General features: G+C 33.5%; 1 protein-coding gene and 1 pseudogene across 1 annotated transcript; both read left to right on the top strand.

Annotated features, from left to right (window-relative positions):
• Positions 1 to 23,305: 23,305 nt before the first annotated feature.
• Positions 23,306 to 26,944, top strand: LOC149575364 (purple acid phosphatase 3-like). The gene is made up of 7 exons (XM_089815134.1): positions 23,306 to 23,585; positions 23,842 to 23,998; positions 24,178 to 24,297; positions 24,927 to 25,054; positions 25,188 to 25,316; positions 25,432 to 25,499; positions 26,454 to 26,944. Exons 1-7 carry the CDS (start codon positions 23,394 to 23,396, stop codon positions 26,677 to 26,679), a joined length of 1,020 nt encoding a protein of 339 aa, XP_089671260.1. The 5' UTR covers positions 23,306 to 23,393; the 3' UTR covers positions 26,680 to 26,944.
• Positions 26,945 to 42,757: 15,813 nt separating this feature from the next.
• Positions 42,758 to 93,830, top strand: LOC149575363 (methylthioribose-1-phosphate isomerase-like; annotated as a pseudogene).
• Positions 93,831 to 115,791: the final 21,961 nt, after the last annotated feature.

Here is a 115,791-nt window from a genome sequence, read left to right as displayed (position 1 = left end):
TAAGCTTAGAGTGATGGTTTGTATTCAAGTTAGGGTTTTTTTTTTTTTTTGTGAATATTGGTTCGTGCTTTTAGGGGTATGTTTTATTTGATTAACAATTTCATAATTTTTCATTAAGATTTTAATGGAGGTGCAATTGTTGTCATTTTTTTTTTCTATTATGTTATAAATTTGAAATTAAGATAAGATATTAATGGATTTGATTTTTAATTAGTATGAATTATATAATATTAAGAGGGGATTTGTTTTATAATTTTCATGTATCTAAATAATATAAGTCAAGATTTTGAGGAATAGAAAAAACATTTTACATAAGATGGAGTGTATCATGAATTAATTCATCAAATAAAATGCCTATAATGATGTCGAGCATATCGCCAGAACATTAAAATAACTTTGAATATTTATCAAGTTTTTTAATTCTGAAAAAAGGTAAATAAAACATCAATTGATATGGCCAATGAGATGTTGGAAAAATATTTTTGTCAATCCTAAACTTAAAAAGACAACATTTATACTATAGCAAATGTGTTATTTTTAACAAAATGAAAACTTCACTTAGTTTTGATTGGTGGAAAGAATTGATTTTATTCACTAGTTGTAACGCCCCGCTCGGGAACCCAAGAGAAATAAACCTAACATGTTACAATGTTTACTGAACTATTTTTTTTTTTTGAAGTTTAAACAACATCAAGATAAAATTAATGTGGAAGCAATATGAACATACACAACAAATACACATTTGCAATTACAGATATAGTTTCAATTCCTCAAAGGTTCCTTTACGTTGAGTCACATTTAATAATTTTAAATTAATTAGTTTAAGTTTCAAGTACAATGTCACATGATCATAAAGAAATAACAGATACATAAATCGCATAAGCAAATGCATAAGTATAAACAATACAATGAAAGTACATCCAATCAATAACATCCACTGCACATGTCGCAGGGTATGTGAAAATAGATACTATACAATAGAATACACGATAACATATATGCATCATCTGAAAAGAAGTCTGTAAGATAAGAAATAAGAATGATAAAGGTACATCTTCTGCAACGAACATCCAACAGCTGTCAATGTGAAGGGGGACCCAAATGGTAAGAAGGCACTACCTCCCGACCGCGTGGTTACCTATTCAGGCTTCCACTCCCACCGTGCAGGGAAGATAATGAACGATCCACATATGGCTATCAAACATAAAACATTCCTAGGCAAGGAATACCTACTAGCCAAAACTATCTCAAAGGTAACACATACTACTCAAGAAGATAAAATAATCCAAAAGTAAGAACACTCAATCCAATACTGACACCACATAACCAAACATCATACACGAACCAAGTATAAACCAAATACCAAGATCATAAGATAAAGTCAACGAAAGATAATCATCTCAAGTCAAAAGCCACATGTCAAAAGTACATCATCCATGAATCACCAAACATCATCAATGAAAGTAAATAGCCATAATAAACACATTCGACAATAGATACACCACATCTAACGATAAGTACACCACCAAAGATACACAAAATCTACTGAGGAGACTCAAACTACATACTAGGGAGTGTCATCACATGGCTACTTGAGTTACCCTGGACTGATCTCTTAAGAGACCCTGAACCCTCAAGCGTTGAGTTACCCTGGACTGGTTACTTTGAACCCCGGACCCTCAACATCACACATATGGAAACTAGAAAGCCCTCTCAAGAAGACGAGGCACTCTTCTCATTCCCATCCTTAGTCTATACAAGCACTCAAGGCATGGGTGGATCAAATCTCTAACTTATCTTTTTAGTGTGTTTCCCCCCCATAAATTTTAATTACTAGATTATCACTTATTACATAACTTGCATTAGGTTACCCTGGTACTGACCACTTTGGGTCCTGGACCCCTATGCAAGCCACTCCCAAGTCACGTACCTAGACAACCTCTCCTAAGCACATAAAAACACAGTTGTGTCCCATACCACAACATTCATAAAGATCAAACTCGGTTCCTTAACAGGCAACCTAATAACAAGATGGTTCTCCCATTCAAGTACACATAAAAGCTCCACAAATAAAACTCATAAATATAATCTCCAATATGAATGTCAAAACACATCATGACATCTAATCACATCAATAGTATAAAATAAATCTCACAAAACCTCTGGTGTACTCCCTAAATTGGTCGACATCTAAATAACGCCAAAATCTCAAGCATAGGAAGTACAAGTAAAACCATATAGATACTCAGAGTAAGTTTCATGTTTGGCTTAATCGAACTCACGTAGTTAAGTTGAACATAAGGTTTCATATTCAGTTAAACACATGTTCGAGGTAATAAGTTTTCGCAATCATTCCTTTTTAACTAACCCATTTCTATATTTAAATGATTAAAAATAATGCTTGTTATTTTATTAAAAATTAGTGTTATGATAACGCAATTAAACAACTTTGGTTATTAATTAATTCTAATTAAATTCTATTTAATTTAATTAATTAATATTTTAAAAAAATCAATTCATGATGATAAATTACTATGATAACAATTTAATTGACTTAAATTAATCATTATCATAATTTTAATCAATTAATTCAAATAATTTATTTAAACATAATTTATATTAATATAATTTGTAACTCATTAATATTTTATAAATTAAAACCTAATTAATATTTAATACACATTAAATATCATTTAATATTTATTTAAATAATATATATTAATACTAACTAATATAAATCATTAAAAACAAACTATTATTAAAATTTAATAATTTTAAAACTTTTTAAAATGCGATTTAAATCGCATTGCCATCCCTTTTAAGGGAGGCCGTTGCAGCGATTCTGCTGCTGCCGCAGCAAGGTATGCTGCATCAGCAGCCGTACCTGCTGCGTCAACAGCAGGGTTGCTGCAGCGATAATCTTATAGAGGGGAGGGTGTGGGTTTTTCCCCACCCGACCCCTATATACATATTTTTATTTTTTTATTTTTATTTAATTATAAATTTCAATATTATAATATTTGTAAAACATTTTTCTTTTTTTTTCTTTTTTTTCTTTTTCTTTTTTTTAATATTAATTTATTTTATATTAATTCTATAATTAATAAAAATACTCATCACAATTAATATTTAACAAATAAATCATTGTTATTTTACTTCAAATTTTTTTTTTTTATAAACAATTGCCATCTTATTCTGATAGGACAACTATGGGCAATGATCAAATTTTTTTCTTTCTAAATTAGAATTTACCTTTCTTTCAAACCCTACATGATTTAAATTAATTTTCTCTACGTTTTTCTTCATAAATATGGATAATGAAAGACTAATTTCAATCAATCAGATCTTGAAACAATCGAGATGATAAACATAATTTCAATCACCCAACAATCACGAAGCAAACAGATATTTCCAATTAAAATTGCATTCACAGGATTTCAAAACCCTACCTCGTACTGATGCTAAAACTCTAACAGCTGGACAAAGATTTCTACTGCAACAATATCCTTCAAGCTACGAAAAATTCCTTCTTTTCCCAAACCCTCTGATTTGCTCTCCAAACCTGTGTGTGCCCTTTAAACTTGTGTCTGAAAAACTCCCTCCTAAATAATGACCCCAAAACCCTCTAATATAGAATCTAATTACCCTTTAGGGTTTCTATATCCACAACTCTAAAATCAACCTTTATTTATCTTATCTTTCATATTTTCATGCACGTTAAATGGATTATTAAATCTCTTTATTTAATTTCCACTCCACTTCTATTTTAATCAATTTATAACTTATAAATCTCATGCGCACTTAATGCGATTAAATATCTTTATTAATTTCACATGTTTAATCTTTTCAATTAATTTCTTTTATTTTCAACTCATGCGAACTATAATCTTTATGATAATTAAATATCTTTTCACTTTTAATTTCATTTTTAGAAACTTAATTGATAAAAATATTTATTAACTTAAATAACAATAATATTTAGCATTTATTTAAAAATGCACTCTAAATATATTATTATTAAATTAAATAAATATAATCACGTTCTAAATTTAAACTTTAACTTTTATCTCCAATATTTAATTCTCTCTCATTTAATTAATTCATTCATGCACAATTAATTTCCTTTTTAAATTAAAATATTCTTTTATTATTCCTTCATGCAGTTTAAGTGAATTGTTAAATTACTTTATTTAACTTTCCACTTTGACTTTGCTTTTAAAGTTAATTTATAATTTTAATCTCATGCGTACTTTATTAAAATACCTTTATTCAAGTTCACATGTTTTTATCTTTTAAATTAATTTCTATATTTAAAACTCATTCATGCGAGCTTAAATCTTTTCCATAAATTAATATCTTTTTCCTTTTTAATATATTTTGAACGTTTTAATTTGATAAATATTTATTAACTTAAATAACAATAATATTTAGCATTTATTTAAAAATGAACTCTAAATATATTATTATTAAATTAAATAAATATTATCTTGTTCTAAATTTATTCTTAAAACTTTTATCTTCAATTCAATTTGTTATATTTAATTAATTTCTCAATTAATTAAATATAATTAAATATTCAAAAAGTCATAATAATTCTCCATTAAATTAAATTATTAATTTGATCTATTAATTAGACTTAATTAATAGAAATTCATCAAAGACTCACAAAACAACATACGCACAAAATACTCACGGGTTTAAAAAGGGTAGACAGTCTGTTACGAGTCCTCCTTGCAGGACAAGTATTTTAGGCTATAGCTAGGATTGGACATGATCATTATCTTCCCATTCTCACCATTTGAGTATTTGTAATAGGGCACGCTCATCCTGGCAATTCAAGGAAGTCGATGCCCGGTACCTGCATCCTGTATAAAAGACGAGCATGTACCTGTATATAATATATCTAAACTAAACAGACAATGGCGGGGAGTGGTTCATCGTGTAGATCCCGACTAGCAGGTGACTACGACTCCCTCCCTTAACCACATCAAACACGTCAGACAGAAAGATAAAATAAACACACACACCATACACATGCAAGTATGGGGTAAGTATCATAAAAATCACAAGTCTAACATCAAATGCGTACATATAATAATGCATCTTTATCAATACAACATAATCATCACTAAAGACATCATGTTAACATTGTTACAAAAGAAACCACATTTACTAACTAGGATCATCAAAATACCATTAACAACACATGAATGAAATCAACTAAGCAATAATAACCGATGCATTTGTAATTCAAGACATGAAATAATATCATAATATTGTAAATCCAATATCTCTAAACTAATCAATGCATAAAATCAACCTAAAAGAATTTGACAATGATAACAGAAATGCGAACTAGGGGCAGGCACTACACTAGTTAAGATAAGAAATCCATAAAATGACACAATAATATTGTTGTGGTTTCACAGTGCACACCCTATTTAGACTCAGAATGGGGACCCCCTCTTTTGAAGCATGAGATATTTTTAGAGCACCCAACTAGGCACTTCTATGGATCAGGATCTCCCTCTAAGTCCAAACCATTTTAGGGTCTCCAATCAGGCAAGTCTGAGTAGTACCAGAGGGACAAAAGGGTGAGATTTTTTCATCAAAGTCTGATAAATTGCAGGTGCACACCAGTGCACCATGCGCACATGAGCATGTGCATTTAGTGCACATGCACCTCCAACCTCAGAGCTGCACATGCGCAGGTGCACACCCTCATAGGTGTGCACCCTCCCAAGCCTTTGCATATAAATAAGACCCTTCTCCCCTCTTCTTAGTCACTTGTTAGCCTCACACCTCCAGGACCGCACCTTCGCACATAGAGAGTCTTTGCATCTCTGCAGTGTCACATCTTACATCAATACCAAAAACCATTTTCTAAGGTAAAAGAAAGGTGTGCACATGAAGGTAAAAGGAAGGTGTGCACATGAGCACTATGTGCAGAGACCCTAAGAAGACCCTAAGAAATTGTCTTGGGCATCAATCCTTGAAACATCAAGAAGGTATTTCATCTGTCTCGGGTGGATCAATATTTACAAAACACCAATGACATGGCAAATAGGTAGTACAAAAAAAATGAATCAGAGGCAAAAGAACTAGTACAAGGGAAGTACCTCATTGATAGGACACTATTGAACCAGAGAAGTGGAAAGGTCGATATGACTTGAGGTTACATGATAGATGACATTGGATACTCTATAGTATTTTTGAGTAGAGCCATGGATCTCCCTACAATTTGTCACTTAGAAACATGGATGGTGCACTTCATAGATACTATCAAAATGGGGAAGATGCCTATTTATCGTGCTACAACCCACAATATGGATGAGCAGCTAATTTTAGTGAAGAATGACCCCCCGCTTCTACATGACCTCTTAGAATGTATATCTTCTAGCGACAAGACCAACAGATTACCCAAGGTTTCTCTGGAAGGGGAGTATGTAGGATGCAAACACCTACTCATACATAGTATATCCTCAACTTGTGAAGAAGGAGCTTCCCTTCAAGAGCCCTAAATATAGGTTGGTCAATGATGGATTTAGCTTTTCCATCATTCAGTTTATAGAAGAAGACTATGCCAAGAGAATGTCAGTAGAAGTAGCAACACTAATGGCATAGATTGGAGCTTATTTTATCCAGTTCAACACATTTTCTTCTATACGAGTAGCTAGTACTCTCCTATGCCCAAAGAGTCTCCCACAATACCCATCAAATAAACTACTGCTGTTAGAGATAGCAAGTCAATTGGCCTCCACTTACGATAGGGTGAGAAAACATCATAAGAAGACATGGGTGTGGTGAATCACCATTGGGGCTTTTGAGGTCAAATAGAAGCAGGACATTGCGAATTTTGACTCGAAATGGGACTATATCTCTTTGGAGGATTATCAATCACCTTGCCCATACTTCGACAATATTAGAATCGTACAACATTTCATAGGGAAAAAAAAATTATTTGAGATGGAAATTGAGGATCATTGGATGAATTGTGTAGATGACTATGATGTCTAGATTAGGGACTATTGTAGAATGAGTCTACAGCTAGTGGAAAAGATGCTTAACCTATAATTACCCCTCAAAGCATGGAACAAGGACGCCCCTAAGGTGTTGGATCCCTTATACAACAGGGATAAGATATATGAGTGGTCCATCATGAATGCATAAATCAACCAAGAAGAGAATGATGATAATCATCATAGTGCTTGACATGTGATAGAGTTCACAAGGGAATGGGTTCAGAAACCTTTTTGTTTGTACCCAGTTCCTCAAGCACCAACCCTACAAGCCATTTCTCGACCCAAGAAGGGAAAAGGAACTAAGGTCACAATTCCTACATACCCTGCTAAGTCATTGGTAAGGCCAAAAATGGTGCATCAGCATGAACATGAGGTAGAATACTTCCAAACAGAAAGGGTGAAGAACAAGAAGAGAAAGAGGGTCACTTAAGTGAGAGACCAACAAGAGAAGGCCCAAGTAGAGCCGACCACATAAGAAGAAGTTTAGGCAAGACAAGAAGAGGCTAAATCCATAGAACAAGGGATACAAATACAAGAAAACCCTATAGCCCCATCAGTGCTTAAAAGAGCTCGAATTGAGACAATGATGGTAGGTGAGAAGAGAAGAATGTTAAAAAAGAAGAACTCTCTATCACCTTAGGTTCCAAAAACCATTCTCAAGGTTCAAGATGAGGAAGAAGGGGAGTAGATTAAATATGTCCCACTTAATAGGAGAACATGCTTAGAAAGGGCCATAGAAGAAGAAAGGAGGAGGAGTTTGACTCAAACATTACCTTCTATCCCACGAGATCATGTCCATATAGAAGCCTCAAAGGAAGAACAAGAAAGATGGGTTGCAGAGATGAAGGATGAAGGAACTAATGTCTTCAACATTTCAAATCTTGACTTCATGCCAATAGGTACATAGATGGTAGCTGAAATGATATGGGATACCCCCCGAAATGAGTCCTTAGGAGAAGATTGGGATTAATTGCCTCCTTTACTGAAAGGCCCTCTTGGTATACCTCCCCCACCATCAAAAGACTTTTCATTTGCACCTCCTTAATTAGAGAAAGAATCAATTACCCTACCTCTTCTGATAGTAGAGCCCAAAAATCAAACCTTAGAGGAAGGGGTAGTATGTCTAGGTACATACTGGAAAAGTATCAAAAGAAGGATAGATTATTGGGGAAGGGAAACAAGTTTTTCATAGAACATATACTAGGTCTTTAGCTCATGTAGATACAAAAGCTTAGTTTGTAATCCTCTCTCAACATGAGAAAACTCCAAAACAAGGTGATAAAGGGAAAGGACTAGCATCGGAACCAACATCTTCTACATAGTATATGTCACCTATGGGAATGACTCCATCATGGTTGAAAAAGGAGGTTTTAATTCGACAAAGAAGACATGTGATGTTTACTAAAGAAGAGGGTATGATGGACTTGATAAAAACAGTCAAAAAGCTTGAACTACCCAAGGGTGATGCCAAGACATTAGATTTTATCATGAAGAATCGAAATGAAGATCTTTTGGCACATGTTTTCATTCTGCCTCCTCATGTTGATACAAAATAATTGACTCTAAAAGACTCTCGAGTGAAAGACATAGTACTAGGAAAATCTACGATGGATATAGCTAAGGTTTTAATCACCACAAGCCTTAAGAAAGTATTTTCACACCTAGATAAAGGTGAGTTAGAAATCTTGGTTTTGAGAAAGCAATGTGGGCTCCTAAGGGAATACTTGAATGAGATAGTGGGTCCGATAGATCCTAATCATCTAGAGATTGCTCTAGGGGCACTTTAGAGAGAAAAAATATTGGACAAGTCACGGGAGAAACTGATTCATTTTTGGATGCTTGCAAAAGGTGTCATCAAAATTTTGAGGATAAAGGAGTAAAAATAATATAGGGAAATTTGAACCTTATGCGCAACATTCAAAATAACACTAACAAATTGGTTATAGTAATAAACCAAGATTTTGGGCTAATAGATGAAGTGCGTACCTAGGCCAGCAATCTAGAAGTGCTAAAAGCTATCAAAGGGCAAAGGTATTAGATGTTGATGGAAATATAAATAGTAGAAGAGTTGGTAACTATTTACACTTTTCGCATGATGGACACCAACATTATGGGCTTTATTGGGTATGTGGCATCCTTTGAATTATGTGAAATAGGAGAGGATGGTGATTGTTTGATGAAATGGTCATTCAAGATAAACCCCATTCTTGACTATACAAAAGAGAAAATTGAGGTTCAAATGAGCTCTCTTCTTATAGGAATGGTGAAGAATCTGGAACAAATCGCTTCTTCACAGTAATGCCTTCAATTTTTCTTTTCTGTAGATTTCATTTATGTGTTTGTTTGGATAATTAACTTGTATCCAACATATTGTCTTTGTGGTTTCTTAGCATATATTGCAATCATCATTCATTCATATGAATATTGTCACAAAATTAAAAGGTATGGCATGCCTACCATCTCATATTAGCATTGGTTACTCTTTTCTTATTATTCGTGTTGATTTTATCCTTATGGATGTTATGTGAAGGCTGTGAGAACACTAAAAATGATAGAAGTGAATAGGAAAAAGTATATATGGTAATTTGGTCTACTAAACTCCCAAAATCCACCAAATAAATTTTAGCACAATTTTACACTACTCAACATGCTTATTCATTTCTCCTTTCTATCTTACATCCAATTTTTTTTAGCAAAAACACCCAATTTGGGCACCCTTTTCTAACCATATTTAACCATTTAAAATTAAACTTTATGATTGAGATTTTTAGCATTCATTTTCATTAATATTTGTATAAACTAGGGTTTAATTTGCATCTAGAATGTGCAAATGATTATCAAAATGAATTGTTGCATGTATGTGTATTTTTTAAGTATTGGGAGTTGTAAGGGTTGCAAGAATATCACTAAATCAAGTTCCATTTAATTTTATATCAAATTAGATTTGAGATCAAATAATATCTGGATGTTAATTTAATTTAACTTGATATCAAATCAGATCATATGTAGATGTTTATTTGATATAACTAGAAATGGAATTAGATTTGAAATCAAATTGTAGCTAAATGTAAATTTTAACAATAACTCTTCGGCTTGTGGTCGTCTTCCTCTTCAAATGTACATGCAGAACTCTAGTTGGCCAGAGGATGACACCCTCTATAATTGCTCAAGAACTCACCACTATGCTACAAGTTGTTATAAAAATTGCAGTGACTCTTAAATTCATTTGCAAATGTTGCAAGTTGAACATGGAGACAACTCTAGCAATAATGTGTGTTAGATAGTAAAGCCAGACAATTTGGTTTTGGTATTTTAACATTACTTGTTTTATATTTACAAATATGACATTTCTTAAATGTTTTTATATTTTTCCATGTATCTCAATACTAAATTTTCTACCTGCAAAAAATACAATAGGACACTATTGTAACTTTAATTCATCCAAAATGAGTTCTACTATGTACAAGACTTTATTAAATGCAATACTACATGTTTGTAAACTACCACTTCTATACCCTTTCTTATATTATCTAAATCTTCATTTATACTTTTAGATCTAAAACCTATTGGTGTATCCCTTGCACCTCTTTTGGGTGCAAGTGCTAGTTATTATATCACACCTTATTAAAGTGTTGTGAAGATATGTTTTCCTTGAGTGGTACTAGTCCTTGCAAGTCAAATTAGTGAATCACATTAACTCGAGTGAGGAGTACCTGGGTTATCTAATGTTTTGGCATGAAAAATCTCTTGTGCGGCTGATTAGTACAACATATCATAGGGAAATCAGTTATTGGTGTGAGACTTTTATGCATTCCAACCATTAAACAATTTCAACCTTCCAATTTTGGTGCAGCATAATGGGGATTTTTCTAAATTTCTATAGTTCAAACATGCATCTAGGTCAACTAAGTCTAATACCTAGCTCCGAATGAGAAAACACAATTAGATATTATTATTAACTTTTGTATTAACAACTTTGAAATCTTTACAAATGATTTATTTTCTTCAAGTATATGGTTTCTATTTCTGGTTTGTGGTACTTGAATTTGTGGCTTAATGGATGTGTTTTAATAGTAGATGAACCCAATTAGGTTTTTGGTTTGGTGATTTGGTCTCATGATAGTCATTTTTATCTACTAATAAATTGGAAAAGATCAATCTTCATAAATTGTTAATCTTTTTATCTAGATTCTTATTCAAATTAAACTATACGAGTCAGTTGAGGTGGTTGTGTATGGATTCCTTTTTTATGTTAGTTTGTATTTTGTGGTCTTCTGGTCAATATATTTAGGACATCACAAGAGCTAAAGAACTCTCTTTGAAATAAGTATCCCAAGTCAATATTTTAGTTCTCATGTGGCAAGTGATTTGGGCAAGTGTAAAATTATTGAAAACCAAGTGCTTTCTAATAATACAATTATAGTGTCATGATCTCCATCATGAAGAACCAAGGTCTTTCTAATAATACAAATACAATGTCTCCGCTAATAAATAATACAAATTCACTATTCTTCTAGCTTTTGGCAGAACTTAGTTGCCCTATAGCCCTTGTTACTATAACTATTGATTTTCTTAATTTTGTATTTTTTCAACTCCCACAAATAAATTGTATTTTAAAAATTCTTTTCAATTTCACTAATTTTAATGTCTTTGTCTTAAAATAATTAGTAAATCTAATAATGATATATATGTATTAGACTTTTCTATTAAATATAAAAAGTATAATCTTATTATATAAAATAATTTAAAAATTTACTTTTTAAAGCTATAGATTAAGAGCTTGAAACAAATTTTTATTTTGTATTCTTTGTAATTTTTTTGAGAAATAGATTTTTTTTGGTAGATATTGTGTGAGATAGATGAATCAAATATTTGGCCCTAATGTCAGCTCTAAACTTATCCTACAAGAACTTTAATGTACATTTTATAATAAATGTTAATAATTAATGTCTCTAAGTCTAGAAAAGACTTCATAAACTTTCTCTATAATTGTGGTAAATTTACTGTACTAGCATTACATGCTATATTCAAATTTCCAATCAATTTGTCTTGGACTAAAATCAAAATTACTAAATATCAAAGCAAATAAAAATTGAGCTAAATATAGAGATGTTTGTTGTAATTGGCTTTTCAAGAATGAGCCTATGGGCTCAATTATTACTATTTAATTTTAATAAAATAAGATTAATCTTCTATAAAATTGAAAACAAAATAATTTTTAATTAAATTTTTAAAATTATTAAATTTTCTAGATTATTATTGTCTATTATTTATCAAATCTATGGATTTATTTTCAATCCTTTAAACTAACAGACAAAATATCCATTCATATCAATAATAAGCATTTTTTTATGGAGGTTCAACAATTTTTGCCTAGCCTCATTGGTTAAGAACCAAGGACTAAGGGGTATCCATTTTGCCAAATTCGCCCAAGGCACGACCTTGACCTCATCCCTTTTAGATGTCGAGCGTGGAAAAATATACTAATAATTATAATACTATTTATGAAGAAACCTCATAAAAATGAAGATGTGTTATAAGTTAATACCAAATTTAGAAGACTTAATACCACCTAAATGGTTTGAAAAATGGCATTCTCTATTGTAAGGCATCAAAGATTAAAAGAAAAAGAAAATTCATTATTTTATACATCTGTGTCATTCTTTTGATAAAAATGGTTCAAATTATAGGCAAGAGCCTACAACACAATGTTAACTTGTGAGCCTCTTATGTAGGAGGTCTTAGGTTCAAATCTACTTGAGTTTAACAAATTAATAATTAAGTTCAACAAAAAATGTAAATGTCTGATTTAACAAAAGAATATCCTCCCATTAAAATTCTCATAAATCTATTGGCAAGTTTATCATGCGAATAGTAAAAAGCATACAGACTAAACTTGAAAGTATAACACCCTTAGAATGGAGTCTCTAAGGAATAAGCCTATGGTACAAATTAATAGATGTGATCTTATCTACATTTAAATAATTATTATTAGATGTTGAAATCATAAAATTTAGTGTATATCTACAAGTAAGTTAAAAGAAAAGTAACTAAACTTTAGATTTCGTGTATCTATAATTGTCATTTTTGTTTTCATATTTGTCCTTGGACTTTACATGCTCTAGGGTTCCTCTACTTTTATATCCCACGTGACCAAGAGTATGTAAGAATGTTGCAATTTATTTGTTATAACATTTGTTGATATATATATAATATTCATTATGCTATTGCATTAATAGTTATCATTTCACAATTGTTAGTGTTGATGATTACATAAGGTCCTTCACTTATAAGTGATTCTCATTCAAATAATCTTTTTTTATATATATAGAAGTTTTTAAAAAACATGTATTCATTACTGATGTAATATTATGTAGAAGTTAATAAAAATTACATTATGATGCAAAAATACGTCTTAATAAGATAACTAGTTAATTTTGGAGTTTGCTATGATATTTTATTTTTTTAATCTTTATTTTTACTACTCAATACAAAACATAATATTTAGTTTCATTTCTTAAAAAATCAACTCAACCTAGAGGCTCCTATCGTTGTTTGTTCTTTATTGAATCGTTATCATCTTTCATTTTTTAATCTCCTATATCTTTTTTATGTGCACAACCTATCTTCCTCTCTTTTTTATATGCATAACCTACTCTTATTTTAATCTTCATTTGCTATATTTATTTCCCTCTTTTCTATATGCACAACCTCTTATTTTAATCTTCTTTCGCTATATTTTTTTCTCTTTTTTTTTTAATATGCATTTCTCTCTTACTATTTCTCTTTTATTGTCATTGAAAATATTGATTACGTCACCAATTTGCCAAGTAAGGTAGTGTTCAAGGGATCCTCTACGTCTCACAACGACAAGAAAAAGACACTGAATAAGAAATTATTTTTGGTTTGCAAAGCATGTGATGAGACTCTATCATTTTCATATCAATAGCATTTTCTTGGAAGTTTCTAAAGATTTTGAATCATCAAATCTTTACTGTAAATTTTTCAATCATTGCATCCCATGAGAGGACACCTCTTTGAGGCATTCTATCAAACAATTCAAGTGTACATAGTGTTTATAATTCCACTTATTTCTTACATGTCTCTCATATCCTTTCTAACTATAATATGTGACAAAAAAAAAACCTATTTTAAAATACCTTATTTTAATACAATAAGGAAGCATAAAAATTATATGGTCTTTAAGTATAAATCCTAATTCAAATCCCTAGGTAAGATTCTACAATCCAACATGTTAATCATGTGTGTACCAAGGGGAAAGAGCTAATGTTGTTTGAACTAGTAAAATCAATTGAGGGAAAGGTATAAGCAAATGACAACTAAAAATTTGTACAATTGGTCTAATACTTTTGGACAAATGACTCAATAACCATGCACTACTTGCATCAATAAACTAGCACAATTGATTTGAGTGACTTTTTTCCCAAAAAAATTAACTCATAAATAACTTTGTAATAAATTTTTAATTTACAAAATCTATCATATGATAATTAGAATAGATGCTAGAATTGATGATTTTCCCTTATATCTAAAAGATAACAAGAATTATAGACAATTTTCTAAATATCAATGAAATTAGAAAAAATAAGAGAAAAAAATTTCTACTCATTTTAAACACATCCTCTAACATCTAAAAAATAAGTAGATACTCCTAGTTTATTGCATAAGATTTTAATTTATCCAATAACATAACTTTTCCCATCATGGAATCAACTACTCCACAAGAACATAAACAAGAAGAGCCAAGGGTTTTGCTCTAAAAATATATAAATTGTTTCCTTAGAAATGAAAAAGATAAGAGATAATTACAAAAGATCAATCCTTATAAAAGGAGATCGAAAACCTAAAAGGGGTAACCTAAAAGGTAAATGACATTTAATAATTACTAATTAATTATTAAATGGAAATGCAAAGGCATAAAGTAAAATCTTAAGAAGGAAGTAAAGACAATTTAATAAATTAAATTAAATTAACACTTTACTCTAACACTCCCCCTTAAAATGAGCAACAATGCAACTATAAACAATGCAGAAAGAGCAAGGAAACTACAATGCAATGTAGAAAGAAAACTTGGATCCCGACAACAAGGCCTAATGAGGTACCCAACCACAACCAAATCTCTATGAAACAGAGAAATAGAGAAAACCCATTGGGAAAAACTCTACTCCAAAAAGAGATAGCAAGAAAAGAAGGAAGGACTCATCACTGAGACTTCCCAATGACAACTTCCTTCACCCCCAGCATAGAACATAGCTAAAGATATCACAAGGATGCCAAAGGTTTAGTGAAGATGTCTGCAAGCTACTCAGCGATATGAATGTACTCCAAGCTCAAAGCATCATCCTAAATCAGATGCCTAATGAAGTGCATGTGAAGCTCAATGTGCTTGGTCTATTGATGCTCAACCGAGTTGTGGGAAATGTGTATAGCACTTTGATTGTCACACCATAGAAAGTTGGGACTATTAGGAGTAAATCCAAACTCTATCATCAACTTTCGAAGCCACAAAACTTCCTGACTAGCTAATACAACTGCCCTGTACTCTACCTCTATAGATGATAATGCATGAGCATGTTATTTCTTGCAAGACCATGTGATAGGACCAGAACCAAGATAGAAGACAAATCTAGAAGTAGACTTGTGATCATCAATATCACCAACCCAATCTAAGTCTATGTAACCAACAATGTGAGGATCATCTAATGTATAGTGAATGTCATAAGATGTTGTACCCCAAATGTACCTCGAGAGACAAGTCCAATTGCAAAGGAAATATCGATACATGTGTGTATCAGGTATAACATACTACCCACAAGCTATCTGTATAAAGTGGAATCCACTATAGGCATAAAGCAAGTGGTAGAGAAAACAACACCTGACTGAAAAGGTGTGGGAGTAGGCTTGCAATCACTCGTGTTGAATCTCTTAAGCATATCAAGAGCATACTTTTGTTGGAGTATGGCTATCCCATTCGAACATTGAACAACCTGTAGGCCCAAAAAATAATTCAGATGTCCAAGGTCTGTCATCTCAAACTACTCTCTCAAGGCTCAATGAACACCCTGTATCATGGAGATTGAGCTACTTGTAATGATAAGATCATCTACATAAAGCAAAAGTATCAATAAGTCATCCCCATGACACTAAATGTAAACTATAGGATCAAAATGACACCGAGTGAATTGTGAAGCAAGCAAGAAGGAATTCATCTTCTCATGCCAAGGTTGAGGGGCTTTTTTGAGATTTCATAAAGACCTCCAAAGCTTGCATACTAATGAAGAGTCCTACACAAAACCATGAGGTTGCTACATATAGATCTCCTCGTGAAGGTCTCCATGCAAAAAAGAATTCTTCACGTCCATTTGATAAACTATCCATCCCTGTGAAGCTGCCAAAGAGAGTACAAGGCGAATAAAATTCATCTTTCTCAGAGTAATCAACACCCGCAACTTGTGAAAAACCCTTTGCAATAAGATGCCCCTTGCACCTTTGAATAGAACCATTTGCAACATACTTGGTATAGTACACCCATCGGCACCAAACCAACTTTCTTCCTTTCAGAAGAGGACAAAGATCCCATGTGTGGTTCTTCATCAAAGAAGAGTACTCCTCATCCATAGCCCTATCCCACTCTGAGTTTCCTATTGCCTGTGAAAAACTATGTGGATCATCTGAAATGACATGACTCAAGAGGCCAGTACTTGTAATCTGAGCACATATGCGATGAGCATCAGTAGCATCACCTGCCAAAGGTTCGACTACATCAATAGTGTCACGAGGTCACTTGGGCACTCATTGAACCACTGGTGTAGGTGGTGAAGGGGGATCAATGTCAAGATCTTCCTCAGAGGATGCATAATCTTATGGAGGAGTAGAGGAAGTACTAGGTAGTGAGGAAGACGTTGGTGATGGTGGATCCATCTGAGGATAACACTCATCAAAGTGAACATCTCACCGAAATAAGACATCTCTGGAATCAAGATCAAACAACTTATATGCCTTCACATCCTCATTGTAGCCAACAAAGATGAGTAGTCAACACTTCTTCTCCATGGCTTTCTAGTGAGCATCTAGAATAAATGCCCAAGCCTCACTACCAAAAATGTGAAAAGTAGAAACATAGAGATTTACTTGAGTCCAAGCCTCCTCAAGAATCAAGTGTCGCAATGCCTTGTTAGGCATCTGATTCTGAATATAATTGGCACAATTGATAGCCTCAGCCCAAAATGAAGAACTCATAACTCAAGACTACATCATACAATTGGCCATCTCTCGTAATGTCCTATTCTTCCTCTCTACAACCCCATTCTGCTGAGGGATGTGGGGAACTGTGAACTAGTGTTGTAAACCTTGCTCAATGCAAAAATCTCTAAAAGACTAATTCACATATTTCCTTCCATTGTTAGTGTATATACACCTGAGAGAAAGACCAAACTACTTCTCCACAAATGTCTTAAAGATTCAAAATGAATCAAAGACATCAGACTTATACTTCAAAAAGTACACCCATGTGTGTCTAGAGAAGTCATCTATGAAGGTGAGCATATATCGAGCACCTAAAAAAGATGGAGTGGGAAATGATATAAGATCACTATGTATCAACTTCAATGGTGCCTTACCACATGTGGATCTACTTGTCAGAAAAGGATCTCTATGATGTTTTACAATTGCACAACCTTGACACACACCATTAGTACAAGAGATCTAAGGTAACCCAATCACTAGCTCCTGTGTACTCATTTGTTGTAGATATTTATAGTTGACATGGCCAAACACTCATGCCAAATATTGTTCATTGTTTTTGCATGAGCAATGAGAGAAACACATGTAGAATCAGAGCTCTCAAAGCCATCAGACTAATATAAGTGAGACTGAAGATCAACACTCCCTATAGCAATAACCAAGTTAGGATCATGGAGGTCTCGAATAACCACATCATGTGGTGAGAACTCAACTGTCTCTTCAGAGCCAAAATGAAAAATCTAAAAGATAGACAAGAGGTTCGTAGAAATGGCTGGAACCAAGAGAACATCTTGTAGTGAACCACCTTCTAAAGAGATAGTTCTTGAACCTGTGACTAAAAGTTGTGTAGAATCACCAACTGCAATCTATGCCAAGTAGCTATGGAAGACAATGTTCACATAGAAATAGCATTTCCTTTCCTTGAAGGAGGAGGTGGTGGCTTCAAAGAAGCAATACTGTGCTACTACATGGCCTCCTCTAAAGCCTCAAGATGTTTTGAACACCTGAAAATTGGATGTCCTTCCTTGCCACAAAAATTACAAGGATCACCTATGAAATTCTTAGTCTTGGAGGAAGATTGACCAAACTTGGAAGATTTACCCTTTAGAGAGGTTTTTCGGGCATCTAATTTAGGAGTAGGCTTGGAGGAACTCTCACTGCCTGTTGAATCTATCTTGGGCTTTAGTTTTTGCTTCTACTTTTCTATAGATGTCTAAGCAACCAATGTCTATGTCTTTGAACCAGTGATAGTATCCAACTATTTGAGCTTAGACTACTCTCTAGTCAAACGATCACAAATCACCTCAAAAGTGGGCATGGTAAATCTGGGACCCAAGGCATCCATAGTGGAATGGAAGGTGGAAGAGAAAATCTTAAAGTTTCCTTGAAGCTTGGAGAGAATCAGGTAGATACACTCCTTATCTGTCTTCTCTTTCCCGCATCCCTGTAACAAAGTCCTCTATTGTTTGAACCTCATAAGAAAGTCCTTGATAGATGGAAAGGCACTGGGTACAAGAGAAGTAAGTTCTTCCTCAATCTGAAGTGCCTTGAACTTGTTGATGGTGCCAAACAAGTCGTTAAACTTTGTCCCACATTTTTTGACGAGTGGAACACTCATCAAGATGAAACTGTAAGCTGTCTAAAACACTCAAAGAAATTAGACTCATGGCTTCATCCATCTTATTCCCATGTTGTAAAGTCTAGTATTGACTCTGAAAAACTAGCTGCATTGTATCTAGACAAGACCACAAACCCTTTGAACAAAGAAGCAACTACATATAGAATTTCCATGTATGGTAGTTGTGTGGGTTTAGAAGTACTAGACAAGAAGAGGTCTCGGTCATTATTTTAGAAGGGGTTTTTGAAGTTTTATGATATGTTGATATAATAATAGAAATCAATATAAAAACACCCCCCACAATGCAAAATATTGAACCCTAGCTTACAAAAGGAATGTGTAATCGAGAAAAAAGAAAAAAAGCTTCAGATGTGAATCACAAATACCTAGTACAAAATACTAGTGAAAAGACAGATAATCTAGAAATTTCTTGAGAAGATATTTTTGGCACTTTTTTGAGATCAAAAAACAAAGCTATAACAAAGAAGTTATGCCCCCTAGAAGATAGAAAATAGTTAATCCCTTATAAACATTAAATATTGTGTTATATCAATTTATATATAAGTATATTTTATTGGTATTGTATCCTTATTTATTACTTGCCTTATTAGCTTATTTATCATCTCAATAATATATTATTATTTATTCTTCAATATTTATTAAATTAAATTAAATTTATTATTTATAATGAACTTATACAATTATATATCATTATTTACTTCAATCACTTAGTATGTAATGATTATTATCATATATAATCTTTTTATATATTTATTAAAATAACTATTATAAGTATTTTATTACATTTATTTCTTGACCTATATTTTCATAATTGGGTGGCATAACACAATAGGTACCAAATTGGAAAACAAATCCAAAAAATAACTACTCCATTGTCTCCATCTCTGACCCAGATTTTTGGTGCGGATAAAAAAAAAGACCTTCGTATGCTCAAGATATCACAAAAAAATGACAGGGCCCCTAGGAAGAAGAAGGAAAAAAAAAAAAAAACCAACACAGCCATTGTTGGTGGTGTGGTGGTGGTTGGGTGGTGGAGCCACCAATGGAGCTCTGGAGGAGCGGTGATGACGTCTTCAACGGCGGGTGGGTGGAGTCGCTGGCGATGATGGCCAGTGGTCAGGGTGACCACTTGCAGTCACAGCTGGCGGTTACTAGGACTGCTAGCTGTTTCAATGACCGCTAGCCATTATTTTAAACCACAGCAGCCCAAAAACATAATCTTTTTGCGATTTTTTTAATTTTTTGCATCTCAGATTGCCCATAGAGGTCATACGGCCCTGTTATGCAAAACAAAGATTGTCTCCCAAATCAACGTTGTCCAAAATCGATAAACTTTATATGAAAATTGGGGTTTTGATGCCTTTTGAATCAAATCGTGAGGTCTATTTGGCCTCAAACTACTCCATGAATCAGAGAACCCCCACCCCCCATATTTTCACAAAAAAAAATCAGAAAACACCAAAATTGTCTTGTCAAACCCTCGTTCTTCTTTTTTTCCAAATACCAAACAAACTATAGCAGATCTCACTCTGATACCATAAGCAATACAAATCCACAAAGCCCAAAGAACACCTGCATGCAAGAACCTATCACAGATAAGAGAAAGCCAAGAAGAGGCAAGGGTTTTGCTCTGAAAATATGCAAATTGTATTCTCAAAAATGAAAAAGATAAGAGATAATTACAAAAGATCAATCCTTATAGAAGGAGATCAAAAACCTAAAAGGGGTAACCTAAAAGGTAAATGACATTTAATAATTACTAATTAATTATTAAATAGAAATGCAAAGGCATAAAGTGAAATCTTAAGAAAGGAGTAAAAGTAATTTAATAAATTAAATTAAATTAACACTTTAACTACACCTCCACTTGATGATTCAACACAATCCTCCAACATAAAGGATCTTCTCCCATCCAATACAGTCTTTAACAAAATAATATCAAAATTTGGAGTTTTGGTAAATACTCTATTAAGAAAGGATATTTATCCCTTCAACAAAATTAGCAAAATCAGCATAAGTAGAACACATATCATGCTTTTAAACTATATTGGAATAGTTCAATTCTACCAAAAGCAAGATGTTTTGCATGGCTTGCATTAAAGCATTAGATCTTAGCATGTGATCGTCTTCACAGAGTGAACATCTCTAATCCCTTTAATTGTGTACTTTGTCACCAAGATGTGGAAACAACAAATTACCTCCTCTTAAATTTCCCTTTTGCCCAAAATTGTTGGCATTTTGTTCTTACTAAGCTTAATTTTTCTCTGCCACTACCTAATTCACCGTGGGATCTCTTTCAAGCATGGCCAATTCTACACACTGAATCAATGTTTTCATGTCTTTGGAAATGTATCCCTGCCTCTGTAGTCTGGGTCATTTGGTGGGAGAGAAATAAGATAATTTCTAGACAAATTTCATCTCCAATCTCCCAAGTTTTGAAATGATTAGAAAGATCAATTATCGATCTTATTAATGCTACAATAAGTAAGTACAAGGGTAATCATCTTTTTTCTTCCTGGGACAACTATGTTATTCAACATTGGAAAGGCTTAGTCTTTCCTTGTCTACCAACTCCATTATGCACATCTAAGGTACCTTTGGTCTGGGCACAAACTAAGTGGATCTCCCCAAGTAAGGGTTATTATAAACTCAATTTTGATGAGGCTTCTTGGGGGAATCCAGGTAAATCTGGCTATGGTATAGTCATTAGAGATTTTAAAGGTCGAGTGATTGCAGCTAAATCTTCTCCTCTCCCTCCGAGTAGCAATAACAAAGCTAAAGCCTTAGCATTGCTCTTTGGTTTGGAACTTGCAAGATCACTGTCTATATCTAATTTGCATGTGGAAGGGGACTTGACCATTATTATTGATGCATGTATTAAACATTATGTGTATAACTGATCCATTCAGTATATAATGCATCAAGTCTAGTGCCTTCTTGATTCAACTTTCGAGTGTTACATTATGCATACTTATAGAAAAGGCAATCTTTTAGTTGATTGTCTGGCCAATCTGGGTACTAATGGGATTATTAATAATTCTTTACTTTCTCCACTTAATCCTCTTGACTTCCCCGATCTCGTTAATATTATCATAAAATAGCATCTTTAGAAACTTTCTAGCTCAGGTCTTCATTTTGGCTCCTCATTATGCTTATTTTGGTAACTGCTAGCATCAAAGGATTACATATGTTTATTGTTTTGTTGATCTCACATGTTCTTTTGAGATATCATATACAATCTAAGGATGTGGCAGGTGTTTATTTGTATTGGATGGCCTTCTTTCTATCATCATGATCTCATTGTTGTATCGTAAATGACGAACACTTATGGTGATTTTTGGGCTCTATTTTGTGGCATTTACTCTTGCACCAGTTAATGACTAGCTTTACTTTTGTCTTCATATGAGCTTTGTGCTTTTGAACAATCATAATGTATTCAACATGTAATCTTTTTAATGCTATTATTGTTCTATGGGTTAGGTTTTAGGAATAGTTTTGGGGTCTTTTTTATCAGCTCTCTCCTCTTAGAACATCGATGTTAGAGTTTTTGAGATTTAGATTTGGGGCTCACAATGTTTAATACTCTTTCTGAATGTAGTGTTTTTTCTTCTACATTCTTTTTTTGTATTAGACAATGACCAAAAAATTTCTTCAATAGAAACCAATTTTATATTATTAATATATATATATAACTTTTTGCCTTATTTTTTTCCTAAAAAGAGTGGTGGTCCTTGCACCATCAATTTAATTTCTTCACGTTATCACTACACTATTGAGTAATTTCTACTTGTAACGTACCCAACATTTCCATGAACAACAACTTTTAGTTATTTTGCATAATTCGACAACCCCACAAATCAATTTCTAATTTGGGAACAATTAGTTGATGCAGACAAGTTTTGTTTCAACTGGCCCACCCAATGACTTTCAAAATCGCCACTTTCCTCGAAGTTCCTTCGTATGACTACCTGTACCAGGCAAAATTTCTAATAACAATTTTCTAATAGATGTTTTGTAACAGCCTGCCTGAGGTAAGATTTAACCAGAAAAGACTTCTTTTTTAACAAGACAAATCGAACGGCTGGTATTTTTAAAGTCAAGGAATGTGAATCACGAGTAACGTTAAACACACAATTGTTTGCAGGCATCACCATCACCAAGCAAGTAACCTTTGATACGAAAAGAAGATTTTGGTTATATTCTTGGCATATTATGAGCATTTTTCTCGTATATTCTTTTGAGAGGACTCCCCTGTGGTGTTTTAATGGTTGTTTTCAGAGACCAATGTTTAATTGGCTTCTTTTTACATTGGATAGAACAGAGTTCTTTATTTTTTCTTTCTCCTTGATTTCCTAGTGGATCACGTAAAACCCATTTCATTGGCTTGGAGTTGGGTTCCCCAAACTTGAGCAGAAAGAATGTGTATATTGCCTTTGATATAACATGCCCTGTTGCTGATTTATCTTGCTATGGCTAATATGGACTTCAAGGGAATGGGCCTTGTTTTCCTATTTTTCTTGTGTTTCTTATGTGAGAGATGCTTCTCATCGGTTCAGGATAAGATTAAATTGATCAATCAGGAAGATGGGTCTCTGAATTTCTTAGTAGTTGGTGATTGGGGAAGGAAGGGGAGTTATAACCAGTCTGAAGTGGCATATCAGGTATGCTCTCAAAAGTGTGATTTTTTTTCTTGATGTTTTTGGTTGCAGGGATATGTTTTTCAGAGTTATGAGTTATGATATTCTAAATTTGTATTTGGGTTATGGTTTAATCATGGAAGAAGAACAGAGAAGATAATACAAGCATGATAAACTTGAGTTTTAGTTATGGTTTAATCATGGAAGTTTATGAAAGTCCTGTTTTAATGACATTGTGATATTCCATTGGTGGTGGTTGTTATGCATGAATGATGAATAGCTGGGAAGAATAGGGGAGGAGCTTCAGGTGGAGTTCATAGTTTCAACTGGGGATAACTTCTATGAAGATGGGCTCACAAATGTGACAGACAAAAGCTTTGGAGAGTCATTTTCTGACATTTATACAGCCAAGAGCCTCCAAAAGCCTTGGTATGCTGGTATGTTTGAAGTCATTATTTACATGATGTTTCCACAGTTTGTTATGATGGAGTTCCTAAAAATTTTGGTAGAAAACTTTGTACATTAAAAAAGGAACCCAATAAGAATGAGATGGATTCATCTTAGTTTAAGTTTGAAGAGAAATGATGGGTTAATGTTTTTTGTTTGTTTTTTTCAGTTCTAGGGAACCATGATTACAGAGGAGATGTTTTGGCCCAACTTAGTCCGATTCTTAGAAGCCTTGACCATCGCTGGAACTGCAGGAGATCATTCACTTTGAGAAGAAGTTTTACAGCTGGTACACACTCATCTTTTCATAATAAATCTGATTATAACCTTCACATTTATATTGGGTGTTGTTTGTTTCTATCTTTAGATGCGTTTTATATAGATTTTTTAAAGATAAATATTGAAGAAATTTTTAAATAACAATGATAGTTCTGAAAGCAGATAATAATCCTTAAGTTTTTAAATAATTCAATACAATGATATTGGACATACAAACACGTTCTAGAATATGGTGAGAAGAATACTAAATTAGTATAAGACTGTGTTTCATAGTCCTTAGACTGATGGTGTCATGAATGTCATTAGACCCATCAAAATATGGTGAGAAGAATACTAAATTAGTATAAGACTGTGTTTCATAGTCCTTAGACTGATGGTGTCATGAATGTCATTAGACCCATCAAAATATGGTGAGAAGAATACTAAATTAGTATAAGACTGTGTTTCATAGTCCTTAGACTGATGGTGTCATGAATGTCATTAGACCCATCAAAATATTCCTTCATTCCTTCATTCAAATGACTTCCATGTAATTTAAGCTTAAAGAGAAGTGATAAATCGATGTTTTTTTAGTTTAATGAGCTGCGTGATAGAATGATTTAGAGGACTTCAGAATTCATTTTTATTTATTTCTATCAGGATCAGTGGATCTCTTTTTTGTGGATACAACTCCATTTGTAGCCAAATATTGGAAAATTCCTAATGAGCACACTTATGATTGGCGAGGCGTGGCCCCTAAAGAAGCTTATGTCAATCGTCAATTGAAGGTCACATTCTTTCTAATCAAACATTCATAGTTCCAATAAACTCTTTGAATTTCTTGGGTAAACTTTTAACAATTCACCTTGTCCCTTTTGCATTGTTTTCATTCTAACTCTGGTTATAATGAACAAAGAGCAGGAGCTTGCGAAGGGTTTGGAGGAATCAAATGCAATATGGAAGATAGTGATTGGTCATCACACCATACGTAGTGTTGGTCACCATGGTGACACAGAAGAGCTCCTTCAACAACTCCTCCCAATTTTAGAAGTATGAGAGCATTTTGTCATTATCTAAAAACCCATTTATTATTGAACTTTTAAATGCTTTCTATAGTTGGTCTTCCATATATTTGAAGCTTATATAACATTCTTCTTTGTTTCAGACACATAATGTAGATCTATACATCAATGGACATGATCACTGTCTAGAACACATTAAAAGTGTTACAAGGTAATCTAGTTGTATTAATCTTTGTAGAGTTAAATTTGACTAATGCAGTTTTATTGTTTCGAATGGGGATCTTGTATTTATGGGAGTTTCACTTAGTGAATATGAATTATAGTATGTGTGTTTGTGGCATACTAAAGAGTTCTCCTATTTTCCAAAAATATTGTCCTAAACTCTTTTTTTGTCACCCCTTCCAATAATTGCCCCATTATCCACCACACACCCTCCACTCCATGCAAACCCCCTCTCCCTTATTTAGGAAATATATCGCCCATTTTTTATTTAGTTTTCACTTTTCTCGTTTTGTATGTCTTTTCTTCTCATGTTGATGACGGATCATCGAGTGTGATCCAAAACATTGATGCTAAAAATACACACCCAATGAAATTCAAAAAAAAATGTAATATTTATAATAGACTGTGAAAATCTAACATCACTAACATTTAAAACCTCCCAATATGAACGCATGTAGTAGTGTATTCCCCCCTTCACTAAAATACTTGTATTACATCATTTTGTCTCATTTGATTCATATTTTCTTGAATTTAGATCATGGGTTGTATTGTTTCCTTCATTTGCATCATATCTTCTAGAACTTGAACTTAGACCTTGTCATTATTATCTATTTTATGTGAATCATAATTTTTTCGAATTAAGATTTTGTATTACATTATTTTCACATTAATTCATTCATATTTTGTACATTTCATGTTACAATTTTATCCATTGCTTTCATCTTAATTGCTTCATATTTTTTTGAATATCCATTGCTTTCATCTTAATTGCTTCATATTTTTTTGAATTTAGACCTTGTGTTATATTGTTTATCTTAACTCTGATCTTATATTGCATTGTTTCATCTTATTTGATTCACATTTTCAACATCCAAAACATGAATCAGTATGATCTAAGGTGTTTTTGTATTTGAAAGTCTAACAAAGTTCTTTTCAATCACAGTGACCTACAATTTTTGACCAGTGGGGGAGGTTCAAAATCATGGAGAGGAATAGATAATGATGCCAACATGGAAGGCCTAGAGATGTACTATGATGGACAAGGCTTTCTCTCACTACAAATTACTCCAACAAATATTCAGGCTGCATTCTATGACATTGAAGGGATTGTCATACATCAAGTGGAGTTGCATAAAAGTGACCTCAAACATTTGCTTCAGAAGTATTAGTCCCAGCCAATTTTACATATTTTGTTGGCCATGATGAAAATAGGATAAGTCGCTTAGATTTAACAGTTATAATCTTTATGAGGGGATACTACTTTGTTCGGTGATTATATATATTTGACATACAAAATGCCCTGAAAATAGAAACCAATGCATAGTTAAGTTTCTTGTAACTGAATCTTCCATTTTGAATATCTTGTACAGTTCGCGTGTGTACGGCTAGTTCAGATTGGCCAAAAAAATAAATTCCTCTTTTTTTTGAAAAAAATTACTCTCTTTGCAAGGATCCAATTTAGGATTTCCTTTTATATTATTTTGATATAGTTCAAACTTATGGTGATGATGTGCATTTTTCTTGATGAATTTTGGTTCATGTTTCCAGTGGCATGTTTTATTTGATTAACAACTTCATAATTTTATATTAAGATTGTTATAGATGTGTAGTTGTTGTTATTCTAATTTATATTTTAATGTATTATAAATTTGAAATTAAGATAAGATATTTAGAGATTTAATTTTTTAACTAGTATAAATTGCAATATATTAAGGAGGATATTTGGGCTAGCATTTAATATTACTTACTAAGGAGTATATCAAGTTTGAAAAAATGGTCAATTTTGACTATTTAGTACTTTTAGTATAAGAATCAATCGTTAGTATATGATTTTTAAGCTAATGGGAAGATTTATTTTATAACGCTCATGTACCTAGACAACATATGTCAAGGTTTTGAAGAAGTTACATTTTGCATGCTAAAAGGTGCATTGCATAAGTCTCTATGAAAATCATTTAAAACTAAAATAAAATCCCTAGAAATTGAAATGAGAAGTTACTATTAGCATGAATATTGATGGTATTCCTATTGGGGAGTATCCTGGCAGTGTTGAGACATTTTTCAATGGTTGTGTTGCATTCATGACAAAGTTTGTCATTGATGTCAATATACAGATTATTCTGTGAAGATTGGAAGAGTGGCTGACAAAGTTTGGCTTCGCGTGGTTCAAAGACTAAAGACCAACTTATGTGCACATGGGATTATATTCAAGAGTATGTGTAGATGCTACAATTAAGATTGCATATGGAAATATGAAGACTAGACGTAGTTATGATGAATTTGGTGAAGGCAGCTTTCAGACAACATTTATGAAAAGTGGGTATTGATGCTTTCATTGTATCTCCTAACAAAGATGGAATCTAGTTGAGCGAGCTTAGATAGAGGTTGAAGACATGTTGAAGATGTCATGGTCAATCACACACATTCATATGATCAACGAGCGTGAAGTTACGAAGACTATGAGCCAACAAATTGCTTGTAATTGTGAAAAAGATGTAATATTGTATTGTAACATGTAATGTAATATCTTAAGTTGGTCCTATATTATTATTGCAAATTAGCAAAGCCTCAAGGCTAACTCAATAAAAAAAATTAGAACTCGGTATAAAGGAAATATGTTTTCCTTGGTTGTAATCATCAATGAGATCATTATATGCGATATTGTATTGTGTGAGCTTACATGCAAATATCTTTTGGATTAGAGAAGGGATTGGCATAGTTGAGACATGGTGAGCTTATATGGAACTATATTTGGAGAGAATTTGTTGTTGGACAGTTGTTGATGTATACGTGTATTATTCAGTGAGGATCATAATGAAGTTGTTTGGACAGTGGGTCCTTCTGTCTTCCTTTCAACTCCTAACATGATTGGATTCTCCTAACAGGAGTTCAAAGTATCTTAATAGGGTTCAAAGTAGCCTAATAGGGACACATATGCATTGATTGTATTTCATTGACTCCTAATAGGGTCCATCCTTTCACAAGGAACTTTTATATTAGTACGTCATCTTGTGGGTACCATCCCCATCGGGGTTTTCCTTCCAATCAAGGGTTTCCCTAGTTAACATATTTGGTGAACATTGTTTATGGTTATCTTTCTATGGTTGTTGCATCTATTGTTACATGTTTCAAAATTAATAAGGATATCAAGGGTTAGTTTAATTGCATAATTTATTCATCCTCCCCACACTTATCTTGGTGGACTTTACTTTCTAACAATTGGTATTAGAGCATCATGTTCTTGAAGGAAAATCTTAACAACTTAAGGTGATCTGATCTATGGTGCAGTTTAGGAAAGAAAGTTTGAAGTTTGATGGAGTTAACTATGATAGTTGGAAAGAAAATATGAAGACGTGTCTGTTGTGCATTGGTTTAGGTTATTGGTTGATTACTAAAAATCTAAAGAATGTGATTGAAGAAGACAAGCTTGAAGGTTGTGATGAAACTCAAAAATACATATTCATGTTCAATATGCTTGCTAGAGAAGCACTATTATTAGCTCTTCTTGAAATTGAATTTTCTCAAGTAAGATCTTTAAGATTCACTCGTCAAATTTAGAAAGCTTTGAAAAGTACATTCGAAGGTGATAATCATGCAAAGAAGATTAGATTAAAAAATTGGATATGCTTATTTCAAGATACTAAAATGATGGAAGATGAATTTTTTAAGAAGTTACTTTGGTACAATAGCAAAGATTGTTACATGTATTAAGACTTGTGGAGGAGAGAAATCAAAAGATGAAGTTGTATGGAAGATATTGAAGACTTTGACACCTACATAAAGATAGACAACACAAATGATAGAACAATTTATTCCCTTAACATCTAATTTTACAAGAGAGACTCTTCTTGAGAGATTGCAGTCGGCAGAAATGTGGATGGGATGGAGTGCAAAATTTCCTAGAGTTGAAACTACTTTCAGCGCATTAAGTATTCAACCTATGTTGACAAGGAGTGCAAGTACAAATGGATATTATGCCAGTAGCATCTAAACAAAAGTGGATGAAGACAAGAAGATTGAGGAAGGATTTGCATGTCTTATAAAGAGAGAACCTAAAGGTAAAAAAATCTTTAAGTGTTGGACTTGTAATGGATATGGTCATTATTCTTCTAAATGTCCTAAAAGAGTAAAGAATTTTAAGAAGCCCTATAAATCATGAATGCCTAAGGATTGCCTTTTTGCTGATGAGAAGAGTTTATGTCTAAACTAGAAGAATTCTTGAGTGAAAGTGATGATGAGAATTATGAAATAGGATTTGTTCACTATTAAGAAAGAAAACCCTGAAAAAGAAGAAGTTAGAGAAGAAAAAGAATTAGTATCACAAGTTGAAAAGAAAAAATATGATTGGATTATAGATAGTAGTTGTCCCCATCACATAACTAGAGATATGAATAAGTTTGTTGAATTCAATAGCTATGATGGAGGAATAATTAGAGTTGGAAATAATGTAGCCTATCATATAAAAAGAAAATCATCTATTACACTTGATGGAAAGACTAATACTAATAATCTTTACTTTGTGGATGGTTTGAAACATAATCTTTTGAGTGTTGGACAACTAGTGAACAAGGGATATTAGTTGCAATTAGTAGAGACCTACATTATCAAAGATAAAAATGATATATTGATTGGTAATGGTACAAGAACAAGAGGTAATGTATTTCAGTTGAATCCTACTAAGATGACATGCTTAGTTGCTAAGGTGGATGATAATTGGTTATGGCATAAGAGATTTTGTCATATCAACTTTGATAATGTTGTGAAGGTCAGTACTACGTTTGCAGTTAGAGATTTTTATAAGATTGTGAAACCTATTAACATGATGTGTAAAGAATGTGTAATGGAAAAACAAAAGAAAAGCTCATTTCCAAGCAAGAAATTAACTACATCGAAGTTGGAGATTATGCACACATATTTGAGTGGTCCTAGATAAACAAGAGCATTCTATGGTGAAAGGTAGTTTATGATTCTTGTTGATGATTTCACTAGAATTATGTGGGTAGAATTTCTTAGAAAAAAATATGAAGCTTTTGAGAAATTCAAGATATTTAAGAGTAGAGTTGAGAATGAATTTAGTTGGGAGATTAGGTTTTTGAGATGTGATAGAGGAGCAGAATTTACTTCAAGTGAGTTTAACTATTTTTGTGAAGATAATGGTATAAAGAGACAACTTTCATTTCCTAAAACACCTGAACAAAATGGGATAGCAAGAAAGAGAAATAGAACAATAACAGAGGCAACAAGAGAAATGATACTTGAAAAAAATGTATCTAAAATATTTTAGAGAGAAGCAGTAAATACAATGATATACACTATGAATAGAGTACATATTAGATAAGGCACTAGTAAGACTCCTTGTGAACTTTGGATTGCACATACACCTTTTGTAAATGTGAGAGTTGATGAAAAGTTTAGAATTCAAGAAAAGATACTTGATTATAATTTTCATAAGAGACTAATCCAAGGCCTAATAGAAAGAATGTTGAGCAGGAATTATTTTATGAGACTGACATTGATTTGCAGATTGAAATTCAAAGATAAGTATAGAGAGAAGAACCTAGAGAAGAAATCAGAGTTGAGATAGTGACACCTAACAGAAATTTGATAAAGAAACACCCTGTTGAATATAAGTAAAGACCAATGAGTGATGAAAAGAAACAAGGTACAAGAAGAACTATGCTTAATTTCTCAAGTTGAACTTAAGAATGATGATGAATCTTGCAAGGATGATTCTTGGATTAAGGTTATGAAAGAAGAACTAGAGAAGATTGAGAAAAAAAAAACATAGGAATTAGTTCCTAGACCTAAAGATAAGAATATTATTGGAACTAAATGGGTGTTTAGAAACAAGATGAATGAACAAGGTGAGGTTGTAAGAAACAAAGCAAGATTGGTAAGTAAAGGCTATTTACAACAAGAATGAATTGGCTTTGAAGAAACTTTTACACCTATTGCTAGATTAGAAGCAGTAAGAATATTTTTGGCATATGCAACTAACAAGAACTTTAAAGTTTACTAGACGGATGTCAAATCATCTTTTCTAAATGGAGAGCTTGAAGAAGAGGTATACATTGAGAAACCTAATGGTTTTCCTTTGACATATAAAGATGATATGGTTTGTAGGTTGAATAAAGCATTGTATGGACTAAATGAAGCACCTAAAGCTTGGTATGCAAGATTGGACAAACACTTGACAAATTTGGAATTTGTGAAAGGTAATGTTGATAGGTAACTTGTATCTAAGAAAAAATGATAAAGAATTACTAATTGTTATAGTATTTATTGATGATGTCCATTATCTTTGGAGGTAATGATGATGCAAGTAAGGTGTTTTCAAAAGAAATGAAGAAAGAATTTGAAATGAGTATAATTGGTGAGATGAAGTACTTCTTGAGATTTTAAATTGTACAAAACAAAGATGACATTTTCATATCACAAACTAAGTATCTTAAAGAATTATTGAAAAGATTTGGTTTGGAAAATTATAAACCTATTGGAACACCTATGAAAATTGGATGTGAATTATCTAACGAAGATGAATCCCCTACTATTGAGTAGAAAAAAGTACAGATCTATGATTGGTGGATTGCAATATTTGACACACACTAGACCTAATATAACTAATGCAATTAAAATTGTGGCAAGATTTCAAGAAAATCCTATAGAAACACATTATGAGTAGTAAAAGAATTTTTAGATATTTTAAGGGTATACTTGATTATGGATAATGGTATGATAGATCAAATTATTTTACTCTATGTGCATATATTAATGTGGATTGGACATAAAGTGTAGATGATAGAAAGAGCACCAGTGGTTGAGCATTTTTCTTGGGAGGAAGATTGGTTTCTTAGCTAAGCAAAATAGGACTATATTTCATAGAGTACAATAGTAGAAGCTTAAGTAGCAGCAACAAACAATTGTAATTAGATTATATGGATGAAGAAAATGTTGAAAGACATTAGGATTGAGTTTATAGAACCTATTATCATGCATTGTGATAATATAAGTATGGTGATTATGTTAAAGAATACAATTTTACATTTGAAGACAAAGTATATACCTATTAAGTACCACTTTTTGAGATAGAATGTTGCAAAGAAAGAGATTAGATTAGACTATGTTAGCACAAAGGATCAGATAGTAGACATATTTATAATACCTTTGGCGAAGGACACATTTAATTACTTGAGATGTATGCTTGGGGTTATTCCCCAACCTACTTTTGAGTAGTTGATGCAAATATTGCATTAGTCCAGTGGTAAAAGAGCACTATTTTATCTAGACTAGATGCTTGATTCTTCCTTTATGGAGGATTATTTGTGTTTAAGATGAGTCATGAAGGACTCTTGGTAATTGTTATTTAACAGTGTCTTTGGACACTTTAGCTTATTGTAGATCTTACTTACAAAATTAATTTAATAATACCTTTGTCATTGATATCAATGAGGGAGAGTAATAAATGAAAATCATCCTTGTATATTGATTGATTTCAATAGGGAAGAAGATTCAGAGGAAGCTTATCCTTTGGGGGAGATATATTTCTGAAGGAGGATTTGATTGATGAAGAGGATTTGAAAAGATGTTGATGTATGGGGGAGATTGAAACCTTCCTTGTACATGATGGTTACAGCATAGATAACATGAATGGACAACATGAATGGGGGAAAAGATGCAACAGAGACACATTTGGTATTCATGGAGCTTAGATGTTTTTCATCTATGTTGTTATCAATGCCAAAGGGGGAGATTATTAGCATAAATGTTGATGTTATTCCTATGGGGGAGTATCGTATTAGTTTCGGAGACATGTTTCAGTGGTTTTTTTTTTTAGATTCATGGTAGAGCTTTTCATTAATGTCAACATGTTAGTTATTCTATGAAGACTGGCAGACAAGCAAATAGAGTTTGTCTTTCCACAATTCAAGGATTAAAGATCAACTTATGCACATATAGGATAATGTCTAGATGTTGCATTTAAGAGGGTGTGTGGAAATATAAAGACTAAACAACGTTATGATGGATTTGGTGAAAGCATCTTTCAAACAACATTTCTAGAAAGAGGATACTGATGTTTTGATTGTATATCCTAACAAAGATGGAATCTAGTTGAGAGAGCTTAGGCAAAGGTTGAATACATGTTGAATATGTTGTGGTTAATCACACACATTCATATGATCAGTGAGTGTGAATTTATGAAGACTATGAGCCAAAAGATTACTTATAATTGTAAAAAAGATGTAATATTATAATATAATGTGTAATGTAATATACTAACTTGGTCCTATATTATAATTATAAATTGTGAAAGCCTCAAGGTTGACTCAATATTTTATTCTAGGAATTGGTATAAAGGAAAGATGTTTTCATTGGTTGTAATCATCAGTGAGATCATTACATGCGAATATCTTTTGGACAAAGAAGGGATTGGTGCACTTGAGGCATGGTGAGCTTACAAGGAACTGTTTTTGGAAAGAGAAGTTGTTATTGGATTTTTTTATATATACTTGTATTATTCAATGAGGATGGTATTGAAGCTATTTGGACAATGGGTCCTTATGTCTTCCTTTCAACTCCTAACAGGGTTGGAATCTACTAACAAGGACTCAAAGACTCCTAACAACGACTCATATCTACTTATATTTCATTGACTCTTCACAAGGTACATCCTTTAAAAAAGAGCTTTTATATGATTACATCATCTTGTGGGTACCATCCCCACAAGGGTTTTCCCTCCGATCAAGGGTTTCCCTAGTTAACAGATCTAGTGCTATTGTGTATGATTATCTTTATGTGGTTTTTGCATCCACTTTTACATGTTTCACAATTAATTAGGATACTAAGAATTATTTTAATTGCATAATTAATTCACCCCCCCACCCCAGTTATCTTGGTGGACTTTACTTTCTAACAATTACTTTGCTCCATATTTAATCAATAGTTTCTAGTTTAGCAAAGTGAATAGAAATCTAGGCCCATTAATAGAGTTGAAAATGAATATGGTTTGAAGATTAAATGTTTGAGATTTGATAGAGGTGGAGATTTTACTTCAAATGAGTTGAACAAATTTTTTTTGAAGAAAATGGAATTAAAAGACTACTTTTATATCTTGAGTCACCTAAACAAAATGGGATAGTAGAAAGGGAGAATAGAACAGTTTAGAAGCAACAAGAGCTATGATGCTTGAGAATAATGTTGAAAAGATATTTTGGAGAGAACCATTAAAACAACATTGTGTACTATGAATAGAGTACAAATCAAATAAGGCATTGGTAAGACGTCTTATAAACTTTCGTTTGGCCAAGCACCCCCAGTTAAGTATTTCAAAATCTTTGGAAGTAAGTTTTGCATTAAGAGAGATGATGGCATTGGAAAGTTTGATTCAAGGAGTGACGAGGGTGTGTTTCTTTGATATTCTTTGAAACTCAAGGTATATAGATGTTAATATCAAAGAACTAAGACTATTGTTGAGAGTGCAAATGTAAGATTTGATGAGAAGTTTAGAATTCAGGAAAGAATACTTGATTACAACTGTGATGAAGAGACTAATCCATAGCCTAATAGAGAAAATGTTGATCAAGAACTATTTTATGTGACTGGCATTGGCTTTTAGAATGATATTCAAAGAGAAGAACCAAGATCTGAACCTAGAGTTGTAGTCAGAGTTGAAGTAGTGACACCTAGCAGAAACTTGATAAAGAATCATCCTGTTGATCATATTATTGGAAGAAAAGACAAAGGAGTTATAACAAGAAACAAGGTGCATGAAGAAATATGTTTGAATTTTCAAATTGAACCTAAGGGTGCAGATGAAGCTAGTAAAGATGACTTTTGGATTAAAGCTATGAAAGAAGAACTTAGAGAGCATGTTGTAAAGAATAATACATGAGTATTGGTTCTTAGACCTAAGGACAAAAATGTTATTGGATTTAAATGGGTATTCAAAAATAAGATGAATGAACAAGGTGAGATTGTGAGAAACAGAGCAAGACTATTATGTAAAGGTCATTCACAGCAAGAATGTATTGATTTTGAGGAAGCATTTGCACCTATTTCTAGAATAGAGCTAGTTACAATATTTTTGGCATATGCCACTAACAAGAACTTCAAAGTGTATTAGATGTATGTTGAATCAACTTTTTAAAATGGACAACTAGAAGAAGAGGTACACATTGAGCATCCTAAAGGTTTTTCTTTGATAGATCAAGGAGATATGGTTTGTAAGATGAAGACAGTATTGTATGGATTGAAATAAGCACCTAGAGCCCCGTATGTGAGATTGGATAAGTATTTGATAAGTTTGGAATTTGTAAAGGTAGTGTTGATAGTAATTTATATTTGAAGGATATTGGCAATGGCTTACTAATTGCTGAGGATTTTTTGGATGGCATAATCTTTGGAGGTGATGATGAAGCAAGTGAAGCATTTGTAGTAGAAATGAAGAAATAATTTGAGATAAATATGATTGGTGAGATGAAGTATTTCTTGGGATTGCAGATTGTTCAGAACAAAGATGGTATCTTCATATCACAAGCTAAGTATTTGGAATGCCTGTTGAAAATATTTGGTTCAAAAAGTTGTAAGCCTATTAGAAAACCTATGGTAACTGGTCACAAATTGTCTAGCAAAGATGAAATCCCTGCTATTGAGGAGAAAAATTACAAACCTATGATTGGTGAATTGCAATATCTAACACACACTAGACCTGATATAGCTAATTCAATTGGTATTGTGGCAAGATTTCAAGCTGATCATAAAGAATCACATTATGCAATAGTGAAAAGAATTTTTAGATATTTGAAGGGTACACCTGGTTTTGGATTATGGTATGATAAATCAAATGATTTTATGTTATGTGCATACATTGATGTGGATTGGGAAGTTAGTGTAGATGATAGAAAGAGTACAAGTGGTGGAGTATTCTTCTTGGGACGAAGACTAGTTTCTTGGCAAAGTAAGAAATAGGATTGTGTTTCATAGAGCATGACAAAAGCAAAGTATGTAGTAGAAAAAAACAATTGTAATTGGATTATATACATGAAAAAAATGTTGAAGGACTTTGGAATTGAATTTACAGAACCTGTTATCATACATTGTGATAACACAAGTACAATGAGTATGTCAAAGAACCTTGTTTTACATTCTAAGACAAAGTATATATCTTTTAAGTATCACTTTTTTAGAGAGAAAGTTGTAGAGAAAGAGATTAGATTGGAGTATGTCAGTACAAAGGAGCATATAGAAAACATATTTACAAAAACTTTTCCAAAAGATACATTTGCGTACTTGAGAGGTATGCTTGGGGTTATTCCCTAGCCTAATTTTGAGTAGTTGATGAAAAGATTGCATCAGTCCAATAGTAACATAGCACTATTTCTATTATCTGGATTGGATGCTTGATGCTTCCTCTATGGGGCAGTATTTTTGTTTGAGTTAAGTCATGAAGGACTCTTGGTAATTGGTATTTTATAGTATCTATGGACATTTGAGCTTATTGCATATCTTATGTAGTGAATTGACATAATGACATCTATGAAATTGGTGTCAATGAGAGAGAGATACACATGAAAAACATCCTTATTAATGGGGAGAGATATAGAAAAATATCCTTATGTATTGGGGGAGAGAAACACATGAAAAATTCATAGTAATTGATGTCAATGGGAGAGAGAAAGATATGATTAATGAAGAGGATTTGAAAATATGTTGATGTATGGGGGAGATTAACACCTTCCTTGTGTATGTTGGTTACTGTACAGTGGACATTCGTGGACATCATCAATGAGGGAGCATTTGCAGCAGAGATGTTTGGTATTCATGGAACTTGGATGGTTTCCATCTATGTTGTCATCAATACCAAAGGGGGAGATCATTAAGCATTAATGTTGATGGTATTCCTATGGGGGACTATCTAATAATTGTTGGAGACATGATATAGAGGTTGTGTGTTGCATTCATGATAGAATTTTTCATTGATGTCAACATATTGGTTATTATGTGAAGACAAGAAATGAAGTAGAAAGAGTTTGGTTTTCAAGGTTTGAGGAATGAATTTGAGCTCATACAAACTTGGAATAATGTTCTATAGAGTATTATGATGCTATAGTTAATATCACATATGGAAATATGAAGACAATAAAAATTTATGAATTATTTAGTAAAGGCAGTTTTCGGGAAGAGTTCCTATGTTGCAATTATTGTTGTTTGGATTGTATCTCCTAACAAAGTTATAATATATTCATGTGGACTTAAATAGAGGTAGAAGACATGATGAAGATGTGGTGGTCAAACACACACATCCTGATGAGAATCAATTAAAGCATTATGAAGATTACGAGCTAACATTTGTTTGTAATTGTAAAAAGTGTATGGAATAACTTGTTCAATCATTTTTTCCCTCTGATGAAAATAAGGTGTCAAAGTATTCTAGATTTTCCACACAATTTCATCTTTTGTCTTTTCACCTCTACAACTTTTTATTCCAATGACAATTTTTGATATTTTAGCAAAATAAGCTCTCATAGTTTCATCTTCCTGCATCTTAACATCTTGAAACATACATATCCAACTTTGTAATACAGCCTTCTTAGCACGTTCATCAACTTCAAATATTTTTGTAAATTAATCCAAATCTCATTAGCAAGTCATAAACATTTTACCTCTCCATATTCTATTTCAAAAAGAGTTTTCAATGGTGCTTCTCGCAAGCATATTCTACATGAATAGATCTTTCTCACTTTGTTCACAAGAGTCAAGCTTATATTCTCCAATTATAGTCTTATTATTCATTATATAGCTAACTAGAATTTGGGATCCATGCATAGCAGATGAGTCTTCATCTTCTCCTTCCATCTACCATAGTTAATTCTTGTAGATTCTCAAAAATGGTTTGCGCCTACTCTTTCATCACCTTTGCATCCCAACTTGTCCCATTTTCTCATTTCACTAAATTTGATCTTTTTGCCAACTTGATCATCATTCAATCAAAATGTAGATCATATAAGAATAAATTCAAAACCATTTCAATGTCATCTTAGCATCACCCTTTAGGCATTATTACATCCTTTAGTGCCTTATCAACTTTCATTAATACATTTCATGTGTCCTTGGCATATCATCAATTTGACCCCTGACATTATTGAGTCATTCAATGTCTAATCATGTTTGTATTCAATCAATTTAATAGCACTGGCTATTCTTTTTGATGTTATTTTGATCAATCCTTTCAATCAATCTTGTGTCATTTACAATGTACATTAAATGTCATATACCATCAACCCTTGTCATGTGTCCTTGACAAGTCATCATTTCATGTCATTCATCTAGCATTATTTATTTCATTCAATCATTGCTTTGGTCCAATCCAATATCATGTCACATTTGATTTTTATTCTCATCATGATCCTTCAATAGGATTATCTTGCATTTATCTCATCGTCGTGGCTAATCAATTTGTTAATTTCTCCCATAGGATTAGATAACCCATAGTTTATTCCTATGTCTCAATCATTAATTTCATCCCCTCTTATTAATTATTCCTCTTAACTAACCATTATCAATTAATTAGTCTTTATTAATTGATTGATTCCATTCTTCCTAATTTCCTAAATTCTAATTTCTAATTTCCTAATTTCAAGTTCTAATTTCCCATTTCCACTTTTTATTTTCCTAATTCTATAATCTCTAATTTCCATTTTAGAGGAAAATATGATTTTTTGAAATTCAAGCTCACTCTTATACATTCCTATTTTTTAGCTTACACATCTTACATATTTCTATGAATTTTTCTCACAACTTCTTCTTCCATTTTTCTTAAACATTTCTATGCACAATTCTTTCTTTCCATTTCTTGCATTTGGCTCCCAAACTCTTTAAATTGAGCCTCTTTACACTTGTTTTGTAACCACATTCTCCTATTATTCTCATTATCTTGTCATTTTTTATATCATATCATCATCTTGCTTTCAATTGTAAGTATGTCTTGTTAAGATCAAGAGCTACATCAACTACAAATCCTATGGATAAGAAAGCAGAGCATAGGAGCTACATTTGAAAGGGAGTTTATTGTTTTAATCTCTTTTTTATTTCAAATGACTTTTATGTTTAGACTAGATTTTTTGCATATCTTTATATGAGATTAGTGGTTCTCTCATTTATGCAAATTTAATCTTTTTCTAGTCCTACATTTGGTGAACCTGACGTGACCATGCATTTCTAATTCTTTTATTTTTGTTTTGAAAGTGAAAAGGAGGAAGCTTGGAGTACTCTTGGAGTCTAACTCTATTTGTTGTTCAATTTCTTTATTTTTGGAATTAAAATAAACAATAAAGTCACATAGATCTAATTAGGTGGTGAATGGACATTACATCATTTCATCTAGCTTAAGTAGGAAGGGAAAAGAACAACAATTTTCTTTATGCATAGTAATTTTCCTTTCTTAATGGGTCAATGAAAAAAAAATCTCATCTAGCCTAATTAGGAAGATCAAAGAACAACAATTCTTCTTTTTCAATGCTCTCAAATATTTCCTTTCTTAATGGATCAAATGAACAACAAAGTCACATACTCTAATTAGGAGGATAAACTAATTGTACAATTCTTTCTTAGATTTGATTAGGAAGGAAAAGAAAAACATTTTTTTATATTTTGTTAAACTTCCTTTCTTTATGAGTTAATGAAAAACAAACTACCATGAAATTTTAATAAGGAAAAGAATAGTAAATTTGCGTTTTTTATCACAATTCCTTTCTAATTGGATTAAGAACCATCTACTTATGTTCTTAAAATGAACTTTTTCTTTTAAGTGTTTGGCTTGTCTTATTATTTGAAATCTCAAAAGGATATATAGACGTATCCTCTCCCCTCGCCTTTGTGGAACTTGGGTGAAGAGAAATCTATGTAGTTTTTCTAAAGTAACATTTTTGGTGTTGCTAATGATCTCTTTTTAGCTTGTGGCAATCATGGGATGAAGATCATATCATGAAAACTACTAATGTATTTGATGCAAGATGTTGTTTGAAGACTTTGTGTGTTTTCCTTGAAACCAATGTGTCTATGATTTCTTAGATTAGCAAACGCTTCTATTTAGGGCCTAAAATGAACTTTTTCTATTCTGCTTGGCATGTCTATAGTGTTTAAATCTTGAAGGTTTATACAGACGTATCCTCTCCCCTCACCTTCGTGGATCTTGGGTGTAAGAGAAATATGTATAATTCTTTTAAAGAACCCTACCTTGGACCTGTTGGAGTTGATGAAATCCAACTCCGAAGACACCTAAGATCACCTGCATGTGAAAACCTGTCAAAGGGAAGCCAAGGAAGGAAGAGCATGGAGCAAGGAAAAACCCCTAAACGGACATGAGAGAGAAGATATTGCAAACACAAAAAAATATGTATTTACAATATGCTAAAATTTTATGTGATATACAATGAGGGAGCTCGAATATAAAGGACTCAAGGAATCTCCTAGAACAAGCTAGAAGACGCTAGGAGATAAGTGTGACAACTAAGCATACATCCACATAAGGTGGAAAGTCCTCGAACAATGTGAGAGGATAAGTATGACTTAGGAGAGAACAAACTCCTAGACTACAACTAATTAATGAATGCATTTACCTAAGTAAGCTTAAGTAAATAGAATAAATAATTAGTAATTAATTATTTACTCTAACATGCCCCCTTAAGTACAACTTAGGGAAATGCCTTAAGCTCACAAAACTAAGATGAATGCATAAGGGGTCCTGGCAACGAGGCCATGTTAGGTACCCATGTACAAATGTAAAAGATGCAAAAGATGTAACCTCTGAAAATGGAGAAAGAGAGAAAACCACATGGGAAAAACCCTCCCCCAAAAAGAGGTAAAAACCTAGTGAAGAACAAAATAAGTCTCCAACTAAGGAAATGTCCCCCAAAACAAGAACAAGAAGTGATCATGAAGAGCATCACTAAAGCATGAAGAAGCTGCAAATCTGCCATCAAAAAGAAAATTTTTGATCTAAACAACCTCCATGAAAGAAGAAGGCATGAACCGAGCATGTCTATATGGTAGATGATCCATCTCACTGAGATGCATAGGTAGCCATCCACTGCAATCGCCTTGTATATAAGATCAACCACTGAATACATAGCTCACACTAATGAACCATCAAACCAAGGATGCATTAGAACAATAGCATAACCCCTCTTAATGCAGATGGGGTGAGATGATAGGCAACTGAGAAGGTGGGCCAAAGTCTCCTACAAACAAACTAAGAACAATGAGAGAGGAAGAGGTACAAACACCTATAAAGACACTGTCACAAAAATGCTACATGGGGCTAATGTTATGGAAGGGACACTCACTTGACAAAGTGAAAATGCTAAAATAGCAAGCAACTATCCCCCCCATGGTGCTTTATAAAAATAGTGCATGTACAACTGACTCAAAACAACATTCATGACCCCTGGAATGCAAGAGTGGCACTTTATTTCAGTGCATATACAAAAAAGTGCTTCAAAATGATATCTACAATGATCAAAACCAAAAACAAGCTATAACAAAATAAAGTACAGCCCAAAACAAAAGAAACCATGCTAGGAAAATGATCCTCAGGCCTAAAGCACTCAAGATATCCACTATATAGCAAAAATGCCAAAAATATGATAGAAAGAGCATAGGCCAAAAACTAAGGAAAAGGACCACATTTCTAAAAAGATGACAGAACTAGCTTTCCAAAAATATAAAGTTTTCAAAAAATTGACATGGGATGCAAAAGATATGCATGTCGGAGTCAAAAACACAATTTTAGATTTTAATTAAAAAATAGGCAATAAAAATGCATCAAAACCTAAAAAATACCTATACCAATGTCTCTGTCTCAGAACCAACTTTTTGGTGCTTCTTTTGGATCGAAAAAATACATCTGTATGCTCAAGTTATGGCTACAAAATTGAAGGTAGGTCAAAAAGGACCTAGGAGGAGAGGTGCAAGAAGTGGATGATGTAATGCTGACATCATGCTGATGTCAACATTTCACTAGCTTAAAATTAACGTCTTGTTAGCCGTCAATGCAAAAAAGAAGGCCATGTGGCTACCACATGGATGCCACGTGGCAAGTAAAAATGATGTGGCAGGGGTGACGTGGAAGGTCCACGTGGTACCCAGGCCACGTGTCACCCCCGCACTGGTCAAGTGGCACTGACTGTGCTGCTGGGTAGAAAACACCATACATCAGTCATTGATTAGCTACAGGTTTGCCAACTATACACGATGGAGGATGAGTTGTTGGAGGAGCACAAAAGGTGGTGGCTCAGTGGCGAGGTTGCGCACCAGTTGAAAAATAGTGGTGGAGCGGCGATAGATGGTTGTGTCGTCTGAGGAGCTCTGTGTGCAAGCAGCAGATTAGAGGTGCAGGAACCTGGCTGAGTGGCAAAAAAGGAACGCGTCGTGTTAGAGACCGCAGAAAGATTGAGGCTAAGCTGTAGAAAAGCTCACCGGAGTGGACTTCGGGCTGCGTAAAGGTGAAGATAGTCGGCAAGGGCTGAGCGTGGGGTGGTGCACAGGAGGTCACTGGGTGGCTGTCAGGTGGCACTTCGACGCTACTATGGTTACACCTTTTTTTTAATTATTTTTGCATTTTGCATCCAATAAATCGTTTGTACGACCGTACGAAATGCCTTGGAATGAAAAAAAAAATTGCCTCATGGAGTCCTGTCTACAAAATCGATGAATTTTATATGAATCCTAGCTGAAAAGTGCCTTCTGAATCCAATGGCAGCGTCCGTTTGGGCCCAATGTGCTCCAAAAAAATTTTGTTCCCTTGATTTGAAGAAAAATGCACAAACAAACTAGGGTTTGTGACTCCAAATCACTACTTCAAAAATTCTTCAACGAAGCAACAGCAGGGAGGCTCTGATACCATGTTGGAGTTGATAAAATCCAACTCCGAAGATGCCCAAGATCACCGACATGTGAAAACCTTTCAAAGGGAAGCCAAGAAAGGAAGAGCGTGGAGCAAGGGAAAAACCCTAAATAGACATGAGAGAGAAGATATTGCAAACACAAGAAAATATGTATTTACAATATGCTAAAATGTTATGTGATATATAATGAGGGATCCCGAATATAAAAGACTCAAGGAATCTCCTAGAACAAGCTAGAAGACGCCAAGAGATAAGTTTGACAACTAAGCATACATCCACATAAGGTGGAAAGTCCTCGAACAATGTGAGAGGATAAGTATGACTTAGAAGAGAACAAACTCCTAGACTACAACTAATGAATGAATGCATTTACCTAAGTAAGCTTAAGTAAATAGAATAAATAATTAGTAATTAATTATTTACTCTAACATGACCAAGATATACGATATTGGGTATGCCAAGGGATGACTTCAGAGTGGTAATAGGCCAAAGCCAAGTCTCCACTCTAATTGCTATATAAAGGCTCGGTTGTGGGTAATAACTAATCAGCGATATGGATGGGTGATATCTCTCCTAAAGTACCCTTAGAGGTGTGTCAAACCTTGGTTCTCAAGGCTTGGAGACCTCCTACGAGATTTTATCATCCACCTACTAAACAGAGTGTCCCATACTAAAAATCATGTTTTAGTGGCCAAAATCCTTCTATCCACTAGCTCAAGGGGTCACCCATGCCTATGAAGACATATCAAACTTTCACGGTCCTTAGTAGAGACTACAGTCCCTTGGGAAGTGGATCTTGGTATGCCCAAGAAGTGAGTGCACTATAAGGGGTAGCTTGTGCTACCAAGATTCTAGGTTTTCCTCTCTAGATAAGTGCGACTGAACTTTGATTCAAGTAAAAATTTAGTAGATATTATCCTTTCAGCCTAGGTTGTGGTGTGTTTGTTCACTTTTAACAACAACCATTCTGTCTATTATGTCTCATGAGTATTTTCACTAATCAAGATGATTGCCAAATTTACAAACTTTCAAACACTTGTCAAAAACCTTGAAAACATTTGTAAAATAATATACTTGTCAAACTTGTCCAATACCTTCAAAACATTTTGCAAACATGCACTTGCCAAACTTGTGAAAAAACATTACAAAAATATGGAAACTTAAACTTGTTTCCTTAGGATCTCATGGCATGTATCTTAGCTTTCATTTTGTATATCCATATTGAATATTGCATATCATGTACTTATCACATTCCTTTCATAATTTTTATTTTGCACTTAAGATCCCTTTTACATAGCATAGTCCTCATCTTGATCCCTACATTGTCCTCATTTTGCACTCATCATACCTTACATTACCCTCATTTTGCATATCCTAATCCTTATTTTTATCCTCATTGTCCTTATTTTGATCACATCATGATCTTTAATTTTGATCTAGATCCTTGCATAATCCTAATTTTTATCCTATCATAACCCTCATTTTCAATCTAGAACCTTTAAGTTTTGTTGAAAACCCAAACAAAAATATGAGTCTTAGAGTATCTCCTTATTTGGATGAATAAAGAATCTTGACCTTGGTCTTTTTGTCTTATCTTTTTATCAATTTTATTTGGGTCAAATCTCATCTATGTCTTGATGGATTTGACTTATCAACTTTTTCATTCTGATTTTTTTCCTTTTTATTTCTTTGTCAACATCCAATAGTCATCCTTGTAAGATTAGACTCAACCTTGCATTTTCCAAAGATTTTCTTCAAAATTCAAATCCTCATCTTGCATAACACTAGGTTGCATTACCTTGTTTGCAAAATCCTCATTTTACATAAACTATAGTTGCATAAACCTTGGTTTCCATATCATTTACTTAGCCCAAAAATCTAAAAATAATTGCATTTTGCATTTTTATATCAATATCCAAAATATTTTCATATCATATCCAAAATCATTTTCAAACATCAAAAGCCTCCAACATCCAAGGAGCACTATCAAACATCAACTTTGTCCCATAAACATTTCAAACCCAACATCATTTTTTCATACTTAACCTTTGTGCACCCCTATATTGCACTTTAACTTTTCATGTCCTAAACACCCAACACTTAGCATGCATGAACCCTTAATCTCATTTTCATAATCCAAAGTTTGAAATCTCAAAAACATTTTGCATACATAAACCCTTAGTTTGCATACCTTAATCCAATCAAAACTTGAATTTTCATTTCAAAGTCCAAAAAATTCAAAAAAAAAGGTGCATTTTGCATACACCCTCATACTTAGGTGCATTTGCATACATTCTTATACATCATGAAAATTTTCACAAGATCGCAAACTTTCACAAGGTAACAAGGTCCATACCAAACCATGTACATTTCAAGTGACAAGAACCCACAAGAATTATTTGACCCAATACAAGACATACATGTGAAACAACAAGGTTTTCACCCAAACATCATGGACACTTCTGTTGGCATTATGATACATTTTTGTCATTAGTTACAACACTTATTGGATTCTGAATGCTTACCGAGCTCTCACCGGACATTCCTTTGTAAGCCAAGCTTTACCTAGTTATTAGAGTTTACCGAGTGATCAAGGTGAAAAAAGAAGTCAGTGTTTACCGAGTGATCAAGGTGAACAAAGAAGTCAGTGTTTACCGAGTGATCAAGGTGAACAAAGAAGTCAGTGTTTACCGAGTAATCGAGGTGAACAAAGCAGCCAGTGTTTACCGAGTGTTCGAGGTAAAGAAAGGAATCAGTTTTGACCGAGTGAAGATGTACTTAGTATTAATCGAAAACTTCGTGATAATCGAGTTCCTAAGGTTATCAAGGAAATTAATTTTTACCGAGCTCAGATGGATATCAAGGAAACTAACTATCACCAAGTCACAAGGTTCTATCGAGTGTTTTCTTTGATCACTGAGCTACAGTTCAGATAGAAGTATTCACCGAGTGTCATCTCTTCTACCAAGTCTCCAGTGGTTACCGAGTTCAGAACTACTCGAAGTGTATAGTATGGACCGTGCCTTCACTTCTACTGAGTGCATGACGATGCCGAGTAACGCAGTGGACACCGAGTATCAGAAGGACACCGAGTCAGTTTAGTGAACCCAATTTTTTACCTTGGGCCGACTTTGTATAGAGATTTGGACTTGTTGTTTTGGCCGACCTTGCATGTATTGTTTATTTGGATGGTATATATATGCAATGTATTGTATCATTCAAAGTAAGAAATGAGATAAAAAGCAATTGCAATGGCAATAGTAATGGTAATGAATGAAACTGTGAAAGTGTGAAAGAAATACATGCGTGCGAAAGTATGTGTGCTGAGTTGTGAAGGTATTCAGCAAGGTCGAGTTTTGGAGCAGAAAAGTTTTATCTATCACATCAAGGTGAATCAGAGCATAGCGGATCTTATCAGCAACCAGTTGCAATCAGATCCACTGTTTCATTCTAACAGGTGAATCAGTTTTTGTAAATCCTTTAACAAGGTAGACTTAACAGTCTTTTGTAAATCTCTTAACAGAGTGCATACTTTATTGTATGTTTGTAAATCCTCTAACAAGGTGGATCTAGCAATCCTTTGTGCTCCTAACAGGGCAGATCACCAGAAGTGGTCATTATAAGCCTTAACCGGCCAACTTCATACTGCAGTAACGAAGCTTTGTGGGTTTCATCCCCACCCCAGTTTTACTTTCTATTTGGAAGGTTTCTGGGTCACCAAATCTGTGTGTTCAAGTGTTGCAAATGATTTTTTTTCATGCTTACAGTAGGTTACTTGGATGAATGGTGAATATATCAGTATGCAGTTTTATTGTTTGAAATTTTAGAAGTTACTGATTCACCCCTCCCCTCTCAGTAACTTGTCATATCTTGAATATTTCCAACAATTGGTATCAGAGCTAAAAGGTTCTCAAGATAAAAGTTTCACAGCTTGAGCAAAGATCAAGGACAATGGAGATATTCAGACTTGACAAAACTATTGAGAATGAAAAGCTAGATCTGAAAATGGCCATGGCTCAACTCAATGAAGCAAAAGAGCATCTTTCACAATCCTTGAAAAGAAGAAAAGAACTTGCAAAGCAAATGAATGACCATCAGTATGTTGAAGAAAAGATTGAAGATCTCTCACCATCAAGTAGTTCAGATGAAGCTGACAAAGCAATCAAAGAACTTTTAGAAAAGAATGGATCTCTGCAGGAAGAAGTAAGAAAGCGCAAAAGGGAACAAGGAATCCAGTCCATCAAGCTATGCGAAATCTTGGAGCAAAGGAACAAGGAAGCTGAAGACTTAGAGGTAAGGAATAATCAATCCTCTCAGCTTGAAAATCTTGTAACTCAATTATCTAATGCAAATGAAGAAATTATGAATCTGAGATCTGAGAATGAGAATTTGAGAAATGACTTAATTACTGAAAGGCAAATCAATGCAAGCTTACAAAGTGATCTAATCTCTGAAAAACAAGTCAATGAGAGAATGGTAAAATCTCAAAAGGACATGGATCAATTGAATCTGCAAAATGAAGAAAACTTTCATAAACAAAATGGTAAAGCAGGCCTTGGATACAAGGAAGAAGGTGAATCCTCCAAACAGGGTACTCAAAAGAATCAAAAACCTACTTGCAGCCACTGTGGTAAGTTAGGTCATACATCTAACAGATGTTGGAGCAATGGAAAAGGCAAATTTAATGAAAAGTGCTACAATTGCAATCAGCATGGACACAAAGCCAATGAATGCAAAGAGAAACCAAAATTTGAAGGTAAATGTCACAAATGCCAAAAGCAAGGTCATAAGGCATCACAATGCAAATCCAAATCATTTAATCCAGCTGAACAACTTGTCAAAGCAATATTTGGTTGGGACTACAACACTTGGTGCAGATGTCATTATTGTGGAGAATATGGTCATACTGGCATAAACTGTGCAAGGCATCACCTAAGAAAAAGGGATACCACTATAAGATGTTATACATGTACAGAACTTGGTCATATATCTAAAAACTGCATGAACATAAAGAAAGTCGAGGATGAGAAGAAAATCAAAGTAGACAATATTCGGAAGCAAATGAAGCAGCAATGGATTCCAAAGTCTACCAAGCTAGATAATTCAAGTAATGGAATGGTCACTCAAGAAGTGAGTGACTCTACCATTTCCAATTAAGACTCATCAGGATAAGACCAGGACTGTATCTACAAAGCAATATCCTAAGCATTCCTAGAATGAAAATATGATCAAATCAGTATTTCAGATACATCAGGATCATGGTTAGTACATGACCTTACCGAGCTCAGTCGGGTGCAATAAGGCTTCTTTCACCAAGTTGCACTTACCGAGCATGGTTGGTTCTTCTCTTACCGAGTTAAGGGCGGTTTAACCTATTTTCTTTTGGTCACCGAGTTGCGAAGTTTAAGCCGAGCTAGTGGATGACAGTCTGTCGATCACAGCTACCTCCGTACTGAACATTAATGGCAAATTTTTCATCAAAAGGGCAGATTTCAACCTTATTTTTCACCACGAATTCGAGATTTACACAAAAAAAAAGGGGCTTTCAAGCGAGTTCAAACGATTTGAAGAGATTTTCCAGCGAAGTATTCTTACGAAATCTTTTCACTCACCGAGCAGCAATGGCATCCGTAAGCACCAGCAGTAGCAAGGCGAAGAGAGGTTATGAAATGCTTGTGAAGGGAGTTGAATGGAAGACACCCAATTTCAAAATTGTTCCTACCATCGCTGAATCACTCGACCCGCATGGAGCTCAATCGCAGATCCCTCCAAAGGTACTTCTAATCAATGATATTCGTACTCATTTCAAGTGTACTATGCAAGAAATAGGGACACTAGATATGGATAGTACCCTAGCCGAGTTATGCATGGATGGAACCCTAAAACTTGAGTTCAAACATTTGGAAACCAAAGGCTTAACCCATATCCCGCATCTGCCAAGGAGTTTCCAAGTGAAATGGGTGAGGTATATCTTAAGCCGTGTGCATAATGGTTAGTTGTGGTTGGAACAACCCATTTTGATAACCAAAAAGATGATTCACAAAATCACGGGTCTCCCGATGCTCAACAAAGCCAAAACCACCAAAACCCTAGGACGAGATGAGTTACAGAGGAAAACCCAAGCTAAATGGGATGGCAGAGGTTTAAAGCTCAACAATGTTTTAGATATAGAACTGAAATTTGGTATTTATGTTATTGCATACAAACTGTATAGTTCCAGCAGGCTAAATAGTGTACTCTGTGAGGCTGTAGATTTGGCATATAAAATTGTAAAGAAAAATATGGAGTTTGACCTAGCTGATGTGCTATTAAAACAATTCAATAAAAACATGGAAAGCATAAGGACTGCAAAGACAAACCCTTGTAAATTTGGTTCTTTGCTAGTTTGTTTATTTTTCTATGTACAGAAATTCTTTCCATCTAAGGGTGCAGTTGTATGGAGGAAAGATACTCCAATTTTGTATCAAATAAATGAATTCATAGTAGAAATGGGTATGAATTTTGACAAAGTAATGGATAATTATTTTGAAGATTTCAAGGAAAGGATGAACAACAGATTCAGAATACCTCCAAAACTTGTTGAAGAGTATAAGGATGATGTCTGTTTCATGGTTGACTGTGACAAGGTGTACATACAGGCAGTTAGACCCCGAGTTGCATGGGTGAAACCTCTTCCATATGAGGTAAATATTGATGAAACAAGGGATATCATTGAAGCACTGTTAAATGAGCCAGTAGACCCAAGGCAACGGATTTTTGGTACTTATGATGAAGCAAAGGCCAGAATTGAACTGGAAATCAAAATTCCACAGGCCATCAGCAAAGGTAAGAGGAAAGTGGCCAAACTGAAAACTGCAATAGGTCCTCTTATGCTCACCGAGGGACAAGGTGAAGATAAAGAAAGTGAAGGAGAAGAAGAAGGAGAAAAAGAATCAGAAGAAGAGCAACCGGCAAAGAAGAAAGGCAAGGTAATCATTACCAAGCCCAAGAAGCAGCCTACTGCAGTATTTACTCGGAGGACAAGGAAAGGTATTCAGGAACCTGTATTGGTCAAGCCTGCACCTACATTCGAGCAAAGGCTCAAATCATTGGAAGAAGGAACTGGCATCGCAAATTTCAAGGCATTGAAATTTGAGACAAGGACTGATGCAGAGAAAATGCAGATTGAGGAACTGGTACTTAATAAAATGGGAAAATGGAAATACTCCTCGGATCAGATTGCTCCTCATATCTCTAAATAATTACTGGAGAGAGTACAGTCAAGATGGGAGTTAGCCACCAAGACGGTAAAAGATATATATGAGCAATCCCTGAAGAATCTTCGGCCTAGTCTCACTGGAGCAGAGGTAAAATCTGAATTAAAAACCCATGAAGGTAAAATGATGATCAGATTTCACACTTGTTTGATTTTGATCAAAGATATAGAGCATGTTGTAAATGATGCTACAAACATGTGGAAAAACATCTATCATCTACATAAGCCCAGTGGAGACCTAGTAGAAATAAAGGATGATGACAGCAGCAGCAGCAGTGATGAATCAGATAGCGCTCCATCCATCACAGTTACACCAGGAGAGTTGCATGCAATGATGGAAGAGAAAGAGGAAGAAGCTGAAGAGGAAGATAAGGAGGATGATACGGTAAAAATTGCAGCAGCAGTTATTGCATCCCTTCCTCACTCCCCAACTAAACCTGTGACATCATCAAGGTTGGAGTCAGCTTCAACAGGTTCATCTACACCAGATTTACCATCTACACCTGCCATATCTCAGCTCCAGGTATCATCAGTGGAAGTGACTACCACTTCATCTACCGAGCTGCATCCCTCTTCATCTACCGAGTTGGCCTCCTCGACTCCATCATCATCAATTGGTATTGCTGTGAGTTCTCCAATTTTGACTACTCCAATTTGTTCTACAATTTTGTCGCCATCTACTTCAGGCACAGTGAGCTTAGATACTATATTACCGAGTGTATCACCATTTTTGGCCAGTACTAAAAATTTTGACCCTGTACATACTCCTATTGGCACTCAAATCTCAAGCATCCCAATTTTTACTGCTAGTCCTTCTGTCTCTACTGTTGTGTCTATCCCAAAGGTCAAACCAGTCATCTCAGAAGTCAAAAAAAAGCAACCATTAAGACTTATGATCACTGGAAAGGAAATTCCTGAAGACATTGACTTGGACACAGAGATAGTAATTCCAAAGATTGACTTTGATAATGCTACCATTGAAGAAATGAGGTATGCTAGTCAACTTATTGAGAAAAAGGCTACTCAAATGCAATTAAGATCGGAAAGGGATAAGGAATACAGGATAATTGAGGATGCTCGGAACATAATTACTAAGGCTATAGGTGTTGATGTTGATACTTCTCAACACATTTTGATTCAATTGGAAGAGGCAGTTAATAAATTCAATGAAGATGCCTCCGGACAAGAAAAGCTAATTGAGCGTGCAGAAAAGAAATTTGATAATAAGGTATTGGGGCACATTGCCCAGAACATTGCAATAAATCAAGTTGCATTAACCTCAGTTTTGGCAGATATGGAAAATTCTTTTAATAATGTAACATCTCTTTTTGCTAAGCTTTGTGATGTTACCGAGTACACTAAGGGAATAAGAGAGAAACTAAACAAAATTGATGAAGATCTGAAGGTGAGCGCACAGAACTTGAAGCTTGACCCCAGTTCAAGCTCATCTCATCACCTCAGAATCAAATTTTTGTCAGAGAAGCAGGCAGAGCTGTTGAGAGAAGAGGCAAGGATCCGATCTACATTGATAGATATCCAAAACATGATCCTTCCCATCATGGATTCAATGCAGAAGCACATTGCACATTCAAAGACATTAATCCATGATAATAACTTCTCCATTGCAGACCATGTGATTGAACTTTCGGCTGAAGTTCAAGTAGCTCTTTCCACCTGCAAAATTTTGCAAGAGAATTGGGATAAGACTCTCCAGCTTATTCTCCAGGTACATTCAGAGTTCATCTCTCATTTTGGTGTTTCTATATAAGTATATATATTCTTTTATTCTTTGGCATTATTGTCAAAAAGGGGGAGATTATTGTTGGATATATATACTATATGTGAATAAGTGTTTTCGGAAAAATTGTACAAAGGAAGAGATATACAGCTCATGTAAATAATGTATGTACATTCTATGAGGGAGTTGTATATAACAAAGCTATTCTATGGGGGAGTTGTATATAACAAAGCTATGTATATTCAGAATCAGTCATCAGCATGTCAGATAAATTTTGTCTCATAAGTGTTTTTGTCACTAATGCCAAAGGGGGAGATTGTTGGCATTATGATACATTTTTGTCATTAGTTACAACACTTATTGGATTCTGAATGCTTACCGAGCTCTCACCGGACATTCCTTTGTAAGCCAAGCTTTACCTAGTTATCAGAGTTTACCGAGTGATCAAGGTGAAAAAAGAAGTCAATGTTTACCGAGTGATCAAGGTGAACAAAGAAGTCAGTGTTTACCGAGTGATCAAGGTGAACAAAGAAGTTAGTGTTTACCGAGTAATCGAGGTGAACAAAGCAGCCAGTGTTTACCGAGTGTTCGAGGTAAAGAAAGGAATCAGTTTTGACCGAGTGAAGATGTACTTAGTATTAACCGAGAACTTCGTGATAACCGAGCTCCTGAGGTTATCAAGAAAATTAATTTTTACCGAGCTCAGACGGATATCAAGGAAACTAACTATCACCGAGTCACAAGGTTCTATCGAGTGTTTTCTTTGATCACCGAGCTATAGTTCAGATAGAAGTATTCACTGAGTGTCATCTCTTCTACCGAGTCTCCAGTGGTTACCGAGTTCAGAACTACTCGAAGTGTATAGTATGGACTGTGCCTTCACTTCTACCGAGTGCATGATGATGCCGAGTAATGCAGTGGACGCCGAGTATCAGAAGGACACCAAGTCAGTTCAGTGAACCCGAGTTTTTACCTTGGGCCAACTTTGTATAGAGATTTGCACTTGTTGTTTTGGTCGACCTTGCATGTATTGTTTATTTGGATGGTATATATATGCAATGTATTGTATCATTCAAAGTAAGAAATGAGATAAAAAGCAATTGCAATGGCAATAGTAATGGTAATGAATGAAACTGCGAAAGTGTGAAAGAAATACATGCGTGCGAAAGTATGTGTGCTGAGTTGTGAAGGTATTCAGCAAGGTCGAGTTTTGGAGCAGAAAAGTTTTATCTATCACATCAAGGTGAATCAGAGCATAGCGGATCTTATCAGCAACCAGTTGCAATCAGATCCACTATTTCATTCTAACAGGTGAATCAGTTTTTGTAAATCCTTTAACAAGGTAGACTTAACAGTCTTTTGTAAATCTCTTAACAGAGTGCATACTTTATTGTATGTTTGTAAATCCTCTAACAAGGTGGATCTAGCAATTCTTTGTGCTCCTAACAGGGCAGATCACCAGAAGTGGTCATTATAAGCCTTAACCGGCCAACTTCATACTGCAGTAACGAAGCTTTGTGGGTTTCATCCCCACCCCAGTTTTACTTTCTATTTGGAAGGTTTCTGGGTCACCAAATCTGTGTGTTCAAGTGTTGCAAATGATTTTGTTTCATGCTTATAGTAGGTTACTTGGATGAATGGTGAATATATCAGTATGCAGTTTTATTGTTTGAAATTTTAGAAGTTACTGATTCACCCCTCCCCTCTCAGTAACTTGTCATATCTTGAATATTTCCAACAACTTCACAAAGACCTTTTGTTCAAATACAAGGTTTTGAGCTCAACATGACATACACTTCAAATGACATTACCTCTTTTGATCAAATACAAACAACACCCTCAACAAATTATGATCAATCACTTGAATCTCACATACTCCTTACCGAAAGATTGCAAAATAAATTGGATAAAGAATCCAAAAAGGTTCAAGAGCAAATGGAATCCATTATAAAACAAGGTTGTGACATGGCTAAACTTTATAAATGTCCATTAAAAAAATTTCCTCAAGATCACATAAAATATCTCATGGACAAATAAAAAATGCCAAAAGTTATTTCACATCTTGCAGAGGCAAAGAAAAAATTCAACCTAATACTCCTAAATCAATACCTTAAATATGATCAATCCAATCCTATTGCATTTGAATCAAGTGAACCTCAAGAAATGTCACAACCTTTGGTCCCAATAATTCAATCACAAATAACTTGGCCTTCAAAAACATTTCAAGATTATCAAAAATACCTTATAAGTTTGTCTCAAGAAAGCACATACTCAAACATGTCAAATTTTTCACACCAAACAAACACAATCAATCAAATTCCTTTTGAGGAACATCTTTAACCAAATAATTTTGAACATGTACATATCAATTCTACAACACTAACAAGATCACCCAAGAAAAGGAAATCCAAATATTATATTGTTAAGCAAATATGTCAAAAAATATTTGAAAAGGATCAGGATAACAATTCACCGATGTCTAGCAATGGCTCATCCCAAAATATTCACATTGATACAACACCAATGTTCCCTCAAAACACTTACCTTCAAGAAACATCAATGTCTCCCTCCATCCTTTCATCTCCCAAAAACTCATAAGAGTATTATCCCTCATCACCTTCAAGTTTCACTTCCAATGTTGAAACTTCTTAAGGGCTATCCATAGAACAACATCAAGCTAGTCCCATCCTTGACATAAGTCCATTTCATGATTCCCAATTTCTAGATCCAATTACATTATGTCCCTCATCTCCAATTAATCCTATTTCATATAGTCCAACTCAAAGTTCATCTTCTTTACATCCAAACATTAATCCATTTTCAAACTTTCATACCCCATGTCAAGAGGATGATTTTAAAAATATAGAAATAAGTCCTAAAAATAATCAAGATCAAGATCCAAACAATATCCAAGCCAATTAAAACTTTGATCAATGCCTCATTTCCATTAAGCTTTAAAATAAACCCATTTTCCAAGATGATTTATTTCCCCTTGACCTTTCAATTTCCAAGAAGGATCAAGATAACCCTTCCATATTTCCCAATGATCCAAATCCAAGTCAAGATCAAAGTATTTCTTTACTCTTAGATCCTCTAAAAGATCCCATCATTGCTTCATGCCCACTACATGATCCCATTATCCATATGGATCCATCACAAGATCCCACCATCCATCCAAATCCTCCACAAGATCCTATCCAACTAGATGATCCTACCACTACTCCTATTCCATTACACAATTCTATTATCTATCATGATCCACCTCATGGTTTAAATACACTTATGCACGATGTTCACGAACCCCCTTCACTTGAAATGGATTTCCCTAGTTCTTTCAAGTCTAGTCCAATTCAGTGTCTTATCAAGTCTTCCATATCATACACACCTAAAAATGTACTCCCGTCTAGGAGCAAGTATCCCGCACATCAAAAACATTATTGAGTCAAAGGTTCCAACATCGATGAAAAAAGTATGTCAAAACCCTTACCTATCAAACAAAATTCTAAAGGTCATGACCTCAGTCTAAAAGCTCACTCTCAAGATGTTGGTGTCCCTTCCAAATCTAGATCCAAATATATACCTCCTCCATCAACCCTTCCATCTATTTTAGGTCCATATGTTCCTCCATCCACTAGTTCACAATCAAGTTACCCTTTTCCATATGCAAGTCAGCGAAGGCACACATCCTAGAGAGCCTTTCACCCATACAAAAGTCCTATACATAATTTAGATTCAACCCTTAATTCGAATCCATCTCCAAGTAATTTTGATACCAAGCATAAGGTCTATAAGTCAAGTAGTCCACATGCAATCAAGGATCAACATGTCCAGTCTAATCGACATGTGAATACAAATAAAAATGTGATCCCAAAAGAAAAAGAAACAACAAAAGGCTACAAAGGCCCATCAATAAAAAACAAAATTCAAAAGAAATATGGATTCCTAAATATATTTTTCAAATAATGTAATCAAAAGAACCACAAAAGAATGAAAAGTCAAAGTCCTTGTGGATTCCCAAGAAGCTTCTTGAAACATAGAGTCCTAAAGAAAGATCAATGTTGGCATCCAAAATTAATATTCCTCCATCTAAAATTATTTCATCTTCCAAATCCATTTTGGGTCCTTGTGTCCCAAAATCCATATCTTTTCTTCTCCCAAATCCAAAATCTAATTTTCTTCTATCATTTTATCACCCTTCGAGGTGTGTGCCAATGTTTCTCTTACATCCCTTTCCTTCTATTAAACATCAATCATTATTCCACTCCCATCCTCCTACATACTTTTCCTAACCTTTCATTGAGCCTATCCAATCCCTTGCCTAAATCCCTTTCATCCCCATTTTTCATTACCCTACTAATGTATTTGAGCATACTATCATAGTCATGCTCCATTATTGAATAACTTTCTAGAGAGTTTTCTAAAGAGAAAGATACAAAAAGACACTTGATTCCTTTGTCCATGTAATTTCATGTGTCTATTATCTTCTAAAAAGTGTCAGAAAGTCAAAAAAATGAAAAAAATTGAGAAAATAAAGAGAGATAATTTCGTCCAATAGTGAAAACCTGGCAAACAAGTGCTTTGGGAAAATACCATGATGAAAAAATGGCAAGCAAGTGTCATGTGTAATCTATGAACATCTTGCATTCCATACTTGGGGGTATGTTTTATTCATGTTATCTCCTATCATTTACTCCATTATCTCATGTCCATCATATCCCTTATCCTATCAACATGCATATTTCCTTTTTCCTAACTTTGATCTTGATAAGGATATAGATCTCTCTAGAAGCACATCTTATCCTATCTTCTTTGCACTGTCCTAATCCCCTTTCATCCATATTTTCCTATCCTATTGTAACCTTCATTCCATATCCCCTTTTTCATTATTGATCTATATATATATATATATATATATATATATATATATATATATATATATATATATATATATATATATATATATATATATATATATATATATATATATATCCTATCGCTATCCCTGTCCTAGTCTTGATGAAAATAAGGACATGAAATCCACAACATATTTATAAACAAACCTCTTGGCATGTCCATCTCCATGCACCACTTTCCATCTAGTTCCTAAAGTGTCAATAGCCTATCATTTTCATATTTAATTGTCTAGCTTTTCATAAAACATGTCCTCCCATTTCTGTAGATAGTCCTTGGCAACTCAAGAAACCTCAAAACCATTTTAAGTAACCTTTTTCCATCATCCATTACTTTTCCACTCATCCATCCTACAATACGCATGTCTTGCTAGACACTAGGGGCAATCCTTTCTTTGTACATACCTTAAAGACCTTTAAAAAATTCCAAAAAAAAAAAATCAAATATGATCCTAAAAAAATCCAAAGAAATCAAATATGATCTTGAAAAAATCCAAATAAATAAAATATGGTCCTAAAGAAATCCAAAAAAAAATACGAAAAAAAACATAAAATGCCCTAAATAAATCCCTAAATCATAAAATATCTTGAGCAAAACACTAAAAATCAAATATGAATATGAAAAAAAGCTAATAATTGCAAAATGTCCTGAAAAAAAAAAACAAATATATATATATATATAAACCCCCAAAAAAATTTTAAAACCCACCTGAAAACTTGTAATAAACCTTGTATATAATTACTGTAAATAATCACTCCCTCTTCTAAACACTTGCACGTGCAGAATCACACTTAACCATTGCGCTTCAATGAAATCATGCTTTGATGTAGCATATACTGAACTACTTGAACCAACTTTCAACAATCAACCTATCAAACATCAAACAAGAAAACTTTAAAATCCAAAACAACACTTAATAAACCAAGAAATAATATCTCAGAATGGTTTTTGGTTCACGCTATTTAGTGAGTGTTTTATTTTTGCTTTACTTTTTTATAATCATGTTCCTATGCTACTCAATGATATAAATTGATTTATGAGAGTGGTCACGATAGTTCATGATCATTTTTATCTTTGTTTTTTTTGAATGTCCTTTGATAGTCTGGGGCACAACTCTATACCTTAGGGTGGATAAGGTCATTCTTTGTCTGCATCATGTTTGTTTATGCAAAAAACTTTCATTTTGTCTATGGCTTTCTATGTCATGGTGTGTTGCATTCCATATACCACACAAAAAATAAAGCTCTTATGACATAAAGTGAACCTATGAAAGAAAGCTTCATCCATCCTTTTAGTCGCATTTCCTTCTACTAATGTTTCTTTCATTAATCTTTCTCCTCATCATCTTTTCTTTTCGAAAAATTATCCTCAAGTCAATTTCTTGCCCAATTTTTTGAGGGGCACCTTACCTCCTTCTTTCAATTTCATCGGGGCATTGATATTTTTCATTATTATTCTTTGACACAATGCTCATAATCACATTGTATCAAAGAGGGGCAAAATGTAGACACTCAAAAATGGTTTGCACCTACTCTTTCATCACCTTTGCATCCCAGCTTGTCCCATTTTCTCATTTCATGAACTTTTATCTTTTGGCCAACTTGATCATCATTCAATTAAAATATAGATCATCTTAGAAGCAATTCAAAACCATTTCAATGTCATCTTATCATCATTGATCCTTTAGGCATTGTTACGTCCTTCAGTGCCTTATCAACATTCATTAATACATATCATGTGTCCTTGGCATATCATCAATTTGATATCTGACATTGTTGAGTTCTTCAGTGTCTAATCATGTCCTTATTCAATCAATTTAATAGAATTGACTACATTTTTTGATGTTATTGTGATCAATCCTTTCAATCAATTTTGTGTCATTTACAATGTACAGTAAATGTCATATGTCATCAACCCTTGTCATGTGTCCTTGAAAAGTCATCATTTCATCTCATTCATCTAGCATCATTATTTCATTCAGCCATTGCTTTGGAAGAATCCAATATCATCACATTTGATTTGTATTTTTATCATGATCCTTCAATAGGATTATCTTGCATTTACTTCATCATCTTGGCCAATCAATTTGTCAATTTCTCCCATAGGATTAGATAACCCATAGTCTATTCCTATGTCTTAATTATTTAATTTCATCCTGTCTTATTAATTATTCCTCTTAACTAACCTTTATCAATTAATTAATATTTATTAATTAATTAATTCCATTCTCATGACTTATGAGAATTCCTAAATTCCTAAATTCTAATTCTAATTTCTCATCTTCCTAAATTCTAATTTCTAATTTTCTAAATTCTAATTCTAATTCCCATTTTCCATTTTCTATTTTCCTAAATCTATAATTTCTAATTTTTATTTTAGAGGAAATTATGAGTTTTAAAATTCAAAATTTCCCAATCTTACACATTCTTATTTTTTAGCTTACACATCTTACATCTTTCTATGCATTTTTCTTACAATTTCTTCTTCCATTTTTCTTACACATTTTTATGCACAATTATTACATATTGTCATAATTTTTCATATTATGTCATAATTTTCTAAATTTAATTTATTCTCATATAAATTTCCAAATTTCACACATGATTATGACATCTTTCTCTTTTTTATTCTTTCTTTCCATTTCTTGCATTTGGCTCTCAAACTCTATAAATTGAGCCTCTTTGCACTTGTTTCTCTAACCACATTCTCCTATTATTCTCATTATCTTGTCATTTTGCCATATCATATCATCATCTTGCTTTCAATTGTAGGTATATCTTGTCAATATCAAGAGCTACATCAACCACAAATCTTATGGATAAGAAAGGAGAGCATATGAGCTACATTTGAAAGGGGGTTTATTGTTTTAATCTTTTTTTATTTCAAATAGATTTCATGTTTAGACTAGATTTTTTTGCATAGTTTTATATGAGATTAGTGTTTCTCTCATTTATGCAAATTTACTCTTTTTCTAGTCCTATAATTCCATCAAACTTTTGTACTTTATATTCTAAAATAATGCATGGATCTCCTCAAGTTGTTAATATTTTCCTTTAAGGACTTGATGCTCTAATACCAATTGTTAGAAAGTAAAGTCCACCAAGTTAACTAAGAGGAGGGGTGATGAATCAGCTATACAATTAAAACAACTCTCAACATCCTTATTAATGCTAAAATAGATAAACAGTAAATGCAACAACCATGGAAAGATAACCATACAAAACAACACTAGATATGTTAACTAGGGAAACCCTTGATCAGAGGGAAAACCCCAATGAGAATGATGCCCACAAGATGATGTACTAATATAAAATTTCCTTGTGAAAGCATGGACTCTATTAGGATCTAATGAAATATAATTAGTACATATGAGTCTCTATTAGGAGATTTTGAATCCATGTTAGGAGATTCCAACCCTATTAGCAGTCGTGCCAAATATGTTAGGATTTGAAAGGAGGACAATTGAACTCACTCTCTAAATAGCCTCCAAATAGTCTTTACTAGACAATATTCTAGATAAGAATATCCAAGATCTTTGAATTGACCTAAATAGTAACTCTTTTCCAAAACAATCCCTTTGAAGTTCACAATACCTCCTCAACATCAATATCTTCTCTGACCTTAGCCAAATTGGCATTCAAGTCCCCATACATAACAAAAATGATCTCACTGATGATTTACTATAAGGAAACAACCTTTCCTTTAAACTAAATCCTAAAACAAGTATTGATCCAGCCTTGAGGCTTTCCTAGTTTATAATGAATAATATAGGACATCAATAAGATATACAACTACATGTTACATTACAATTTAATACTTCCCATAAAGATTATATCAATGGTTGGCCTCCTAGTAAACATCCACTAAACACTCTTCACCAAATCTCATAGAATGAACATGTGTTTACGACATCTTAAACATGTCTCTAACCTTCCTCTAATCTCTCTTAATTAGATTCCATCTCTAATACAAGATATAATAAATTTACCTATAATAACTTTCTAGTAACTCTCTCTGAAAGATACCTTCAAAAAAAATCACATAGCTCTATCGTATATTCATAACTCTTTATTGTGCACATAGATGTACCATTGATATGCAGCAATGAATATATTCCCAACCGCACATAATCAAACTCATTGGCGGTTGATCACACCAAATAGTTCTTCCTTAGCAACTCTAGAAATCTTTGTAGAAGAAAGTGTATGTTGACATCAATGACATTTACTATCATTAATGCAACACATAGGCACTCAATCATGTCTCCAACAATGCTACCATACTCCCCCATAGAATTACCATCACCAATCATGCTAACATGGCAATGACATAATTAACAAATCTCAAGGACTACCTCTTTCAAAATTCATAATTGATATAGATACAAGAGAAAGAGAAGGATTGATATTTTTGGTTGTATCTTGTGTAAAATATCTAGAAGGCTTAAGAATAATGCCATGCTTCACATATGATTTCTTTGAAAAAATGAAAGTGGGAAACAAGTTTCAAAGAGATAAGCAAAAGAAATCAGATTTAGATGTCTTGAAAATCAATGATGTACTCAAATGGTGTATTTCTAACTTCCTATTAAAATTATAGAATTAATTGTTCTCCTACATTATGTGATAACTATCCTGAATTATTAGAGATAAATAATCTTATTATACACATTCTAACATGCTATTCTACGCCAAGTGATAAGTAAAATCACATATACTCAATCTAACATGATTACCTCATTATTTAATTTCTTATGATTTTTAAATTCATTTGGCTGAAATTGCATCATACTAAGTCTACTAATTTCTAAATTTAACTATCATCATTAATTGTATCCTCAAATAAAGGTCATTTCACCTTCTTCATTGTTGAAGATTATATGATCATTTTTTATATAAATTTCATATTACCCTCTTCATTGTTCAAGATTATGTGATGGACTTACATCATTATGGAAATGTATTTTGTACATGCATCTAAAAAAATAATATACATGATAATTGTAACCATTATTCCAATAAGATTAGCGCAAATTTTATAAACTTCAATTAAACCTTAATACTAATATTTGTTATTTTGTGGTGACTAGTCAGGGAAGTATTGTACATACTCCATAATTCATCGGCAAGGTATGGCCAACATGTTGTAACTAATTTTAACCCTAAAGTAGCAAAAATAATTGTATAAAAAGGGTTTAGGGTTAGGGATTTTCATGAAGTGTGATGCAAAAATTGCTTCTTGCAGTGGTATTGATTTATAAGGGATTATAGATTGTAATCAGGTTCTAATCACTAGATCATAATAATATTGGACTCAATATTTGGTGGACGTAGCCCAGGGATTAGGTGATACACGTTAAATTTTGGTGTCTTGTATTTTCTTCTATGTGATTTATTATTTTTTGGTATTGGTTATTTTGCATGTAACTTTTATTTCTATTTGTGTTTAATCCTAACAGGTGGTATCAGAGCAAGTTTTTTTTCAGTTATCCTCTACAGGAAAGTCTCACGGTTGAGTGGGAGAAATGACAAACGAGGGTAAGCTGAAGGTTGACAAGTCTAATGGGTAGAATTTTTAGTTATGAAAAATGAAAATGGAGGACTATCTTTATCAAAAGGATTTATGGAACCCAATGGAAGGAAAAACCAAGAAACATGGAACTATGAGAAATGGGGACTAGGAGACTTTAGACAGAAAGGTACTTGGAAGCATTTGATTATGCCTGGCACGATCGGTGATATTTTAACATTATAAAATTGAAACTGATGGAAGAGTTGATGGAAACCCTAGCGAAATTGTATGAAAAGCCCTCTGCTTCAAATAAGGTATTTCTCATGAAGCATTTATTTAATATGAAGATGGAAAAAATTGGATCTGTTGTAGATCATTTAAATGAGTTTAATATTATTACTAGTCAGTTATCTTCTGTGGGTATTAATTTTGATGAAGAAATTAGGGCTCTCTTGATTTTGTGTTCTTTACCTGAAAGATGAAATGGCTTGGTAATGGTTGTGAGTAATTCTATTTCTGGATCTAATACCCTAAAATATGATGATGTGATTGGTTTTATTCTGAGTGGGGAGACTCATAGGAAAACCTTAGGTGGATCTATATCAAGAAGTGCTTTGAATGCACAAAGTCGAGGTAGAATGACTAAGAAAGGAAGTAATTCTAAAAATCATGGGAAATCAAGAGGAAACCCAAAGGGGAAGAGGTCACAATCGAGAGGACCGAGAGATTGTTGGTACTATGGAAAATCAGAGCATAAGAAGAAAGATTGTTGGACTCAAAAGAACAATGAAGGAGGTAAACCAAAAGGGAAAAAGGAGGAAAATGCAGTAAATAAAAAATCTAAAGAGGGGTGCTTTGCTTCTTTCTTTAGAAAGTGTTGATGATTCATGGGTTTTAGATAATGGGGCTTCATTTCATGTTACACCACATAGAGATTATTTTATTGATTATGTCCAAGGGGATTTTGGGCTTGTTTATTTTGGGGATAATGGATCTTGTCAGATTGTTAGAAAGGGAAAAGTTAAGATTAAGTTGCAAAATGGGAATCATTGGCTCCTAGATGAGGTAAGATATGCCCCAAGGTTGAGTAGGAATTTAATCTCAATAGGGAAACTCAATGATGAGGGTTGTGTAGTTACTTTGAATGATAAAAATTGGAAGGTTTCAAAAGGTTCCCTTGTAGTAGAAAAAGGTGTGAAAGTAGGCACCTTATATCTTTGTATAGGAAATATTGTTCCTTCTACTTTAATTGTTTCAAAGAAAAATGAATGTTCAGGAACAATTATTGCAGTTGAGTAGGGAGAACAAATAGCTTTTGTAGATTCTGATACAGCATTGTGGCACTATAGACTTGGACACATGGGTGAGAAAGGTATGAAATTACTTCATTCAAAGAAAGTTTTACCAAGTTTGAAATGTGTCAACATGGATTTATGTGAAAGTTGTGTGTATGGAAAACAAAAGAGAGTGAGTTTTGTGAAGAGTGGGAAGGAAAAGAAAAATGAGAAATTAGAGCTTGTGTGTACATATGTATGGGGACCAGCTTAGGTATCTTCCCTTAGTGGCTCTCATTATTATGTTACATTTATTGATGATGCAACTAGAAAATTATGGGCTCGTTTCCTTAGACAAAAATCTGATGTATTTCAAACTTTTAAAAAATAGAAATGTTTGGTTGAGAATGAGACCGATAAAAAGCTAAAATGTCTCAGGTTTGATAATGGTGATGAGTATTGTAGTCATGAATTTGAAGATTATTGCTTCACTGATGGTATTTGTAGCTAGAAAAATGTTCCATGGACTCCACAGGAAAATGGAGTGGTTGAATGCATGAACTGGACAATAATGGAGCGTACAAGGAGCATGAGGTTGCACATTGGGTTTCCTTTAAACATGTGGGCAGAGGTTGTCAATATTGTTGTAAATTTTATTAATAGAGGTCCCTCTACTCCTTTGGGATGTGGTATTCTAGATGAAGCATGGACTAGTAAGAAGGTGAGTTATTATTTTTTGAATACCTTTTGTTATGAAGAATTTGTATATATAGATTCTGAAAATAGAACCAAGTTGGAAGCTAAGTCAAAGACATGTATATTTGTTAGATATGGCATTGATGAATTTAGTTATAGGCTTTGGGATTTTTAAATCATAAAATTGTAAGAATTAGGGATGTCATATTCAATGAGAAACTATTGTACAAAGATATGTTGTAGCAACTCAAGAAGAAAGAAGATGATTATGTAGTGTTGGATGATACTTCAAAAGATGAATTCTGATAATTCCTCATGATCTGCAACAATCACAACAAAAAATACCACACACTCTAGTGAATGTTAGATAGTCCGCAAGGCTAAATAGACTTCCAGAAACATTTTCTCCCTCTTTGTACTGTATTTTACTAATAAATGCTAGTGAACTTGAATTCTATGATGAAGTTGTCTAGGTGGATACTAAGATTCAATAAGAGTCTACACTGAAAGAAGAAATGGAGACTCTTTGATGAAAAATAAGACACGGGATTTATGTACATTGCCTGTAGGTAAAGGGGCTTTACAAAATAAATGGGTTTGCAAGTTTAAAGAAGAGGATGGAGGTAAGAAAAGATTTAAAGCCAAGTTAGTTGTAAGAGGATTTGTACAGAAAAGGGCATTGATTTTGATGAGATATTTTATCTTGTTAAAATGACTTCTATTCGTACTATTTTAAGTATTGTGGCTACTGAAAATTTGCACTCAAAGTAGCTTAATGTTAAAACAACCTTTCTTCATGGTGATTTGGATGAAGAGATATATATGGCATAGACACATGGATTTGAGGTCACAGGTAAGGAGAACTTAGTGTGCAGATTGAAGAAAACTCTATATGGCTTGAAGCAAGCACCTTGGCAATGGTATCTGAAAATTGACAATTTTATGCATGAGCATGGATACAGTAGATGTCATTCAGATCATCATGTTTACTAAAAGAGGTTAGATGATGACAACTACATTATTTTATGCTTATATGTTGATGATATGCTTATAGATGGGTCTAACATGGATCACATTATATAAGGGGCTAAAACACTAGTTAACACATTGATTTGCTATGAAGGATTTGGGGGTAGCAAAGCAAATCCTTGGTATGAAAATTTACAAAGATATGAATAATAGAAAATTGACTTTATCTTAGGCTAATTATATTGTGAAGGTGTTGCAATATTTCTTTATGGAGAATGCTAAAGTTGTTAGCACACCTTTACATGGTCATTGGAAGTTGACTAAGGAGATGTGTCCAAAGATAGAAGAAGAGGAAGATAAGATGTCCAAGGTACCCTATGCTTTAGCTGTAGGAAGCTTGATTTATGTAATGGTATGTATGAGTCCAGATATTTGAGAGGAACAACCAGTAAGTGTTTACACTTTGGGAGCTCTACTACTAACTTCCAAGGCTATGTTGACTTAAATTTGGTAGGGATATTGATACCAAAAATAGTACTATAGGTTATGTATTTACTATTGGTGAGGCAAAAATGAGTTGGGTTTCTAGGTTATAGAAGGTGAACACTTTATCCACTACAGAGGCAGAGTATGGTGTTGCTATAGAGGCAGCCAAGGAGATGATATGGCTTCAGTTCATCCTAGATGAATTAGGATACCCTCAAATTGATAATTATTTGTTTACAAATAGTTAGAGTGCCATTTATCTTGAAAAAATTATGCTCTACATACAAAGACCAAACACATTCAGATGTGGTACCATTTCATTTGGTCAGTTTTGGATGATGGACAGTTAAAGTTTGACATAATACATACATATAACAACTCCAACAGATATGTTTACAAAGGTAGAGATAAGGGAGAAGTTGAACTCCTCTTCAGCTTCGATTGGTCTTCTAGACTGAACATAATAGAATAATAGTAGAGTCTAAGGTGGTTTGATCTAGTGGGAGCCTTATGGAGTAGCTAGGGGATAGGGATTTTCATAAGTTGTGATGCAAAAATTACTTTTTGTAGTGGTATTGATTTTTAAGGGATTATAGATTGTAATCAAGCTATAATGACGAGATCGTAATAATATTGGACTCTCTTTTTGGTGGATGTAGCCCAGGCATTGAGTGAACCATGTTAAATCTTGGTGTCTTGTGTTCTCTTCTATGTGATTTATTATTTTTTGATATTGGATATTTTGCATGTAATTTTTATTTCTATCCATGTTTAATCCTAACAATATTAACAAAGGATACATATAATCCTTCACCATAACCATTATAAGCATTATCGAATGCTCTACTACTTATGCTAACTATAACCTCAAATTTATTACCTACACCACATCACTAACATATAATAATACTCAATGTAGAAAAATCCAATAAGATTACCATAAACCCTAGACTTTGCCTCAACTTAAACCTTTATACTAATATCAAATAAACCTAGATGTAATCCATCACCATAATTATAATGAGTGTTATTAAATACTTTGTATCAAACTTTTGATACTATTTGTATTTTTAATCAACACACCCTAATTGTAACCCTGACCATAATAAGCATTTAATGAATACTAATATAATTCTAAAATGTAACCCAAACCCTAATTACAATATAAAACCTAATAATTACATTAACACTATTGTAATTGTAACAATAACACTAACCATAACTATAATAGGAGTACTAACATTTTTAATGTTTATTAACCTTAACAATATCACTAATCTCCATCATAATAATATAACAAACCCTAACAAAATCTTAATTTAACTAAAACACAACCATAACCATAATAATATCCTTAACACTAACCCCAATTACAACATATAACTTAATAGTTACCATAACACAATCCTTAAGTGTAACAATGACACTAACCTTGACCGTAATAGGAGCACTGACCCTAACCATAATAGTCAACTTACGAATATCATAAATCTTAATTTTAATAATAACACAAATGGTAACAACAAAAAATGTAACCAAAACACAACCATAACTTAAATAATATCCTTAACACTAATTCTATTTACAATATTTAAGGTAATAATAATTACCCTAACTAGTACTAATCTATATTTTAATAATAACACTCACCTTAATTGTAATATGAGCATCAACCCTACCAATAACCTTAACCTTAATAATATTAGTAACTTTAACCATAATAATAACACAAACCCTATAAATAATCTTAAATTTTGCTAAAAACAACCATAACCTTAATAATATCATTAATAATAACCATGTTTACAACGTATAACATAGCAATAATTACCCTACAACTAACCTTATCTTTAACAATAACACCCTCCTTTACCATAATAGGAGAAACAACTCTAATAATTACCTTAAATATAAGAACATGAACATGAAAAAAATTCTCAAATGTAACCTAATTGTCACCCTAATAGTGGGCATTACCATAATAGAAACACTAACGCTAATAATAACCTTAATCATAGTAGAAACATGAAGCCTAACAAGCTTCTTGAATATAACCTAAATCCTAATCTTAGGTGTAACAATACTAATGCTACCGCTAAGTATAGGTGTCACAATAACACTAACCCGCATAATTTTTCTAAACCTAATATTTATCCTGGCAATAATCATAAGTGTAAAAATAGGACCAATATTAACCATAATAGGAGTAATAACCCTAATAATATCTATATGCACAATAGTAACATGAACCCTAATAAAGTTTTGAAATGGAACCTAACATTTTCTGTAAAAATAACCTTAGGAGTAATAGTAGCACTAAGAGTAATCATACCTATCACAATACCACTAACATAAATTTAAAATTAAATATAAATATTAAAAAAAAACCTCCTGTAGTCATGCTAACACTAGCCTTAAGTGTAACAATAGTACTAACGTTAACCACAATACGATAATTAACCACAACAATAACCTTAACCATTATAATACTACAAACCCTAACAAAATTTTTAAATGAAACCTAATAGTTCCCTTAACACTAACCTTAGGTATAACAATAGTACTAACACTAGCCATAATTGTCACAATACCACTAATCTACATAAAAAATAACCTAACAATTACACTAACACTAACCTTAAGTGTAACAATATCACTAACGTCAACCATAATACAAGTAGTAACTCTAACAATAACCTTAATTGTAATAATAACACAAACCCTAGAAAACTTCTTAAATTAAACCTAACACCTCCTAGGTACCACTAACCTTAGGTGTAATAATAACACTGATACTAACTGTAGTTAAAGAGATTAAATTTCCACAATCCATAACAAATAAACTGATATATTTCTGGATTCGATTGTGTAAAGATTTTTTACCATCTTTACACAATCAAATCGAGAAATATATCAGTTTACTAACTGTAGTTGTCACAATAGCACTAACCCACACCAAAAAAAGAAAAAAAAAATCTAACAAATACCCTGGCTCTAACCTTAAGTGTAACAATACCACTAATCTTAATTGTAATATGTGCACTAACCCTAACAATAAGCTTAACCTTAACAATATAAATAATTTTAAGTGTAATAATAATAATATGAAACCTAACATAATTCTTAAATGTAACAAATATAAACAAAATAATAAATAATATCATTAACAATAACCTTATTTACAACATATAACCTAACCATTATGCTAACACTAACCTTAATTGTAATAATAACACTAACCTTAACTGTAACAGGAAGATTAACCCTAACAAATTTCTTAAATGTATCCTAACACGCAACTTAACTACATCAATAACACTAACCTTAACTATAATAGTAACACTATCCCTAATAATAACCTAGACCTTAATTGTAACAATAACACTACCATAATAGGAACACTAACCTCAACTGTAATGATTCCCCTAACACTAACCTCAACTTTAATAATTCTCCTAACACTAACCTTAACTATAACAATAACATTAACCTTAACCTTAACCATAAAAGAAAGAATGACCCTAATAATAACATAAGCCTTAACAACATGACTAACCTTATCAATATCAGTGTAAGGGACCTAGTGCAGGAGAACCTTAGACATGGAAGGATACCAAGGGGTCACTTGAATGATCTAAATCATATGAAGACTATAAGGACCTAAAAGGCCTCAATTCAATGTAATTCAGGCCATTAGTGACTATGAATGTTAAGAGAGTTAGGAAAGAGTTGATGTATGAAATATTGCCAAAATGAGGCAAATGAGCCCTATATGGGTCATGATGTAATGGGAATAGGGTTTGTAGCCTTTTAAATGTTAAAGGGAATCAAACTATGTCATATGATCATTCATGGTCATCAAACATGTAATAAGGGCTACCATTATTATAAGGGGCTTTTAGTACTAAGTTGGTAATAAGGCCTAAATGCTAGTGTGTGAGTTGATAAGATGAAGTATAGGTGTCCAAAGAGGATAAATCAATAAATAATATGTAACAAGGGGTCAAACTAGTTTATGGATGTTGAGTTGGCAATTAATTTGCAACTTAAAAGCAATCCTAAACTCATCTAAATGAAATTGAGTTACTAAAATCTACCAGCACATATAACAATAAGGCTTTGAGTGCTTATAAATAGTTGTGTGTGGTTATTACAAGTTGGTGGTCAATATTTCAAAGCTTTAAAATGTATTTAAACATTCCAAGATTGAGGCATCAAAGCAACAAATGCAAGGAAACTTTTGGAGTTAATAAGTGTCACTACAACATTTGGGGTCAAATTGCAACGACAATTTGCAACGATGGTGTAATTTGTGGTCATTTTCATGCTTTTTTTAAAATTGTCCCTGACGTTGTCACAATACCAACATTGACGTCATAATTGTGATGCCCTTACAAGCATATAACAAAAAGAAAAGAACACAACAATCATTTTCCATTTATTTTGATTTTGGAGAGAGCTGCACATGAAAGAGGTGGAGAGCTATGAACGTTGTTGTGGTGTCCTTATGATTGGTGCATTTGGTTGATGTGCCCTCATGATCTCTTTATTTTGTTGTCATGCCCTTGCTCTGTGATCTCATTATCATGTTCCACCCTTGCTTTGCGATTTCATTTTCATGTTGTGTCCTTGCTTTGTGATTTCATTATCATGTCATGCCCTTGCTTTGCGATTTCATTGTCATGTCGTGCCCTTGCTCTACAATTTCATTTTCATGTCATGTCCTTGTGATCTACATGCCCTAGCTCTATGATTTTCTGCAAGGGTGAGAAGGGATACGTATATAAATGTTTTTCTTTTCCTTATAAACATGTATGCCTTTATATTTCCTTCTAAACATGTATCTCTTTATATATTCAAAGAGACCTTTCTAAAGGTGCTTATTACATATATGATCCAACTGCATACATATTCCAGAACTCAAATAATAAAACAATAAAACTCACTCAACCCATGCTAAGTGACTTACCTCAAGATCCTGCACAAAAATAATGCAGACCATGAAAAATGGGCTAAGATCGCAAGAAATTTTACTAAAACACATCATAACAGATATTTTTAGAAAGAAACATGTCAGAACTAGTTAAATGGGTCTCATTGTTGATTTTTTGGGTTGATATACATATATTTAATTGGGTTATGGCATCTGCAAGGGAATGAGCCTTGTGATTATGCATATGTGTTTTGTGCATTTCTTTCCTATGATATATCTCTGCATTACATTTTTGTGCCCTTGCTTTGCAATTTGGTTTTCATGCCCTTGTGATCATTGTGTTTCATTTTCATGCCCTTGCTCTGTGATTTTGGTGTCATGTCCTTGATCTATGATTTTGTTGTCATGTCGTGCCCTTGCTCTATGATTTCATTTCCATGTCATGCCCTTGCTCTATGATTTCATTTTCATGCCCTAGATCTATTATTTTCTTCAAGGGTATGTAAATGTTGGTTTCTTTTCCTTCTAAATAAGTATCTCTTTATATCTCCTTTTGAACATGTATATCTAGAGATCTTTTTGAAAGTGCTTATTACATATTAGCTACACAATAGAAAAAATGATCTAGTTTCATACATATTCCAGAATCCAAATAATAATAAAATAAAACTCACTCAACCCATGATAAGTGACTTACCTCAAGATCCTCCACAAAAATAATGTAGACCAGAAAAAATGGGCAAAGTTTGAAAGAAATTTTACAAAAACATATCATAGCAGATATTATTTAGAAAGAAACTAGCCATAGTCACGAGGCTCATTCCCTTGTAGAAGCCTCTTCAACAATGACATTGCCTCCAAAATTTGCAAAGGATGTTGAAGTGGCTTCCAACCTTGAAACACTCCTATAAGCATTTGACACTTGGGATCATCGTAGGGAGACTGTGCCAATACTTACAAAACTCTTATAAGCATTTGATATTTGGACTATAAATTCTCAAAGATATTTGTAAGTGATTCCAATGTCATAGTACCTACCGCAACACTTTCCTGGATTCTATCCAGTGGCTCCTATAATATCATCTATGTTATCTAGCTATTATTTCTATCATGCAATCTCTTTCTAAAGCCACTCTTTAGCCTTTTCTCTTGTGCCTTCAATTTTGATTATCAAACTTCTGAATATCTACCTCTACCTTATCTAAATCAACTTCACAGTGTGTTGTAACTTTGGCATAGATGTTTGATCATTGACAACTTTCATTTTAGCATTCAAGTTTTCAAGATTGGTCAACACCCTCACTTGCGGAGCTCTTATGTCAAGCACTTTTTGTACTGTTTCAACACCATGTTTTTGCTTCTAAGCTAATAGTTCTTTAGATGCATTTTCTTTCAAAACATTAATTTTTTTGAATAATTTTAAACCCTTAGAAAGTGCATTTTTGTTTTCGCGTGCACGTGTGTGTGTGTGTGTGTGTGTGTGTGTGTGTGTGTGTGTGTGTGTAGAGAGATCTTGTGGATTGTAGATTGTGGATTATAAACAAAAATGAAAAGAAAACATGACATTAATAATTCCTCATTTTTTTTAATTGATTATGGAGAGTTGTAAGCAAGAGGGTGTAAAGCTCCAAATGAGGATGGAGAGCTCTGAATGTTGGTGGAGATCAGTAGAGATCTAGGATTTTATTGTTGTTCCCTAGTGATCTTTGTGTCCTTGCTTTCTGATTTTCTTCAAGGGGAGAAGAGATACCTATGTAAATGTTATTTTCTTTTCTTTCTAAACATCTATCTCTTGTTCATATATAATAGCTTTGGTCAGATTCAAGGATAACTAATTGTGCTGATTGTATGCATATGTGCATGTATGTATGTAAATCAGTTCACTATGTGAACTACTTTACATGCATACATACACAATTGCATAGTACTTGTGCTAAATTAAATTAATCATTCATATCTTAGATTCACACAAGCAATTATCCTTGCATTCAATCAAATTTATTCATACCAAACTAAGTATGCAAAAATTTATACTTATAGATTATATTATCTCTTGGTGATTGAGTAAAAATCTTGTGCATAATATCATCTAGGTAATGATCAGATGCATTCACATTAAGTCACACTAGGATCGAGTAGACAATCCATTTATGTTACTTAATACTTTTTTTATTGAATATTTTGTTTAACATAATCAATAATACTAGAATTATATAGTTGCAGCTAGTACTCTTGTTTATTTTGTTTAATCATATATATTTAAGACTATCATTTTTCTTAAAATTAGACTGTAAATTTGTTATCACTAAAAAACAAATATAGATCTTTGATAGTTATCTTTTTTAATTTCAAGATCTTCATATTTAACGTGGAGATTTTCCACTACTGGATAGTGGAATAGCCACGATGTGGACCCACATAGCTCATGGCTTTTTCCACCAAATTATATTTTTGTCCTTCAAAAATATTATAGTTGAATGTTCTTCTCATTTTCCATATATTCAATAATTTGTCTCTTGTCATTTGAGGTAATTTTCTATTATGAGATAGAGACATCTATCATAAGGATGGACATGCCAATTTTGATCATCCCACTTTCAAAGTTGATTCCTTTGTATAATTAATGAAACTACTTGCAACTAACACCCTGATTTTTTGCAAATTTTCCAATCAGCCATTCACACAAACGAATCATCCTATATCCATAAACAACATCTAATCTTCTGTAAGTCTCTCTCCTCTAAAGACCCAACACATGGAGCCATTCTCATCATGAGTAGACTCATTCTCCTCGGACGAATTCAATTGAAACTATTCATACCAAACTAAGTATGTAAAAATGTGTACTTGCAAACTATATTATCTCTTGGTGATTGAGTAAAGATCAAATACAGTTTTCCAAGGTGATAAAATTGCATGTGCAGATGTATGTATGTATGTATGTATGTATGTGTATATGTATGTATTTATGTATGTATTTATGTATCTCTACATCTCGATGTTGTGCCTTTGTGATCTTTGTATATGTATGTTTGGATGTATGTATATACATATGTATATGTATATATGTGTATGTATTTATACACATATAGATAAAGAGGAGCTTCTCTAATCACTTGTTAGGGGAAATATAAAGAGATACATGTTTAGAAAGAAAAGAAAAGAACATTTACATAGGTACCTCTTCTCCCCTTGAAGAAAATTGCAGAGAAAGCACTACTACATTTGGGCCCAAACACCACAAATTACACCACCCTCTTAAATTGTCATCAAAATTTGATCCCAAATGTTGTAATGTTGTAAAGGGCACAGAGATCACAAGGACACAACATGACAACAAAATTGTAGAGCAAGGGCACGAAGATCACAAGGGCATGACGATGAAATGCACAAATTGCAAGGGCATGACAATGAAATCGTAGATCTCCACTGATCTCCACCAAGGGCATGACAACAAAATGCAAAGATCATAAGGGCACAACAATGAAATGCAACGATCACAATGGCACGAAAATGAAATCTCCACCAACATTCAAAGTTCTTCACCCTCGTTCAAAGCTCTCCACCCACTTTTGCATCCATCTCTCCACAATCAAAACAAATGGGGAATGATTTATGTCATGTTTTTTTTTTGCTTTTTTTAAAATCTAAAATCAACTTCACATTGTGTTGTAACTCTGTCATAGGTGTTTGATCCTTGATAGCTTTCATTTCAACATTCAAGTTTTCAAGTTTCCTCTTCATTATATAGCCCTTTCCACCCTAAAAGCCACTTTGTTACTTCGTTAAAATTAGGACTTGAACAAAGTCAATGATAAAACAAAGCCCATATTCCAAAATCCAAATAATAAAACAATAAAACTCACTCAACCCATTCTAACTAACTTAGCTTAAGATCTTGTACAAAAATAATGCAGACCAAGAAAAATGGGAAATAAATTTTAGAAAAACATATCATAGCAGATATTTTTAGAAAGAACAAGTCATAACCTAGTTAAATTGATCTAGTTCTTGATTAGTTGGATTGATTACAATTTCCTGTAGAATTGTCATCAGATTAGATACAAAGTTGTTCCCAGCTAGCAGGATCAAATATAGTTTTCCAAGGTGATAAAATTGCATGTGCAGATGTATGTATGTATGTATGTATGTATGTATGTGCATATATATTTATGTATCTATATATGTATCTATGTATGTATATAGAGAGAGATCTTGTGGATTGTGGAGATTAGTGGAGATTTAGGATTTCATTGTCATGCCCTTGTGATCGCTACATTTTATTGTCATGCCCTTGTGATCTCTACATCTCATTGGCGTGCCCTTGTGATCTCTATATATGTATGTATGTATGTATGTATGTATGTATGTATGTATGTACGTATAGATGTATATACATATATATACATATGTACATGTGTACATATATATGTATATGTATATGTATATGTATGTATGTATGTATATAAATAGAGAGATCTTGGCACAACATAAAAATAATAAAACTCACTCAACAAGTACCATGGCCACAGGTATTGTCACAATATTTTAAACATAATTATATAAGGAGGGAGTTAGGATGTATATAGGTTAACCTTACATTAACTTTAAACTACAACACAAAGATTACACTAGGGTATTACAATATTTAAATAATTATAGAAAACTGTCGGATTCACCTGAGTGGGTGTATGATTGCGAAGAGCTATTTTAGATGAGTAAAGCTCACCAATGGTTATATGAATACAAATACATTAAAACAATTAGAAACTAGAGCTACATATTCATTAGAGTGATTAATTCAAGGATCTTGATCCCATGGATACAGGTATGTAGGTAGCCTGGTAGGCAAAGTATGCCTCTAGTGTGCAGACACTTTGGACATAGTTAGGTAGCACTTAACCTTGTATGTAGGTATGTATGTATGTAACTATTCTCTACTTAACAGTGTCATTCATATGGGGGGGGGGTGGGGTGGTGGTGCATTTGAGCTTGCACCTTCAGTAATACTTCATTTTCATTATTTGTGCTCTCTGAATCAAAGGTATACAACTGTATCACTTGTAACTATAATTTAAAAATAGTAAAAACCACAATAGTTTCTTATAATTCTACGGTTCTCTTTGTAAGTTTATAAAATTGAAGTTTAAAAATTAATTGCATTTATGTACATCTTTTTCAAGTTTGATTTTCTCTTTTTCCTAACTCATAGTCCAAGAATATTTTTCAAAACACATACTGACTAGTTGGAGATTGAGAAAAAAAAATTGTAAGAAGGATTGCGCCAAAAGAACTAAAAAAAATGATTGTGCATGATAATCATCTTTTTACATTCTTTCTAGTGCACTTGTTGCATTCTATGATTTTTGGTGAGAATGAAATTCCAAACTAATCAGGTAGGTGATAAGACTTGTGTCTTGTGATAAGACCCGTTTCTTTATTTAATAGAAATCCTAGAGTATGTCTAATTGAGTTCATTTTTATTTAGTTTTGGCTAATACAAAATTTTATTTGAAATCTATGTTTTTTTTTTCCAAATGCTATGATTTCTAACAAGTAAATCTAGCTAAAATATCGTATAGAAATCCTAGAATATATCTAATTTTGTTGAGGGCAATTTTGCTCAACTTTTTAAAGAGTATCTGTATTTAATAATTACTTTCTTTTGCAATGGGGTTTGAAATATGTTTACTTGTTTGTACCTCTTAATTATAACTAAGTTATCTATGTGCTCAAGAAATATGAGTTTTTAAAATTCCAATTTGACTTCAATTAGATTCAGGAAAATTAGCTAAGACAGGGTATTAACAATGTAGCAACATGTTGGGAAACTTAGTGGACTATGTTATTATTTATTCTATATTTTCCAATAAATTTAACTAGAATTTCTGGATATAGAAAACTTGGTATTTTATGTCTATCTTATTAAAGGTTTAAAAGAATTGCAATTAAATAACTTGATTTAAATTTTACAGGTTTTGAATTGTATTAACACACTATCCCTGTGAGGATCCCAAGTATCTACTACTGTTGTTAATTTGGTCTAGTTGTTGATTAGCTAGGTTGAATATAAATTCCTGTAGAACTATCATTAGATTAGATACAATAAAACAAACAATCATTTGTTCCCAGCAAGCAGGATCAAATACAGTTTTCCAAGGTGATAAAATTGCATATATAGATGCATCACTTGAATGTCAGGCATGGAGTGCATTCCCTAATTTATAATGAATGGTTGGATATAAAGGCTCCATATGCTGACCCAACAATGGAATCCAAGGATGTAACCATGCATGTATTGACACACTCTCCCTGCGAGGTCACAAGTATCTAATGTCATTGTTAATTTGGGCATCACTATATGATCCATAATGTAATGAAGTACTGAAGCTAGTAGTAACTTCTCCCATGTCTCTAGAAAATGTAGCCTAGGTTCAAGGTCCCTTGGCTCCCAGGAAGTTGTAGTAACTATTCTCACTGCTAGAAGAGTAACTTCAATTCAAAGTTTAGTGTAATGTGTTGAAGAAACAAGTTTTGATTATGTGTAAATGTCATAATCACAAGGCTCATTCCCTTGTAGAAGCCATAACCCAGTTAAATGGGTCTAGTTGTTGATTACCTAGGTTGATTACAAATTCTTGTAGAATTTTCATCAGATTAGGTACAATAAATAGAACAATAAACATTATTTTTTTGCAAGATCTCAAGCAAAGTCACTTAGTATGTATGTATGTATGTATGTATGTATGTATGTATGTTTGTATGTATGTGACATGTGAAGATCTAGGATTTCATTGTTGTGCCCTTGTGATTGTTGCATTTCGTTGTTGTGCCCATGTGATCTCTACATCTTGTTGTCGTGCCCTTCTAATTTTTGCATCTCGTTTGTTGTATTGTACCTAATATGATGATAGTTTTATAGGAATTTGTTTTGATGCCCTTGTGATCTTTGCATCCCAAGTATCTAGTATTGTTGTTAATTTTGGCATAACTATATGATGCAAAATGTTATGAAGTACTGAAGCTAGTAGTAACTTCTTCCATGTCTCCAAAAAATGTAGCATAGGTTTAGGATCCCTTGGCTCCCAGGAATTTGTAGCAACTATTCCCACTGCTGGAAGAATAACTTTAGTGAAAAGTTGAGTCACTAGAACATTTTCACTTGTTTTTCTACCAAAAATTTTGACCAAAGCTATGAATTCCTTTTTTTTTGGTTTTCATTCCTAGATTGGTCAAAAATAAAAATTATATGCCCAATTTGGTCAAAATTTCAACCAACTTAAGTTTTCCCCAAGTTGGTCAAAATTTTGACCAACTTGAAAATCACATTATGTTATGAAAAAAGAAAAGGGTTTATAATGTGTAAAGCTTTGTATGAGCATGGGCATGCAGTTTTGTTGGGGCTTCATTCAGACAAAAAATTTTGCTAAGGTTTCATTGGCGCATCTAGTAATTTGTGGAGAAATTCACCTCTCATATCTAAATGAGTGTATGTATTACCAACAAACACAGTATGAATTATTAGTAATATAGTTGCCTAGAATCAGAGGTAATTTATACCAAGGATAGCACATTCAAAGGTTGAAATATATTAGACACGTTTAGGTCAAATATATCGATGGGCTTTGAACTCCAAGCATGGTTAAGAAGCTCAATTTGATGAAGAATTTGCTCAGAATATTCATTGTGAATGCAAATCCAAGTAATGGAATTTAGGTAGGGCCCATTTATGCTACTTCCTTGAATAACACAGATATAGACATTACCTGCATTTCTTCACCCATCTCTAAGGAAGTTACATTCAATCCTTTGAACAATTCATTTTTTATAAAACACTTGGTATTTGGTATTTGCATCATCACATTTTTTATTAATGCTACTTTATAAATAGGTGCAAAATTTGTCATGTATGAAGAGATTGTGTGTTGATGTGTACAAGGAATTTCTGCCACATATCATCAATAAAAATAATTCAATCCCTTTATTTTAATGTTTTACTATTTCTGATGATGTGTAGCATAACATTGTAGAGTTTCTTTTTAACGTGAGACTTCCTGGCACAGAGCAATTGACTGAGTGAACAATCTCTATAGCATTGTACCATGTCGCTCTATGTACTCCTCAATTGCTACTTCAATATATATTGATTGTAATGACCCCATCTTTTAGCCTTCATGTTCTCCAAAGGCTAAGTGGAGCATAAGAGGGAATTAAATTAATTTCTTATAAATTCATTAAATAAATTAAAAATTAAAAGGTGACTTTATATTTAATTAATTTAATTAATTATTGTATTACAAGGGAGAAGCTTTTAGAGTGTGCATTAATTATTGGAAGGGGGAAGCCTCTAGTAAATGCAATTAATTAATGTTTTAGTTCCTTCTAGAAGGGTGAAGGAAAAGGATAAATAGGGGTGAGAGTCTCATTGTTTAGCATCGGATGATTGTGAATTGCATTTGATAAGAGCTTGGATGTGTGAGTCACATATCTTTCTTGGCATTAGAGGATGTTCATCCTCTCTTGTAACATTCTAGAAATTCCCTTTGGGTTTGGCCTTTGGAATAAATTGCTATGTACTTGATTTTATCATTGTGAGAATTAATATTATTTCAACAGTGGTTCAATCTACAATTTGCATAAATTCCTTCTTGCTCATGTTGTGTGGATTAAAATCTATGTAAATACATTTAAATCACTTTCAGCAATTGGTTTAGTTCTTGGGCATTTCCAGGGTGTCCATTACAGTGGCATCAGAGCTATAAGTCCTACCATCCTATGGAGATCTTCAGGATCTATGTTTGAGCATGTGATAAGGGCTTTATAATTTTCACAATACCAGAGCAAGAAGTAGGAGTTCAAACTTGCAGAATGAACAGGGTAGTTCATCCGTGTAGAGGGACATACAATCCAGTCATACAAATATAGAGGAGATATTCTTTGAACAAGACAACAGTATGGGTGACTGAGATGATAGGAATACCAATCCAGATTAGGAAAATGTAATGTTCAGGTTACTGAGTACATTTCAGGAGTAGAATAGGTGAATGGATATGATGTTGTAGCTAATGGCTAGACAGATGGGCATCAATATTAATCTAGGTGATGCCAGTTCAATGGAAAAACCAATAAGAGGGGCAATGATAATGGAGGTCGAGGCAACATTAATGGTAATAATGGACATGACAACAATGGGAATGAGGCTGATAACTTTAGACATGTTGCATGCCTAGCTCGAACAGCCAACTTGAGACCTCTTCTACCCACCTTCCAACCCAGAGATCCAGTTTAGCCGATTAATGAACTACAAATTACAGAGTTACAAGACCAATTCAAGAGGAATTGGGAGGCCAGTGGACTAGAGTTTTAGGCAGACATCTCTCTCAAAGATTACTTGGACTTGAGGATGAGACACATGCCCAGATTAGGAGGAAGAAGTTAAAACCTTGAGCTGAGAAAAAAAGTTGGGAAACTTTCTTTACCTTATTATGATGCTTTAGGGAAGATCACCACATGAGCTTGGGTGCAGAAGATGGATACATACCTGTAGCTAAATCCTATGCCTGAAGAGGAGGCTATAAAGTATGTGGCTATTCACTTGGATGGATTGACACATTAGTGGTGACATCATGGAATGGTAACCTTGGGGCATAATCAGATCACATCTTACAAGGAGTTCACTAAGAAACTCATAGAGAGATTTGATACCAGGGATCTCGAATTATAGTTTAAGGAGTTGACACAACTCAAGCAGTGGGGATCAATTGAGATGTATATCACTGAGTTTTAGAGGTTAGTTGTGTTGGTTATAGATATTTCAGAGAGGAGGTTAGTAGTGTTGTTTATGGATGGACTCTTAGAACCCTTGTGCAAGAGGCCACTAAAAAGGCTTGTCATTTAGCACCTTCTTCATTTAGGAGTAGATTTTAGCACAAAGATTTTTATATGAAAAAGGACAAGGACAAGGACAAAAGAAATTGTTCATAAGGATGCTCAGCCAAAAAGAGATAAGTTGGATAATGAAACCTTGAATGATTTAAGAAAGAAGATGTTATGTTTTCATTGTAGAGAGCCTTGGGATTTATCTCATAAGTGTCCTCTCAAGGCTAAGGAAAATCAAATGGAGTATTTCTCAGTCAAGGAGTCACAGTCAAAGACAAAGGATCAGCACTCTGATTCAGATGAGGATAGCACTATAGAGGAGAGCAACATTCCTGAGGATGAGAAGTCATTAGCATGATTAACGAGGGCTCATAAGGAAATCACATTTAAGGTCAGGGGTGCTATCCAACGGAAAAAAGTGATCTCACTCATTGACATTAGGGCTACACATAATTTTATAGATGCACAATTGGTAGCCAGAGAGGTCGACAGACCGAGGAGCATGTTGGGTTTAGATTCATGGTAGCTAATGGTGACAAACTATTATGTACTCAAAAGATATATAATCTTCACATTAGGTTTGGAGATGGCTATGAGTTGGAGGATGAGTTCTATGTGGTAGACATGGGAGACTATGATGTCATCCTCAGCATGACATGGATGGCCTTGCTAGTAGAGTTCACACTTAACCTAGCAAAATTGGAGATGAGGTTTCAACATGAGGGAAGAACTATTTTACTTAGAGGATTTTCAGATAGGAGTTGTAGAGTAGTTTCCTTGAGGAGAATGTAGAGACTTTTTTAGCATAATAACATAGAATGGGTAGCAGAATGTTTCACTATGCCAACTTCACAAGAGCCACAGATGAAGAATCATCCACTAGATATCTAGGAGATACTTGATAGGCACACTAAGGTATTTGGAAAGATTCTGCATGGGGTTCCTCTTGACAGGGGGATAGAGCATGTTATTGGGCTCGAGGAGGGAACCAAACCAGTCATGATTACTCCCTATCGTCATCCTAAGAAACATAAAGATGATATAGAGAAGGAAATTATGGAGTATTTGGAAATAGGGAATATTAGGCCTTGTAAGAGTCCCTTTGCTTTAGTAGTAGTGTTGGTAAAGAAGAAGGATGGGACGATGCGCATGTGCATCAATTATAGGGCATTAAATAAGAAGACCATTAAGAATAGATATCCCATCCCATGAATAGATGAGTTGATTAATGAGTTACATGGTGTATGCTTTTTTACAAAGATTGATCTACGGTCAGGGTATCATTAGATCAGGATGAGGGAGGAGGACATTGAGAAGACAAATTTTCGGTGTCACTATGGCCACTTTGAGTTTTTGGTTATGCCATTTGGGCTAACCAATGCCACTGCTACATTCCAGAGTTGCATGAATCAGGATGAGGGAGGAGGACATTGAGAAGATAGCTTTTCGGTGTCACTATGGCCAATTTTAGTTTTTGGTTATGCCATTTGGGCTAACCAATGACACTACTACATTCCAGAGTTGCATGAATCAGGTATTCAGGGAGCAGCTTAGGAGATTTGTCTTGATTTTATTTGATGACATTTTAGTCTTCAGTAAGACTTGGGAGGAGCATTTACAACATCTTGAGATGGTATTGTCCACTTTGGAGAAAGATTCACTGTATGTCAAGGAATCTAAGTACAAGTTTGGGATGAAAAGCTACTATACCTTGGGCATATCATCAGCGCAGATGGAGTTCAGGTAGATCCTAAAAATATTAGGGCTATTATTGATTGGCCTACTCCTACGAATCTTACACAGCTTAAGGGATTCCTTGGTCTCTATGGATTTTAGAGGAGATTTGTTAAGGGATTTTCACAGATTGTTGCACCCTTGATAGACCTTACCAAGAAAGGGGCCTTCACATGGATAGAGGTAGCTCAAAGAAGCTTAGATCATTTCAAGAAGGTGATGTCATCATCTCTGGTACTAGCTCTACCAGATTTCACTAAGCCATTTGAGCTTCATTGTGATGCATCAGGATATGGGATTGGGGCAACCTTGATGCAGGAGAAGCATCCCATTATTTTTTAGAGCAGGAAGCTTTGTGGAGTGGAGAGGAGCTATTCCATCTATGATTGAGAGATTTTGGCTATAATGCATGCATTGGCTAAGTTTCAATCCTACCTAGTTGGGGGAAAGTTTGTTATCAAGACTAATCACAACAACATCAAATACTTCATGAGCCAACATGATTTGAATGATAGACAACAGAAGTGGATTACAAAGTTACAAGCCTATGACTTTAACATTGAGTTTGTCAAAGGTAAGAAGAATGTGGTGGCAGATGCTTTATCCAGGAGACCTCATATTTGTGCTCTAGCTGAGATTATAGGAGATTGGAGAAATAAGATCATGGAAGAGTATGCGAGGGACACTTGGGCTTCTAGAGTGATTGTAGGCACCATACATGATGATCATTACATGGTGATGGACAGATTGATTAAGTTCCAGGGTAGAATGTATTTGATTCCTTTATCACAGTTTAGGGAAGTAATACTAAAGGCATTCCATAATGCACCTACAACTGGACATCCAAGGATCTTTAAGACCTACAGGTAGATCTGTGAATGGTTCACATGGAAAGGGCTCAAGGATGATGTTTAGAAGCATATCAGAGAGTGTGTAGTTTGTCAACAGAATAAGGGAGAACACACATATCCTATAGGGTTGTTACAACCTTTGACCATTCTGGATAGGAAATGGGAAAGTATTTCTATGGACTTCATCACCAGGTTACCACGAGTACAGGGGAAAGATTGCATCTATGTGATTGTTGACTGGTTGACAAAGTATGCTCACTTCTTTGCTATTCCATCCACTTACATAGCAACACAAGTGGCTAATCTTTTCTTAAGAGAGATATTCAGGTTACATGGGCTACCTAGTTTTATTGTCAGTGATCAAGATAGTAAATTTAGGAGTACTTTTTGGCAAGAATTGTTTACGTTGTGTGGTACAGATCTTACACCTAGCACTAGTTATCATCCACAAACAGATGGATAGACAGAGATTGTGAATAAATGGGTGGAAGGATATTTGAGGAACTATGTGACTGCACAACAGAGGGCTTGGGTCAAATGGCTACATATGGGAGAGTATTTTTATAAAACCACTTATCATATGTCCATCAAAATGACTCCATTCATGGAACTATAGAGTTATGAAGCACCTAGTTTCATGAATCTAGTTTTGGGGGATAGTAGAGTGCCCAAAGCAAAGCGCTTCTTGCAGGATAGTCATAATATTTTGAGGGTTCTCAAGGAGAATATATACCAAGCCCAAAATTAGCAAAAATTGTATGTTGACCAGCACCGGATAGAGCACAACTTTGAGGTTGGGGATATGGTTTACGGGAGGCTACAACCATACAGATAGTCATCACTCAAGAAAAGCATAGCACAGAAGTTGAAGCCTAGGTTTTATGGCCCCTACAGAGTGATTCGCAAGGTGGCTGAGGTTGTTTATGAGATTGAGCTTCTAGAGGGCAGTCGAGTGCATAATGTGTTTCATGTGTCAAGGCTTAAAAAATACATTAGTCAGAGAGTTGTACATTCAACAAAATTACCACCATTAGATGAGGAGAGAAAGCTTGTATTAATTCATGAGGCTATTTTGGATACTAGGGAAAGGACTCTACGAAGTAGGTTGATTAAAGAATATTTAGTCAAATGGAGATATCTTCCAGAGGAAGATGCTACTTGGGAGTGTAAGTAGGTGCTCTAACATGCAAAACTGAGATTGCTTGAGGATAAGCAATTTCAAGGAGGGTGGACTATAATGATCCCATCTTTTAGCCTTCACATTCTCCAAAGGCTAAGTGGAGCATAAGAGGGAATAAAATTAATTTCTAATAAAGTCATGAAATAAATTAAAAATTAAAAGGTGACTTTATATTTAATTAATTTAATTAATTATTGTATTACAAGGGAGAAGCTTCTAGAGTGTGCATTAATTATTGGAAGGGGGAAGCCTCTAGTAAATGCAATTAATTAATGTTTTAGTTCCTTTTAGAAGGGTGAAGGAAAAGGATAAATAGGGGTGAGAGTCTCATTGTTTAGCATCAGATGATTGTGAATTGCATTTGATAAGAGCTTGGATGTGTGAGTCACATATCTTTCTTGGCATTAGAGGGTGTTTGTCCTCTCTTCTAACATTCTAGATGTCATTTCCTTAGGGTTTGGCCTTTGGAATACATTGCTATGTACTTGATTTTATCATTGTGAGAACTAATATTATTTCAGCAGTGGTTTAGTCTACAATTTGCATAAATTCCTTCTTGCTCATGTTGTGTGGATTGAAACCTATGCAAAGACATTTAAATCGCTTTCAGTAATTGGTTTAGTTCTTGGGCATTTACAGGGTGCCCATTACATTGATGTTGTAGTTATGTGAATGAATTGGCCTTTTCTAACTTAGGCTTTGAAGGACATATATTCAAATTATTTTCAATTCATCTTCCCATAGTTATTGGATGTCTTTTCTTGAACAAGCTGCACCATATCTGATTTCATACATGTTGTTTATTATTATTCTGTAAAATGATATAATTCACATCTTTCACACAAGTTTTTGGTAATTATCTCTGCCATTTTTAAACCTGGGAATTGTTATCATGAAGAAGGGCTAAATCACACCTATTCTTTGTATGGTAATGGTTCTTTTCTATTCTTTCTTGACCTTAGGTGGTGCCTCTTATATGTGCTCAATTTTAGATTAGGGCTAGAAAGCTTCGAATAGTCAAGACCTCTGCAATGATTTCTTATCAACAAAACTTAGATCCTCAAAGCACAACTTAGTCTTCGTATGGATCTTTGACTGTGTAGTAAATAACTCAATGAACTTGAGATAGACATCATCAATAGAGAAAAATGGCTGCAACATCATTAGGAACCATTTCACTAAAACCATCAAGTAAACCCTATCCTTATCACCATGCTCCCCTTTGACAAATTTTGAACAGTTTTCTCATTCATGAAAATGGAGACACTTTTAGTTTGTGAAATGATATCATGATGTATTCATAACTTTCTCCTTAACATCTTCTCTATGATAACTTTAATTATTTACCATATTTTCTCAACACTGCTCAAATAGAATCTAGATTTGTACATGTATATTGCAATTAAATTCTTACACTCACACATATGTCTTGAAGATGCTTTATATATCACTTCTATATGTTCATATCTCACTGTGAAATTTTATGAAGGGATCACTTGTATAAATTGATGTGTTCATTGAATTGCATTGCTTGTATCTATTTTTGCATGCTTGATCATATTTAAGCAATAACATAATAATTATGTATTCTTGCATAGAAGCTTAAGTCAATACAGAGACTTTGATTTCCAATACTCCCTTATCACTTCTTCAAACCTCTTAGATGTTTCACTCCATCTACTCCTAATAAAGACCTTCATTTGACTTTATGAATGTATATTCTTTTGTTCTAAAATATTCCTTTTGTATCTTGGATAATAGTTTGGACACTCTTCATGATATGTTTGATATCAGGCAACTCTATACAGTGTTGTAGTGCTTATATATGTATAAACCAGCTTTCTCATACAACAATGTTATACAAGGGTTGTCATATCTTAAGAATGATTTAGGCCATCATTACAAGCCAAGGACCAGAATGATTTAGGCCATCTTTTTCCTTGCATAGTAATGGTAGTACCTTTTCATGTGGCAGTTATGTCCTACTTTTCTCACTCTAGATATGTTGGGTGTATTGTTCTTTAGGATGAAGGGGTAGATACTTTACATCTCTAAGACATCTAAATAGGTTCACCTTACTAGCTTCCCCTCTTCTTTTGGAGGATTAATGATATGTGGATTCAAGGTGTCTTTAAGAGTTATTCCTTGTGCCCCCAATATGCACTCAATCCAATATTGATTTATTTTATTTGAGGGTGCTTGTTACTGGTGGTTGACAATTTCCTTCAAAATACACCTTCCTGAACTTCACTCTTGAAGTTGCAGTAAACGTTATTCGCACTCTTATAGTCCATTTTTAATGTGTTTGGAAGGTTCTTGCAACAATTTAAAGCCATTGTATAAAGAATGTAAAAGCTGTCCGTAAAGTTGTAAAATATAGCTTTTCAAAACTTGTTAAAGTTGCAAAATAATGTAAGAAGTGGGTCTTTAGTACTAATAGGTGGTTGGGTAGTTATGTCCAAGAAAACATTATAAAATTCTTGTGACAGGTTGAATGGAAGTGTGTGGGTAAGTTGGAGGAAGAGTTTGAATGGGATAAACCCATAAGCCTCTAAATAGCACCACCCTGTAGGTATTTGGTGGATGGTAGAGAGAAAAGTCTACCATTTCTATTGTTTATCAATTATCCTTCATGTACTGAGAAGGAGGGATTAATGAAGATAGAAGACCACCAATGTGTCAATTTTGTAATGTATTTTATTGAGAAAGGAATAAAGAGTTTGTTGTTTAGAATTAATTTACAATTATTTACTGCAGGCATGTTTCTTGTCGCTATTTGGAATTTTTCTTGTATGCAATTAAATTGAGTGAAGGCTCACTCCCATATCATAATAACAAATTAAAATAAGAGAAAGCTTAAGGCCTGTTAAGTAGAAAGCAGATAGAAATAGAGAAACATCTTTAGATCAACAAGTGGTGGACACTTGGTACAAAACTTATTAAGGAGGAAGTTAGAAAGACCTTAAAGGTAGAAAAAATTTAGAGGATGACACAAGAGAGAAAGATATGACAAGAGTGGAAAATACTATATACATTGAAAGAGCAAGCAGCATCACATCCATTTTGCTAAGCCCTTCCTTGCTTTGAATAAGAAGAATGACCACGGTTACTAAGTTCCAACATCTATGGCTACATCTCTACTTCTATTTGAAGTTTCTCTACTTTAGTTTTTGTTTAGGAAAATTTGTCTGTCATGATTTAGTCTCATGTTGCTTATGAATAAAGGATAATGTCACAAGTGCTCACAACTGGGTTACTGTATGCCTAATGGAAAAATTTGTTCAACATCTTCTCCTTATGGTGAGAAAAATCTTCCAGTTATCATGATTTTGTATTGTGACATTTGGGAACAGAGATTCAATGGTGGAGAGAACTAACATGTTTTATTGTTTTATCAATAGGTCTCATCAGGAGGCATGGCCATATGTCATTTTCTTGTTGGCCTCTCATTTTACTTGAAGGTATTGTCACTAAAAGCCATATGTCATTTCCTTCTTCGTCTCTCATTTTACTTGAATGCACTGTCTCTAAAATTCCTAATGGTTGATTTGAATTTCTATGAAAAACATGCCTTTACTTTCTACTAAACACTTATTTGGTGGTATTATATGGTGCCTGATGGTATCAAATTTCTTGGCTATCCAAAGCTAATTTCTAATTTTCTCTTATTGTAGAGCCATATGGAAGGAGCTTCTCAATATGAAACATTCTTCAGTGTTTTAACCTTAACAAGTTTGTTGGTAATTTGGAAATTAAAACTCAAATATGAATATAGAAATCAAAAGTAATAGAACTCTTAAGTACCATAGCTTTTAGGATTTTCTCCACATACCAAAACTTGTATGCATTAACTAGATATTCTTTGTCACATCATTCTCTTGTCAACTTAAATGGGTGAAGGAATAATATTAACAGGTCACAGTGAGCTGCAATATTATTTGTCCCTTATGAATAACCAATTACCAATTGTGAGCCAATTTATCTTAAAATTAGCAGATCATTTAAATGCAAAACTTGTTCTAGGTATAGTTCAAAATGCAAGGGAGGCATGCACATGGTTAGGATACACTTATCTTTACATTCACATGCTTCAAAAACCAGTTCTATATGATTTGTCTGCTTGTTGATGCTTTAGATAAAGACAATAGCTTAGAAGAAGGAAGGGTAGACTTGGTAAGCATAATGGTGGTTTTCAATTTTTGAGAGTAATTTAAATCACACATGAAATGACCTCTATTGCATGACCCCTACAATTGATCATTGTGTGCATGGCTGAGCTTCTTGCCTATGCTAAGCAACTCAAAGGACATCCTAAACACAATCAGTAAGAAGCTAATCAAACCTATGTGGTAGTTGACATGGTTGAGCTTCTTGCCCATGCTAAGTACTCAAAGGACATCCTAAGCTTAATCATTAAGATGCTAATCAAACCCATGGAAGTGGGGGTTGAGCTTCTTGTTTATGTGGAGTAACTCAAAGGACATCTTTAACTTAATCATTAAGATGCTATTCAAACCTGTGGTTGTTGTGTGCCATGTTTTTAAGGTTTTTGAGTATTTGGCATTGCTTAATTGGGCAGGTAATGTAAGGTTTAAATGCTAAATCATTACATCCACAAGAACAAGAGGATTCATGTTTAGAGGATGAGGGTTGGTATTTAAATCAAACATGAAATGACCTTTATTGCATGACCCCTATGTTTAGTAACTCATTGTGTGCATGGTTGTGGATGGCCCCTATGTTAAGTGATTCATTGTGTGCATGGTTGTGCTTTTTGCCTATGCTGAGCAACTCAAAGGGACATCCTAAACTTCATTGGTAAGATTGCATACTTTCCATAATAGAAAATGAAAGTATTGACAATGAAGAACATGTTGCACTTCCAAAGGGATATAGACCCATTTGTAGTTGAACAAAATAATGAGAAATTGAGCACATACAGGTGGCACCACCTGAGGTCAAGAAAGAATAGAAAAAAACCATTACCATACATAGAATAGGTGTGATTTAGCCCTTCTTTGGGATAACAATTCTTGAATCACTTGGAGAAGGATAAAGTGAGTTGGGTGCTCATTTTGGAGGTATCCAGATTATTATTTTATCTTAAAATTCATTGCAGAGCTCTGTATAGCAGGGTTGCAGCAATGAAGTCTTCAAGAAGAAAGCCTCTTAAAGAGAGAATAGGTTGGGCATCCCCCCAACTTATTCACAGGTTGAGAGTTAAATGATTTATCAGCCTAAAGGGCAATTTGTTAATCAAAATTTGTGGAGTTGCACATAGTGGATGAGAAATCAAAATCTTATTAAAAGTCCAATAGATCACAATTAGTACTGTAGGCATAGCTCTCTAGGGAAAGTTTACAATACTAGGGAAGGAGAAATATCCATTTTTAGCATCAAATTTGGAAGGGTTTTAGTTGTATTCAATCTCTACAATTAGAATTGGAGTAAGCATCTTCAACAGAATATCAGAGGTGTAAGCATCTCCATTCACCCTCTTTAAAGTTGTACACCTTCACCTGGGTTGACATCAATAGTTTGTGGACTATCTATAGCACATATTTAATGCAAAATTGGATTTGGATGATTCCAAATTTGCTATATTTTTTCTGCCATTATCTTATACTATTCCTATTTTTTATTTTGGTGCCAATAAATCAATTAATAGGTTGTTCCAAATGGCCATTTGATTAGATTTTAGGGAGTTTTGTATTTGTATTGGATACTTCATTTTAGTCATAAGGAGTTTAAATTTCAAGAGCTGCCTCTCTCATATTTAGTTTGAATGGCAATTTTTTTAATAAATGTCTAGTTGTTGTAGGTGCATATTCACATTGTGTATATCATCTATATGCATTCAAAAGACCAAAAAAAAAAATTGCATTTGCATAATGGTTCTTTGCCTAGATAGCTTACTAACTATTTGAAAGCATTTAAATCACATTCAAAATCATTTCAAGCATTCATTATTGGACTGAAACATTGAAACAACAAGTAAAGAAGTTGTTTGCAAAGTGTTTGATGAAGTTCCTTGAGCCTCTAATCAGCATTTTGAGGTTATAGTTAGCAAGAAACCTTTTAGGATTTACTCCACCTCTCCCTAACAACACCAACCTATCCTCTTAAGGGGCTATAGAAAGTGTTTGAGGATTATGCTATGAGTATACTAATTAGACACTAATCATAGTCATCCAAATAATTATGCATTCTAGCAATGTATTAGTCTTCCATTTTCCTTAGTACAGTATGATCTATTGTTTATATTCAGATATCTATCTATTATTCTAATTGATTGAATGTCTTATTCTCTTCTTATTAAATATTGATCCTTATTGATTAAAAGAAGAGATAAGTTTCCAATCCCATTCCCTATTGATCCTTCCATGGTTCAGGGAGAGAGATTGTTTTCCATAAAGTATCTTGTAGATTGAAGAGTTGCATCCCTTGAATGTGAGATACATATCTCTTCTTAAATGTTACTCCTCGTAACAGATTAGTTTGCACTTTTAATCATTATTTTTTATTTTTTGTTAACTTAATCACTTCTCTTAGATATAGATAGGTTTATGATGCTAATTGCACCCAAAAATCTCAAATTATTATTAGTCCAGTCATTTAACATTTTATGGTTTGTTTGATAGTTACTAATTATTGTTCATTGAGGATGTGATAACAAACATATCAATACAGCCAAATTGTCACTATTTGTCCTCTATTAGAAAGCCTTTGATTTCCCATAAATTCTTATTAGTCCATTCTTTTAACATTCTATGGCTTGTTTGATAGTCACTAATAATTGTTCATTCAGGATGTGATAACAAACATATCAATATAGCCAAATTGTCACCATTTGTCCTCTATTAGAAACCCTTTGATTTTCCATAAAAGATTAGAGCATGGGCATATGTATGAATGTTCCAACAGGAAGTGCATCAAGACTCTATTTATTCAACTTTTTCTAACTTATGTTGATCTTGGCATTGACAATGATAATTAGGTATTCCTCTATTCTTATTTCAGAGATAACATTTATCTTGTTTTAAACTTAATGCATCATATCATAATTGTTAGTGGGTTGGTTATCCCTGAATGACGTTGTATGTATGTGCATTGATTCCCAATCTAGCCAATAGCCTTGGAATATCCATAGAGTGTATTCATCTATGAATAAATCTTTTAAAATTTCATTGTTGAAGATCTGAAAGTGAGCCTATGCTTAATTCATGGAGTTTTAGGGTTTGATAGACTAGTTATTTTTCATTCCTTTGATAATCCTAGACTTAGAAGAATATAAGGAAAATCATCTATTATATTAGAACTAAATTTATTCTATGCCAGACCAAAAAAAACTTAGAACCTTAATTTTTTGACTCATTGTAACACTGGAAGGTGTGACAAAACTTCAATAATATGTTTGATGTATCAATTTCTTTGTGAACTCTACATGATTCTAACATAACTTAGTGATGTGTTTGGCCAGTCTTGTAACTGTTGGATATGGTACTGCTCTTGGTGTGATTTGTGCACTTCATTCCAAGGGACTATTAGAGACTGCTTTTGCACAGAGTCAAGACCATTCAACCAAGTACTGTGGATGGTTCTTTGTTAATTTATGTGACTGAACTCTACATTTTAGTCTATAAGAATTCACTTCATGTCAAAAATCTTCAAGAAAATTGTTCAGTGTTGTTTGTATCTAGATTCTAATAATTAATGTAACTTGAAAAATTATCATAAACAATTTTGACTCAAAATATAGATTATTTCAATTTAAAAAGTCATCTACTTTAGCATATGTAGTGATTTCCACCTGCCAACTGATTGTTTGTTTGATGTCAAGAGACTATTCTGGTTATTATTTGATCAAGGGTCCTCTCTAAACATAGAGAGTGTATTGATGGTTGACAATTTCATAGGCTTACTAATTATTGAAGATATTAGGTGGAAATTTTTACAATATTTTATTTCAGCTAGTCCTACTTGTGCTACTATTTTTGGTTTTTGAAAGCAACATAAAAAATTTCTTAGCATTTTCCCCAAGAAACTTCCCTATTGTATCCCTCAAAGTTGATGAAACATGAAAAGTGTTGAACATTTTGATCCAACTTTGCATTTTATTGAAATTCCATATTTGAACAAATTTATCACGTATGATTTCAATATCAAGATTTATATTGACTTGAAGATTTGTTACATTTCTTTCAGGGATCAAGTCTCACCGCATATGAATTGGTCCATGATCACATACCTACAGTCCTTATAGAAGATTCTGCAATAGTGGCATTGCAGAAGTCAGGTCATGTAGATGCTATAGTTGTAGGAGAAAATAGGATTGCAACAAATGGTATGTAGAATTACTATTAATATCCTACAATTTCTTTTCTATGATATTTGAAATTGTTGTTCATCAAATTAAATCTCATTAGATGATTGGATGACAGAATTTTGCCAAAAACATTTGTTCTTGTATGTTAAGGCTTGCTAAGTTGGTATTATATTTTCATAGGTGATACATCAAATAAAAAAGGGACATATAATCTAGCACTCTTAGCATTCCACCATCATATCCCATTTTATGTAGTTGCTCCTCTGACCTCAATGGATCTCTCAATTTCCTCTGGTGAGTATATAATAATTGAAGAGAGGTCACCAAAAGAACTAACTCATGCTCTTGGTGGCCAAGGTCAACAAGTAGCTCCATCTAGGATTTTTGTTTGGAAACCTACTTTTGATATTACCCCTATAAATCTTATCTCAACCATTATAACTAAAAAGGTGCATTGTCATATCTACTCTTTTGTGAATAAACTATCATTTCGAGAAAAAAAATACAATTTGATCTCAAACTTGGTTTTCTTCGTTTCATACATTGTACAAGTGCAACCACGATACATATTTTGGCATATAATATTTAAAATGTGTTGTGTAAAATAGGGCATCATTACAAAGAAGGATACAACTTCTATGTTTGATGTAAAGGAGTTCATAGAGAGTGTTTCTTAAGGAGTGGACAAAGGATACATTGGACAAGTGCAACTATGATTTCCATAACAATTTAAAGAAACTAAAGTACTCTTCGGTCATTAAATTCTAAAAAAGAGAAAAATGACTACACAAGTAAACTTCAAAAGTAGTTGTTCTAGTGTTGAAGTTCTTGTGGGATAAAATGCATAATTTTTGTATAGTGGTGTTCAGTCTAGGATACTTTTCTTCTTCAACTTATGTACTATATTGTACTATACTTTGAAAACTGACTGTCATGAATATGAAATTCCTTTGTTACTTTGATTATATAATATATCATTATTCACAATTGAAAAAAATTATGTCAACTTTGGCAATATCAAGAGTGCATAATGAGGCATGTTACACTTTAATAGTTCTACTTTTTCTTACATTCTTGGATGCTTTCATTTCAAAGAATAAATGTCAATGCTATATGTTTATCTTCTTCTTTGTTCCATGTTGTATCAAGCAATTGTTTCTTATCCAAGCCATTTAATTTGCAACCTTTTAAATATCTGCAAAGATAAAGTTGGTGTAGGAGAATTTTTCTTCTCAAAGGTGTCCTCTGATTGCAAAGCAGACATTTAAAAGGTTTCAAATTAAATGGCTTGGATAAGAAACAATTGCTTGATACAACATTAAAAAAAATTGACCAAACATTGGTGGAAATTTTGACCAATTTTTGATAGTTTTCTACCAGGAATTGGTCGAGATTTCCACCAATTTTATAAAAAAATCGACCAAACATTAGTGGAAATTTCAAACAATTCTTGATAGTTTTCTACCAAAACTCGGTTGAAATTTCCACCAATTATTTAAAGAAATTCGACCAAACATGGGTGGAAATTTCAACCAATTCTTGATAGTTTTCTACCAAGAATTGGTCAAAATTTCCACCAATTCTTAAAAAAATCAACCAAACATTGGTGGAAATTTTGACCAACAATGACAAATTAGAGCTAGCAAAAATTAAAAAAATTTTACGAATGTATTGGTCAAAATTTTGACCAATGTGCAGGTTGGTCAAAATTTTGATGAGAAAAATTACCACAAACTGTTTGGTCAAAATTTCAACCAACCTGCGTTGAAATTTTGACCAAAATTCATCGAAAATTGAGTTCAAATTTACTAGTGAGTGTAAGGAGTTGAGGAAGCAAGTTCTGCTTCTATGTAACTGCCATAATCACGAGGCTCATTCCCTTGCAAAATCCATAACCTAGTTAAATATATGTACATATCAACCCGACTAATCAACAACTAGACCCATTTAATTGGGTTATGGCTTGTCTCTTTCTAAAAATATATGTTATGATATGTTTTTGTAAAATTTCTTGCAAACTCTGTCAATTTTTCCTAGTCTGCATTAGTTTTGTGGATGATCTTGAGGTAAGTCACTTAGCACCTTAAAAAAGATCTCTTTGTATATACATGTATGTATGTATGTATGTATATATGTATATGTATATGTATGTATGTTCCCTTGTGATCATTGCATTTTGTTATCGTGCCCTTGTGATCTATGTATATGTATTTATGTATGTATTTATGTATGCATATAAATAGAGAGATTGTGGCACAACATAAAAATAATAAAACTCACTCAATAGGTAGCATATCCACAGATGTGATGGCAACACCTATTGGAAGGTAGATTCTTCTTTATCTCTCTCATTTTTCATGTGTTTATTTCACTTGAACTATTATTTCTTAGGGGGCAATTTCTAATATTAGATTCATTTTATGCACAAGGAAATGAGGACATTACTAGATGTACCTGTGTGATGAATTTCCCATGAGCAATGAAGAGGGACTTCCCCTGAGAGTAGCAAGAGGTGATGAGGACATTCCAGGTACTTTAAATATTAATCTTTTCTTAAAGATTTTAGATGTTAATGGGGAATTTAGCTGTTAGGGTTGGGGGCGCAAATGAGCTTCCACCTTCACGTGGTTGGCCTTGATTAGTAGAGAATATTAAACTATTCTCAAAACTAAGTGAAGCTCAATAATAACCTATGATTGTATGACAACTAATTGTGTGAATCTCTCAGTTTTAGGCAATCTAGGACACCATGGATCAATATGCAATGTCAATTCATATGCATATGACATCAGGCAGAGCTAAAAAATGCAACAGGTTTGTATTTTTGTTAAAGGTCTTTAACTAGGTATTTTAATTTATAGACCACGAACAATGTTCATGATGATGGTCTATAATTTTAAAAACTAAATAGACCTATTAAATAAATTTAATCGTGTTGCATTTTTCAGCTCTACCTATTGTCCATGCATAAAGAATGTAGTTGCACTTGCATTCTCAATTCAAAGTAGCAGAGTCTTACTTTGGATGTGACAAAAAAATGGCATGCACCAAAAGATGGGAAAATGATGTCACTTTTGCAGGTCTAGAACCTTTTTTTGTACTTTAAACATTGATCATTTCTTAAAGATTTTAGATGTTAACAAGGAATTTTTAGATATTGGGGGTGGGGGGTGGGGCCAAATGAGCTTCCATCTTCACACAATTGGCCCTAATTAGTATAGAATATTAAACTATTCTAAAACCAAGTGAAGCTCAATATTAACCTATGATTGCATCATAACTATTCAATGTTTGTTGCCAATGTTTTTTTATTAATACAACATGACGTCGCAATTGTGACAGCTAGCCGTTGATCTCACAACATTCCTACCACATTCTCATCACAATTGTGATGGAGGTTTCCAATGAATTTTTGTGGGACTCAAAGCATTTCTATTGCACAGATGTCGCAATTTTGATAGTGTCTTCGATAGATTTTTGTCACAATTCTTATGGTGAAAATGAATGGTTTGCTAGAAAAAAAAAAGCCCAATTTATGACACCTGTAGTCGTTGCAATTGTGATGATAACCCTTTCCATCACAACTTGTGACAACAAAAGTTTGATGCTAGTCTGACTAGAGCCAATTTTGACTAATGTCAGTTGGGCAATGGGTTAGTGTCATAACTGTGATGGCCTGTCGTTACAATTCGGGCCCAAATGTAGTAGTGTGTGGTGTAAGAAATGTAAATCAAGGATATAAGACCTAAGTTCATCACATAACCAACACACACACACACACACACGCACGCGCACACACACACACACACACACACACACACACACACACACACACACACATATGTAGTAGAGGGAGGTAATTCAAGGAGATGAGTCCTTTAAATCCTGATTCTAAAGAACTAGCTCTAGAGAGAATAGTGCTAACTAAACAAGTAAGGAACACTGATGGAAACTAGGTCTAGGAAGAATAGGGGAAAGGATATCCAAATCCTTGAAAACCCTTGAAAAATGTAAGAAGCTAGAGCTAAATACAGGTAAAAATGCTAAAAGGACAAGGAAGGTAGAAAAAAACACCTTTTGAATATGTTTGATGCTTGTTGTGTTGATCAAAATAAATAGAAATCATCAAATATAAGCATGAAACTGTGTAACAAACAAAACCCATAAATATTTTGACAATTTTTTTAGGGGCAAACTAGATAATAAGGGGTGAAATAGGGTATCAAGGGTGTAGTGTGCCCCTGATTGATTGTGTGCAATGTTGATTCTGATTATACAAAATTGAAGAAAGATGAAAAAGGTTAACAGATCTGCAAGCTATTTGTTGATTCGATATCTGCAACCTGCAATATTAAAAAAAATGGTTTTTTTTGTTGATGGGGGGTTTTCCTTGGTCAAACCCTAGTTTAGGAATTAACCATGAATTGAAATGATAGCATGAATGAAAAGTAAATTTATGAATTTACCTTATAACAACTAGATCTCTTGAATCGAACACAATGTGCTTACTTCACCAATTGATTTGGATCAAGATAATGAAGATGAATGGATGTAGCAGATGCAACAAAGGATCTTGAATGGACTGAAGAATATCTTTTGAAGATAAATTCATTCAATTGCTTAAATGCTTGAATCCTTGATCTTTAATGGAGGAATTCTTAAATAAATGCTTGAAGACTTGATGGCTTAAAAACTTGAATGTTGGAGTTCTTGAACTTGTGAATGCTTGATCATGTTTGTATTGATTGTGTCTATGAAAAATAGAGAAAATGGAAGGGCTTATATTGAGCTCAGAATTAACTAACTCCCATAGGTTGATCCTCCTAATAATTAACACCCCAAAAGAGTCTAGACATGGGAGCTGAAGAGGAGACCTAAAATAGGTCCCAGTCATGGGTGCATTGTGCCCCTGACAACTAGGTCTTTGAACCTCCAAGATGCCTTTGGCATCCCAAAACGAGTCCTGGATCTCCCAAATCAAGTGTATAGTTTGAGATTGTTGGAAAAACATATTCCAAGTGGAAAGATGTAGGAATGGGAGAACCTACGAGGATAGATCCTACCTCAAGCTCAACGTCATGAAAATAAGAGCTTTAAAGAGGATATATTAGGTTTTACCCCAATTCCACCTAGGAGAAAGGACAAAAAAGGAATGAAAGAAGGGAATATGCAAGGCAATTGATGATATCACATTAAATAGGTGTTAAACCTTCATTTAATTGGAGTGCATCCAATTTAAGATGGTACATTAGCCCCCACTTTAGCGAGAGTATGGACTCGATCCAAAATCTTGGTAAAGTAGAGCACAAAGCATAAGATACTCTCATTACAATTAAGGAGACAAAAAAAATATCAAGCTCACAAGGGATTGAAACTTTGTTAACTTTTAAATTGTAATAAGGGAAAAATCATTGAGTGGAAAGAAAGAAGAGAGGAGAGGAGTGATTATCTTGCCAAGTAGAGTTTCCACCCTATATGAATCACTTAAATATTTTCTACAAAAGATGGCATTGAAATAATAGGGTGGTAACCCACTAGTCAACCCATTGGAAGTCTTACTCATAAATCAAAATTTTTTGTATCACCATGGTAAGGTCTAATAAGATTGTATTACCCATGTATGAGACTTAGAAAATTATCATGCATTACCCATAGATGTGATTTAGCATATGTGCATGAATAGGAAAGAAAGAGCTAATGTCAAGGATTCTCACTTCATGTGTTGAATGTGTGCATGAAGAATCCATTACTTGAGATTGTGCATAATCCCTAAAGGGGTTCACAAAATGTGTTCATTGAAAAAGAGGAATGAAGTAGTAATGCATTGATTTGAGGATAAGATAACTTAGGAAGCATACTAAGAATCCACAACTAAAGTACCCCAAGCTATACTCAAAATTTGTATTCACTACCTCATAATTGGAATGCAAAATTAGTAGAGTGTATGCCCCCATGTTAACACTTTTTTTTTAAAAATGGATTTAATGAAATATACGTGCAAATATTAAGAGATATTTCAACTATGAGATGCCCCCTGAAGAAGACAAATCAAGGAAAATGAGATGTGCAATATGCAAGAGAACAAAATGGATATACTAACCGTAGGTCATCGTGATCATATGATAACATGTAAATATTAGATCAAGTATGAAATATCATCCCCAAAGGAAGTAGAACTATAACACAATGAAGAAAGACACACAAGAGTTGTGAAGAAGAGTATTTTTGGATCACCACCATGGAGACCAAAAAGAATTGGTGCTACAATGTTGTAAATCCAAGAAGACAACACAAGGATACAAGTATGAATAATAATAGATGTACAACATAACATATATTAACATATAGAATAATTAAGATAAAAATTAAAGCATAGTTCAATAATTTTGATTCCTTTATCACCTTTAGCTAATAAAGAAACAAGGGTTGTCTAAACAAATCTAAACAAAAATTAAGCTTGAACATTGTATAGGTGAATCACATAACAACAAGAAAATGCACAAAAATCTACTATGTTAGAGCACTCAATTCAAGCATTTTTTCCCTCTTCCCCTATCTTGGTCAGTAGTAATAAGAAAAAGTGGATAACTCGCAAAAGGATCTATATCCAACACACTATGAATACTATCTAAATCCAAAGAAGGACCCTAGGATGAGTCATGATGCTTAGGTGTACATGTAAACATAAGCTACATAGAAAGAATGTTAGGTAAATCAACATCAAGATCAATAATCTCATGCTCATCATCATCTAAAGTATCATATTTATCTAAATTTATAGCAATAGAATATAAAATAAGAATATAAGATATATCCATATAATTAACTTCCTATATAGACATGAGTTGATGAGACATATTCATATGAGCTTTAGCCAAGCCTACTAGTTCTTTTGATGTTCATACGCATGTCATTAATACTTAGTTTTATTACAGACTTGGTGAGAAGCAGAAGGATAAACAGCCATATGTTCCTTATCTTTTGATTGCACAATGGGAGGAACTACGAAAGGTTGAGAACTAGAAGGAGAAACCACACTAGAGGAAGGATCCATAGTGGGAGAAGGAACCATGCTAGGATGATCAATAGATGCAAGAGGTGGTTGACCATTAGAAATAGAAGAATCAAAAGAAATAGGCATAGAAAGTGTAGGGCACAAAAGACCATGAGAAATATCCCTAGGAATAATTAACTCAATAATATTTTGACATTTTTGAGCTTGATAAATATGAAAAATATAATTTAGCGGAGTATGAGGTGTAGTAGGAAGAGAAGGCCAAAAGAAATCTAGAGTAGAACAATGTCAAGCTCTAGAAGGATGGTAAAGACTACGATTGATCATATTAATCTCACCATCATAAGGAAATTTAATGCACTAATGAATAGGGGAAGCAATGGCTTACATGATAGTCAACCATAGTAAATCAACCTTCACTTGGATTTGATCAGAAGTAGGAATGACAATAAAGATACTATTCACATAGTTCAATAGGAAAAGTAATAGAAAATTGTGGAGGATGCAAGAAACCATTACAAGTCTGAATCCAAGTATCAGTTGGGTCATATATATCATGATGTTTTTGTTTAGAATATAAATGTTCCTCAGTAATAATGTTAACCATAAAAGTAGGATCAAAAAGACACCCATGAGAAGGATATTTAGAAATCCTAGTAGTAATATAGAGAGGACCATCAAGAGCCTTAAACTTATTAACATCAGTAGATTAGATAACAAGGGCCCTAGGATGCTTATGATTCAGTTTACACTTAAGTTGATCATTATATATAGAGGAAATGCATTCCTTAGGTGGAAGTGGAGGTTGAACTACATGTTCCACAATATTAATAGTATTATCATTGTCTCGTCGTAAGGTATCATAACCAAAAGTCACTTCTAGGGGAGAAGAAGAAGGATGTTGAACAAGAGTATTAGTAGTATGTTGAGGTAAAATATTATTGTATATTTGAATATTTTGATTCGGAGGTGCCATAAATTTATTCCTAGTATCATGACTATCAATAGATAAGACATTAGAATCAATCAAATCCTAAATCTTATGCTTCAAAGAATAACAAGCCACAGTATCATGTCTAGGTTGGTGATGTTATTAGCAAAATGCATTAGCATTAAAGTGCAGACTTGATGTAGTAGAAGGAAGAAGTGATTTGACAAGAGGAAGTGTAATCATATTAGCACTATCCAACCTACTCCTAATAGAATGTAAAGACTCTGAAATAGGAGTGAAATTACCATTCATCTAAAAAACATAGGAAGAAGTAGAAACAACTCGAGATGTAACAACTACTTGATCATCTATTGTATTCAAAGCTTTTTTAATCTTGACATAATTGTTAGGTTTCTAATATTTGTTATGATTAAGTGTGGCATCACTCTTATCAATGGTTACAAGAGCCATTGGAGCAATGCTCTCAAATTGACTCACTTGTAATTGATAATGCAAAGTTGTGAAAAAGAAGTAAACTCAATAAGAATAATCTTATCTCTAATGTATTTTTGTAAATTCACAATAAAATATGTCATTAGTATATTTGCTGGTAATTTTTGACAACAAGTCAATTTGCTTATCAAATTCATTTTTTAAAAAAATTGATCCTGATAATGTCAAAATTTTGACACTAGTTAAGATTAGCATCAAAATTTTGATGTTGTCAAGGATATAAACAAAAAAATAAGTGAAACTTCATTTCATATCACTTAGCAAAGTGTGGGCGGGAGGCTTCAGATGTGACCAATTAAGAGATTTTAGGGCCATCAAGGTAAGGTTGATGGATTCATTTGCATTATTCGTGTCCTCTTCTATTTGGAACTTGCTTTCAAGGTAAGGTCTTGTCCTCTTCTATTTGCTTGTTTAATTTCAACGTAAGGGTTGAAGGTATTTTTCATTTTCTTTTTAAGTGTTCAAGGTTATTTTTGTTTGTAACTTGCTTAATATCAGGGTAAGGATTCAAGGTAATTATTACTTTGGCCATCAATTATGATGATTTAGACATTGTTCATATTACCTAATTTCAAACAAATTTCCCAATTAATCTGAATGTATACCCTAGAAAAAAATTGGGAGACTTGTGTACATTAAGCTATTTCTCTTCCTTGATCTCCTAGTGAGAGTGTTAGTGAGGAATCTTCCATGGAGGCATTTATACCTTGGTAATGGATATGTATGATCCCCATCCCAAATATTTCCCTGTCTCACATGGGGGTTGGGGGCTAGGACACATCCCCATGTAACAGTGCAAATTTGGCTTGATATGTTTGAGGCAACTAGTTTACTAGAGGAATATACCTATTCTAAGATGAAATTGCTAGGCAATTTTTTAGGAGAATCTATATTTACCAACATATTCTTATAAATGGACACAAGTAGAAAAATTATATTCACTTTCCAATATTGTGGAACCAATGAAAACCCTCAAAATAAACTAGCACAATATACTTTCTCTAAGAGCAAAGAGTGAACAATTTTTTCATGCTCAATACTCAACACACTAGAGAGAATATTTTTTTCTTAATAAAAGATCCAATGACACAATAATGTCCAATAATCAGTTCATACACCTTATATCAATCCCATGGACAAAGGTTTATGTTACTTGAAAATCAAATATCCAGATTCATTGTCTAAGAACTTCCAACCAAACAACCAAAAAACACAAAGATTAAGTCTATCAGAGTCTTTGCAATCTGATGTTAACCTTTGAATTAATATTTTTGTTCAACAATGACTATTACTATATCTTACAACTAAAAATATACAACTTTAGCATATGGACATCTTATGTCACTCACATTGTAAGTTAGATTAAATAATAATAAACAAATAAAACTTGAGCATGCACAAAAAACTTTTACATGTGTACTTTTGCTTCTTGAAGGTTATGATAATTGTTATTCTTCAAAGATATATGCACGGCCCTTTCAACTAACTAAAAGTAATCATATTTCAATTAAAAAGGATTTTAATTAATACTCTAATTCCATTTTCTAGGATCTATTTATATACTAAGTATGCATATGAAAACTGCTTTGTGGCAACTACTGGTTATCCGGTCAACCCCAAAAAAATCTTAACCCACACTATTATTCAATGTTGTTGTTCTATAGATTATCATATTAATTGGAGTTTATATAATAACTAAAGGAATTCAAATTAAAGAATGGATATATGCCCAAAAAGTGTGTCATATAGTGCATACACAAGAGGGTACCAACTCTCCTATGTAAACATTAATCGATTTGGATTGGATCTTTGCTAGCCATGCCAACTATATATTACTATTAGTAATAGGTTGCAATCAATGTAGAAATTTTGAATAGTTTTTAATAAGGTAAAAATTGTTTTAGAGACATGAGCTATTGATTTGCAATTGTAATGTGCTTCTTTTTAATAAGAAATCAGTGTTCGTAAGGTATTTATTGAGCCTCCATCATGGGAACTAGGATCTACTTTGATTGAATACAGAATTATTATTTTATGCATCAAAATTGACAACTTAAAAGAAACAAATCAAATATTAGAATGTTGGCGACTATTTCAGCCTACTTTAATGTACTTTGTGCTCAATTTATTTTCCTACAACAAAAGATGGATAGGTTGTAAAATCAAATAGCTAATGCCTTAACACAGAAGAAAAAATGTTGAAAAAATATATTCTTTCTAATATTTCAACACAACAAGCAAGTGAAAAACCCATTGTGAAAGATTGTGGCTCATAAAATAAACAAGGGAAAATGTAGTCTTGGTTATAAGGGTTTTGTTGGTTCTTATGTCCCTAAGTATTTGAAACTTATCAAATATGAAGGTATTTTGAATTCGTGTCAATTAAAAGCTTCCTCTTACAATTTTTAATTTGGTTCAACCAAAATTATGTTCTAATTATGGTCATCATGGTCATGTATCAATTTCTTATTTTCATCTAAATCCTTATTCATATGAAGAGATAAATGAGGTGATAAAACTGCATATGTAGATGTGTGTGTGTGTGTGTGTGTGTGTGTGTGTGTGTGTGTGCGCGCGCGCGCGCGTGCGCATATGTATGTATGTATATTTTATGGTGGGATGAAGACCAAATCAACAAGAGTAAGGATTTTCCCACCAAAAGGATCGTTATTTCATTCCAAATTTGTACAATACTATTCCAACCCAAGTCTAGGTTGAAGATAATCAATTTATAGGTAAAAAATCTTGACCTTATAGCTTCATCCTTCCATGTTCAATCAAAATAATAATTTGATTGTTACACTTCCAGATTGCAAGAAAAATTGCAAAAAGTTGCATGACAACTTTTATTGCATTTTTTGCAATTTTTATAACTTTTACACAAACTTCAAATAAAAGACTCCACATGCATTCAAAAGTATACCACAATATGAAAAAAGATTATAAAACATAAAAAATGGCAATTTTTGGTCAAATCACAATGTTTGACCAATTGTTGACCAACCCTTGACTTACCTAAAACCTTATTACAACATGTAAACAACTTGTCTAAGTCCATGCTTGAGATTGTCTAAACTATCTTGTGTAGAAGACTTTAAAAAATAATCATAAAGTAAACCAATTAATGAACATATTGGTGTGAAGAACAATCAGTCAACAAATGATTTTAATATTAATTATTTTATAGAATTCTACTTGTTGCTACATTTTTTTTTAAAAACTCTAACTACCGTCACTATTTTGACATTCACTGTCGTCGACTGTATAAGCAACCCATCGAAACATCTCTACAGGTCATTGATAGTTCGACGGATACTATCATCGAGAGTATGACAAATCTGTCATAACAGATCTCTAGATAGTTGATAGTTTGACGCCTCCTTCCGTCGATGATGTGGACTACCCGTTGAACCATCTCTCATAGCCGTCGATAGTTCGATGTTCCAAACTAGTAGTCTGGCACTGCCATGGGACAATGATGGTAATAATTTTTTATGGTTTTCATCGTTGATATAGTGACACTCATCTTGGTCATCAAAATTTCGGCTCCAATTTAGTGACAGTAGATTTCAACATTTTTAAGTCATAATTTTGATAGAAAAGCATTGAAAATAGGTCCAAATTTACTAGTGTGTTGAATATCAAGATCGAGCACATTATAAGAAACTTGAGCATGCAAATGCTTAAATCTACCAATAAAAGCATTTACTTTCTCCTTAGGAACTTGTGTACAATGCGTCACATTACCCAGAGAAATAGGACCAATATTATTCTGAAATTGTTGTATAAAGGCATTAGCAAGTTTATGAAAGGAATGAACAAAATAAGGTGGAAAAGAGAAATACCATTACAAAGCTTTGTCACAAAAGGTACAAGCAAACAACTTAGCCAATATCCTATGGTCATGACCATAGTCACTACATAAAACTTGGAGAGTTTTAAGATGTGTCACAGGATCACCTTTACCATAATAAGATAATATATAATAGTATTTCTTAAAAGGTTGTATAATATAAGTATATAATATTTTCAATTGAATGAAAAATATATATAAATTATAAATTATAATATTAAAAATCTTTAAAATTATCAATGTATCATTAAAACAATCCAAGTTAAAATGATATAAATCATATTATTAAAAATATAACTCTTAAAAATTATCATTCCATGAAATTTGGTCCATATAAGAGTTTAAATGATTCACCCAATCAAATCATAGAAAAATATTTTATAAAAATTATTAAGTTAACAATCTTGATTCTAACTATGCACAATCTAACGCATGAAATGCAAAAAGTATCACAAAAGTACTTATAAAAGATTAATACATGAAAACACAACTAATTTATAATAGTAAATTAAAAATGACATTTTATATTAAAAATAATATTTTTCAAATATTTATATATATGTTATAAAATGTTAATTTTTTTGATATTTTTAATATTAATTAAATATTACAATATCATCACTCTTTAACTCAAATTTTATATTGTAACTATTAATTTTTTATCCTTATTACTCTACTTGATTAAACTATACGAAAAATACAATATTCTTTTCCTTCAATTCTTTTTTTTTTTAAAGATGTATATTTTCGTTACTCATTTTAAATTAATATTACACTTACATTTATAATTAATAATTAGTTACAATAATATAATATAATTATAATTATTAAAAAACATTTGTTCATCTCACTTTTTAATTAATTCGATTAATTTCTTTAAAAAATAAAATTATAAGATTTTTTTAATATTTCTTTATATATTAAGAGAAATATTACAAGTTAGGCATCTCTAAAAGATAAAATCATGAGAAATCAATACTTAGGCCGGCGTGTGGAGAGGGCATCATAACTAAGCCTTCGTAGAGCCCGCATTGCTCCTCTCGTACAAGCCTTAATGACCTCAGCCTCACCTGGGGCCGAAAAGATTAATATCCTCCACCACTTGGTACCTGCTACATTTAGTGAAGAAGGTAATAAAATCGCTAGTTGTAATCAGGACCGCTCTCACCATTACCAGGATCTTGAACATTCATATTACAAGACAAAGGATGGAGAACATAGGCAATCCCCAAGAGCCCAAGAAGTTCAAACAGGCGCTGCAAGGAAGCTTCAACATCTCAACCGACACCAAATTTATCAAGAAACAACCATCTGCAACTATTTTCCCCGTCGTCTCAGGAGATGGAGGTAAGGAACCATCTTCCCCCTATCTTGTTGTCAAGCCTAATTCCCAGATGATGCTTGAGTTGGATAAACAAAAGACTAGATTGAAGAACACAACTATCGTTTTCGCTACTATGAATCCATTAAATCTACCGTTGAGGAACTACCTTAATGATTGGTTTCATAGAGTCTAGAGTAATAAGCTAGGGCATTATTTTTCTTTTTGTTACATGATCCAGAAAGGGCTATTTATTGTTATTTTTTGTAACCCTATTGCTTAAAAAGCTACTATTGATAAACAATTCTAAAAGGTTGAAAACTCTAAATTTAGGGCTTTACCCTAGTCTCTTGACTCTGTTAATGAAGAAGTTCTTGCCCTGGCCATCCCTAGATGGGTCACTATCAACAATCTCCCATCGTATGTCTAGAACTTCATCCCCCAATTATTGGAACCCATTGGGAAGGTCCTCAAAATTGACCACTCCAACACTCTCATCCCTAATGTTGATATTAGAGTCCTTATTTCCATCCTCCCTGGTGTGGATGCCCCCAAAAAAATCACCCTAGAAGATGGAGTCATTCCTATTGATTGCCCTATCATTTACATGGGATGTTTGAATGTTTTCTACCAGTGTAGACAAGAAGATCATAAAAGGAAAAATTGTCCCTTGCTGGTGGGGAGAAAAGTGGCTATCTCTTTGAACCCCTCTCCCTCCAACCCATCCCCTAAGATTAAATCTGTGATTACATCTTCCAAGAGAGAATCTATTCAAATCTTCATTGATCCTCAAGCCTCTAAATGGCTGACAGAATTTGAAGATCTTGTTGCATGCTTGGGCTCTCTTGAGAACCAATTTAACCAGACTTTAGAGGAACCTCATCCTCCTGTTAATCATGATGCTTTGAAAGAACTTAAATCTCTTCCTAATGTTCTATCTTTGGATTTTGGTTTGGAATCTAAATCGTCTAGGAGAAAGAATAAACCCCTTAATGCCCAACAGTTGGTCCTTATGTCTCTAAAAGATAAAACTAAGCGGAAAATGCATGATAAGCCTTCGATTTCTATGGAACTATACTTTTCTATGACTGGGGATTGTGAGGAGACTATTGCTCCTCCCTCCCCCTCATCTTGTGCTGATTCAAAATCAAGTCTCCCTAAATTCTCATCTGAAGCCTCTCTTGAGGTTGATAGCATGGATTGTTTAAACATCGAGGAAAGGCTTCATGACTTCTCTCGTGTGGTTATTTTGAAAAAGTCCAGTATTCCTAATCTCGCCATGAATGAGGAGGCTTTTGAAACTAAGGATGATAATCAAGACATTCCTAATTCAAGTCAACACAAGGGTAATTAAATGTTCCTAAGGATGGGTAGTCTTATAGTAATCTACTAGTTGCAATGGAGTGTAGTCCTCATGAAGGATATTTTGTAGAGTTAGAGAAATTTGTATTCAGTGCAAAAAAAGGGAACTTAGATAGTAAGAACTGTCAAGATGGTGTTGAGATTCTTAAAAGGAAAAGAGGTAGACCTTGGCATTCTAGTGGTAAACTAAGCCTTTCAAAAAAGCCAGGACTAAAATGCCAAATTGTTTCAAGGGGTTCCAATCCCCTATGGACACTGATAAATAATTTTCTATGATGAATAAGCTAAAAATTGCTTCCTAGAATGTGAGAGGTCTTGAATCATCAGATAGGAAATATATAGTTAAGAGATTCCTAGTAACAAAAACATAGACATCCTACTCCTCCAAGAAGTTAAGTCTATAGGATTCACTCTAGACATTGCTTTGAAATGCATCTGGAAAGATTTTATTACCCTCTCTACTAAGAATCCTAAAGGTAAGGGAGGCTCCTCTATCCTGGTTGGCCCTAGTTGGAAAAAGAAGATGACCAATTGGGGCTAGTCCCCTTGTAATAGAGTGTCCTGGGTTACCTTCAAGGATGAAAATTTTGAGTTTGGCATTTGCTAAGTCTATGCCCCTAATGAATTTCTAGAAAGAATTGTTCTATGGAAATGGTTGGCTAAATTGCTTAACATCCCCTAGATTTTGGCAAGGGACTTTAATATGGTTGAAAGGGCTCAAGAAAAGATGGGAGGTCTCAAGTTTGAATGGAAATGCAATGAACATCTTTATTGGTCCAGGATGGCTAATAAACTCAACCTCATTGATCCTCTTGCCAATTTGAAGCATCAATCCTGTGGTATTTGGTTCACTTGGTCTAACTACCAGAAATGGGATTAAAAAATTTATTCTCGGTTGGATAGATTCTACTTCAATAAGAATTTTTTAGTTGCCTTAAACTCATGGACAACAACCCAGTGCAAGTTCTTCCTTTCTCCCTTTCTGACCATCACCTAATTGTGATTGATATTTTTAAGCTTGGCTCCCAACAACCAATAAAAATGCAAGACTCATGCCTATGCTCTCAATACTTTTATCCTTCATGATCAAGATCTCCTAGCCGCCTCTAAGATCATCTAGTATAACTATTATATTTGCAAACATGACAACCTGATTGATAGTTGGGTCCAATCTGTTCATTCCTAGCAGAATTTATTCAAAACAATGGGTAAAAAGAAAGCCGAAGATAGTAGGGCTCTGGAACTTCCCTTGGTTAACTCTCTACATACTAAGGAATCTGCTTCCTAGATGCATCTTGATAACCCCATACTTGCTGATTTTGTGGCTAAAATCAAACATGAGTTGAGAAAGCTCCAGTCCAAAAAAATTTAGGGGGCCAGGATTCGATCCAGAGCCAACTGGTTTTCCTTAGGGGATAGGGGTTCTAAGTTCTTTTTCAATGTGTTGCACTTGAAAGAGACCAAGGATAATATTGATTTCATTTGTGAGAAAGATGTCATTTTCACATATACAGAGGATACACTTATGACCTTCTATCAGTTTTACAAGAATTTTTTCTCTTCTAAGGATAAGGGAATGATGACTGAGGTAACAAGGAGTAAGATTGATTCCATCATACCCAAGAAGGTCTCGACTTTAGATGCCTCCATTCTTAACTCCCCTATTTCCCTAACATAAATCTTAAGTTCTATTTCCTCTATGGAAAATGACAAAGCCCCTGGATCGGATGGTATCTCTGTGGAATTCTTCAAAGCTAACATTGAATGGATTGGTCCAGTCTTCTCAAACTCTAAAACTATTTTGTGATGGTAGGAACCTTTGGCCCATCTATCAATTCTATCCTTATCAATCTTATTTTCAAATGTGGTGATAAAACCTTGGCTAAGAACAAGAGACCAACTACCCTTCTCAATGTTATCTATAAGATTCTGGCAAAGATTTTAGCAGCTAGAGTTGCTCCTATTCTTCCCAAAGTAATCAATCAAGCTCAAACAGGCTTTGTAAAGGGGAGGTATATTCTGGAAGATATCCTAACTTTATAGGAGGCTATGGAATGGGCAAGATCTTCTAGACAAGACATTGGAAGGCTTTTGATAGACTATGAGAAAGCATATGACAGAGTGGAATGGAAAATTGTTCTTATGATGTTGAGAGCTATAGGTTTTCTAGATTTCTATGTTCAGATGGTGGGAGTTATGTTGAATGATGCTAATGCCTCTCTTGAGATGAATGGAAATAGATTAGAATGTTTTGAGCTTTCTAGATCCATTAGACAAGACTGCCTCCTTGCCCCTGCCCTCGGTGTTATTGTCGCTAAAGCCTTGCACTACCTCCTAAGAGATTAATCATTCTCACCTAGAGTTTCTAGACTTCTCCTACCTAATGGGGATGAAATCTCTAATGTGTGGTTTTTAGATGATACCTTGATCCTTTTTGAACTTACAAAAGAAAACATTCATCACCTCATGGCCAAGCTGGACCTCTTTTGCATAGCTTCAGGGAGAAAAATATCCATTGCTAAATCTATTATTCTGGATTGGGAACCCAATCTGCCTTAGTGGTGTACCAAGTTCAGAATCAGTTGGATTGGCCCCAACCATATTGTAAAACACCTTGGTATCCCCTTTGCCATCAACCTCAACATTAACAATATGTGGTGTTGGGTGAAAGAGAAGATTAGTAACAAGATCTTCAAATGGAACACAATGTATCTATCACTGGCTAGTAGGATTTAGGTTTATCAAAAGATTATTTCTATCATGCCCAAAATTTTAGGGCAAAACACAACTACAAATTTATTTATTTTTGTAAGATAACTTAAAGTATTACATGTTGGCATATACATGTTGCAACTAAGTTCCTCACTCCAGTCAAGTTACAGTCAGGGTTTACGGAAAGATGAATAAACAAGATATATCTATTCTTTAACATTTAAGATCTCACTCATTTCCCTTCACATACCATTATTCAAATTTGAAGTGATACCTTACTGGTTAAATTATAATAAGAAACACTACAATTTCCATATTTCTAGATATCTGGAATAGTCTTAAGTTGTCTCTTACAATATCGTTGTGATCTTTTATTTAGTATGTATACACATCACGAGTGATATGCTATGAATATAGTCTATGTATAAAGACCCCCAATAACATCTTGTCATATAGGTACATATATATACTATTCAATACTCACTAATTGTATTTACCATAAAGTATTGATGGTAGTAAGATATACATATTATTTAATTTATACATAATTGCTTATCTATATTAACAACTAAAATTTGACTAATTGCTACAACTATCTAAAAGACTCCACTCACATGGACCCCAACTCCTACTAACAAATTCCTAACAAATTTTAAATCATCAATGTATTATACACTATCCACCATGTATAAAATCCAACCATTTAACAATATTTTAATTTACTAGAAACCCTTTTTAATTATAATGTTATCAACTCCCTATCAAGTAGTCTTATGCAATGGCAATTCTCATAATGGGGAGGTCCTTCCTCCCTTAATACTAATTAAATACATTCTATATAAATTTAAATTCACTAAAATAAATTCCATTAATTAATATCACTATTCCCATTACATATTCATATTTACTAACAACACTAAACTATAGCCTACACTAGCACTATCATTTAATTAGCACTATGCCCCTTAATAAATATTTCTACAACTACACTATATTTCCTAAATACATTCTCCCATACCCTTACTAACTAGACTCTTACTAATTACCTTATTACTAATACTAGTTTCTTTACCATCATTCCCAACTATATTCATTAACATAAATTACTATGCTCAACTAATCCCTTGCTATCACTCCAAGTCCTTAACTAATCACTAATACTTTATCAACCTTTAATTACTAACCATTATTAATAGCCCCTAACTAAGTTACTAACCTAACCTACTTGTTGGATACAATTGTCTAATTGTGTGTTGTCTTTGATGTTACACAAATGTCATATCAGTTGGCAGACAGTGCTTACCGAGCTCAGTTGGTCAGCAAAGTGATTTACTATGTCTACTGAGCATTCCTGGAAATTACACTATGTAGATAGTGTCTACCGAGCTCACTCGGGTGTCAAAGGAAAATGTGGCAGAAAGTAGTGTTAACTAAGCTTTCATGGTTAACGAAGGAAAATTAGTGTTTACCGAGTTCACTCGGTCTCCAAAGGATTTTGCAAGGTTCACAATGTTAACCAAGCTTCTGTTGGTTAACACAAGAAATCATTTTAGGAATAATGTTTACCGAGCAGGGTCAACTAATGAAGGAATTTTTTAATTTGTGAAATAAATTTTAATTGTTTCAAGTATTGATTCTAGCTGACTGATGTAATGTTTATTGGAGATTGTAAGTTGTAATTTAGCCAACTTGACAATTTGTAAGGTATATATGAAAGGTCAAGTTGAGAATTCTAAAGCATGAGCGAGTATGCAAGTGTATTGATTGTTTGCAGAGGAAAGTGTGAGCAAAATTTGAAGGATGGTCAGATATCCTTGAGGAATAGAAAAGCTATATTTTATCAAGAAGGATCTAGTGAAGCAAAACAAAGATCTGTAATTAGCAATTCAATTGCATCTCATTCAAGTCATTTCATTGTTACTTTCTTACCATTATAGCAGTGATTCCAAAATCTCTTAGTAGAGTTGGTTTAACAGCCATTTGTAAATCCTCTAACAAAGTCACACCTAACAATGTGTTTTGTAACCGTTAACCAGGTTGGCTCCTAACAAGGCTCACTTCAGAAGAGTGAAAATCAGTAGCTAGTTACTTGGTGGTTTTTCCCATATTGGGTTTCCACGTTAAATCTGGTGTCTCATGTGTTCATGTTATTTCTTTTATGCTTGCATGTTAATCACTATAAATGTTTAAGAACAATTAAAGTTAACATACACTGCATTTATCGAGTTACAACAAATTTCTATATGTTTACCGAGTGACAACAATAACTAGTTTTATCAGGCATCTAAGGGATCTGTGGATTATTATTTTGTGGTAACTGATTCACCCCCCACCCCTTAGTTACTCCATCTATATTTCCAACAATTGGTATCAGAGCTTTTGGTGCTTGCAGGAAGGGTTTCAAGGACCTAAGCTAAAGATCAGGATGTCTTACAAGAGAGAAATTCCAAGGCTTAACAGGGATAAATTTTCAGCATGGTAGGGACTGATGAGACTTCATTTGGTTTCCATTGGAGATACAGGATTGAAATACCTCGATGAAGAATATACAACTCCTTTTGGCACATTATCTGTTAATGACATTGCTAAGAAGAAGACTCATAACACCATGATGATAGACATTGCATCTACTATAAGCTATGAAGAATTTGATGACATCAAGGATTGCAAAACTGCCTTTGAAATGTGGAACAAGCTAAAAGATATCTGTGGTGGTGATGACAATGTGAGGAGAGCCAAAGTAGAAAGCATTAGAGGACAATTTGATTAGATGAGAATGAGAGAGGATGAAAACATTTCCAAATATGTTTAAAGGATCAAAGCAAGTGTCAGTGCAATCAAAGCTTCCTGAGGAGATATCAGGGAAGAAATTGTTGTAAGTAAAGTTCTTAGAACATTGCTTCCCATTTATGCAATTAGAGTATCTACAATTCAAGAAAGAAGATGTGAAGAAAATCATAAGATAACTTTGGATGCCATATTAGGAAGATTGACAGCCTTTGAGCTAGATAACTATGACAATTATGTTCTAGCTTCCAAGAATATTGAATCAACATTTGAGGCCAAGCTTTCACTTAAGAAAAAAGGCAGCTCGATGCTCCACTCACAATATAACTGGTCTAATTGTATGCACTCAATCCGAGGCATCTAGTGATGGGGTCAATGTATTACAAATTCTAACTCAAGTTAGATGAGTAGTTATTGAAGTACACCCACTAGAAAGGTGTGACGTGAAGTGGAGGGACATGAGAGTATTCTAACACATGTTAGAGTGGGGAAGGCACATTCTTTAAGTGCTTAGCTAATTTCAAAAAAAAAGGGGAGGAGTGGTTGGGCTGCCTACAGAATGGGGTCAAAGCTTTCTCCATACTCCAAAACAGCTTATCCCCTCAAAAATGTGACCCCAAGTGAAGGATGTACCGTCAAGTGGGAAGATTAATAGCAATGCGTTGGCCATGGTATGCAAATACATCTAGTTTTATTTTTTTCAATTATTATTTATTATTTTATGTGCCTCCTTCTTACTTGGTCGACCCCCTCCCTACAAGGCTGAACTATTTGAAGTTTATTTACTTTCATGATTATACGTGTGTCCTCTCATTGATCATTGAATTCCTAGGGAGGGGTGTGACACTTATACTTGATTAAAGTTTTATTTTGCCATGCAGATTTCCTGTTGACCTATCATCTTCCCTTAGGCATGTGATTTCTTAGGCTAGTACATTTCCCTTTAAATGATTATGATTTTGTTCCTCATTATTTATTTTTCTAAAAAAATAAACTATTATTTTATGGTCATCCTATGAAACAAGACACTAAGAATATTCCTTGATTATAATATTAGACTTTATTAGTTGAGAGTCACATCTCTTATTTCCATACAAATTCTAGAAGCTAAATATGCATGTAAAGGCATGTTTTCTTATGGAGACACATCTATTTGTTTTTTCCTTTAAATTAACTATGATATTGAGGATATTGGTTTGGTAATGCTTGTATCACTATTCTTATTATTATCTTTCTTCTCCAATATTACAATGTAAATGTCTAATAAACAATCCATTCAAAATCACTTGAGGCATAAATATTAACCCATGAAATGTATCTAGAAGAGGGTTAAACATGAACTAATTGATTAATTCTATTCTTTCAATTCTAAAACTTGATTGACATTTCTTCTTCCTCTAATGCATAGCTATGAGCAACCTATTTTGAATTCAATCTCTTGAATCGTTTCATAATTTCCAAAGAACGTGATATTAACAATGCATGGTTCATTTCTTGAGTATCAAAGAAATAAATTATCCTTAAAGAGAGAGATTCTCATACATCCCACCTAAGAATATTATGATACATAAATTCTTTCCATTGCAATCCATCTAGTTGCCTACTACTAAAACTACAATACAAATATATATTATTTTATCTCAAGTCCTTCATTTCTACCACAAGACCATGTTCACAATAATATATATACTTAATGAAGACCCTCATTTACAAAAAATTACAAGGAAAGAACATCAAATGGAAAACTTTTCCCTTAAAAATTCAATGCTAAATGATATGGAGGAAGATCTCTACTTCCAAATGCATTACATAATGACATATCCCTTTCTTGCTACTACACTATTATACAATGCTACAACATGAATAAGGTGGGAAAAGATCCTCCAATACATGTAAGATGCACATTGAAAAGTTTCTCATTCAATCAACATCTACAAGATGGTCATCCTATGAATTCTTTTCATAACTCCCTTGAGCACAAAACCTGCAACATGACACAACAAATAACTGTAGACTCCTAAATTTGATTACACCGCTTTGATAACCTTATTTAGCTATCTCTAAAGGCATTATTAATTAAATTCCTATTTAATTAAATCCTTTGCCATCCCCTAGTTGATTAATGTAATTAATCATCTATAGTC

The sequence above is a fragment of the Cupressus sempervirens genome, chromosome 2 (assembly GCF_028749045.1).
Source record: "Cupressus sempervirens isolate cs-2001-9-10 chromosome 2, ASM2874904v1, whole genome shotgun sequence".
NCBI lineage: Eukaryota > Viridiplantae > Streptophyta > Pinopsida > Cupressales > Cupressaceae > Cupressus > Cupressus sempervirens.
Note: the sequence above shows the minus strand (reverse complement) of the source record. Positions and strands in the feature narration are given on the sequence as shown.

Bases quoted from the DNA above. Each gene is read 5' to 3' on its own strand.
- LOC149575364 (XM_089815134.1), top strand. From the start codon at position 23,394: ATGGCTAATATGGACTTCAAGGGAATGGGCCTTGTTTTCCTATTTTTC. The intron at 23,586-23,841 runs GTATGCTCTCAA...AATGATGAATAG, and splicing joins AGTCTGAAGTGGCATATCAG to CTGGGAAGAATAGGGGAGGA. The intron at 25,317-25,431 runs GTATGAGAGCAT...TCTTTGTTTCAG, and splicing joins AACTCCTCCCAATTTTAGAA to ACACATAATGTAGATCTATA.